At 52.5% G+C, this 109580-nt stretch overlaps 2 protein-coding genes across 3 annotated transcripts; both read left to right on the top strand.

The window, feature by feature from the left end:
• The first annotated feature begins 430 nt into the window (after positions 1-430).
• On the top strand, positions 431-14338 carry NCLN (nicalin). Of its 2 annotated transcripts, none has more exons than XM_052642704.1 (15): positions 431-715; positions 6010-6200; positions 6292-6436; positions 7260-7354; positions 8162-8242; positions 8535-8638; positions 9516-9604; positions 9689-9828; positions 10056-10234; positions 11153-11240; positions 11331-11369; positions 11459-11619; positions 12492-12545; positions 12637-12715; positions 12809-14338. In XM_052642704.1, exons 1-15 carry the CDS (start codon positions 532-534, stop codon positions 12863-12865), a joined length of 1686 nt encoding a protein of 561 aa, XP_052498664.1. In that variant the 5' UTR covers positions 431-531; the 3' UTR covers positions 12866-14338. The 2 variants fall into 2 exon arrangements, with proteins under 2 accessions (XP_052498664.1, XP_052498663.1); XM_052642703.1 differs by having other exon boundaries at positions 11456-11619.
• Positions 14339-24809: 10471 nt separating this feature from the next.
• CELF5 (CUGBP Elav-like family member 5) lies at positions 24810-72039 on the top strand. The gene is made up of 12 exons (XM_052643717.1): positions 24810-25068; positions 43345-43427; positions 53900-53951; positions 55761-55889; positions 57404-57483; positions 59150-59296; positions 60193-60334; positions 60438-60584; positions 62379-62441; positions 63246-63329; positions 65974-66117; positions 71912-72039. The coding sequence occupies exons 1-12, from the start codon at positions 24810-24812 to the stop codon at positions 72037-72039; spliced, it is 1458 nt and encodes a 485-aa protein (XP_052499677.1).
• Positions 72040-109580: the final 37541 nt, after the last annotated feature.

The raw sequence follows: 109580 nt of genomic DNA, 5'->3' as shown, positions 1-109580 counted from the left end.
CTTCAGCTCCCATGATCCCTTATGCTTGCTCGAGACCACAATTTCCAGGAGTCCTAGCGCAACAGGTCCGCCCCTCTCTTCCTTATTTCTAACTTTCTTCCGGGTCGCAAGGTCACCTCCTGTACAACCTCTCTTCCTCCCGTCCCTCGCCTTTCTCCCACAGCAAAGGCATGGTTTCAGTAAGTTACACTGCTAATAGTATGTTTTAAAGTCTCCGTATTTTCTGACTTGGAGTTTAAGCGAAACTTTAGCCAGACAGCCACCACAGCTTTCTCTATTAGGGGGAGTAACAGAATGGGCCCACAACTCCCATGTGGCTCCACGCGCCGGGAAGACTACAACTCCCAGTAGCCAGCGCGGCGGACAGGTGGCCCTCGGCGGTGCCGGCAGGACCCCGGGGCGGGCGCGGGCTGCCCCGCGCGTCGCCCGCAGGACCCCGGCGCCTACCCATGCCGAGGTGAGTCCGCGGGAGCCACCGCTACCGCCGTCCCGACCCCGCCGCCGCCCCGCGCGGCCCCGCTGCTGGCCAGGATGCTGGAGGAAGCGGGCGAGGTGCTGGAGAATATGCTGAAGGCGTCGTGTCTGCCTCTCGGTTTCATCGTCTTCCTGCCCGCGGTGCTGCTGCTCGTCGCACCGCCGCTGCCCGCCGCCGATGCGGCGCACGAGTTCACCGTGTACCGCATGCAGCAGTACGACCTACAGGGGCAACCCTACGGTGCGTGGACCCGGGCCCCTGGCCTCCCCCGTGGGCCCAGCTCTTCTCCTGGGCTCTTGGTCTCCCCCAGCACAGCCTCCCCGCTGGGGCCCTGACCTCCCGCCCAGCCTCCCGCCTCCCTAGGGCCCCGGCCTATGCCGGCCGGGGTGCACCTCCCGCGGTTCGGTCTCTGCTCCCTGGGCCTCAGGACCTGCCTCTCCCACACGTCCAGCACGAGTCCAGCTTGCAGACTTCACTTGGGCTGCCAGACCCTTTACCGGAGCTCCAGGCAAGTCCGAGCCTGGATACCTGGACCGCTGCTGGGCCCCTAGCTCTCTGTCCAGTGTCCCAGGGACCCACCGCACTGGCTCCCACAGCCCTTTGGCCCCGTCCCCAACAAGGGCTACCTGCTCCAGAACGCAGAACTCCCTCCCAGCCTCAGGCCACACTGTCGCTGCTCCTGACCTCCTGGGTCCCCTCTCTCTCCCCAGTCCCCAGCTGGAACAGAACGCCCACCTTGGGCCTCCTTGATTTGGAGTGGAGCCTCTCAGCGCCGTTCTTCCAGGCTAAGCTGGCCAACCCTACACAGCCCTTCAGCACCCGGGTGCGCTCTATCTAGTGCTCACGTTCTGCTCTGCTTTAGGGCTCAGAGCTCTGATCGCTCACCCCAGCCTATCTCTATGTCGAGGCCCTCCCTACTCCCTGGTCCCAGCTCATGGATTCGGTTCCTCAGAAATTCTCCTGCCTTTGGGCTCCTGAAATCCGTTGGACCCCATGTCCTGCTCCCTGCTTGGGAGCGCACCCACCCCTCAGCTTCCTGGAAGCCCCCTTGCTGCTCCTTCTCCCCAGGATTGCAGGCCTCCAGGCCTGGATCCTGCCTAGCTTCTGTTCCTCAGCCCTGCCCCCTCATCTGTTAAAGTCTTTCGAAAGTGTCCTCTCTTTTCCCGGCCTTGCTGTATCTGGTATTCCAGAACCTTCTGGCCTCTGGTTTCTCTCCCAACTTGGTGTCTTAGGCCCCCGGCAAGCAAGGCCTGTCCACGCCATAAGGGCTTCCCCTCCCCAGTGCCCCTGTCCCCTCATCTCTGAGTCCTGGTTCTCTTGGACTGGCCTCTCTCGTTGGAACATCAGGCCCAACCTGAGTCCCCTGGACCCCTCGCCACTGCCAGGTCCTTGGGGAGCCCTGGTGTCTGGAGGCATCCCCCTCAGACCCCTTCTCACCCCAGTTACATCGTTTCTGTTTAGTGCAGTGGTTGTCGCTCCACGGGTCCCTGAGTGATGACTTTGGGTCGTCATGATTGACAGGCTCCTGGCATTTAGTGGAGCCGGGCCAGGGGTGCTGCCCCACACCTCACCGTGCCCGGGACAACCTCACTTAGAAAATTATCTTGGCCAGATTGTCAGCAGTGCCAAGCGGGAGAACTCAGGGTTACGGTGTTGGCTGCAGACCCCAGGCTCCTCTCCAGTGGGGTGGTAGGCCAGGAGCCCCTAAGGAGTGGGCAGTTTATATGTGTTGTTGGCATCCCCCTGGGAAGAGGGTCTATGCCAATGGTGTCACAGGTGGCCCTTTGGGATGACTTTTGGCGTTTCATCATCATAATTTTGAATAGCCACGTGTGACTGGCGGCTCTGTCCCGGTCTGGAGGATTCCGCCATCCCATTGGCAGGATCCTAGCTCTCTCCAGATCAGCTCGCAGGTCCTTCCTCACCGTGTCACTCCCCTGTCCTGTCTCACAATGGGAGCCTTGCTGCGAGCTCTCCTAGCACACCCAGCTCTGCCCTGGCCCCTTGGGCAGCTGTAATCTGCCGCCTGGATGCCCCGTGTCTCCTGCTGCCTGCCCAGTGCTGGCCTGCTTGCTGATATGGCCCCCTGTCCTTGCCCAGACGAGCACTTCCTGACACTCCAACCCTGATCACAGCCATGTCTGCCTCGTCCTCCACGTGGGCCCTTGGAACCTTCAATACTCTCTCCCTTTCCTCCTCCCCTCCTCTCTCTGAGTCCTTTGCCCCCAGTCCTTGATTCCTTCCTATTCTTTTTTCTGACCCTGTGACTCCCTCACCCCACACGTCCTCCTTCCTGGCCCCCATCTTTGCCAGACACTGAGTGGGCTCAGGGATGAGCAGAGGGGCCTGGCAGGGCACCCACCCATCTTGGCTCAGACATCTATACCCCCACCCTGGTCCCACCCGGCAGTGTCCCCATTGGTAGGGATGTAGGGCGCCTGCCACTGCCTGGGGAGATGCTGTGGGATAGTCCGGTGGAGCAGGGAACCCCAGCTCCTTCCCAGTGGTGGAGCATTTGAGAGCTGCTCTGCTGGGTCATCGCTGATTGCAGTAACTCCAGCATCGCACATGCCCTTGCTCTGAGCCTCGTTTCCCAACTTCCTGTCCTCTCTCCACACCTCTTGAGAAACCGGCAGGAGAGGCTATGTGCTCTTTGAGCTGGGGTGTGAGCTGGGCCCTGGGTGTGGCCTGCCTCCCCACCCTCCCACAACGGACTACAGCCTCCCTGGTCTGGGCCGCTCATGCCCATCCCACTTGGCCCTTGGGGGCTCTGGTAGGCGGGGACATGGGCACTCACGCCGGGCACCAGGATGGGCTCTTCGCCCCTGTTTGTAAATAAAGTTTTATTGGCACTCCGCCATGCCTACAGTCAGTGGCTTTGCACTGCGTAAGACTAGTGCCACTGCAGGGAGAGAGGATTGGCCTTCGCTTGAAGTCTGTGACCTCCGTTCAGATCTGGTCCCTCCGTTCAGGTCTGGACCTGCAACTTCCCATCCAGGTGTCCAGAGCCCGTCGTGACGCAGGGGCAACAGGCCTCGCAGACTCCAGCCTCGCGCCAACCAAGGCGGTCTCTGCTGTTGGGGTGCTTGGCCTCTGAGGGGGCACTTGGGCATCTGGCGTCAGCCTGACTCTGCTCTCACCCCCTCCTTCCCCTCTCTGGCCGTCGTCCTCCTTCTGGAAAGCGGGTCACAGTAGGCTCCACAAGCGGCCCTGTGTGTCCCCACCTGAGGTGACATCTGAGCCACCCCCGGGAGGCTGCGGCTGGGACATGTGGGGCGAGTTTCAAGGGCTCCTGAAGGTCTCTACTGCCCTCCCCTACTAGGCCCTTGGGGGCTCCCCTGTCACCCTAAAGCAGAAGCGGGGCCCCGGAGGGGTGGGGAGAGGCATGGAGGCCCGTGGCTGGGGCGCACAGCCCGGTCCCCTTGGTCACTGGCCCCTGCCCAGAGACGGCCCTGCCCTTTCCCACCTGGGACACTGTCCCTTCTGTGTCCTGCTGGTCTCCTCCCCTGGATGGGCCCTTAGGATGGGCTGTAAGAAGCGACCCTTCTCCTGCTGGCCAGTGCATTCCTGCAGAGCAGTGGGCGAGGGGGGAGGGACTCTGAGCCTGAGGCTCCGTGGGGCTTGGTATGTCCCCAAGGACGCCAGTGTCCCGTCACCCGGCGCCTCGTCCTCCAGGCAGCGCGGTCCAGCTCCCGTGGGGAAACAGACCTGTTTGTCTGCATTGTTTTCTTGACACTTGCTGTGAGGGGCTCAGGGTGGAGGCCCTGGGGCCACACCTGCCCCCAGTGTAGGAGGATTAGCGTGCTTGCTTTGTGCATCCCAGCTCAGCTAGGGCCTGTGAGACATTTTGGGCACTGTGTGTCTTTGTCATCTGGGAGGTCTGACCTAAGAATCTGGAGTTTCAGCAGCATCCTGCTGAGTGCTAGTGGCCCCAGCAGTTGAGGGGGCTGCCTGAGCCCCCCCCCACCCCCACCCCCCATCCAGGGAGGACAGAGGGCCCCGAGGGCGGGCCGCCGGGGGCTGTGCACCAAGGCAGTGCAACCATGGGAGTCCATGTGCTGCATCAAACGTCTGCACTGCTTCTTGCCCCTTCAGCTTTCAGGGCAGCGGTGCTCTGTGTGGGAGTGGCCGCACCAGCCTTAGAACAGTGGGCTTCCCTGGTGGCTCAGACAGTAAAGAATCTGCCTGTGATGCAGGAGACCTGGGTTCCATCCCTGGTTTGGGAAGATCCCCTGGAAGAGAAAATGGCAACCCACTCCAGTATTCTTGCCTGGGAAATCCCATCAACAGAGGAGCCTGGTGGGCTACAGTCCATGGGGTCACAAAGAGTCAAATACAACTGAGCGACTTTCACTTTGGCTACACAATCCTGGTTACAACCTGCCCCTTCCACTCTGGTGGGAAGGAGTCAATTGCCTGGAATAAGCTTGTGAGCAAGGCAGGGTCCACTCCAGGAGGCAGCTTCTCACTTCCTACCTGATTCTCTGGATCTTTCTTGAGAAAAATCCGGGTGGCCCTGCTTCCAGGGGCCATGGGGCCATGTCTGGGGTCGTCTGTGGTTACCACATCTAAGGGGGTCCTGGCAACAAGGGTGTGGGGGCCAGGGAGGCTGCGCTGTACCCTACAGCATCCAGGATGGCCCACAGGCTACAGTGTGGCCCTGACTGTGGAAGAAGGTGGACAAACCCTGGCGCTTGCCTCCTGAGGGGCTTTGGGGAGACCAAGCATTTGTTCATTTATTCCGTGTCCTGAGGGCACTAGGCTGATGGTTGCTAGGTGATGCTAGGTTTGCACTGCAGTGAACAAGGTTCGTGCCCCTGGAACCCCAGGCTAGTTGCCTGGGGGCTGGGGGCGGGTTGGCCTGTAGAGGGCAGGGTTTGGGTTTTCCCTAGGATATTGGGAACCTGGGGGTGGGGAGGTGCAGCCTCTTAGCTTGGGGGCTCCCTCTGCTGGTGTCTGGACCCTGGAGTGGCGTGGGTGCTGGGAAAACTGCTGGGCATCTCAGGACAGTCTGGGCAGGGTAGGAGGCTGGGGGTTGGGTTTGCTCAGCAGGCACCTGTCAGCCCTGCGGGTTCTGGAACTGTGGGGAAGCCAGTGGTGAAGGGCTGGGGGAGCAAGACCAGCTGAGTTCCAGTCCGAGTGCTCTTGCTGAGGGGCTGGCCTGGGGGTGGGGGCGGGTGGCTGCCTCTGTTCAGTGGGTTGAGGCCACCAGCCCCCTGACCTGCTTCAGGGACATGGGGTGGAGACTCGTTGCCCGGCCCAGCGGGCAACCTGCACGTGGTTGCAGGGTGGCTGAGTGGACAGGGACATCATTTTCTGGGGGATGACTGGAGCAGGGGTGTAGTGCGGAGAAGCGAGTGCGAGAGCAGGGACCGGCGGTAGGGCCGTGGTCTAGGAATGTGGGTGTGGAGGGGAGGTTGGCCCAGGGAGAAGGTTCTCGGAAGGCCCCGCGAGTCCCCGGGGTTGGGGTGGGTGTGCGGAGGGCTGGCGGCCGGCGGGGGTCCAGCACCCCTCTCAGGGTCCCGTCCCCACAGGCACGCGGAACGCGGTGCTCAACACAGAGGCGCGCACCATCGACGCGGACGTGCTGAGCCGGCGCTGCGTGCTCGTGCGGCTGCTGGACTTCTCGTACGAGCGCTACCAGCGCGCCCTTCACCAGTCTGCCGGCGCTGTGGTCATCATCCTACCGCGGACCATGGCCGCTGTGCCGCAGGACGTCGTCCGGGTGAGCCCTGCCTCGCCCTGGGGTCCCCTCTCTCCCTCTGGGCCCCCTTCCCCCACACACACCGCAGAGCGAACACGTGCCTCTCTCGCAGCAATTCATGGAGATTGAGCCTGAGATGCTGGCCATGGAGACCATCGTCCCCGTGTACTTTGCCGTGGAGGACGATGCCTTGCTGTCCATCTATGAGCAGACGCAGGCTGCCTCCGCCTCCCAGGGCTCCGCCTCCGCCGCCGAAGGTGGGCTGGTGGGGGTTGCTGCAGGGCGGAGGGTGCGTGGATGGGCTGCGCTGTGCTGTTTCTGGGGCTCCCCTTTTCAAGCCAACACACGCTTAACCGTGGGGGCACCGGGCATCACAGATCGCATCTTGCAGCCGCCACCCGCAGGGAGGAATCTTCCCGGATCAGGGATTGAATCCTCGTCCTTTGCGCTGGCGGGTGTGATCATTACCAGTGAGCCACCAGGGAATCCCTACAGTTGTGTTTTTAAATGTTTAAATGTGTAAAGAACAGAAGGATTCGAGGCAGGGTGAGCTCCTGGGCTTTTTAAGGGAGCCCCTGCCCCCAGGTGAAGTGGACCATTAGCTCACACCGTGGAAGGTGGGCACACTCTCTCCCGATTCTGGAGAGAACAAAAGTATATGAATCTCTGGGTTCTCACACCATCTCCACTTTTGGGGCTGGGCTGGACGGTCATGAGCTGTCTGATGGGAAACTCATGTTTTGGCATCCCTGCTCAAGTGATCCTTAGAAAGCTGGGTCAGAGGCAGTGTGCACCCCTCTGTGATTTAGGAAGGGGCCCTGCAGAGCAGAGCAAGGGCACACATGGGCTCCCATGTGGGAAGCAGGAGATTGTTTCACCAGCCCTTGTCCTGGATGCCCAGATTCGCTCCCATGTCCAGTTATCACATTGTGTTCTGTCCATGTGATCAGTCCCGCTTTTGCTCAGACCAAATGCTTAGAGTCGGGTGACGAGGACCCAGATTCTGGTCTGGGACCTCCCCCCCAGCTGCTGCAGGGCAGTCACGGGGCTCAGGCTGACCCTCCCTGGCCCTGTATCCAGTGCTGCTCCACACCGCCACCGCCAACGGCTTCCAGATGGTCACCAGTGGGGTCCAGAGCAAGGCCGTGAGTGACTGGCTCATCACCAGCGTGGAGGTAAGTACCTGGCGCCTAACTTCCTGTCCCCACTGGAGGGGCTGCTTCTTGGGTGATGGGATCAAGTCACCGCCTCTGGGTAGGCGGGGCTCCTCCTGCTTCCCTGACCCCTGCCTCCTGGAGTGGCCACCCCCTTCCCTTCATGGAACATTCTCTAAGCTGGTAGGGAGGAGAGCTCAGGGCAGCAATTAAAGCAGAATGCAGAAAAATCCAGACACCCATCTCCCATCGGGAGGTGTCCAGGCCAGAGCAAGCTCCCAAGTCCTCCCCCACTTCCATTCTCTCCATGGGCAAATGTTTTATCACTGCTCCCCCAAGCAAAAAGCTCCGAGCAGTTTTGTTCCCACTCCCCGCACCAGGAGGCCTCTGCTGTCTCAATGCAGGGCAGCCCTCCATCCAGAGAGTAAAGGCCGCAGGGCCTTAGCACCTGATGCCCTTAGGCAGTGCTCTGGACAGGCTGTCTCCCCAGCTGCTCCTCGTTGTGTTTGACGGAGGGCCGGTTACACGAGAGGGCTCTTCCCGTGCTGTCCTTACGGCCAGGGTCTTGCGGACGGGCAGGGTCTCCATCAGTGGAGCTCAGCCTATGAAGGGTAGGCCTGGTTTCCAGGTGGAGAAACAGCTGGCACCTTGGCCCCCAGCAGAGCCTGGCCCACCTGTTTCTGTAAATAACGTTTTACTGGAAAGTGACCGTGCCCACTGGTTCACTGGTACCCACAGTGTAGTCGGCAGAGCCTAGAACCCTGCCCCCCAAGGTGAGGGTGGCTGTTGCTTCCTATGGGCAGGCCCTTCACACCCATGTCTCTACAGGGGCGGCTGACTGGGCTGGGTGGAGAGGACCTGCCCACCATCGTCATCGTGGCCCACTACGATGCTTTTGGGGTGGCCCCGGTATGTCCATGCCCTTCCTGCCCAGCTGGGGAGTCTAGCTTCAGGCTGCAGGGTAGCAGGGTTGGGGGAGTTTCCCACGTGTGCAGGGGTTGGGCCACACCAAGGGTGCATCAGTTAGGTTTGGGCAGAGCTGGGGGTTAATGGGGAGAGGAAGCAATCCCAGCTGGACTGGAAAAGAGGACTGAAGGTAAGATTGTGGGGGTGGGGTTCAGAGCGGGCCACAGGCCGGGGTGGAGGTGGGTGGTGGTGCACGTGGAGGTGGGGTGAGTGCGCCCTTTGTCCTTGCCTGCAGTGGCTGTCTCACGGCGCGGACTCCAACGGGAGTGGTATCTCGGTGCTGCTGGAGCTCGCCCGCCTCTTCTCCAGGCTGTACACCTACAAGCGCACCCACGCAGCGTAAGTGACAGGGCCCAGGGCTGGGGGCAGGCCCGACCTGGGATCTCAGAGTTGGTTCAGTCAGGCCCCGCCCCTCCAGGTCCATCCACCTACCCTCTTCCCAGGAATCCCACCAGGGGCTGGGCTGCTTCCAGATGCAAGAGTCAGAAACCCCTGCAAAATTGTCATCATCACTCAGACAAGCATCTCCCCGTCTTGGTGCTGGGCACTGTGGTCCTTCACAGGGGCACTTGTCCACACAGCACGGTGCCCTGGGAGAGCAGGGCCCTAGTAGCCAGCGGGTCTCCCCAAACTTCACACTCCAGGCCCCACGCCTGCTCTCAGGCAGCTGGCATGAGAAGCACTGTGCTCACAGTCCATTGGGGGGTGGAGGGGTGGGGTGGGTGTTGAGATCAAGGTGTTGGCAGGGTCACACTTGTGTGTTTCTTTTATAAGGACTGCCGTGGTTGTGGTGAGGTGGGTGCAGCTGGGGTGGGGGCCCGGTTATATGGTCCTTCACCACCCTACTGGCTTCACTTCTGCTCAGGGAGGTGGTGCTGAGTTCCCATCACTTCCTGTTTCCTGATTGGTCCGCCCAGTCTGAGTGGGTGGACCACTCTGATTGGTCCACTTCTCCACTCAGAGGTCTCTGGAGCCTCCTTTCTCACCCTGGAGACACTGGGTGAAGTTGGGATGTCTGTGGTTGTCTGGACTAGGGGGCTCCTGGCGCTCATTTGTGGGGGCCGGGGATGTGTCCAGCGCCCGCAGCGCTCAGGATGCCCTGATGTCAGCAGTGCCAGGACAGGGTGGGACTGGGTACTCAGCAGGGAGACCACCCCCTCCTTGTTGGGAGCCTGGGCTCCTACCTGTCAACTCTGGCCCCACTCCTCCCTGCCAGGTACAACCTCCTGTTCTTTGCTTCCGGAGGAGGAAAGTTTAACTACCAGGGCACCAAGCGCTGGCTGGAAGACAACCTGGACCACACAGGTGAGCAGCCCCCACTGCCAGGGTGGGCTCTGGGCCGCCGGTGCTCCCCCACGCCCCCAGTCCACCAGCCCTCACTGTCTGCAGATTCCAGCCTGCTCCAGGACAACGTGGCCTTTGTCCTCTGCCTGGACACCGTGGGCCGGGGGGACAGCCTCCACCTGCACGTGTCCAAGCCGCCCAGGGAGGGGACGCTGCAGCACGCCTTCCTGCGGGAACTCGAGACGGTGGGCGCCCCGTGGGGGCTGGGCGGGGACATGGGAGCTGCCCGTGTGAACCCTGGGGCCTCGGTTGGGTTTCCGGTGGGCAGGTGGGCTTCTCCTCAGGCTCCAGAAGCAGGAGGTTGGGGAGGGACTGGGGATCCATCGGGCGGCAGGGGCCACCTCTACAGAGGCTGGTGAAGCCAGGGCATGGTGCATGGGCACCGGGCAGAGGCTCATGGCTCTGCTCGCAGGTGGCCGCCCACCAGTTCCCCGAGGTGCGGTTCTCCATGGTGCACAAGAAGATCAACCTGGCCGAGGACATGCTGGCCTGGGAACACGAGCGCTTCGCCGTCCGCCGGCTGCCCGCCTTCACCCTGTCCCACCTGCAGAGCCACCGCGATGGCCAGCGCAGCAGCATCATGGACGTGAGGTGAGAGCCCCCCTGCCCCCATCAGACCGAGCCAGCGGGGCCCGTCAGGCTTCCTGGAGGAGGGGGCACCAGAACCGAGGGCATGAGCCAGGAGAAGAGAGGGAAGAATTGATTGGGCAGGGCGCCGGGAGAGCCAGCGGCCGCCACCTCACCCTGCCCCCGGGCCACCTGCACCCCACGCCCACTCGGGTCAGGATGTGTCTGTGGTCTCTGAAGCTCCCCGCTTCTGGTCCTGTGTGGCCTCAGCCCTCGCTGCCCTGGGCTCCCGGCTGTGCCGCTGCCCTCGGCTCCATTGTTATGGCTCCCCTCCTTATGAGGACAGAGCCATGGACTGCGGGACCCCCTGCTCCACTGTGACCGCATATTAACCAGTCACGTCTGCAGACACCCTGCTGCCAGCTTAGGTCCCATCCCAGGGTTTGGGCGGCCGTGGGTGTGGGGGACACTGTAGCCCCTCCACAGGGCGTTCCCTCAGCTCTGCCCTCAGCAGCCGGCGGAGGCAGGTGTCCTGACCTCCCCCCATACCCCCAGGTTCTGGAGGAGCACACGGGCCCAGAGCCATCTGGTCACTGAGGCCCACGGCATCCTCAGGGCTCAGCTGGGCACCCGGGCAGCCCTGTGGGGGGTGGGCCTGACCGAGGTGGGGGGTGGGGGACCATCCGCTGGGAAGGCTGTTGTTTTTCTTGTCTTTTCATCATCAGATACATATGTGATCATTCTTGGTTTTGGGTGATTGATGCCGCTTCCAAATAAGTATGTTTGTAAAATCTGCCCCCTAAGGCAGGTGGGAGGGGAGTTCAGGATGAGGTGGGGGACACATGTACAGCTGTGGCTGATTCATGTCATTGTATTGTAAAGTAATTAGCCTTGAATTAAATAAATAAAGTAAAAATAAATAAATAAAATCCATCCTCGAAGGTCCCGGGTCGACTCGAAAACCCTAACCCGAAACACGAGGCTCATTGCTGAGGCCCTGACCCGCGTCATCTACAACCTGACAGAGAAGGTGAGCCCCGGCCACCCGCGAGCCGCCCTCTCTGCCCCCCCAAGCCCTGAAGGGGGTCTCGACTCAGCCCCGCCCCGCCTCTTTCTGCAGGGAACGCCCCCGGACATGCCGGTCTTCACAGAGCAGATGGTAATGGCCTGGCTGGCGGGTGGGTGGGCTCGGGGGCGTGGTGGGAGTGTGTGGGGGGTCCTTTGACCACTGCCGCGTCCCCGCAGCAGATCCAGCAGGAGCAGCTGGACTCGGTGATGGACTGGCTGACCACCCAGCCACGGGCCGCCCAGCTAGTGGACAAGGACGGCACGTTTCTCAGCACACTGGAGCACTACCTCAGTCGCTACCTGAAGGAGGTCAAGCCGCACCACGTCAAGGCCGACAAGCGGTGAGACCAGGCGCAGCCCCTGCCCCCAGCTGGCAGAGGGCCCTTCCAGGGTCTCCCTGCCACACCCTGGAACCAGATGGAGCAAATGGAAACTCGGGGCGAAATGTCACAGGATGAGTGAGCAGTGTAGGCGCCCTATTAAATCTGAGCTCCAGGTGGACGAACTATCCCAGCATAAGTACCTCTCACGCGGTGTCTGGGACACACACTGAAAGCCTGTGTAGTCTTTATCTTCAGTCCTCCCAGAACTGAAGCCCCATGTTTTATCTGGCAGCTCTGTACCCCTGCCCACCCTCTGTGATCCTTCTGTGCCCTGGCCCCTTCATGCCCTCGGAATGCTCCTGCCCACTGCAGGCCTCCTGGGTTTTGTCTTCTTTCTGTTTGATGCTCCCACGTCCCCTGGTTGGGATGAATTAGGACTGAGGAAGGGTGTGGGTGACCCTCAGGCAGGAGACACCCCTCTTCCTCCACAGACAGCTCAGTGCCACTCACTGGCTCTCCATCTTCCCCCCAGTTTGTGGCACTCCAGGGAGACAGAGCTCTTGAACCGAAGAAGAAACTGAGGGTCACAGTGGACCCACAGCCGTGCAGCTGGGGCTTCAGAGTCCTCAGCTGTGATCATTCTCTCTCTATAGAAACGAGACCAGAGAATTTCCACAGTCACCACACTTTGTTCTTAGAGAGTTGTTGGCCCAGAAAGCCATAGAAAAGATGTTAGTTCAGAATAAAGGACGTCCTTCCCTAGGACAGACAGTGGCAACCCCCATAGACACATACCCAGCATCCTCCACCGTGCTGTGTTCCTGGGCTAGTGGGACTTCAGGTGGCTCCGATGTCAGGGTGAGCCTGCTGAGCAAGTGCTCTCTTGCCAGGGACCCCGAGTTTGTCTTCTACGACCAGCTGAAGCAGGTGATGAACGCCTACAGGTGAGCGCCCTGTCACCGTCCAGGGGCCTGGGTCCTCGGGACAGCTGGGAGCAGCTGGCTGACTGCCTCCACCGCCCCCTCCCATCCCCAGGGTCAAGCCAGCCATCTTCGACCTGCTCCTAGCCGTCTGCATTGGTGCCTACCTCGGGATGGCCTACACGGCAGTCCAGGTAAGCAGGGGGCGGCGGGAGGCGGGTCCTTGTGGGAGCCCAACAGGTGGCCCTTTTCCCCTGGTCTCACTGGAGTCCTCCCACTGCCCCCAGCACTTCGACCTCTTATACAAAACAGTTCAGAGACTGCTGAAGGCCAAGACGCAGTGACCAGGCTGCCATCCCCGCCTCACCTGGAGGGCAGGGCCTCCCCCTCGGTGGCCGAAACCCTTCATTACAGAGCTTTTCTGTGTTGCTCTTGAGGACTTGGGGGCTTCTTTCTCTTTTTTGTCCTTTGCGCTCCCCTGGAGGAGCATCGGTGGAGGTCTGGGGCCAGGCCATAGACTCGGGGACAAATGTGTGGATGAGCCCCCCACCCTGGAGTTGGCCCCATGGCCCTGGGGCATAAGCCATGGCCAGGAAAGAGGAAAGGCGCCCAGCGTGGCCTTGGGCATCACCCCCGCCTAAGACGCTGACCCTGGACCTGGCAGTCGCAGGCCAAGGAAGTCGGGCCAGGCCACCCCCCAAACCTCCAGCCCTCCACCACGTTGGCTCTGTTCTGACCTCGAAGCTGCCCTCCGCATTCCCCGACCACCCCCCCAACCCCCACCCCCGCGGGTTGTGCTCCAGTAACCCGGGCTCTCCCTTCTTTCCTGTCTGGAGAGTGCGCCACAGGGCCTCTGAGTCTCTGGGTTCCGGCCCCTCCCTCGTAGCCTTGTGCACCGCCTCCACACCCCCCAGCCCGGCTGAGGGGAGCCAGCTCAGGGGGTGGCCTCCAGACTCTCTGAAGCCCCTGGGCAGCTGGCGCCCTGGACACCCGGCACCCTCCCTGTCGGCCCTCTCACCCTGCCTCTGGGTTCCTCTGCCCCTCCCCCTGCCCGGGAGCCCCGCCCACCCGGCCCCGCCCACCTCTCCTAGTCCTTGGGGCTCCTGCTCAGTCTGTTCTCATGAGGAGCCCTGGGGGTGGAGGCAGCCCCTCTGCCCCTGTCCCAGGGCCTCGGTTTCCTCATCTGCAAGGAGGAGGTCGCCTTCAGGGGGAGCGTGTTCCCCAGAGGGGACGTGACCACAGGGGAGCTCATCCTGGGACCTGGAGGGGCAGGTCCAGGCCTGAGCCCCTGGGAAGGGGTGAGGTGGGGGAGGCAAGCAGGGCTGGGAGTGACCTCAGGGAGACCCAGGTGTACCCATTCATTAGCAATATAATCAGTGACTTGTTGAGTGCTGGGGACTCAGAGTCCAGGAGGAGGGACTCCAGGGGCCTACTGGCCACCAGGGAACGCTCGCCAGCCTTCCGATTCGGAGGGACTGGAGACTGGCTCCTTCCCGAAGCCACCTACCGCCCACTGGAGGGAACAGGTGACTATCTGGCAGGCCTGGGAGGGGCAGGCGTGGGGGCTGCAGGTTCCTTGCCCCTCCCTGTCCAGTGGCCCGTCTGCCCCAGACGTTTACCCAGTGCCCGGCCCCCTCTAGGGCGATGCGGTGCTGGTGGCCCGCCCTTCCCCGGGTGTGAATGTGTGAGCCAGGGGCCGGCTGGGGATGCCGAGTGAGTGTCCTTCCTCCCCGGGGGGCGTGGTCAGGGCCACTGACTGGGTGGACCTCAGGCTGCTTGTGGCATGCAGCCAGACGATGAGAAATAAAGCCATAACAAACCACAGCATCGTGTGTCCTGTTGGGGCTGGGGCCTCAGGGTCTGGACAGAACCCCTGAGGGTCATATGCATTTCTTGGGGGGTGTGGGGGGGGAGCCTCATGTCTGTATAAAGAGCAGAGTCGGTGTCCTTCCTGCCCCTGGCTGGGACCATCACTCGCCCCATGGCAACACGAAGGTGACAGCCAGCTCAGGGCTGGTAGATCATGGTGGGGGGTGGGGGTGGCGTACCACAATACAGCTGGGGTCCGTTACCCCCCAGCCCTGGAGGCAGTGTGTGTCCCGTGTGTCCCCCGGCTCCCGGCCTCAGGGTCGCGTGGCCATCTCTTCTGACGTCTCATAAGCACGCATCCGTCTTTGGGCTTAGGGCGCATCCTGCTTCAGCCAGCATGCCGTTTCCACATGAGGACACGTTCAGAAGTTCTGCATGGCTGTGAATTTGGAAGGACACCATTCAACCTGATATGGGGGGAAGGGTGATGGCTGTATGAAGGTCAAGACCACTGGCCAGCCCCAGCCCAGGCTTTGGGGAGGCCCTGGCCAGTCATTGGGGTGCCTGGTGCAGCTCCACACTGGGGTTCCAGCAGTGGGCTCCCTGCTCTGGGCCTGGGAGCTCCCGAGGGTTCCGCCTGCTTCCTGGGCTCCACTGGAGGAGACCCCTGATCCGGGGCCTGTCCCTGTTGGCTTCTGCCTGTCCACACTGTTCTCAGTGCCTTTGTGTCAGGGTCCCTGCATCGGGGGCTTTGGTTTTGGGGAGCAGAGAACAAAGTACAGAGACGTGTGCAGCTGGGAGAGGAAGCCTGGGGGAGGCAGGCAGTACAGGGGGTGTGGCTTGAACTCCACGGCTTCAGCCAAAAAAGAGGGCTGTGAGATCCTTGACCCCAGGGAGGTGGGAGCCTCTGGGGAGCTGTGGGCAGAGGAGGGGTTGGACTCAGGTGCTCACAGGCGCCCTCTGGTGGCAGCTTTGGGGAAGGCAGACTGGGAGTGGGTACACCCAGCAGGTCAGGGGGCTATGCTTGTCCAGGTGGGGGACACATGAGGGGAGAAGGAGGCTGGGTTCCCTGGACCCAGAGGAGAGGCTCAAAGGCTGTTTCTGGACCATGTGTGGGCCTGACCACAGAGCTGCTCAAGTCTCCATAGTGACTCCCATCTTCAAGGTCAATGTCACTGCCGCCTCTTCTCAGACCCTCATATCCCCCACACTACCCTGAGGCTGGAGGGTGGCTCTGGCCCCTGCTCAGACTCAGGTAAAACTCCCCACGTTTCAGGGGAAAAGCCAGCCCCTCCCCTTATTTCAACACAGGCTGTTAACTTCCTCTTCCTTTTCTACGAAACTGTGCCCATTATAACCAAAAACATGAAAACCACAACACCGGCAGGCAGACACAGCTGCCCTTATGTATGTGCCGGTGTCTCTCCGTCATGTCCACCCTGGGTATGTGGCGTGTGTACAGGGGTGTACACCAGGCCACATTCTGGAAATGAGATCCATGTGTGAAAAACAGTATTTCTGTCCATAGGCATGTTAGGTGGTGAGAGGTGCCATGTTCCACCCACGGAACCATTGCCACATGGAAGGCGTGGTGTATGCTTTGTCCTCAGAGCTCCTCCTGGCTTCCATCCGTGACCCCTCCCTGTGGCCTCCTTGTTCCCAGGTGCCCTCTGGTCCCGCCACTGCAGCTCAGTCTCATTCAACTGTGGAGTCAGCCAGTATTTTCCCACATGTGCCAGGTGCCCTGCTGGGCATACAGACGTGGCTGCCAAGCAGAGACCCTGGGCTCTGCGGTCCACTGGAGTAAAAATAAACCTCCCAGATGGACATGAGTGGGCTTTTGAGTGAAATCAGGATGACAGGAGGGACTAAGCCATATGGAAATCCAGGACAGTGGTCCAAGCAGCGTGCACAGCCTGTGCAAAGGCCCTGGGGCAGGACCAGGCCTGGTGAGTTGCAGGAGCAGTGAGAAGGGGGCCTGTGTGGGTGGGACAGTGATGGAGGGGGAGAGAGGAAGGAGGTGAGGCACAAGAGGCCCCTGGGGAATTGGTGGGTGTTAGCTTCCTGCTGTCAAGAGTGATGGGAAGCTGTGGGGAGGGAAGGGTAGAGGAGAGGAGGGCTGCAGCAAGGCCACTGACTCCCAGGGGACAGTTGTGCAGATGACCCTGTTCTGTGGGCTCCCTCAGCACCAGTGAGCATGATCCCAGGTCTCCATCAACCCTGGGCAGCAGCAAACGATTTGGGCAAAGGTGCAATCCCCTATTAGGACCCCAGTAGCATCGATCTCTTTCCAGGGTCTGTGTTTTAAGGCTATAAAACAGGAAGAGCATCTGATGAGACCACCTTGGTCTCTCCTCTTTCTGCACAGAGGCGTCTCCCGCTGTCTGTAACTCTCACTCTTAAAAACGTCTGTGTGTGTTTATGGTTATGTTGTTCAGTCGCTCAGTCACGTCCAAGTCTGCAACCCCATGGACTGCAGCACACCAGCCTCCTCTGTCTTCCACTGTCTCCCAGAGTTTCCTCAAATTCATGTCCATTGAATTGAATCAATGATGCTATCAAACCATCTCATCCTCTGTTGTCCCCTTCTCCTTCTGCCTTTAACCTTTCCCAGTATCAGAGGCTTTTCCAATGAGTTGGCCCTTCGTATCAGGTGGCTAAACTTTTGGAGCTTCAGCATCAATCCTTCCAATGAATATTCAGGGTTGATTTCCTTTTGGATTGGCTGGTTTGATCTCCTTGCAGTCCAAATAACTCTCAAAAGTCTTCTCCAGCACCACAGTTCGAAAGCATCAATTTTTCGGCATTCAGCCTTCTTTATGGTCCAGCTCTCACACCTGTACATGACTACTGGAAAAACCATAGCTTTGACTGGACAGACCTTTATTGGCAAAGTGATGCCTCTGCTTTTTAATACGCTGTCTAGGTTTGTCATAGCTTTCCTTACAAGGAGCAAGCGTCTTGTTTATGGATATATACACAATATTCAGCTTCGCTTGCGTGTGGCCTACACATCTGTGGGTCCCATTGTACTGTCCTCTTGCATTAACTCTTGCTTTGGTATCTCTCACACTCCACGCTCTTTTTCCCTGCTGTGTAGTATTCTGAACTCAGAAGGTACAACGGCTTATCTACTGGCGCCCTGCTGATGTTCATACCATCACAAGCCTTCATAGGTGCCTCTCAGGAGGGAGTGTATTTAACCAAATGCCAGAGAACTGTGGCCCTTGACTGTGTATGGCCCACTGCCTGTCTTTGTAAATAAAGCTTTGTTGGCACACGGCCACAACCAGACGCACCTGGCTGTGAATCACCCTCAGCTGTTTTCTCACCGCAGGGGCCACAAACCCTCAAGTGCTTACCGTTCCGGCTCTTTCTGGGAAAAGTCCACAGCCTCCCAAAGTCTGCCCTCTGGTTTCTCCCCTTTCTTACCATGGGACTCATTTGGCAGCTACCAGAGCAGGCTGGCGGTGCAGTCCTTTTGCAAGGGACACACATCATGGGCTTCTTTGGACATTTCAGCCTCAGTTCAGGAGCTTCCTGAGTGGCTCAGACGATAAAGAGTCTGACTGCAATATAGGAGACCTGGGTTCGATCCCTGGTTTGGGAAGATCCCCTGTAGAATGGAATGGCTACCCACTCCAGTAGTCTTGCTTGGAGAATTCCATGGATAGAGAAGCCTGGCGGGCTGCAGTCCATGGGGCTGCAAAGAGTTGGACACAACTGAGTGACTAACACACACACACCCTTGGCTTCTTCTGACATTTCAACCTCAGTTCTAAGAGTTATTGATAATTTTAATCAGTATTTGACCTATAGAAGGTCCAGGAAAAAATTAAGGGAGAGGAGGAGCGGGGGTGCAGGGGGCGCTGGTACAGGAACCAGGAATGAAGTGGGGGGTGTCATTGCCGAGCTCAGGGCGATGTGTCTGCTGGGTGTCTCACAAGAGAGCCGCTATTCCCCCTTTGTGATTGATTAATGAGCAAGTTGTGGGTTGATCCTTTAGTCCCATGGTCAGCGACCACTGACAGTTCCTGCTTGAAACCACTGGGACCTGGTGCCCAGCGGGGACCCTCCTGCCATTCCTCTCCTAAAGGCACGGGTCAGGATCACATACCTGCTTCTATGTCCAGTTTGCAGGGGACAAAAGGGTATCTGGGCAGGAGAAGTATCTTGCCTTAAGGTCCCTTGGCAACAGGACGCTGCTGGCAGTCTCTTTTAAATATATATATATTTTTATTATTTGGCCGCGTCCTGCAGCATGTGGGATCCTAGTTCCCCAGCTGGGAATTGAACCCATGCCCCCACAGTGGGAATGCAGAAACTTAACCCCTGGACCACCAGGGAAGTCTCCCACCTTTTTTATTTTTATTTTTTTAAGTCTTATTGATATACATTCACACACCATAACATTTGCCATTTCAATGTGTATAGTTCAGTGGGTTTTAGTCCATTCACAGAGCTGTGTATCTGTCAGCTCTATCTAATTCCAGAACGTCCTATCCCACTCCCGAAGGGAAACCCTGCTCTCGTGAGCAGTCACCCCCCCCAGCCTCTATCCCAGCCCCTGGCAACCACAAACCCACTGTATGTGTCTGTGGATTCTGCCTGTTCTGAACATTTCACAGAAATGGAATCCTGCAATATAGACTCTCATGCCGTTTTGATGGCGAGTTACAGAAACACAGTGAGTCTAGCTCAGTTCAGAAAAGAGCATTTATTCATCTCTTTCTCATTCTAACTTGGGGAGGGGGAAGATCCTCTGACAAACTCCCTAGTTCAACACCCAGGCCCTCTTGTTCCCAGGCTCAGACTCCCACAGGAAGAAGCCCTGAGGGGCAGGTGTCCACTCCTAGGGCCAAAGGGGCGGGGCCACAGCAGAGGAGGGATGGGGGATGGGACCGTGACCACTGAGGGGTGCATGGCTGGGTCCCCACTCCTATCTCCAGCCCCTCCTTTCCTTCCCCCACCTCCCCACGGGGGAGAGATTTGTTCAGGGGGTGACGGAGTTGTGTTTCAGATTCCCCTCCCCCTGGCTGTGTCCAGGGAGTGCGGTTTGCTGAGAGAGAGGGCAGCGAGGTGTTGGCTCAGTGAAAAACCTTTTCCCATCCCTGAAGCCAAATGGCGAGGGTCAGGGAGGATCCGGGGGTCCCTGCAGGAAGGCGGATGGGCAGTTCCCTCCCAGCAGAGGGAGGGCAGTGGGGCTGGGGGCTCTGAGTGCTGGACAGCCCCAGGTGCCTTGTGTCCTTAGGTGCATGAAGGCAGGAGGCATCTGGGGCAGGTGGGGACTGCGGTACAGAGGGACACATCCTGAGCCCCTAAGCCTGTCGGATGGGGACATTTCAATCTCTGGGGATGTGCCAGAGGAGGTGTACACATCCCTGAAGGGATGAGGCCGAAGGACACAGGGTCCAAGGGGATGGGGCACAGCTGACCTTCACCCAGGAGGACACTTGGGCTGGCAGTGCAGAGACCACCGGCACTGGTGCTCCAGGCTGGGCCCCCAGTCCCACTGGCTGACCCTCCCACCACCACCGGAGGAACCCCCAAACCAAGGACGGCAAGACCAGGCCCCAGAAGGGACGTTTCCTTTCATGGGCCCAGTCCTCGTCACATCCACGCCCTGCGAAATGAACCCACGCCCTATGAAATGAGAATCTTGCCTGTAGATGTCAAGATGGGGACACAGCAGATGTCTCCTCACACCTTTGCTGCCCCTCACTTGGAGACTGGTTTGAAATAGAGTCCCATGCCCCTTATCAGACCCAGGGGTTGGGGGTGGTTCTGGGGGTGGTTTTCAAGAGAATGCCCGCCCAGGTGGTCTGCACATCTGAGGGGCAGTGCAGCCTGGACATTGCCCCGCTGATCCCAGTCTGGCCCCTCTGCTGAGGTAAGCCAAGGTAAGCACCTTACCTGTTCACATCAGCAGTTCTCACCTTGGACCCTGGGCCACGTCTAGGGACAACTGTCACAACTGGGGGGTGCTCTTGGCACCAAGAGGGTGGGGCAGGGAAGCTGCTCAACACCCCGCCCCCGCCCCTACACAGAGAATGACCTGATCCCAATTGTAGGAAGGTTTCCTTTAAGATAAATTAAGTCTGTGTAATCATTTTGAGAAACTCTATTGTGGGAGACTGTGCAAAGGTCCTGGGGCAGATTTTTGACAGAAGATCCTGAGAGCCAGTCAACTGGCTGGGAAGTATCTCAGCCCCAGATTCCCCATCAGGCTCTGTTCCCACCCTCACTATCTTTTTAAGTCACAGCCCAGACCAAGGACCTCCTGCCACGAAGCCGATGTGACCAGCTTTCCTCTGCTGATGATAAAATCAAAGTCAGCCTCAAGTGTCCCAGGTGCCCTCAGGCACACAGTCTTGGTTTTCTCTGCCATGACCTGTTCCCTGATACGGCTGATGTGTGTCAGGGAATAAACGCCAGGGGTGAAGATTGCTTAGGAGGTGGGAGGCTAGTGGTAAAGAATTCTTCTGCCAGTGCGGGAGATGCAATAGATGAGGGTTTGATCCTTGGATCAGAAAGATTCCCCTGGAGAAGGAAATGGCAACCCACTCCACTAGTCTTGCCTGGAGAATTCCATGGACAGGGGAACCTGGTGGGCTACAGTCCATGGGGGTCACTAAGAGTTGGACACGACTGATCACACACACGGTTACTGAATTTTAGGTCGTGGAGGTCAGACTCAAGTTAGACTGGGCTCTTCCCCACTCTTTGTCCCCAGTGGGAGAAAGAGGCTGAGGAAAATGCCTCTTTGACTCGCAAGAGAGCTGGCGGGGTTTTATTTTTATTCTTTTAAATGACTCTCCCAGCACATCAGAGGGCCACAGGGCTTCAGCATCCTGTCTCCATGGAGACAGAGCCTGTCTCCAGCCCAGCTCCACCAGCTCAGCCTGGGGCTGAGCCGAGAACCAGGGGCTGTGCAGGGCCAAGGGGTGGGATGTTCTAGGAGGACACTGGATCCGTGACCCGGGTTCTGCTCCTCCTTCAATCCTATCTTGGGGTGGCTGCTGTTATCAGGCAGGGTTACAGCCATTTATTGAATGCTAAAGGTGCTCCCGGTTTTATGCTGAGCCTCACCTATTAGCATCACTGAATCCATGCCAGGGGCTTCCCCCCTCTTTAGTCCTAACTTGGCAAATAAGGAAACTGGAGCTTGGCCGTCTAAAGTGTGAGGAAGACGCTGTGGGATTGTGGGAAGCATGTGGGTTCATATCCCAGCAGTCTCAGTGTGTGACCTTGCCCAAGTGACTCGACCTCTCTGGGCCTCAGTTTCCCCCTCTGTAAAGTGGGTATAGTAACAGTACCCACCTCTAATGCTTGCTATGAGGGTGACCTCTCCTGAGGAGCAAACTTTAAGGATAGAGAAAAATAGAGAATATTTTAATACACTAGTTTTCAAAAACTAAAAATAATGCTGAAAAAAATCCATGATGAACAAAAAGGTCAACATTTTAAATACAATCAGAATTACTGATTTTTCCTTTGGCTCATCACAGCACTATGACTGATCCTTTTTGTTTCAAAATAAAGAAAAAGAAAAAGAAATAGGGACTTTGCTGGTGGTCCAGTGGTTAAGACTCTATGCTTCCACTGCAGGGGCATGAGTTTGATCCTGGATCAGGGGACTAAGATCCCACATGCTATGTGACCAAAAAATAAATTGTTTAAAAAAAAAAGAGAGAGAAAAGAAGGCTTCTGTATTAAGAAAAAACAAAACACACAAAACAAAGGAAATACATTTAAAATAAAGTCAGGGTCAGTAGACTGACCCCTAGTGGCTGTGTGGTGCTTTTTATCTTACAACCTCTGACCCCAGTTCCTCCAACCCTGCCTCAGGGCCTTTGCATCTGCCTTTTCTTTCTTAAAGGCCATCCTCTCTAAGCCTTCCGTGAATTTGCCTCCTAAAGCCATCTCTCCACTTCTGTTGCCTCCATTGCATTGAACACAGTCTAAAGTATCTGGTTTAGGGGGGTGGTCCAGTGGTTAAGACTCTGCAGAGGGCTATCCCTGGTTGGGAAACTAAGAGCCCACATGCCTTGTAGCATGGCTAATAATAATAAAGTATCTGGTTTATTTTCTGTACTCATCCCAGGCATTGTGCTGTGGATTGAGTCAAGCACTTAGCACAGAGCCTGGTGTTGGAGAGAGAGCAAAGTGATTTATCAATCAATAAATAAATATGTAATGATATGAAGAACTGACTCATTTGAAAAGACCCTGATGCTGGGAAAGATTGAAGGCAGGAGGAGAAGTGGATGACAGAGGATGAGATGGTTGGATGGCATCCCCAACTCAATGGACGTGAGTTTGAGCAAGCTCCAGGAGTTGGTGATGGACAGGGAAGCCTGGCGTGCTGCAGTCCGTGTTGTCACAAAGAGTCAGACAAGAGTGAGTGACTGAACTGAACCAAACATAACATATTAGAATTAATAAAATTATCATGATTATAAATGCTAGGGAAGAAAAAGGAAGCCTGAGAAACGAAGTAATGGTGGCTAAATGATCTTAGATCAGGTAGACACAGAAAGTGATGGGAGGTTGAAGGAGCGGACCATGTACCATTTGGGTGAAGGGCATTCCAGGCACAGCTGTGCAAAGGCCCTGAGGCAGCACCACACCTCATGTGTTGGCGGAACAGTGAAGTGGTACGTGTGTCTGGAGCAGACTGAGGAAGGGAGAGAGAAGGTGGAGGGGAGGGCAGGGAGGTGCTGCAGGAAAGACTCAGGCTTTAATTTGGAGACATCTTTGGATATTTAAAAAAATTGAATTGTAGTTGATTTACAATGCTGTGTTAGTTCCAGGTGTACAGCAAGGTGGCTGTGTACATATGTATATGTATATATTCTTTTTCACATTCTCTTCCATTATAAATTGTTACAAAGTATTGAATATATACAGTTCCCTGTACTATAGAGTAGGTTCTTGTTATCTATTTTATATATCTACTAATTATATATATAAATACAATATATATCTATATAGATATAATATAGATATATAGCTACTAATATCAATAATATAATACTAATATATCTACTAATGTAGATAATATAATTTATTGTATCTACTAATCCCAAACTCCTAACTTATACCCTCCTTCCCATTTGGTAACCATAAATTTGTTTCCTGTATCTGTGAGTCTATTTGTTTTGTAAATAAGTTTATTTGCCTCATTTTGTTTCGATTCCACATTTAAGTGATATCATATGATATTTATCTTCCTCTGCCTGACTTACTTCACTTAGTATGATAATCTCTACGTCCATCCGTGTTGCTGCAAATGACATTATTTCATTCTTTTTTTATGGCTGAGTAGTATTCTGGGGTGTGTGTGTGTGTGTGTACACACAGACATGCATACCACATCTTCTTTATCCATTCATCTGTTGATGGACATCTAGCTTGCTTCCATTTCTTGGCTATTGTAAATAGTGCTGCTATGTATCTTTGGAATGCGTGTATCTTTTCAAATTCAAGTTTTCTCCAAATATATGCCCAAGAATGGGATTGCTGGATCATATGATAGATCTATTTTCAGCTTCTTGAGGAACCTCCATACTGTTCTCCATAGTGACTGCTCCAATTTACATTCCCACCAACAGTGTAGGAGGGGTCCCTTCTTTCCACACCCTCTCTAGCATTTATTACTTGTAGGCTCTTTGATGATGGCCAGTGTGAGGTGACAACCTCCTTGTGGTTTTGATGGAGAGTTTTAGCAGGGGTGGCGTGATGCCCATAGAGAACTTGGCCCAAATACATCATTTCTTTCTAAATATTTTGAACAGTATGTGCCCGTGGCAAGTGTGACCAAAAGTGTTGCTGAGGATAGAACACAATGATCGCTGTTTCTATTCCGTAAGTTACAAGCTTAAAAGTGCTGAGCATAGTATTATAAAAATGCTCTTTCTTGTTGCTGTTATTTTTGTTATTATTAATGTCATTATTCTGTCTGCTTAAACATTCCATGGACAGTCCTGTAAAAGCCAAGTGAGCGCCCTATAGAACTGTGTGCTACTTTTTGTGTTTTTCCTGGTGTTATCAGTGGGAAGACTTCGAGCCACCTCGAAGCCCGGTCGGTCCTGCCTAAAGATTTGCCGTCACGCACCCAGAAGGCAAGGGTTACGAGCCCGCTGGTCTCAGTTTACCGGCCCGGACTGGGCGGCCAGGCGGGATGCGGGTTGTGTGGGATGCAGGATGTTCCAAGTGCGATTCGGGATAGACGATGCGCGCGGGGGCGCCTCCGCGGCGAGGCGCGCTCTGGCCGCCAGGGGCCGCTGCGGAGCCGCCCTTTTGTGGTCCTGATGCTGGCGCGAGCGGGCGCGCGGAGGAGGGAGGAGGGCGCGGGGACCGGGCGGGAGGGAGGCGGGAGGCGGTGTCCGTCGCTCCAGCTGCGAGTCCGCCCGCCGCCCGCCGCCGCCGCCGCCGCCGCCGGCTCGGTCCCGCGCCCGCCGCCCGCCTTCGCCCGCCATGGCCCGCCTGACGGAGAGCGAGGCGCGCCGGCAGCAGCAGCAGCTCCTGCAGCCGCGGCCCTCGCCCGTGGGCAGCAGCGGGCCCGAGCCCCCCGGGGGGCAGCCCGACGGCACGAAGGACCTGGACGCCATCAAGCTGTTCGTGGGCCAGATCCCGCGCAACCTGGACGAGAAGGATCTCAAGCCGCTCTTCGAGCAGTTCGGCCGCATCTATGAGCTCACGGTGCTCAAAGACCCCTACACGGGCATGCACAAAGGTGGGCGCCCGGCTCGCTCCCCTCCCCTCTCCTCTCCTCCCTCGGCCTCCCCACCCCACCTTCCGGCATCTTCTCCCCGCCACAACCTCTCCTCATCTCCTCCCTCCGCTTGCCACTGCCACGGCATCGTTTCTTACCCCCCCCAACCCCGTTCTACCCACCCCCTCCTCCCCCCTCTGGGGGTGCAGCTGACAGATCCGAGCTGGCCCCCTCCCCTCCTCCGCCTCCACTCCCTCCCTCCCCACCTTCCGGCATTCTCTCTCTCTGTCTCTCTCTCCCTCTCCCTCTCTCTCTCTTCTCTTCCCTTTTCTCTCCTCTCTCATCTCCCCCTACCTCCCATCCTCCCCCACCCCCAGCATCCTTCCCTCTCTCCCTCTCCCTCTTATTCCCTCTAGACCCCCACCCCTTCCTCCCTCCCTCACCCACTCTTTCTTGCCCCTTTGCTGGGAAGCTGCCTGAACACTGCCACCCCTCCCTGTGCCCCCCCCCCCCCCATTCATTCGGCCTCCCCAGGCCCCGTCGGGGAAGTTTGCACCACTGGATTTCATTGCTTTGGTCATTTTCACAAAGCCAGGCCGGCGGGGCAGGTCCAGCCGGCCGCGGGGGACACGGATGCTCAGGATCTCGGGCTAATCGGTAACTACAAAGAAAGCGGGTGGGGGGGTGGGGGTGCAGGCAGCTAAGCCAGTCAGGGGGAGCGCCGGCCTCTTGGGTGGTTCAAAGGCTACCGTGTGCCCTCCCCGCCATGCCCACCCTCTCTGTTTGGATCAGCATTCCCCCTCCATTTCTCTGTGCCCCCCACTGGCCCCCTCCGCACCCAGACTGCCGCCTCCACCTTTGGCTTGAGTTAAAACTGGCCAAGCCTGTTAGCAGTGTGTTGAGGGCTGAGGCCAAACACGATGAGCTTGGGCTGTCCATCTGGCAGAGCCCAGATCCTGGGGTGGATGGGGAGGTGTGGGCGACCTGTGAGCCCAATCGAGGAGGCAGGTCGGGTGGGAAGGCCTGCCTGCCTCCCTGCCACCTGATTCTCTGTTGGCATGCTGAGAGGGGGTGCTGGGGACTGTGGCCCCAGCCTTGGGCTCAGATCATGGCACAGTGTCTGAATTGGGGTGGCCCTGGCAGTTCTCCTGACAGGGGATGGGGACTGGGGGGTGGGGATGGTGAAGACTGTGCTGACACCCTCGGTGGGACCCTGGAGGGGCCTTGGGGTTGGATCAGGGCCCATGACCTATTTAAGACTGCATTCATCCCCGTCTTCCTCTCTGTGTGGCAAGCATGGTAAGCATGAATACGTGTTTGTTGAATGAATGAATGAATGAATAATGAACGAATGGATGAGTCAATGAATGATAGGCTGGGACAGGCCATTGGGAGGATCTGGTGGGTTGAAGTCCAGGCCTGCCACTTCAGCTAGCCCCTCCAGCTGGTACCCAAGGGGAGGAAAGCAGCTCCTCCCATCCCCCATCTCTTTCAAATCCAACCATCACCAAAAAAAAAAAAAACTGGGCCTGGAAAATCTAACCGCTCCCTGTGGCCTAGGAGGGCAAAGGGCTTGTGCTCACCCATGAGTCAGGCTGAGGGGTCCACGGCTGTGTGAGGGGTCTTTCCACAACCCGTACCCCCGGTATGTCCGAAGGGTTCATTTCTAGAAAGATTCTGATGGAGGTGGTGTCCATGTGCCCCCACAAACGTTGAATGAAAGGCTGCTGGCGAGCTCTGGGTCTCGGAGACAGATGGGGCATGGGGAGATGGAGCCACCCGGTGGTCCTCCCTTCTTTTCTCATTTTTAAATCTCTCCTGGAGAACCCTACCACCCCCACAGCATGGAAGGGCAAGGGAGAGATTGGCTGGATTTTCACTGACCTGAGAGACTTAGTTTACCTATTGTCGACAGAACAGGGTCTCATGAATGCGGGTTTTGTTTTTTTTTTTTTTTTCGTGGCTGGAGAATGTTGGGACTGGGGGTGCCTCAGTGTGTTTCCCATTTGCAGTCTTTCCTTGGATGGTGAAAATTAAGAAGCTGGGTGTCCATGACATCCACTTTGCAGGAGCCCTAGGCAGGTTGGAGCCCCAGATAGAGGGCCTGGGGGTAATGGGGTGGAGGGCCTTCTCCCCATATCCACCTGCCCATCCCAGTACCCTCAGGACACCAATAGAGGCTCCTCCTTGTCCCACCTGTGCTGGGCCTGGTAGGACCTTATCTGTGGGAAGGAGTTGAGGGGGTGTTGAAGGTGGGAGTTGTCTCAAGGGCCAGAAGCTGGGCTGGAGGCCTGTTGTGGGGGCGCTTAGCTGTGTGACTTCTGGTGAGTGGCTGTCCCTCTCTGGGCCTCAGCCAAAGGGAAGTGGAATGATGCGTGGGGAGTTGTGGTGTGGTGGGGAGGTCCAGGCACCTCCTGCTAACACTCATCTGGTTTTGTTTCTGGGGAACCTGCGGGGTGCAGGGTGCCTACTGAGGGTGCTGGCTGAGAGCCCAGGGGTGGGAGTGTGGACCTCAGGTTGCGGAGAGAAATCCCCAGAGAGCCTTGGGGGCCCCTGGAGGCTGGGCACCAGGGGAGCTGAGAACACCGACTGTGGCCCCGTGGCCCCTGCAGCCAGCAGGGGAATGGACATCCAGTATTCCCACGATCACTGTCTCACCCTTAATTTTCACACTGGGGGGCCTGGTTGATCACTGCTGATGGGATCGGAACTCCCACGGGCTTGTGAGCATCTGTGCATTTCATGTGGAAGGGAAACTTAGGCCGGAGGGGCAAATACTGGCTCCCAAGGACTGACCAGAGCTGCCCCTCACCCAGCTGTCACACACCTGTCTCCCACCCAGGCCAAAGAAGCAGAAATATATCTGTGGCATGGAGTGACAAGCCGAGGCAGGACCCCCACCTTCCCCAGGGGTGGTGTTGGGGAGGGCAAGGGAAGGGGGCGGGGCTATGACATCGTTGGCCACGGCCAGGGGTGAGGTGGGGCACCCCCATTCCTAAGGGTCTGTGCAGGGGACCTCCCTGCTGGGACCAAGAGAAAGGCAGGGAAGAAGTGGAGGTTTCTCTGGAAGAGGGCAGACCCATGAGTGCTGGCTGTTGTTGTTTTTCAGATAGATGGAGACAGAGTCAGAGGTGGAGAGGCTTGCAAGAGCAGAGGAGAGAGACACACAGAGACAGGGGAGGGGGGACTGAGAAGCCTCCCCCCACCCCCACCCGCAGGGGGAGGCAGAGAGAGGGCGGGAGTGGGGAGAGAGCTGGGGGGCAGGGAGGCCGCAAGACCGAGACCGCATCCCCCCTACTCAGATTTGCGCCTCATCTAGAGAAAGGCCTTGCTTGGTGCCCCCAGCCCAGCCAGGGGCTCAGGCCAGGAATTAGGGGGGCTCCCACTGCTCAGGGTCCCGTCATCGCCCCCTCCAGCCACCTGCTGGGGGGACGGCCCTCCTCTGGGACCCTCCCTCGGAGAGGGCTGGGTGCACGTGCCCTCCCTTCCTCCCAGGTGCCTGATGTGGCTCAGGCCCTCTGTCGCGCGATCGGCTTGAATATTAATACCCGCCCTGCCCGGGGCAGGCGCCCGCGATCGCTTCGTCCGCCGCCGCTGCGCGGCCTCCTTTATGGTAATCGTATATGCATTTGCATGTTAATGACAATATTTGTCTTAAAGCGGAGGTTGTGAAGGGGGCCGGTGCGGGTGGGGGGGGGGGCGCTGGTGGGGGCCTGCAGTTTCCATGGGAGCACCAGCTGCTCGGCTGGCGGTTGGGGGTGACAGAGGGTGGGGGGAGAGGCTGGAGCACGACGAGCTCCAGGCATGAAATTCCGTGTGTGACGTGCCAGCCCCAGGGAGCCAGCAGGCTGGGCGGCCGGCAGGCGCTGCCCGGTGGGGAGGGACGGAGGGAGGGGACAGCGGCGGGTGGGCAGGTAGGGGGTGGGGGGCAAGCCATCAGGGCTGGCTGTGTGGCTTCGAGCTGGGCACGCCTCCCTCCATGCCTCAGTTTCCCCAACCACTCCATCCTCAGGGGGTTAACAGGCTTTTATGAGGCGCTGGGGGCCTTATGGGTGACCATCACATCGTTTCTGCCTTCCGTTAAGCGGAGTGCATTGGTTGAGCGCCTATTGTGTGCGGGTCTGAGAGTCCAGGCAAACAGGAATTCCTGGGGGGCATGATGGAGTCGACAGGCTGTGAAGCCACCTGCTAATAGAACCACTATTTCTTCCAGACCCAGGATACTGTGTCGGGCAAAATAGAGAAAAATCCTCTCCCAGACTCCTCCCACCCCCAGATCCCATTTGGTGGTGATGTGTGTGTTTGGGGTGGGGGGAGGGCACACAATGAGGAACCAGAAGTTCCAAGGCATTGATGTCAGGGCTGAGATGGTCCACGCACATCCACAGGGACAATCCAGAGGAGGCCCCAGCTGCTGCAGGTGTGGGGACCAGGAGGGCTTCCTGGAGGAGGCAGTTGAAAAGGGAGAGCAGTTTGGATGTCTGATTTCTCTGCATCTTCTTGGCTATGGAAACTTGGGCAGCTGCTTCAACTTTTCAGGGCTCAGTGTTGTCATCTGTAAGAGTCATGAGACCAGTGGGGACTCCCAACTTGAGGAGAGTTAAGGGAGATGAGGGCAAGAATAGTGTTTTAGGCTCTTAACACAGGGCTGGGTGCAGAGCCTATGCTTGTTCTGCTACTAGGCTGAGGCCTGAAGGATCTGTTGATGGGGAAAAGTGATCCTGGCAGAGCATGTGCAAAGACCCTCCAGGTTAGGAGTGGATGGAGTTTTGCCTTGGTGGGGAAACAGCAGAGGGTCCCTGGAGCCCCATGGTTCCCTTTTGATGATATTTGGTCTCTCTTTAAACCCTGATATTGGCTGATGAGACCCTGACCATTAGGAGCACTCAGTAGGACCACACTCATTCATTTAGCCAACACTTCCTGAAAGCCGTCTGGGGCCTTGCACCAGGCAAGAGACATCTGAGACCCCCCTAATGAGCAGAGCTACACATTGGCACCTACAGCTGGAATGGTCAGGGTGTTTCAAAGGGAAGGGATGCAGTGTTGAGAGAACTGGATAGGGAGTTGAAGGCTCTGCCTGGGGAATCCAGCTGGGTGGAGGAAGGGGATTAGAACTGGGGCTTTGAAGGGTGAATAGGAACTTGCCAGGTGGAGAAAGCATTTCATATATTTATTCACAGAAGTGCTTTCTATGTTCTGAGCCCTATGGTGGATGTGAAACACAGCAGTGAGCCAGCCAGGTGAATGTCTCTGTCCTCGTGGATGAGGGCAGAGGGAACTGGGTTTGCAAAGGCCTGGAGGTGTGAAGGAGCCCAGCTGGAGTCAAGGAAGAATTAGGTGAGGCATGGTAGCTGAAGGGCTTCCCTGGTGGCTCAGAGGTTAAAGCATCTGCCTGCAATGCAGGAGACCTGAGTTCAATCCCTGGGTTCGATCCCTGGGTCAGGGAAGATCCCCTGGAGAAGGAAATGGCAACCTACTCCAGTATTCTTGCCTGGAGAATCCCATGGACGGAGGAGCCTGGTGGGCTACAGTCCACGGGGTCGCAAAGAGTCGGACATGACTGAGCAACTTCACTTTCACATGGTAGTTGAGGCCAGGGAGTCAGCCTTGAAGTCAGGGACTCAGCCCTGAAGGGCCTCTTATGCTGCACTGAGCTTGGATCTTTACTGAGGACACTGGGGAGCCGTGGAAGAATTTAGAGCAGAGGAAGATCTCAGACCTGTGTGGAAAGAAAGCTTCATGTCCTGTTAACTGTCATTGCTACCATCAGCCTCTTTCCAGCCTCCCAGCCTTATTTGTAATATACACATTTCTCACACACCTGGGCAGATACATCAGAAGCTTCCCCTTGGGGTGAGGCTCACAGTGTGGGATGAAAGGGACACAAATAAACAGACACATGCTTAGGTCACAGTGATTCTTAGAGAACCAGGTTCCCCGCCCCCCACATGGATAGACAAGGAATTGGGGCTCAGAGACAGGCGACACCCACACTCAAGTCACACAGCAATATAGTTAGGTGTCGCACCTCCCAGCCTGAGACTTGACCCACCTTGGAAGATAAATAAGGGAAGCAGGGAAGGAGATGTGATCGTGGAGATGTAGACTCAAGGTGAAAGCCATCCAGGGTTCCTTGTTCTCCTCGGAAGGTGACCAGGGCCAGAGGGAGGGGCTGCTAAGTTTGGAAGACATTGACCTGGCAATAGTCCTGTTGATCTGGGGTCATGGTGATCATCACTGACATGTAAGTTCTGTGAGGATAGGGACCATGTCCTGTTCACCATTTTGAAGTGGAGCATGTGGATGTACAAAGGCCTAGGGGAGGGAGAGGGTGAGGCGGTGCTTGGGTGTGGTGGGGGGTGGCCTGGCCAACAGATGACATGTAGATGGCTGCAGGCATGAAAGGATAGATGGTGATGACTTGACGGTGGATAAGTGAATTGCTGGATGCAAGAGTGGGTAGGTGGATGAAAGGCTGAATGGATTGACAGATATCTAGGTGGATGAATGGGTGGATGGATAGAGGGATGGATGGATGGAAGAATCAATGGATGGACAGATAGATGGAAAGATGGTTGGGCAGACAGATGATGGAGAATGGAGGAACAGAAGCATAGAGGAATGGACTAGGTGAGTGGATGGATGGATGGGAGGATGGAGAAATGGATGCATGGAAGATGGGTGAATGGATGGAGGAATGCAGGGTCGATGGGTGGATGGATGGGTGAGTGGATGGATTGGTGGATACCTCCTCAACATTTACCACCTTCCTCCCCACCAGGTGAATGGGAATGACCATCAGCTTTGCAGCCCAAGAGGCTTTGTTTCTATTCCTGACTCTACTTTTCATTTCTGTGTGATCTTGGACAAACTGCCTTATCTTTCCTGAGCCTTAGCACCCTCACTTGTAAAAGAGGAGTATTGAGAGTTCTTTTACAGAGTAGTTGTAAGAATTACCATTAATTTGTAGAATGCAAATAATGACAGGGTTAATGCAATCCCTGTCAATAGCATCTTGCACATCATCGGTGTTAATAAATGGTCAGGTAGCCAGACAGTTAACAACTGTCTGTCCAGTCTCTGGGGTGTGCCAGGCATTGTGCCTGGTTTGGGAGGACACAAATCACTCTGGGAGAGAAGAGGGATTGACACCAAATGAGCAAACAGGTAAGACTTAGATAGGAGCAAGTTGCTAAGGAGGAAGTAAAGAGGGATGTGTGTTGAAGGGTGACAACTGCCTGTTGGTGACCAAAGATGTCAGGAGGTGACATCTGGGATGAGCCCTGCATGGCAGATGAAAAAGCTGTTGTTCTAAAGCCAAGAGAAAGGCATTCCAGAAAGTGGACACAGCATGTGCAAAGGTCCTGAGGTCAGAATAAGTTTGCACCGTTGGGAGAATGGAGTTGGAGCAGAGTGAGCCAGGAGGAGAGAGGGAGGAGGGAAGGGCAGGGAGGGGACTTTGAGCTTTTACAGGTAGGTTGGTGGGAGCCCTGGAGGGCTGTGGGTAGGGGTAGGTCAGGGTCCCTTAGGGAGCTCTGAATCTGGGGAAAGTGAACTCTGGGTCCTCCGTTTTTGAGGTGGGGAAACTAAGGCACAAAGAGTCCCAGAATGTGGCTGGACATTTCTGCCGCCACAGTTGAGCTCAGCTCCTCTGAGGGGCTTCTGAAAGGTGGCAAGTTGCCTGAAGGTGCCATGAGGGTAGTTGTGTGAGCTCCCTCACCAGTCCTCTCGCTTCCCCCAGCAGCCTTGGGGGTGGAGTTCCCCACATCCAAGAGGTGAGAAGGGGGCGCTCATCACATCCTTGTCCCTGACCCTCTGATAGAAGGAGGGACCTGAGGTGGCATTCCCGCCCCAGCTAGGGGTCTCCAGAGCAACATGATATATGTGGAAAGTACAGGCTCAGAGAGGGGAGAGCACCTTCCCAAGGAAACACAAGTTCATCACAGCAGTGTCTGTGCTGGAAGGGGTTTGTCGTCATCTAGAGCTACCCCATGTGGTTAGGCAGGGCTGCAAGGTTGTTTACTCACCTACTTACCCACCCCTTCTCTCAACTGGTTTTGGTTTTTTGGGTTTGTTTTTTTTTTTTGAGTCCCTGCTATGTGCCGCCTTTGAGTGAACCAGACCTACTGTGTGACCAAGAGGAGCGCGATGCGCTGTGAGAAAGTGGACAGAACGCTGAGCAGTCCTAAGAGTGGTGATGTGTAGTGATTTAAAAAGTCAAATCATCTCCTGGTGGGATCCAATAGGGAGGGATCTGGTAAAGTGGGCCTCACCCAGGGCAATCCTTACCCAGGGAACACTGGGCAATGTCTGGGGATATCTGTGGTGGTCATGACTGAGGGGCTCCTGGCTTTGGGTGGGGCCAGGGGTGCGGCTCCATCCCCACAGTGCCCAGGACAGCAACTCCCCCCACACACGGAGGATGACCCAGCCTGGATGTCAGCAGTGCCGAGGGGGATCCTGACCTAGGATCACACTAACACTCTGGCCTGAGCAGTTGGTGGTCAGCATGGTGTCATGGAGACAAGCCCTCAGTGTGTCAGAACAGGACCGTAGAGTCACTCTGACTCTCCCTGTCTCACACCTCTGCTCCCCTATCCCTCCCTCCTGATGGCTCTGCCTTCTAAACCTCTCCAGCCCACTCATGTCTCCCCACTCCTCTGTCCACCCCATCATCACCCCCTGGACTAGCCTAGTCTCCTCTCCCCTGATCTCCTAGCTCCCACCCTCACCCACCACAGTCTGAACTTCTCCCAGCAAGCTGAAGGTCCCTGTGAGCACCTGAGTCAGGCCCCACCCCTCTTCTGCTTACAGTCCTCCAGGGCTCACACCTGCCTGAGGGTAAAACCCCAAGTCCTCCCCATAGCCCATAAGGCCCTTTATGACCTCTCCCCCCTTTATGACCTCTCCCCTCCTTCCTCTCTTTCCCTCTCTCACTCTGCTCAAGACACACAAGCTCCTTGCTGTTCCTTCAGTACACCAGGAGTGGTCCTGCCCCAGGGCCTTTGCACAGGCTGTGCCCACTGTCTGGACCATACTTCCTCCCTTATCCTCTGTAAACCACACCTTCTCAGTGAAGTCACCCTGCGGACCTGATTTACAATCTCAGCCACTCTCCAACACTCCACATCCCTTTTTTCTGCTTCCTTTTTTTTTCCCTCTGTGAAAATGAAAACTTCTGATGTACTGTAAAGCTTATTTATCTTATTTGTGTTTCTCTCCTCCCAGTAGACTAGAAGCCCTATTAAGATGAGGTATTTTTGCCTTTTGTGTTCACTGCTATGTCTCCAGTGCCCAGAACAGTGAGTGCCTGAAACTTAGCAGGTGGATGGGTGGATGCATGGACGTATGGGTGGATGGAGAGATAGCTTGACATGTGGGTGGATGGATGAATGGGTAAATGAGTGAATGATGGACAGATACATGAATGGATGATGAATGAATGGATAGAAGGATGGTTGAATGTATGGAGAGATATAAGGATGGACAGATGGATGGATGGATGGGCGGGTGAATGGGTGGATGGATGGGCGGGTGAGTGGGTGGATGGATGGGCGGGTGAATGGGTGGATGGATGGACAGGCGAATGGGTGGATGGATGGGCGGGCGCCCTGATGGAGTGACCACTGGTGCAGCGGTGATGACTAAACCAGATCCATGGAGGAGTCGACATGGGTGCAGGCAGAAAGTCACAGGTCCAGATGAATCCTGAGAAGCCCTGTTTGTAACATGGAGACAGAGGAGGAGGCAGCAACAGAGGCTAAGGAGCAGCAGCCAGGGAGATAGGAGGTCAGGCTAGAACAGTGTGCCTGATGAGGCATGAGCCCAGGGTCCTAGGTCTTGCCCTCCTGGACAGGAACCAATGAGTTCATAAGTGGAGGGAGGGACAGTGAGTAGGGGGGTGGGGTCCATCAGCCCTTCTGTTCCCAGTTAAGTGGGGGACAGCTTCAGGATGAGAGGATGGAGGAGGAGGTGGAGAGGGTGGCCAGGGGCAGGGGTGGTGGAGAGGTGGCCCCACGGCGGACGGGAGTGTCCCCTATAGTGCTGAATGGATGATGTTGTGATTTTATGGATGAGAAAGTGGAGGCTCAGAGAGGTTAAGTGGCTGGCCCTAGAGCACACAGAAGGAAGGCATTGGGCAGGGTTAGATCCCATCTTTAGTCACCAGTTTTGAGCTGAATTTAAAGAATTAGAATTAGGGGTGTCAGTGTGTGGTGAGGGGGTGGGCTCAAAAGGGTTTGAGATGAGGGGTTCACACAGTTGGTTATAGCTGGGGAGGGGATGTTGGTGATCAGAGAGAAATGAAACAGGTTGTCTTTCCTGCCTCTGTTTTCCCAGCACACCTGGCGCATGATCGGTACTTGGGAAATACTGACTGACCCCATGCTGGGCATGGTGAGGGAGGGGAGGCAGGAAAACAAACGGAGTCATTGCCCACAAGGTGGTCTTGATATTAGCAGGTCATCTTGGAAGCAAAATCATTCATTTTGCAGTCAGTATTTACTGAGCACCTACTGTGTGCCTGACACTATTTAGGTACTAGGGACCCAAAACTAAACAACCTCCCCCTCCGCCCCCATCCTCTTGGAGTGACATTTCAGTAGGGGAGAAACAAGAAAAAAAAAAAGTGACATTTGAGATGGTTCTAAGGGCACTGGAAAATATAGAATGGGGAGGGGAGCATGTTTGAGGACTGTCATTTGAAACGGAGTGCTCCAAGGAGGTTTCACTGGGGAAGGTGACATTTGAGCCAAGACCTTAAGTAAGTAAGCGAGTAAACTGTGCAGAGATCAGAGGGAGAATACATCCCAGAACAGCTCATGCAAAGACCCTGGGGCAGGACCATTCCTGGTGTGTGGAGGAACAGTCAAGAGGCCTGTGTGTCTGGAGCAGAGCGAGCGAGGGGGAGAGAGGAAGGAGGGGAGGGCAGGGAGAGGAAGGAGTTAGTTGTGCAGGGCCTTGTGGAAGGACCTGGGCTTTTCCCCCAGGGAGGTGGGAACCCTGGAGGGCTGTGGGCAGAGGAGGGGCGAGGCCTGACTCAGGAGCTCACAGGCGCCGTCTCATGGCTTCTCTGGGGAGGACAGAATGTGGGGACTAGGGCGGAGCCAGGGACCAGTGGGGAGGAGAAATGAGCAGTCCAGGTGGGGCTGGACAAGGATGGAGACCATGTACAGTGGCCAAATTCTTCCTGGGCACGGACTGTGTATTGGGCCCAACGCTGAGCACTGGGGACACGTCAGTGACATGGACGCTACCTGTCGCCAATCCTCCTGCCCCAGCATCAGTCGGGGATGGGGAGATTTCCTGGAGGAAGAGTGACTCAGCTGGGACCTGCAGGTTGAGGAGAAATGAGCCAGGTAAAGATGAGGGTGAGGATGTGTGGACCAAGGAAATGGCAAATTCAAAGGCAGGTCAGCGAGAGGCCAGGTGTATCTGGGACCAGGGTGCAGACAGGGACACCACCAGTGTCCATCGGGATCAGTTCCTAGACCTGTCAAGCTCCCTGGGAAGTGACCAAAATCCCAGACTTATGCCTGAACGTGAGAGCTATGAATAGTAAAAAGGAAAATAATTGTTTTTCCTTTTATTTATTTTTTGAGTTTAGTTTGTGTTTTCTTGGTGGGGTTTTGTTTGTTTTGTGTGTTTCTTGGTCACACTGCATTGCTTGTGGAATCTTAGTCCCCTGACTAGGGATCAAACCCAGGCCCTCCACAGTGAGAGCACAGAGTCTTAACCACTGGACTTCCAGGGAATTCCCTGTTTTCATCTTTAAAACATTTTTTTTTTTAGTTCATTAGATCAGTATATTAAGCTCCCAAGACCTAAGTCATCCCCAGTGCTGTGGAATTTTCTGGGACTCAGAAGCCCTTTAGCCACCCCCAGTTTGCCTTTAGTAGCAGGGGTTGTTTCCGACTTGCTGTGTGACACCAAGAAAGCAGCTCAGCATCTCTGGACAGGGGTTTGCTCACCTGTAACATGAAGATAAAAGTAGTGTGACGCTCCAGGGATGATGGTGGAGGGGCTTCAGCAGAGCTTGGCTCCATGTACACAGCTGGTACATCTTCCTGGGCCTCTTGGGGGGTTTTTTAGTCAGTCCTGGAGGGTCCTTTCCATAAAGACCTGCAAACCCTCAGATTCAGCAGGGCCCAAATTGGGTTCCACATCTTCCTTCCAAACTGCTTCTCCTGGGTTCCCATCTGTACTGGTTTGTTGGGGTGGCCGTTACAAATGACCACAGATTCTCAGCCCTGAAGGGCAGAAGTCTGAGATCAAAGCTCTGCTCTCTCTGGAGGCTCAGGGAGGGTCCCTCTGGCCTCTTCCAGCTTCTGGAGGCTCCACGCATCCCCTGGCTTGTGTCTGCATCCGTCCAGTCTCTGCTTTCATCTTCCCCTGTTCTTCCATCTGTCTCTCCTCTTTTGTCTCAAATAAGAATGCTTGGCATTGGATTGGGGTCCACCTGGTTGTCCAAAATGACCTCATGTCATGATCCTTGATTACATCTGCAAAGACCCTTTTTCCAGATCAGGTCCCATTCACAGATTCCTGGAGTGGATGTATCTTTTCTAGGGGGATCACTATTGAGTGCCTGAAGATGCTCCTCATCTTCTGGGCTTCCCCCAGCCCTGTATCCCTCACTGTGTCTTCCAGGCTGATGACACACAGGGAGGTGTGTCCATCTCTGTCTCTACCCAGCCTGGGAGCCTTAGCATCACCCATCAGTCAAAGTGTTGTCCCCAGAGCCCCAGCTGAACAGAGACCTGTTGCTGTGGAGGGACCATGGCCACTTCTGCTCCCTTTCTCAGAGAGGAGCATCTCTAGGGCTGGAGAGAGGAGCATCCTTGTGGGCTGGGGAGAGCCCTTTGTCATGGGTCATGCAGATATGGGCTTAAGTCCCAGCCCTGTCATTTCTGTGGATGACCTGGGCCACTGGGAACCTCAGCCTCCTTGTCTATAAGGTGGACACTCTTCTCCCCACCCCCACCCCCGCCATTGAAAGCTCTGTGGGGTCACCCTGGGGCTCCACTTTTGGGAAGCCTGTATCATTAATGATTCAGTTTATTCATGCGTCAAACAATTGGTGTCTAGATTGTCCATGGCCCACAAGGGTCCTTTCATGGAAACACTTAAGGCCACCTTTGTTTTGGAGTATGAAAGGTTTGAAGTGAGTTTTATGGAAGATGGTAGAACTGGGTGCCTCTGCCACTCTGTACTCCAGGGACCAAAACCCTAGAGGTGCAGTGGATGGGAGGGAAGCCCACGGCATCAGATATTCCTGGCTTCAAATTCCATCCCCACCCCTTACCTGCTGTGCAGTTATAGGCAAGTCACTTCACCTCTCTGAACCTCAATTCTTCCATGCTGTGCATCACATCCACCCCCAACAGGATTCCTGCCCAGAAAAGAGGGATGTGAAGTAAAGTACCCAGGACAGTGACTGGCCTAAAGGCTCAGTGAATTGGCTGTTTACTGGTACTATTATCATTATCTTATAATAATGGGGGATATTGTGGTGCAGAAGGGTTAGGACTGGGATTAAATTTCAAGGGTTCAAATCCTACTTCTGTGTGACTTTGGGCAGACAACTCAATGTCTGTCTGGTGTCTCAGTTTCCTCATCTTAAAATGGGGAGAAAGATAGATACAATGGTATCAATTCTTTCTTTTGGGCTAGGCTGAGGGTTCAAAGGGTTCATATGAGTGATATCCCTGTAAGATGCTTGGCACTCACTGGACTTCAATTATTACTATCATTGTTACAACTTTGATTCGTGAAATCCAAAAGCTCTGATCTTGGAGCAGAGAACAGAGGATCTTGGTGAGAGGAGGGATCCTCAGGATTTCCCAGCAAAGAAATTTCCTCTCTAGGGGATCTGCTGCTTGCTTAAGCAGCAGTGACAGGGGGCTCCCTCCCTACAAAGAGCACCATGATGAGATAGATCAATTGGTAGACCGCTTTCATACATTGAGGAAATCTCTTGTTTCCCAAAGACTGCCCCCCTCATTAGTCCCTGCTCCACCTTGGGTGTCAAGAGGTCAACCTTTGACCAGAGTTTGAAGATAAGGGTGGGTGTGAAGGAAATCATAAGGTTGAGCCTTTTGGGCAATTGGTTCTTGGAGGTAGGGCTGCCTTCTTGACTCACCCCACCTCTACAGAACCCCAGGGCTTGGCCAGCATGGGGCTTGGGGTGTGTTTTGCTGAATACCTGGCCCTACTCTTGTCACGGGGCTTCCCTAGTGGTTCAGATGGTAAAGAATCTGTCTACAATGCAGGAGACCCCGGTTCTATCCCTGGGTGAGGAAGATCCCCTGGAAAAGGAAATGGCAACCCACTCCAGTATTCTTGTCTGGGAAATCTCATAGACAGGGGAGCCTGGTGGGCTACAGTCCACGGGGTCACAAAAGAGTCGGACACGGCTGAGAGACTAACATACACATTCTTATTGTGGACAAGTCTGGTGTGTGGGGTGAGGGTAACCAGGGTTAGAATCTCTGAGAAGAGGCTCACTCAGTGTGGGCATTGGCTGGGCTGAGAGTTTCCTGGGAGGATCACTGTAGGACTAGGACACAGCAAACCAGACCCCCAATCCCCAACTGAAATGTGCTCCACGGCCTTTTCACCCTGGATCCAGTCCCAGATTATCTCAGAAAGGTGAGACTATTTTAAGGTTCCTTTCAGGGCAAGGTAAGGCAAGGGCCTGTGGTCCTCCCCATAGGCCCTAGGAGAAATTTTTAGACAAGATACAAATTCCAGGTAGTTGTATCCAAGTGATTAGCACACATTTCACAGTGCCTCTGATGTTCCACTGTGTGACCCTGGGCAAGTCACTTTGCCTCTTGGTACCACAACCCCTCATCTGCAGAACGAGGACGATGCTAACAGCTCCTTTGTGGGGTTGTTGTGAGGATTAAATGAATCAATATTGAGTATAAACTTATTAGCATTAAAAACTAGGGAGCTTTAGGAACTTTCCTGGTGGTCCAGTGGTTAAGACCCCACGCTTCCAATTCAAGGGGCCTGAGTTTGATCTCTGGTCAGGGAACTAAGATCCCACATGCTGTGCAGTGTAGCAAATAATAACAATAAAGAAAAAATCTAGGGAGCTTTATTAACATCATTAGATGTCTGTATTCATTGGGAACTGTATTTGTTTGTTAGGGCTGCTGAAATAATGTGCTTAAAAAACAGAAATGTATTTTCTCACAGTCCTAGAGGCCAGAAGTCTGAGATCAAGGTGTTGTTGGCAGGGCTGGCTCCTTCTGAGGCTGTGACTGGGAATCTGATCCAAATCTCCCAGCTTCCGGTGGTGCTGGAAATCCTTGCTGTTCTTTGGCTTGTCAATATATCATCCAGATTTCTGCCTTCATTCTCACATGCCATTCTCCCTGTGTGCCTGTCTCTGGATCAAAGTTTCCCTCCTTTATAAGGGTACCAGTCCTATTGGATTAGGGTCCACCCTAAGTGTGATTAGGGTCACACTTCCAGTATGACCTCACCTTAACTGTTATATCTGCAACGATGTAAGATCATGTTCTGAGGTCCTGGAGATTAGGAGAATGAGTTGAGTTGATGGAGAAGGGAAACAATTCAGCCCTAATAGAAACTGAAATTCAAGGCTCTGTTTATCAAGAAATGGGTAAATATGACACATTTTCACCAGTTAGAAAAAGAAGCTAAGAGGCTGGGAAGATAGGGCCAAGAAAACAAGGACACATTTCAGTACCAGGGACAGCAGCTCGCGTGGGTTTTTTTTTTTTTTTTTTTTGGTGGTTGTTTTTTTCCGTCTATCTGGCTGCAAGCCTTCCCGACAGACCCACAGGCTGACAGAAGGTTGTTCAGTGGTTATACCTACCCTCCTAGAGACGACACACTCTGTCTTCTGCATAAAGGGCTCCACGGGAAAGAAAAGACTCAAGCAGAAAGGGCTTTGCCCCTCTTTTATACCTCCCAATTTCTTTCCAGCCATGCCTAATGTCTCTCAGGCCTTATGGCTATTTTCTTAGTACCTCCTGCATTCCTTGAAAACCCTGGAGATTCAACTCAGAAAATAGAAACTCAGAAAAAAAAAAAAAAGGCAGGAAGACGTGTATTGGGAGAAGATATGGGCATTAAATATAACCAAAAAAGGATAAGCACACACAATATATAAAGAGGGTGTGTTTGTAGTATCTCCCATTACAAATTTTTATTCTGGTAAAATATGCATAGCAAAATCTGCCATCTTGACCATTTCTAAGTCCACAGCTCAGTGGCACTGAGCACATTCATATTGTTGTGCAACCATCCCCACCATCCAGAACTTTCTCATCTCCCCAAACTGAAACTCTGTCCCCATGAAACACTGACTCCCCATCCCCTCCCCCAGCCCCTGGGCCCACCATCTACTTCCTTCTCTCTGTGGATCTGACTCCTCTAGGACCACCTTTGAGTGGAATCATACTGTAAACGTCCCTCTGTGTCTGGCTTATTTCACTGAGCATCATGTCTGCAGGGTTCATTCATGTTGTAGCAGGTGTCAGAATCTCCTTTCTTTGTGGTCCTTGTATAGATGGACAGCGTTTTGTTGTCCATTCATCTGTTGATGGGTGTTTGGGTTGTTTCCACCTTCTTGCTGTCCCGAATAACGCTGCTATGAGCACCAGTGTGCAAATATCTTTTTGAGTCCCTGCTTTCAATTCTTTGGGGATATATACCCAGAAGTGGAATTGCTGGATCATATGGTAATTCTATGTTTAACTTTTTTGAGGGACTGCCAAACTGTTCTCTACAGCCGCCACACCATTTTACATTCCCAACACAATTTTTAAAAAAGTGAATGTTAGAAGCTGTCCTCAGCTCTGCCTGGTGCCCCTTCCCCAGGGCCCCAAGGCACCTCTCAGGCCTGGGTCAGAGACTCCTCCCCACCACCAGGCCCAGCTGGTGGGAGCAGCCGGCGAAGTGAGTGCAGCCCAGCAGGACGCAGCTTTAATTAACTCCAGCCTGGGGCGAAAGTGGTGCCCCCAGAGCTGTTCCCAGGGGCTCTGCACAGGGGGTCCCCGTCGGGGGAAGCTGAGAGACCATGGAAAGGGAGCTGGGGGTGGAGGACCCAGGACTTGACAGCATCAGAGCAGCCGACGATGGTCTCATTTCAGTCAGTGAAACTGAGGTCCCCTGGGGTTAGAGAGGCAAACCCAGCTCTGAGGCCCGGATCCCTGTGTCCATCCCAAAGAACTTGCCTGCATCTCCCACCCCACAGAATCTTTTAAAATATCTTTAATCTCATTGGCCTTTCTCTGGGCGCCTCCCTCTGCTCGGTTCTCTTCGGTCTCTGTCTTTCAACCTTTCTTGTCTCTATGGCTCTCTTGCCTCGCACCCCCTGCCCCCACTCAGGACGTCTTCCAATCATACCCCGGCTCTGGACCACGTTAGAGCCGGCCCCGCCCCTTGCCTCTCCGGATTGGTCCTTCCGTTTGACGCCACGCCCCACCTCTCTAGCTCCGTCCCTGCATCTAGGTTGGTCCATTCCACTGCACCCTCCGAGCATCTGTTCTGATGGGGAAAACTGAGGCGCTCTCACAGGTGCAGCGGGCCATCTGAGGCCACAGAGTTGGTTAGTGGCAGAGTCACTGTGCTCCTCACTCCAGTGCTGAGGCCTCTTCTGGTTCCTTGGGGCTGCTGGTGCCCCTTACTATCCTGCTCCCTGGGGCGGCAGCTCTGCCATTTCCCCCTTCCCCCACCCCCCATCTCACCCCGCTTTTTAGCATCAGCCACAGATTTGATTAACAGCTGATTCGTCTCTCTGCCTCTCCCGTCTCACCCTTTGGGAAGTATGAGTATGGGAGGGGAAAGCTGAGCTACTCCTAACTGCCCCACCCCAAAGGGGGCTCCAGCCTCCTTTTTTCTATTTTTAAAATTATAGTGAAATACACATAATTTAAATTTACCACCTTAATCACTTTTCCTTCTTTAATTTCCTAAGTTTTTAAAATTGTGGTTAGATACACATAACAGAAAGTTTGCCATTTTAACCATTTTTAAGTGCAGAAATTAGTGGCTTTAAGTACACTCCCATTGTTGTGCAACCATCTCCACCATCCATCTGCAGAACTTTCTCATCTTCCCAAACTGAAGCTCTGTCCCCATTAAACACTGACTCCCCATCCCCTTCCCCAGCCCCTGGCCCCCACCATCAACTTTCTGTCTCTGTGGATCTGACTCCTCTATGGATCTCCCATGAGTGGTTCACAGTGGAACTTCCTGTGAACGTGGGTGCACGGCCTCCTTTTCTCCTAACACCTCTATTTCTCTCCCCTCCAGGCTGTGCCTTTCTCACCTACTGTGCCAGGGACTCCGCCATCAAAGCTCAGACTGCCCTGCACGAACAGAAGACCTTGCCCGGGGTGAGTGCTGGATGCTGCTGGGAAGTGAAGGGGCAGATGGAGGGGATGCTGTCAGTTTGGGGAAGGCTAAGGTCCTTCCTGGGATCAGCTGTGAAGCTCATCTGCCTCTGAACTCAGAGAGAGACGAATGGAGCAGAGATACAGACATCATCACCCGGATGGGCATGTCTTGTGTGTTAACTGCATCCCAGGCTGTGCACTTCATGTCAGGGTGGTTGTGTGTGGTTGTGGAGGCTGCACACTGCCCGAGGGCACCTGACTTCACATGAGAGTGTCATTGGAGGATCAGGAAGCATTAGCAGGCAGAGGGTCAGCAGGGCCAAAGGTCCAGGGGCAGGATGGTGCCTGGTGTGTTGGAAGAACAGCCAGGAGGGCCGTGTTCCTGGAGTAGAGAGAGTGAGGAGGAGAGGGCAAGGAGAGAATGGAGGCAGATGTTCAGGGCCTTGTGGGCCTCAGGGAGGAGACTGGACCCTACCTACCTCTCACCATAAGAAGGGAGGGGATTTTCTTTCCTCTTGTCCTTATGGAGCAAGTAAAGCTGTGGCTCTTTATGAGATATTTCCTCCCTAGTGGAGGCTGGCCCAGGCTCTGGGCTTACTGGTTCTCTCCTGTCATCCCTGTCCTCTTTGGGTGGGCAGGAGGTCCCTGCCCCCAGGAAAGGATGGAAGGTCCACCTCAGCCTGCCAAGCCAGGTCTTCAGTGAGATCTGTAGCACCCACCCCATGAGTTTGGGGGCAGGGGGTGCCGCCCTTCCCTCTAGAAATCTCAGGGACCCTTCAGGATCAAGGGGCTTCAGAGGATGCTAGGGTGGCATCTTGCCATTCCTGCTGGGAGCATGGGTGCTACATAGCTGACAGTGGACAATCTGGGGTTCACCTGCCAGGAACAAGAAGCTGTGGCAGGAGTTTGACTCAACTCTGAGCAAGCATCCAAAGTTTTGGGGGAGGGGGTGGCCTCAACCTTCCCTTGCAGAGCAAAGAGCCCCTCTTTGAAAGATGAAGCGGCAGAAGCGAGAGCATATGCTGTGGTGGCCGCATCAGCGGGCTCCTTGCTTAGTTTCCACCTGGTGTTGCCATGTGGCCATGAACCAGTAACTCAACCTCGCTGATCTTCAGCAGCAGAAGAGTATAATGCGGTGGGGCAGAGGGAAGTAACTGTTGAGGAGGCCATTGAGGGCTTCACTGAGGAGGTGGCATTTGAGAAGAGACTTGAAAGATGAGGAGGAAGGACATGCTAGGAGAGGGGACAGGATATGCAAAGGTGAGCAAACACCATCTGGAATTCACTCTTCTCCCTCACTTGGACCTTCTGCCAACACCTCCCCCAACCAACAGGAAACTGGAGGGCAGGTCCATCATAGAGCCCAGGGGCACAGTGGAGTTCTGTGGATTCTATTAGTTATCTCCCGATGTGTCACAAATTACTCTTCACTCCCCTGGCGGTGCAGTGGTTAAGACTCCACACTTCCACTTCAGAGGGCACAGGTTCGGTCCCTGGTTGGGGGAGCTAGGATCCTGCATGCCTCACTGTGTGGCCAAGATTTTTATTTATAAAAATAAATAACAAATTACTCCTTAACTTAGTGGCTTCAAACAATCAGCATGCATTGTGTTACAGCTGCCAAGGGTCAGGAACTGGGACATGAGTTGGCTGCATGGTTCTGGCTTCTGGTTTCTCCTGAGGTTGCAGTGGAGTCATCAGCCAGAGCTTACTGTGGCCGGCAAATCTGGCCCAGTGCATGGCTATTGGCTGGAGGCCTCTGCTCCTCTCCATGGGCATCTCCCCAGTGCTTGCTACTTGAGGGACCTCACAGCATGGCGACTGGCTTCCCCCAGGGCATGTGATCTAAGAGTGAGCCAGGAGCAAGCCACAGCATCTTTTTTTAAAAAAAAAATATGTATTTATCTATTTATTTGACTGCACTGGGTCTTAGTTGCAACATGCAGGATCTTTAGTTGCAGCATGTGGGATCTAGTTCTCTGACCAGGGATAGAACCTAGACCCCTGCATTGGAAGCATGGAGTCTTAGTAACTGGACCATCAGGGAAGTCCCAGTCTCAGGGCTCTTTGTCCTCCTCTCTCTGCTCACTCTCCTAGCACAATCCAATTCCTTCATCCACATCCATCCTGCCAGCCAGCCAGCAACCTTTTATTAAGCACCTACTTAATAGGCCTGATGCTGCACTTCTCTCACCAGTTCTGTGTACAGAAGACGCCCCTTGGTGACTCCTTCAGGCACCCCATACCCAGCAGAGCTCAAACTGCCCACAGCATCCCCTTTGAACCAGTTTTTCCTCCCTTCCCCTTGCCCCGCCCCAGCTTCTTGTGGTCGCTGGCAATCCTTGGCCTGTAATCCTTCCAATTCCTGCCTCTGTTGTCAGGTGGCCTTCTCCTCCATGTCTACATCTCTGCCATCTCCACCGCCTTTCTCTTATGAGGACACCAGTGCAGTCCTGGACACCTAAATCCAGGATGACCTTGTGCACAGATCTGTCACTAATTACATATATAAAGATACCATTTCCAAATAAGGTCTCACTCATAGATTGCAGGGGTTAGGTATCAGACACGTTTTTGGGGAGGACAGCCATTCACTTCACTGCAGGGGGTGACCACAAAATGAACAGCTGGATGGAAGGGTGACTGGGGAACTGCAACTCAAGGGAGAACCAGGTGACCTGTGATGATGACCTCATGGAGGGCAAACAGGGCAGCTTTCTGGAGGGGGAAGCATTGGAGCCTAGTCTTGAGTGATGGGGAGGGTGGTGGCAGATGGGGGTGGTGTGAGCACGGAGCGTGCTGAGACGTGGAGGCAGGAGTGCATGTGGCAAGCTGAGTGTGGGAACGCACGAGAACCTAATGGAAGTTTACTGCCCCCAGAGACACTGGGCAGTGTCTGAGGACATTTGTGATCATCTTGACCATGGCATCTCACGGGCAGAGGCCAGGGCTGCTGTTCCACACCCTATGGTGCACAAGACAGCCCCCACAACAGAAAATGATCCAGGCCAAAATCAGCAGTGCTGAGGTTGAGGAACCCTGTTTAGGAGAATAAGGAGCTGGTGAATGTTCTAGAACACTGCTAAGATAAATATATAGAATGCATACCACACACAGCATTTAGATTTTTCTAGGAGCAGCATTTAAAGAGTAGAAAGAAACAGGTGAAATGAATTTTAATGCTTTCTTTTATTCTAACCCACTGTCTCCAAAATCCTATCAAGAGGCTGTCAGTAGGGCCCATGTAAAACTTACTAATGAGATAGTTCACATTCTTTTTATTTCATCCTAAGTGTTTGAAAATCTGGTGTGTGCCTTGCACACCCTCAATCCCTTTCAACCAGAACACTTAGTGGTTATCAGAGATGCTCAATGTGGAGTTGCATTTTATAAAATTGACAATTGAAAAAGTAGATTCCTTTGCTCAAGTTGTTGTGAACCTACTCAGAGCTTTTCCAAGAATGGAGTCAGTTTTTAGACTTTTCTATAAAGGATCAGAGAACAAATGTTTTCAGCTTTGCCAGCCATATAGCCTTTGTTGCATCTGTTGAAAGCACGAAACAATCACAGTGAGTGTGGCTAAGTGCCAATAAAACTTTATTGACAAAAACTGTCTGGGGCGGGGTGCAGAAAAGGGCTGTAGTTTGCCCATCCCCATATTGGGCTATCACTGTCCAATAGAATTTACTGGATGTTCCATCTCTGCTGTCCAGTAAGGTGGACACTTGCTCCGTTTGGCTATGGAGCCTTTGAAAAGGGGTGACTGTGCTCAGGGACTGAATTTTTAATGTTATTTAATTTTAACAGATGTAAATTTAAACCTCCACTGGCTACATGTGGCTAGAGGCTACCGTCCTGAACACTGCAAAGTCTAGAATGTTCTAGCTCAGGGATCAGCCACCACATTAGACAGTGCAGATCTAGAATGTTCTAGACTGTTCGACAGTGTAGACCTAGAATGTTCTAGACCCAGGAGCATGGTGCAGCGTCATTATACATCCAGGTTAGGGAGTTGTCTGTCTCTCTTTGACACCAGATCACAGCGGAGGAGGGGTCAGGGGCCTCAAGCCACCTCTTTTCCTCTCAGGGCTCAGTTTCCCCAGTATTATCATTGTCCCCCAGCACTTTGGGGGCACTTCCTCCAGCTGCCATATCAGCAGGGCCCTGAGTCTGCTCTGGCCCCATGTGACAGGCAAGGGGACTGTGGTGAGCGAGGAGGGGCTTGTCCCAGGTCACCCAGGAGGGTGAGCACTATGGCTCCACCTACCCTGCTTCACAGACCTTGAACCTGTGGCTTCTCTGGTTGAGTTTCCTGTAAGCTTCCCCCTGCGCCTTGGAGGTGAGGGCAGATGTTTGATAAATAAAGAGGAGGCTCAGAGCTAGATCCTGGGGACAGAGGGGCTTGGCTTACATTTTTTTCTTAAAATTTGAAAAATACTGCACATTTAGTGAAAAGTACATGCAACCCAACTGACTATAAAGCAAGCACCCCATTACCACTGTGCACCCGGAAACCACCCTGACCCACGTCCCCAAGCCCAAGCCCTTCTCTTCTCTTCACATTGGAGGAACCACTGTTCTGACTTGTATGGCAATCAGCCGTTCCTTTTCTTCTGTTACCATGAGGGTGAGATTCAATATGATGCCTTGTAGCTTTGTGCTTTGTCATTGCTGTGTGGTATTCCACAGCCTGGATGCACCATTTATTCATCCATCCTCCTGCTGGTGGTCATATGAGTTGTCTCTAGTTTTGCTGTTAAGGCACAGAGATCCTTGCCAGTGTTTTGCTCTGGGTGGACACATGCCACGTTTGGGTCAGTCTCATACACAGGAGTTCAGGATCCCTGAATATGTGTGTCTTCCAATTCTGATGAGAGAAGGGGTTGACTTTGGGGGTGAGCCTCCCTTCACAAGAACACCCACAGAAATGGAACCATTCTTACAGTAGGAGAGCTGGAGGCTTGCTCACTAATCGCACACAGAGACGTGGGGTCTATTGGACAGGAGGACCCTTTGCCTGTCAGCATGTCTGAGCACAGGAGTCTAAGCCTCCTCCCAGGTGTCAGTGGCAGAGGATGGAGTCTTGGCTGCAGGAGAAAGCCTGCCCTGCAGGGTCACATGCTGCACGTGCCTGCGCACTGCCCGGGAGACAGGGGCCCTGGGCTGGGCCATGTTAGAGACAAAGACAGCCAGCACCTTTCCTATCCCTGTGTGTGTGTGTGTGTGTGTGTGTGTGTGTGGGTGCGCGTGCGCGCACCTTGGGGGACACAGTACAGATCGACACCTCTGTCTCTTCATCTTTCGATGAATGAGGGAGTGGGCCCAGTGGTTTGCCAGCTCAGTGCATCTTCCCCCACCTTGGCACAGCCGACGGCCCCTCCCCCGCCAGTGCTGTTTTCTGCAGCAAGTGACACACACCCCTTCCAATTCCCACTTCGAATGTGACAGCAGAGTCCATGGGGGATGCAGTTTAATCAGATCTCAGCATTCTGGAATAAGATCCTACAATGAATAACAGAATCCCAGAATAAAACCCAGAATGGACCACAGGACCCTGGAATCCTCATGGGGCCGATGCCTCCAATTGTCACAGGGATTCTCTGCTGGCCTGTCAAACCCAGGGTGGGGATCCTGGGGATGGAAGAAAGTCCCACTCCGGCGACAAAAGGCAACAGGTCCAGTTCCCACCTCGAGGATAGCAAGGGGCTGGCTGGCCATTTGAGGCAACACTATCTCTTTCTTTGTGAAGCTCTTGAGAGTGAGGGATGAGCCAGATCGAGGAGCAGCCATGCAGCTCATCTGAGCACTCTGGAAAGGGATGAGTTTGAGTTTGTCAGACTGTGAGCCCCCCACCACAGGCCCCTCCCTGAACCCCTGAACCCCCTTCTGTGTACACAGGGGTATCTGAGGTAGTCCCTGTGCAGAGCCCTCCCCTATATCTCATGACTTGGCTCAGAGTCAAGCCAGTCCTAGGAGACAGCAGGAGGCCCCTTAGGTGCCAAGTGTCTCAGGATATGGTTTTCGAGGCCTCAGTGTCCTCATCTGTAAAATGGGTTTGTGGTGTGTTTTGAGGGTCCTGTGAGCTGGGACTCACCAGAGGCTGAGCATACACTTGGCAAATACACAGCCGAATGAATGAACTCATGGTCCCAGGAGTCGAGCTGTGGGACTCTGGCCAGTCACGTCTCTTCCTGAGCTTGTGTTCTCCCGTGAAACGGGGACAGCTCAGACACGCCTGGCACAAGCTCTTGGGTTACTTCCCGTGCCGGGCACTCTGCCCAGCACGCCTGCCCCACTCTTGCCTGTGGGACAGGAGTCTGGAAACCATAGGTCTTGTCTTGTCTCATCTCGTTTGCCACTTGTGGACCCTATGCTGGGTCTTTCTCGGGAGGAGGTCTTAGAGCCCCTCACCCCAGCCCTGACCCTGGGAACCCCTCCAAAAGAGGAACAGAATGTGTACTAAGGTGGGGGGAGATGCTATCATCAAGGCAACGACTGGGCAAAGCAACCGAAGCAGGGAGGATGGAGGGGAAGGCTTTGGGGGCAGGTCACATTCCAAGGGGCTTGTTGGGCAAGGGTGGGGTGCACATGGGTGTGTTCCAGTGCACTGTCCTCAGGGCTGGGGAGGAGAAAGGGGCAGGAATGCTTGGGACAGAGCAACAAAGTTGCCTCGGATGTCAGGGTGAGGAGTTGGCACTCCACCCCAAAGGCAATAGGGACCCATGGCAGAATCTAGAACAGGAGAGGGGCTTGCATGGGAGAGGAAGAGCATGGAATGCTACCCCCGACAGCCCAGATAGGGGTCCACCTGCTTCATCCTCCTCCACACCATCTGGAAACAACCCAGTCAGGGCTTTCTCTGAGCCCCCACACCTTCAAAAGGCACAGCTTTGCAAACCCAGGAGAATATTTGGGGCCCCAGCCTGTCTACTAAAGGGTCTTCCTGCAGTCCTTCCCCCAAGTGGCATCAGTTTCCCCATCTCTCATATACATAAGTCAGACATAAAGGACCCTATTTTCCCAACGGTGTATGGCTTGGTTGTAGTCATTTAGCAAGAGCTGGGTGGCAGAGCAAGGACTGGATTCCAGTCACTTAACGTATGCCTGCCCAGAGCCCTAGTCCACCTGATCCTTGGCTGGAGGGATGGCTGGGTTCTCAGAGACCCCCACTCACCCTGAGAAAACTGGCAGGAGATCTGGTCTCTGCTTCTGATTTTCTCCTCTCCCTTTTTGATTTGCCTATCTGTAAAAGGGTCATGTTTCCATTTCATAAAGTTGTTTGGAGATTAAATAAATCAATGGACATAGGTGTTGCTCCAATTTGTTCCTCACTCCCCCTCCCCCACCATGAACTCCTATTCATACTTTAAAACCCACTGCAAATTTTCCATCTTCAGTGCATCTCCAGGAAAGTCTTTGGGTCTTCACTGTTCTCTGCTCTAGGCTCTCCCAGCACTTGACCCCGTGAGTCTGGAAGTGTCTGTATATCCTTCTGTTTCCCCCCCTGCCTGACTAGTGGAATGCTCCCTGAGGTTGCAGAATTACTCAGCTTGAAGTACATGAGAATGTTGTTGAATAAGTGCAAAGAGGGAGGGAAAGGGCAGGGAAAGGATACAACAATGGGGAGCCAGGGAAGGTAGAGAAGCGAGGAAGGGCATTCGGCAGAGACCTTGGTGGGACAGATGGAGAGAGGGAGCCGGAAGGAGGTGGGCAGAGCCAGATGGGTGGGCAGGGGTGACAGGAGGGGTGGGGTGAGGGGAAACCCAGCTCTCCTCGGCACGCCTCCTCCCGGCTTGGGCGGGCAGCGCGGGCAGGGCCCGGCCTCTGGCGTGCGGATTGCCTGGGCGTTGGGCGCGGAGAGCGAGGCGCGGAGCCCGAGCGTGCGCGCCTGTGCGCGCCTGTGCTCTCAGGGCCAGCCGGGCGGGCGGCGGCACATGGATGCCAGCCTGGCGCGCATCTCTAGGCCGGTGGGTAAGGCGAGGCGCGGGTCTGCGGGATGTGGATGGCCGGGCCTCAGAACCTCGACTTTCGAGTGGGGGACTGGAGAGGAAGGGGATGCCCACCAGGCTTCTTAGAGCCAGGCCAGGACCCCTTCCCTCCCGCTGAGCTGACCCAGGAGGGGGAAGGGGCCTCCTAGAAGGAGGCAGAAGGTCCCAGGCTCTGCAGCAGGTGGGGGAGATGGGAAGCAGGTATCCAGGCCGAGAGAAGGGTAAGGGTGGAGGGTGCCCTGATGGGGGCAGATTCCCTCCCTGTGGTCCTCCTCCCTCGCTCCCTCCCTCGGCTCATCCATCTCCAGAAGATTATATTTAAATATCTCTTTTGTGCAAGGCAGGAGCTGGGCTCGCCCCTAAGAGGCGGTTTCCATGGCAACAACAATTGCCAGCTTCCGTGTGGTGAATCAGCGTTGCCATGGCAACTCCATCCTCATCTGCCCAAGGTGCTGGGAGGGGGGGAGGAGGTGAGGGCCAGCGGAGGCCGGTGGGAGAGGTAGGGGAGAGGGAAAGTGGAGCCCAGGTGCCCCCTCCCTCCCATCTCCCTTCACTACTTCAGTCTGCCCTCAGCCCAGAAACTGGTCCCATCTGGTTGAAATAATCTCTCCTCAGGCCTCCAGCTAGTGGGGTGTGGTACCCAGGTGAAGAGGGTCTAAGATGTGTGTGCGCGCACGCACGCGTGCGTATGTGCGTTTGTGTGTATGTGTGTGTGGTGGGGGAAGGGAGATGTGGTTGGGCCTTTCCCAGGTGGTCAGGGTCCCTCTGAGGGTGTGGTTGGGTGGCAGGAGGATTGCTCTGGGGGAAATGGGGGCCAAGATGGGGGAAATAGAAACCCCTTGAGTTCTGGGGCTCCCAAGGCTGAGTTCACATTGAGGAGGCCCATATATGCTTCAGACACACACTTGAAATGGGGGAGCATATCAGATGAGGGGGCCCACCAGGGGAGGGGGAGCAGAAAAATACCTCTCCAGGCCTTGATTTTGACATCCGTAAAAAATGGTAAAAATTATGCCTCTCTCTCTGAAAACTTGCTGGGCAGCTGTGTTGTGATTAGAAAACACTTATCAAGTATCATCAAGTACCTCCGAATGGCTGTGGGGATCTACTCCAAGACTGACTTGGGAGGGGGCTGGGTCCAGCACTCGTTCCGACCCCAGGCCTGGTGGAGAGGGACCAGGCGCCTTTCTGTGATGGCAGGTGTTGACCACTTCTTTCTGGTCACTTCAGTTCAGCAAACTCCTTTGATTCTCTCCTGTACCCTGCCCTGAAGGGTGGGGAGTAACATGATGGTCTCAGTCTGGAGTGAAACAGAAACATGGAGACACCTCCCGCCCTGAGGCAGAGAGAGGAAGGGCCCCAAAAGGTGGAAGGATTGCCTGCATGGGGGCTTTTGAACTGGGATGAACAGCTTACCAGAGACACCGGGTTGGGAAGAAGATTCTGTCCTAGAGCCAAGAGAGAAGTAAATGCCACCCAACCCCACATCCCTCAAGTCTGTTCTGAAATACTTGCGTTAGCTCATACCCAGGGCTGGGTAAGTTGCAGGAGCGGGAATTAGGGAAGAATTTCTTCCGCTGAATAGTTCATTGGTTTCTTCCAGTTTCAGTGCTGGAGGGTGGTGGACAGACATGTCCAGAACAATGAGGCCAGATTGAAGGCTGGTCCATTCAAGTAGGACAGTTCTCCTGACTTGTGGCTCGGGGAGCTGGCTAAAACTAGCTGCCTTGGTGTACCAGTCAGCTGGTGCTGAGTAATAAGCTGCCTCAATCATTTTATTTATTCATGATTCCATGGGTTGGCAAGCCCAGGATGGGGTTAACTAGACAATTTGGCTGATTCATTCCGAGTCATTCATGCAGCTGTAGTCAATTGGGGCTTGACTGGGGTTAGCTGCCTGGCACCCCCATGAGTTGTCAGCAGGGCATCTCTGTGCATGAGATATCATATCCTCCAGTGAGTCACCTGGAATTGTCCACCCTGAAATCTCCAGGGTTCCAAGATGGCCAAGTCTCTTGAGGCCAAGGCTTGGAACTCCCACTACTTCACTTCCACTATATTCTATTGGTCAAAACAAGTTGCATGGCCAAGTCCAGATAGAAGAGGTAAAGAAACAGACTCTGGTTCTCAATGAGAGGAGCCACAATGTCCCATTACATACAGGGACCACAGGAGTTGTGCCATCTTGGCAAGGAATCTATCATACTTCGAGGAGGGGGGGTGGGTGCAGCAGGGAGACTTCCTGGATGAAGGGGTATTGTTCCTGGGTTTTGAAGGCAAAGTAGGAGTTTTTCAGGTAGCAAGAGTAAAGCCCTGGAGGTAGGACCGTGTGTCATTGGGTGTGACTGAGGTGCTGGTTGCTGCCAGAAGCTGGTGGGATGCTGAGGCTGGGGAAGTGGGCAGGAGTGCCTGGCAGGGCTCAGATGAAGCTCCCACCACACTACCCCCACTGTCCACCTTGACCTCCTCCCCTTCTCTTCACAGATGGCGCGGCCAATCCAGGTGAAGCCTGCGGACAGCGAAAGCCGTGGAGGTAGTTGTCATCTCTCCACGGCTGCCAGGCTGTGGGTTGATGGAGGAATGGGAGGAGGGAAATCCTTGCACAAAAGGTGATGGGAAAGGCAGAGGCCCCCACGAGGGTGGGGCAAGTTGGTAGAAAAGGAAGGCATGGGTCCCTCCTCCTAACCGTAGGGACACAGGCCCAGTTGTGGATGGTATGGCCAGGCCCTGCTGCTTTCCCCTAGAACTTGAAATACCTGATTCATTTCAGGTTGCAATGATAGATATCTTCAGATGCAGAGGCACTGGGGGACCCCAAAGGACTATGGATGGCTTTCTGGGTTGTGTGTGTGCACAACTGGACATATGAGCCAGTGCATATGTGTGTATGTGAGCATGCATTCCTGGGTATCCCTGTGTGCAGATGTGTATGGGTGTGTGCACATGGGCATGTGTTTTCTGGCTGGTTCAGTGCCTGTCTGTGTGCACATCTGTGTGCCTGGGCTGTGCATAGGTGCGTAGGTGTATATGTGCAAGCATGTGTGCTTGACTATTCTAGGCTGGGAGTGTGGGTGTGGGTGTGCAGGCTCGGTCTTGTGTCTACATGAGGTTGGACCTCAGGATGGGTGTGTGCCATCAGGAGATGCTTGACTGTCCCTCATGGGATCCAAGACTAGCCATTCTTAGATCCTTTGACCACTCCTCCCTATCTCAGATGGATTGCGGGCCTGAAGGAGAGCACTCAGCCTTGGAGATGGTGTGGGGGGCAGGGCTGTTAGGACCTCTGTGTATGCATAGGAGCGTGGTAAAGCCCATCTGGGCTGGGAGCCCGTTTTCACACTCTCAACCTGGCTTCCAGTGGGGGTCAGGGATTGGAGAAGGGGCTCTGCATGTTTTCATCTCTGTCTGTCTCTCTTTGTCTTTCTCATTCTCTCTCTTCCTCTCCCTCCATCTGTTTCTCTCTCATCTTTTTCTCTCCTCCTATCTCTCTGGTTCTCTCAGAGCCTCTGTGTGTCTCTCTTTGTCTCTTCCTGTTCCTCTCTTTGCCTATCTCTGTCTCTTGGTCTCTCCCTGTCCCTCTCTCTCCCTCCCACCCCCATGAATGACAACTGCCAGAGAACGGGTTTCCATAGCAACCCAACTCACCATTCCTCTCAGAGGAAGCTGCCTGGTCCCTGATTACAGGGGAGCAGTGCAACTCCCCCGGGAGGCGGGAGAGGGCTCTACTCCCTCACATGGGAGAGGCTGGGCCAGACTGGCCCTTGGCCTTAGGCTTGGGCAGGTCCCAGCCAAGCTTCCAGCCAATCCCAGGATCCCCAGACACCTGGTCTCTTGCACACGCATGCTTTTATTCATTCATCAGACATTGATTTTTTGGCTTCTCCGGAGCCCTGGGAAAGTCCGATGGGGAGCTCTGCTGGGTACTGTGAGAATGCAGGCGCCCTCAGTGATCATCGCTGCCTAGAAAATTTAGATGGCAGACAGACATAGACCCAGGCCAGGCAAGGCTTAGACCCTAGTACTGTGTGTGGGCTTTCTGAAGAACTCAGAGAGGGGGAGGAGCCCAGAGGCGGGAGTAGCCGTTTTGCCCAGAATGGGGAGCAGTTGGGCAGAGAGAGCATTCTAGGCAGAGGGCACTGAATGAGGTGGGAGGCCTCAGGCACGTGGGCAGGTGAGAAACACAGGCAGGGAAAGCGCGAGGCTGCGTCCTCCTTCACACGCGCAGAAGAGGGCCCGGGGAGGCCCAGGGGCGCCGCTCCACGCCCGGGTGCCTCTGCTTTCTGCTGGAGGGGTGCGGAAGTTCCCGGAGGCTAGGACTTGGCTGAGGTGGTGTCTCCGCCCACAGGGGACCGGAAGCTGTTTGTGGGGATGCTGAACAAGCAGCAGTCAGAGGAGGACGTGCTGCGGCTGTTCCAGCCCTTCGGGGTCATCGACGAGTGCACCGTGCTCCGGGGACCTGACGGCAGCAGCAAAGGTGACCGGCTGGGGGCGGGGCTAGCTCCGAGGGCGGGACTATAGGAGGGCGCGGCTGGTGGGATGGGGCGGTGCGGGCCCAGGAGAGGGAGGCTGGATCCGGGGGGCGGGGCCGGGCTTGTGGGGAGGGACTGGCCCACAGTGGGCGTGGCCTGGTACGTGGTTAGCAGGCCGGCCGGATGGGGTTCCTCTAGGCACACAAAAGGGCGGGGCTGGCCCAGGGGGCGGGGCGAGCAGAGGCTGTCTAGTCTTACCTGGTCCCACCTGGCGGCCCAGGACGTCTGGGCCTGCCTCCTGTGTCTGTATCCATCAGACTGTTTCTGTCTGGATTTGCCTGTGTCTTCTGGACTATCGGTCTACCTGATCCTACTTACTCCACCGTTCCTATAAGGTTGTACCGTCCAGGAATGATTGTTTTATGATCTCCAGCAACTTGTTTTCTGGTTTGCTCTGTTTGGGTCTTCAGGTGTCTGGTGATCTCTGTCTACCCGATTCTATTTGTTCAGGTTTATCTGTCCAGAACTGGCCTGTCTCTGCCCTTGTGACTTTGTCTTACTAGGACTGAATATATTTGACGGTCCTTGTCTATTTATTTGCCTGGCTCTTTTCTAAAAATTGAGATATGATCACACACTGTAATCACATACTGCCAAGGCAGGAGGCGCAAGAGACGTGGGTTTGATCCATGAGTCAGGAAGATCCCCTGGCGGGGGAAATGACAACCCACTCCAGTATTCTTGCCTGGGAAATCCCATGGACAGAGGAGCCTGGCAGGCTACAGTACAAGGAGTCACAAAGAGTTGGACAAGACTGAGCACACACACACATACTGTAAAATTCACCTTTTAAAAGTGGACAGTGGGAAAAAAAGTGGACAGTGAAATGCTTCACAAAATTCACAGAACTGTGCACCTGTCATCATTATCGAATTCCAGAACATCTTTACTCCTCTCCCTCAAATTCGTGTGACCCTTCCATAGCCCTCTGTCTGGAACTGTATCCTATGACCATCTGTCTGGATCTGCCTGTGTCTAGTAGTCTCTGGTTGTTTGTCTGCCTGATTCTGCCCTTGCCCGATGACTCTTCACCCCCATCTATCCAACTCTGGTCACATGGGTGTATCCATCTGGCTCTGAGTGTACCTCTGCCCGAGTGTGTCCACGTCTCTCTCTGTGTCTGATGGTTTGTCACTTTAATTCTGCCTATCTGATTACAACTCTGGATCTTGTGGTATTGGTGGCTGGTGGGTGTTCTCTAATTGTGTCCCCTTCACTTGTTCTAATGGGCAGCTCCTGCCTCCCTACCCTGGGCACCGCCTCACACCCTCTGATGATGTGTTGGACAAACAGTTGTCTTACTGTCTGATTCTTTGTTGTCCCACTGTCTGTCTGAACATGTGGCTGCCTGTCTCTCTGTTGTCCGACCTGTGGGCTGCCCATGTCCATCCTGACCTGCTGTGCAGGGCTGCCAGCCCCTCTCCTGTGCCCCCTCACCCCTCCCCTTCTCTCGGAGCAGGCTGTGCCTTCGTGAAGTTCTCCTCCCACACCGAGGCTCAGGCGGCCATACACGCCCTGCACGGCAGCCAGACCATGCCGGTGAGTCAGAGCTGCCCTGGGCGATTTGGGTCAGGGTAGGCAAGGGGGAGGGCCTGGCCTGACCATCCCAGCCATCTGGTAACCCCTGGCCCTTCTTCAGAGAGGGGACAGGGTGGGGAGAAAGAAGTGCATCTCTGCTGGTGATATGACTGGGTATATGTATGTACTTGTGTGTGTGTGTGTGAGCGTGCAAGTGTAGACTATGCAGAATGTTCTGCCAGTGTTTGGCAGCCCATGTGTGAGTATGTGTGGGCCAGTGTGTGTGTTGGTGTGCACACGTGTGCATGTGCGTGAAAGTGTGCTTCCATGTCTGTATGTGAGTGTGTTGTGAGTAGATGGGTGTCAGTGTGCACATGAAGTGTGTGGAAATGGATATATGTTCACATGTATGCTGATGCATATGCACGTGTATACACTGTGACTGCATGCATGTAAGTGTGTTGAGAGGGTGTGCTCATGTGAGTGCACATATGTAAGTTATATAGGTAAGTGCACATATGTGTTTGTGTGTGAGTGTGCCCCAGTGATATGGGGGGAATGAATGCATGTGTGTGCATCTGTAAGAGTATGTGAGTGTGTGTGGAGGGGTGAGCACATGTGTGTGAATGTAGACAAATATGTGTGTACATGTGTGTATGAGTATATGTGCATGTATTGTTGAGTGTATGCATGTGAGTGTGGATGGTGAGTGTGAGTCACTGTGGGTGGAATGCATGTGTGTGTGCAGATATGTGTGAGCCCCAGAGGAACAGGAAGGAATGGGGCTGGAGGGGCTTGCAGTTCAAGGCCAAGAAGCTTAGGATTCCTCCCAGGGCAATGGGGAGCCCCCCAGGGTTTCCTCAGGAGAAGAAAGGGGCAGGCCATTTGGAAATGTCTCCGTGGGGCCAGTGTGGGAGATAGGCAGCTGGCAAGTGTAGAACTGGGAGCTGGTGGGCCTGCAGCCGTGAGAGGCTGGAGGAGACCACTCGGGTCTTGGAGGTGGCCCTGCCACCCAGAAAAGTGGCCCTGGGAGCCTCCATCACTGTACAAAAATGTCCTAATCTGCCACAAGGAAGACAGGCCTCGGGGAACCCACTCTCCTTTCTCTTGTTCTGCAACATGGAATGAAGAGCAGGGAAGTCTCAGATCCTCCCTTCTCTTGCTCTCTGGGTCACTGGGCATCAGTTCTAGTCCTTGGATAGGGAGGAATCAACTCAATCCAAGGTCAAGCTTTCTCCTGTTCAGAGCCATCCACTGATGGAGCTAGTGAGTGGAGAGGTAGTGAGCTCCCCATCAAAGGAGGTATTCAATTTCTCAAATGATTGGAACCTCACCTGTTCTCAGGTGTGGGCAGGTATAGAATCCTCTGTATGGGCCTTCATTGTTCCTCTCCAGCACTTGGGTTCTCCACCTTTTTTGAAATAATGGCTGACAGTCAGGTCCTCCTCTGCTTCCCAGAGGCAGCCCCCACTGGGCCTAGGTGCCCCACTTGTGTGCATGGCAGCCTACAAGGTCAAGTGCGAGACCCAGGATGCTGGTCTCCAGACTAGCCTCACTGTGGCCCCTGGGACCTTGAGGGAGGGGCTGATAGTTGCTGCCACCCACACCCCTACACTCCCCCCAAGGTACCTCAGAGTCCTGGCAATGTCCCGCTTCTTTCCCTCTCTGCTTGTGGCCGCCCTTGCAGGGTGCCTCCTCCAGCCTGGTGGTCAAGTTTGCCGACACAGACAAGGAGCGGACGCTGAGGCGCATGCAGCAGATGGTGGGCCAGCTGGGCATCCTGACTCCGTCCCTCACCCTGCCCTTCAGCCCCTACAGTGCCTACGCCCAGGCTGTGAGTGACCAGCGGACACACTCCTGTCTCCAGTGGGGCTCCTGACACCGCTGTTTTGAGGGCCCAGCTCAGTGTCTCTCTCTTTCTTTCTCCATCTAGTCTCTGTCAAGTGCCTCTGCCTCTCTGTCTATCTTTCTGTTTCTCTTACCCAGTCTCTGACTCATGGCCTTATTCTGGCGATGGCTAAGTCCCCAGATCCAGTCCACCTCCTGATCTTAACCCCAGCTTAGCCCCCCACCATGAACTATGCTCTGAGCCCAAGCTGAACCCCAACTGACAGGACCCCAGGCTCAGCCACCAAATCCAGCCTGAGCCACAACCCTGGGCGAATGTCAAATCAAGACCCAGTCTTGGGTTGACCCCCAGATCTGGCTGTTCCCCAAATCTAGATAATCCCCAATTCTAGCTAAACCTCCAGGCTGACTCCAAACAGACCCAGCCCTGAGTAAGTTCAACATTGGCTGAGCTTGGGACTTCCCTGGCAGTTGCCATGCCTCCATGCCTCCAATGCACGGTGCGCCGGTTCAATCCCTGGCTGGGGAAATAAGATCCTACATGCCGTATGCATGGCACAACCAAAACAAACAGAACACATAAAAAAACATTGGCTGAGCCCTAGTCCCAGACTAAGTTCTGATCATAGACTGAGCTCCAGTCCCTGGCTGAGCTCTGATTCCTAAATGATCCTTGAACAGAGTCTGAGCCCTGATCCTATGCTGAGCCTTGATCCTGGGCTGAGCCCCAATTCCTAACTGAGCCCTAACCTGACCTGAGCCAAGATACCTGGCCTGACCTCCTGCCCCTGTTTCTGGAGGACTGGCCCCTCAACCCCATGAGCCATGCTCTAAGGCCAGGTGCCACTTGGCCTGTGTACCTGACTCCCTCTCCACCCCCAGCTCATGCAACAGCAGACGACGGTCCTGTCCACATCAGGCAGCTACCTGAGCCCCGGCGTGACCTTCTCACCCTGCCACATCCAGCAGATTGGCGCTGTCAGCCTTAACGGGCTGCCTGCCACACCCATCGCCCCTGCCTCTGGTGAGAGTCTGCCAGGGGCCCACAGATGGGGGGCAGAGCCGGGGCTATGACTCTTAGCCTTAGCTGGGGCTAAGGCTCCCCATGATGCTCTTCCGCTCCCCAGGACTGCATTCGCCCCCGCTGCTCGGCACCGCCACCGTGCCCGGCCTCGTGGCCCCCATCACCAACGGCTTTGCAGGTGTCGTGCCCTTCCCTGGCGGGCACCCTGCCCTAGAAACCGTATATGCCAATGGCCTTGTGCCCTACCCAGGTAACGTGGGTGGTCCCCTGGGGCTGAGGAGAGTGGCAGGGTGCAGGGAGGGTGTCCCTGGGACAAGCATGAATCCCTTTGCCTTGGTGTCTAGGGAACAAAAGTACAGGAAGCAGGGACTCTTAGGTTAATAGATACTAGCTATGGGTGCAGAGGGGCTTCCCTGGTAGTTCAGCTGGTAAAGAATCCACCTGCAATGCAGGAGACCCTGGTTTGATTCCTGGGTCAGGAAGATCCCCTGGAGAAGGGATAGGCTACTCACTCCAGTATTCATGGGTTTCCCTGTGGCTTAGACAGTAAACAATCTGCCTGCAATGCAGGAGACCTGGGTTCAATCCCTGGGTTGGGAAGATCCCCTGGAGGAGGGCATGGCAACCCACTCCAGTATTCTTGCCTGGAGAATCCCCATGGACCAAGGAGCCTAAAGGGCTACAGTCCATGGGGTCACAAAGAGTCAGACACGACTGAGCAACTAAGCACACACACACACATGGGCACAGAGAAGGGGGTTAAACATAGGAAGTTTGCAGTCAGAACTTCCTGGCTTCAAATTCCAATTCAGTGCCCCTTGTGGGGAGCTTCTTTACATCTCTGAGCCTCAGTTTGCTCATCTGGAAAATGGGACAGATAGTATCATTCATCTCATGATGTTGCTCTGATGAGGCAATCAGTCTGTAAGATGCTAACCCATCTCCTGGTACCAAGAAGGGTACCATCAATCTTTACTATTAATCATTACCATTTGGGATCAGTGCCCATATTCATTCATTCATTCATTCATTCATTCATCCAGGATTGACCATGCACTGATTTGTTGCACTGGACTCTGCCCTACTGAAGCAGAGGTCTCACCTTTCTCTACCCTATATCCTGATTTCAAGGCAAATGTCTTCCCACACCTTGCTTAGGTGAAGTTTGTCATCTGGGTTTCCACCACTGAGAATCTGTTTATTTTTATTTTGTAATAATTGGCGCTCACAGGGAGTTTCAAACATAGTATAGAGAGGTCCTGGTTACCCCTCTCCCAGTGTCTCCGGATGCTAACATCTTACATAACAACAGTATGTTGTCAAAACTAGGAAACTGGCATCAGTACAGTACAATGAACAGACCCTGTTCAGACTTCACTATTTACAGGCACTTGTGTGTGTGTGTGGTTCGTTAATTTAAGTCATTTCATCACAGGTATAGTTTTGTGTAATCACCACCACATTCAACATACAGCACTGTTCCATTACTATGAAGTAATTCATTCATGTGACCCCTTTACTGGCTTATCTCTCTGCCCTCACTACCCTATCTTCTAACAACCTCTCTCCATTCAAGGAGATTTTTAGTTGCCTCGACAAGCCCTCTCCTCCCCCTGTGTCCTCCACTAGGGACTGTTGGAAGGTCACAGTCACATAGGGGATCCAGAGGCTGTCTGATGATCAAGGTGTGGGGAGGGAAAAGAGGGAAGAGATGTGAATGGGTGGTGATAAGGAGCAGAGACCTGGAGCCCTAGAATATCCAGAGAAAAAAGAGGGAGGAGCAAGGGGTTCTGGATGGGGACAAAGAGTTGGGAGTTAAACCTCTCTGGAGTCAGAGAAAACTGGATTCGAGTTGACTGGCCCTGTGCCAGCTGCTGTTTTCCCACCTGTAAGAGGTTCCCTGAGCTTCAGTTTTCCTCACCTGTGGAATGAGGGTCATACCTCTAAAGTGTTTATGCAGAAATGAAGCCAGGGTGGATGCTGTGGGGTGGATGGAAGACTTCTGCTGCCCCCACCCCACTGAGCCCCTCCGTCTGCCCCGCAGCTCAGAGTCCGACGGTAGCCGAGACCCTCCATCCTGCCTTCTCTGGAGTCCAGCAGTACACAGGTAGGGAGGCAGTGCGGTGCCCCAACGCGGGCACCCCCCTACCCCTGCCCTCAGTTTCCTCCCTGGGCTAGCCACTCCACGCCCCTAGCTGCACTTAGATCTGGTTCCACCCCTCAGGGCCGCCCTCTCATTCTACCTTCCCTCTTCTGTCTAGCCATACCTCCTACTTTGTGGCTTGGCCCCCGCCTCACCCTCCTTCGACATTTGGCCCCGCCCCTCATAACCTGCGTTTGGTCCCTCTTGTCGAGTCCTGCTCGGACCCGCTCTCCAATGTGACCACGCCCCTTCATTCTTCCCAGGACCCGGCATTGGCTCCGCCCTCAGCCATGGTACCCGACCCCTCAAATATGGCCCCGCCCATTAAACGCTTCCCTGCCCCATCCGTCTCTCCCATGTGACCACGCCCACTCTGCCTTCCCGAGACCTGTCGTGGCCCCACCCTCAGCCACAACCACGCCCACTCGGCTCTTTCCTGTGGCCTTGGCCCCTCCCTCAGACGGCCCCTCCCTCAGACTGCCTCTCCCATGTGACCACGCCCCCTCCTTCTTCCTAAAATCTGGCCTTTGCTCTGCCCTCAGTCATGGCCCCACCATTCGATTATGACCCCTTTCCCTTCTACTCTTCCCTGGTGTCTTAGTACTTCTCTCAGACCAAGTCTCCCCTGTGACCACGCCCATCCACCGTCCCCAGACCCATCTTGGCCCCACCCTAGGCTGTGACCTCGCCCCTCAGTCTTAGCCCCGCCCCACGCGCCCCTCGGCCTCACCCCAGTTCCGCCCTGTGTCTCGCTCCCGGTCTCTGCAGCCATGTACCCTACCGCGGCCATCACGCCCATCGCGCACAGCGTCCCCCAGCCGCCGCCCCTCCTGCAGCAGCAGCAGCGAGAAGGTGAGGGGGCCGCGACCTCCCCTGGGCGCCAGCCCCGCCCTTTGACCGCCCCCCTCCACCTCCAGGACCGCCTGGCCTCGGGGAACTGCTTGGCCTCAGGTCCGGAGAGACGTGCGTTCAGTTCCCGGCATCACCTGGGTGTTTGGGAGGCAATTGACTCTCGGTCTCTGAGCCTCCGTCTTCTCCTTCGGAAAGTGGGAACCGGGCTAGTCCCGACCCCATAGGGATAGCAGTGACCCTGTCCCCACCAGGAGCTCTCTCCAAGTGGAATGACTTTTTTTGAGTTTGAGGTCAGGGGGTGGGGTGATGAGGTTCCCTGGTGAGATGAGGATTCCTCAGTAAAGTCAAGTGGGAGAGGAGTTAGATTCTGGGTCGGACCGCGGGGATTCAAATCCACCCTGTGCTGACTTGAGGCATCGTCGGGAAGGCACCTCCCTGCTCCGTGCCTATTGCCTCATCGCCACACAGCGACCACCCTACCACGAGGCCTTGCTGGGGAGTGAGCAGCACGGTTCCTGACACATAGTAGGCACTCAGGCTGGGAGGCATTTCCTCGCCTTAATCCATCTAGTGGGGGTGGTGGTGGGGGAGTTGGGGCCAGGCGACCAGCCAGAAAAGTCCCCCAACCGCCCCAGGACATGGGAAGTTTATGGATGGCCTGGCCTGTGGACTGAGTTCTGTGAGGTTCTGTTCAATTCCTTGCCCAGCAGGGTGCTGTGGGTAAAAGCTGGTTCCAATGCCGTCGGTGCTGCTGTAACAGGACAGGATATCTGCTTTCTGGAAAGCCACCCGAGTTCCAGAGCCTCACAATACCAACTGCAAGGCTCGTGGGGGAAGTTAGGTCAGGGTACACCACTCAAAATGTTGCCTGTGGGAGTTCTCTGGTGACCCAGTGGTTAAGACTCTGTGCTTCCACTACAGGGGGCACAACTTCAATCCCTGGTTGAGAAACTAAGATACCTCATGCAGCCCTGGTGTGGCCAAAAATTTTTTTTACAAGTTGGCTGTTACATGGCATAAAAAAAAAAAGATAAGACCCTAATAAAAATGGTAGCACAGTTTTATGCATGTTAGATGATTAAGAAATCCATGAATAGTACAATAAATTGGGCATTCGAAGTTTGCACAGGAAATTGTTGTCAGATGGGTTGTAGCACGTGAGTTACCGTGAAGTGATGGAAAGCTTCGTCGGAAATCAGACGGGAACAGGTCTTCCTCCTGATACACTTGGAGAACTGAGAAAGGTGGTGGATGTTGCAGCTGCGTTTGCATATGTGTGTGCCTTTTGCTTTCTTATGAGGCTCAGTTCAGCTAGGTGTGGTTTTCTGCCTTCACCTAGTGTTTCTTGGAGTTGAGCTAGCACACAAGCAAATACAAAATTCATGTTTGCTCACAATTGTTCTGTAACTTATCAGTTGTGTGGAAACACACCTGTATTTTAAAAACAAGCACATTAGGGAATTCCCTAGCGGTCCACTGATTAGGACTCAACGCTTTCACTGCCGTGATCCCGAGTTCAATCCCTGGGTGGGTAACTAAATGCAGGCAGACCGTGTGACACGGCCAGACAAACAAATAACCAAACAACAACAGCAAACAAGCACATTAGCAGAACTGTGGTCCCCATCAGGAAGGTAAGGGTGGATGTGAATGTGTAATCTTGAATTTTGTTTTTTCTGGGGTGGGGAATGTTCATCATGAGTGTTGGGATTTCTTGGTGGTTTGAGGGTTACCTTTGTTTGGGGAGACCTAGGAGAAGGTCGTCTGTACGTTTAGGATTAGCAGCAGGTTTGAGGACTAAACTGGGTAATCAAGGTTTTAAAATGCTCTTATTTATAATTCTTATATGAGCTGTGCACTGGGTATTCTTCAGGAAGGAATGATTCTGGTGGTTAGCTGTGCTTTAAAAAATTACTTCTGGTTGGTATAGCATATCATTTAAACATGACCAGTGGTTTCAGGATATCTGAGATTCGGGACTGGAAAATGATGTTTTTATTTCCCTACATTTTATTTTTGCATCAGTTTTGAAATTATCCAAGCTTTTAAAAATTGGCCAAGGTTTGGAGGGTTATCCAAGGTTTTGAAAATTATCTGGATGTTTGGGGTTTGGGACCAAGGTGTTACTTGTCTTATTCTAATCTGTGATCATTAGACTTTCAAAAATGAACCTTGCCATTTAAACCAGTTTTAGAGATATGGCGTGATGGCCAAGACAGTATAGAGTTTCTGTTATACCCTACAACCGGTTCATCTAATTTCTGCCAATGACCAGGAGTTTGAGGTTTAGGGATTTTCTGGTGGGTGTTGAGGTTGTCTGGGAGTTTTGGATTATCTGCAGCCTAGGATGAAAGGCTTTATTTCCGTTTGGGGGGCGAGGGATCATCTAAAGTTTGTCAGTTCTCTGGAGCCTGAGGATCAGTAGAGGTGTGGAGCGTCTGAATGTGGGATTTTATAGACAAGGGCTCAGGGCACCTTGCCTCCCCTCCCCGCTGTTTCCACGCCCCTTCTTTCTGGGTGTCAGGGTGCACCCCTCCCCCAGTCGCTGGAGACACCAGCTGTGGGCTCCGGACCCATGCCCCTTCCCCGGGGGTCGGCCTCCTCTCCTTGGGGGCTTTATGTCTTTCTCTCCCCCCACCTGCAGGTCCCGAAGGCTGTAACCTGTTTATCTACCACCTCCCCCAGGAGTTTGGAGACACGGAGCTGACGCAGATGTTCCTGCCTTTCGGCAATATCATCTCCTCCAAGGTGTTTATGGATCGGGCCACCAACCAGAGCAAATGTTTTGGTGAGTCCTTGCTGTGGGCGCCCCTTCCTTCTTGCCGCACCCTGAACCGCAGGCCCCTTGCCCTGGGGGGGCGGGTGTGGTCAGCCATGAGACAGGTCTGGTCTGAGAGAACCACATTCGTGGGCTTCCCTGAAGGTCCAGTGGTTAGGACTCTGCGCTTTCACTGCTCAGGGCCCGGGTTTATCCCTGGTTGGGGAAGTAAGATCCCACAAGCTGTGCAGCAGGGTCAAGGGAAAAAAAGAAAGAATCACATTTATGACCAGAACAAGCACTTATTAAGCACCTACTGTGTACCCAGCACTTAGCATGAGTCATTTCTAAGATTCCCTTGTTCATTCATTCATTCATTCAACAAATAGACACATAGGGGCTTCCCTGATGGTCCAGTGGTTAAGACTTCAAGCTTTCACTGTGTGTGTGGGGGGAGCACAGGTTTGATCCTTGGTGGGGAACTAGGATTCCGTATGCCACAGAGTGCAGCCAACAAATAAATCAATAACACAAGCCCTATATAGGATTAAACAAAAAAACCCAAGTAGACACACAGTGCACCTACTGTGTGCCAGTGCCCAGCACAGTGCCTGGCACAGATCAGTGAAGGAAGCCAACAAAAATCACAGTCCTGCCACCCTGCTTGTAGGACTTTCTCTGAGGATAGAAATAGTCTATATCGCCACTGTCTGAGCCGTCCACCCCATGTAACTGCTGAGCATTTGAAGTGTAGCTAGTGTGGCCAAAGCACTGAATTTTATTTTACTTAACTTTAATGAATTTCAATTTCAATAACAACTCATGGCCAGTGGCTGCCAACTGAATTGGAAAGCACCGGTTCAGGGGGAGGAGGTGGAAATAAATAGGCAAGAATACTGGAGTGGGGTGCCATTCTCTCCTCCAGGAGATCTTCTCGACCCAGGGATGGAACCCGAGTCTTCTGCATTGCAGGCAGATTGTTTACTGTCTGAGCCACCAGGAAAGCCCAGGATATAGGCCAGGGTGTTATAAATGGTATAGAGAAAAATAAAACTGGTAAGAAAATACAGACTGATAGGAGGAGGCAGTGCTTCAACTGAGGCCTGAATGATGAGGAGCCAATCATAGCAGTGTCTAGGGGAAGAGTGTTCTAGGCAGAGAGAACCACATGTGCAAAGGCCCTGGGGCAGGACAGGGCCTGGTGCATCGAAGGAACAGTGAGGAGGCCCAAGTGTCTGAAGCAAAGTGAGCCAGGAGGAGAGAGGGAAGAGAGGAAGGCAGGGAGGGGAAGGGCAGGTCATGAAGGGCCTTGTGGGCTACGCGGAGGACTTCTTTGACCCCAGACACAGAGGATGTTAAGGCTCAGAGATGTGTAACTTGCCCAAAGTCACAGGCAAGAACAACAATCTGACTCCAAAATCTGGACTCTGAACCTCACCCTGTCCTCTGGGAAGGGCTGATTCTTGACTGTTTATTAACCTCCTGCTGTTTAGTCACTAAGTTGTGTCCAATTTTTTGCAGCCCTATGGGCTGTATACCACTAGGCTCCTCTGTCCATGGGTTTTCCAGGCAAGAATACTGAAGTGGGTTACCATTCCCTTTTCCAGGGGATCTTCCAGACCCAGGGATCGAACCCAGGTTTCCTGCATTCGCAGGCAGATTCTTTACCACTGAGCCACCTGGGAAGCCCTGCTATATATATATACTCATTATCCAACCATAAAAGGGAAGAATTGTCCCCATTTACATGGGGAGGAAGGAGAGGTACAGAATGGTCAAACAACATGCTTGAGGTCACACAGAAAGTTAGGAACAACACCCCGCCCCCGACCCAGTACCCAGCCCCCCTGCTCCCACATCCTGCTTCTCAGTTCAGTTCAGTAGCTCAGTCGTGTCCGACTCTTTGCGACCCCATGGACTGCAGCATACCAGGCTTCCCTGTCCATCACCAGCTCCCAGAGCTTGCTTAAACTCATGTCCATGAAGTCGGTGATGCCATCCAACCATCTCATCCTCTGTTGTCCCCTTCTCCTCCTGCCTTCAATCTTTCCCAACATCAGGGTTTTTCCAATGAGTCATTTCACATCAGGTGGCCAAAGTATTGGAGTTTCAGCATCAGTCCTTCCAATGAATATTCAGGACTGATTTCCTTTAGGATTGACTGGTTTGATCTTCTTACAGTCCAAGGGACTCTCAAGAGTCTTCTCCAACACCACAGTTCAAAAGCATCAATTCTTCAGCATTCAGTTTTCTTTATAGTCCAACTCTCACATCCATATATGACATATGGATATTTCCATATATTGGAAAAACCATAGCTTTTGACTAGACAGACCTTTGATGGCAAAGTAATGTCTCTGCTTTTTAATATGCTGTCTGTGCTGGTCATAACTTTTCTTCCAAGGAGCAAATGCCTTTTAATTTCATGGCTGCAGTCACCATCTGCAGTGATTTTGGAGCCCCCCAAAAGAAAGTCTCTCGTGGTTTCCATTGTTTCCCCATCTATTTGCCATGAAGTGATGGGACCAGATGCCATGATCTTAGTTTTCTGAATGTTGAGTTTTAAGCCAGCTTTTTCACTCTCCTCTTTCACTTTCATCAAGAGACTCTTTAGTTCTTCTTCGCTTTCTGCCATAAGGGTGGTGTCATCTGCATATCTGAAGTTATTGATATTTCTCCCGGCAATCTTGATTCCAGTTTGTGCTTTACCCAGCCCGGCATTTCGCATGATGTACTCTGCATATAAGTTAAATAAACACAGTGACAATATACAGCCTTGATGTACTCTTTTCCCAATTTGGAACCAGTATGTTGTTTCATGTCCAGTTCTAACTGTTGCTTCCTGACCTGCATACAGATTTCTCAGAAGGCAGGTAAGGTAGTCTGGTATTCCCATTTCTTTAAGAATTTTCCAGTTTGTTGTGATCTACACAGTCAGAGGCTTTGGCATAGTCAATAAAGCAGAAGTAGGTGTTTTTCTGGAATTTTCTTGCTTTTTCTATGATCCAACAGATGCTGGCAATTTGATTTCTGGTTCCTCTGCCTTTTCTAAATCCAGCTTGAAGATCTGGAAGTTCACGGTTCATGTATTATTGAAGCCTGGCTTGGAGAATTTTGAGCATTACTTTGCCAGCGTGTGAGATGAGTGCAATTGTGTGGTAGTTTGAACATCCTTTGGCATTGCCTTTCTTTGGGATTGGAATGAAAACTGACTTTTCCAGTCCTGTGGCCACTGCTGAGTTTTCCAAATTTACTGGCATATTGAGTGCAGCACTTTCACAGCATCATCATTTAGGATTTGAAAGCTCAACTGGAATTCCATTACCTCCACTAGCTTTGTTCGTAGTGATGCTTCCTGAGGCCCACCTGACTTTGCATTCCTAGATGGCTGGCTCTAGGTGGGTGATCACACCATCGTGGTTATCTGGGTCATGAAGATCTTTTTTGTACAGTTCTTCTGTGTATTCTTGCCACCTCTTCTTAATATCTTCTGCTGCTATTAGGTCCATACCATGTCTGTCCTTTATTGTCCCCATCTTTGCATGAAATGTTCCCTTGCTATCTCTGATTTTCTTGAAGAAATCTCTAGTCTTTCCCATTCTGTTGTTTTCCTCTATTTCTTTGCATTAACTAAGGAAGGCTTTCTTATCTCTCCTTGCTATTCTTTGGAACTCTGCATTCAAATGGGTATATCTTTCCTTTTCTCCTTTGCCTTTAGTTTCTCTTCTTTTCTCAGCTATTTGTAAGGCCTCCTCAGACAACCATTTTGCCTTTTTGCATTTCTTTTCCATGGGGATGGTCTTGATCACTGCCTCCTGTACCAGTGTCATGAACCTCCGTCCATAGCTCTTCAGGCACTCTGTCTATCAGATCTAGTCCCTTGAATCTATTTGTCACTTCCACTATATAATCATAAGAGATTTGATTTAGGTAATAACTGAATGGTCTAGTGGTTTTCCCTACTTTCTTCAATTTAAGTCTGAATTTGGCAATAAGGAGTTCATGATCTGAGCCATAGTCAGCTCCCGGTCTTGTTTGTGCTGACTTTATAGAGCTTCTCCATCTTTGGCTGCAGAGAATGTAATCAGTCTGATTTTGGTTTTGATCATCTGGTGATGTCCATGTGTAGGGTCTTCTCTTGTGTTGTTGGAAGAGGGTGTTTGCTATGACCAGTACGTTCTCTTGGCAAAACTCTTAGCCTTTGCCCTGCTTCATTTTGTACTCCAAGGCCAAATTTACCTTGCCACATATCTCTTGCCTTCTTACTTTTGCATTCCAGTCCCCTGTGATGAAAAGGACATCTTCTTTGGGTGTTAGTTCTAGAAGGTCTTATAGGTCTTCATAGAACAATTCAACTTCAGCTTCTTCAGCTCTACTGGTTGGTGTATAGACTTGGATTACTGTGATATTGAATGGTTTATCTTGGAAATGAACAGAGATCATTCTATCGTTTTTGAGATTTGCATCCAAGTACTGCATTTCAGACACTTTTGTTGACTGTAAGGCTACCCCATTTCTTCTAAGGGATTCTTGCCTACAGTAGTAGATATAATGATCATCTGAGTTAAATTCACCCATTCCCGTTCATTTTAGTTCACTGATTCCTAAAATGCCAGTGTTCACTCTTGCCATCTCCTGTTTGACCACTTCCAGTTTACCTTGATTCATGGACCTAACATTCCAGGTTCCTATGCAGTATTGTTATTTACAGCATCAAACTTTACTTCCATCACCAGTCACATCCACAACTGGGTGTTGTTTTTGCTTCTGGAAGCATCCTGCTTCTAGGAAGAAGAAAAAAATTTCTGGAAGAAAACCTCCATAACATTCAGCAGTCAGGGGGTCACATGCCTTCTCTGAGCCTCAGTTTCCTTGTCTGTATAATGGGAGGTGTGTGTGATATAAAGACACCCCCCTACCTCGTTTCCAGATTCCCCTATGGCCCCCTGTGGGCCTCAGCCAGACCCCTCAGCCCTGATCCCACCATCTCTCTGCCTGACCTGTCTGCCTCTCCCACAGATCTCAGGTACCCTGCCCTCAAATGCTCACACGTGTGGTTCCCCTCCCCCTGGGGTGGCCCCCAGCCCCTGTAGCCTCTGCAGAGCCCCCCAGGAAGTCTATGAGAATGAACAGGTAAGGGGTAAGAGTAGGGCTGGGTGGAGGGAATTATGTGGTGGAAGCTTAAGGTGTGTGTGTCAGGAGGTGGTGCTCTGGAGTGTTTCTGATGGTCCAGGTTGGGGGATATCTGGGGCTGGAATGACTGATGGTGGCAAAGAGAGAGACAGACACGAAAAGAGAAAAGAGATGGAGGGAGAGACATAGAGAAGAAACACGAAGACACACACACAAGGAGAGAAGAAAGGAGACAAGGACAGATAGACATAGAGACAGACAGGAAGAGTCAGATGGACAGACAGACCCCAGATGGATGGAGGGCTTAGAGGAGGCAAAAGGTAGGGATCCAGAGCCTAGAAGAAGGTGGGCCTGGGGTGGAGGAGGGAGACCGTGGCGTTCCCTGGACCCCCAGAAGCCCCACCTGTCCCCTTCTCCCCTCATCAGTTGGGAAGCCTCATCAGAGCAGAGCCCAGGTAAGGAGTGAGTGCCCTATCCCCAGAGGCATGCAAGTCCCCAGAGTGTCAGAACCAGATCAGGACTGCTGTGCGTGTTCTGGGAAGCCCCCCTACCTCCCCTGGGTCGTCTGCTCCTGCGAGCGCACACCCCCGCCCCCAGGACCCCACAAGCCGGGCAGCCAGGGCTGCAGCACTGGAGCGAGCCGAGGACGCCCGCATTGCCCACCATCGTGGGTCCACCCCGGTCTCCGCAGGCTTCGTGAGCTTTGACAACCCGGCCAGCGCGCAGACTGCCATCCAGGCCATGAATGGCTTTCAGATCGGCATGAAGAGGCTCAAAGTGCAGCTGAAGCGGCCCAAAGACCCGGGACACCCCTACTGACCGGGCCCACAGCCACTCAGAGGCTGCGGGCTTGGCCCAGGTGAGCCGCTAGGCGGCCCTGCCCCTACCCCACCCCCACCCCATCTTGTCCGCACACTTTCCTCATTCTCCAAACCCTCTCCAGGCTGGGGGGATGCTGCAAGAGGCTTCAAGGAGCCCCCAGGTTTGGTTGACGGGGACAGAGCTGGACAAAGACACCTCCCCCAGTCCCCTCAACCCCCTACCCCCACCTCATGGTCAGGGCTGGAACCGGAGCAGTAAGATGGGGGTGGGAAGGGCAGTTAGGGAATCTTTCCTGGAGAAGGCTTTGAAGGATGAATAGAAGTTCACCTGAGAGGCGGGCATGGTCTGGGGTGAGGCGGGCCATGGGGAGGGGCTTTTGTCCTGTCCTAAGAATCAGTTCTCCCGGCTAGGCCCCTTTGGGAGCCCTTCCTTTGGCACAATTCACACCCAGTGGGTTGATGAAAGAGTGGAATGTTTGTCCCACCCAAGGGCATGCCAGGGATGAGGGTGGGGGTGGAAATCCCCTGAACAAACGAACAAATCCCCTAATGTCTGCACCATCAGAGTAAACGACCCTGTCAACTCATCACTTCTTTGGAGGCATGAACCGTGAGCCTCCAGGGCCAGTGGGGACACTTATAACTGTGCTCCAGCCTCGACAAGCCTCATGTGTGAAATGGGCTCATGCACGTCGCCTCCCCCAGGGGCTGCGGGGTGGATTCACATGGGGCACTCGGTGTTTTTCCAGCTGAGCCCAGGACCTGCCACCTGGAAAGCTCTTGATAACTTATTTCGATTTTTCTCCACTAAACCCTCCATTGCCGCGGTCATCACAGAGGCTCCCCACCTTGGGGTCTGGTGTGAAGTAGGTGTTCAGTGAGGGTCTGCTTCCAGACCCTCTGCCAGGGCAGCACCCACAGATTCGAGGGTGTTCAGCACCCACAGATTCGAGGGTTGTGGGTCTTTGAGGGCATGCTCGGAGACTCGCCACCCGAAGCCAACATCTGTGATCCGCGCGCTTTGAACACTCTGACAGCAAGTCTTTACTAAGCACCAATTGTGCACCAGGCGAAATGGGGGCGGGGCGCTGCTTCGTGGAGCCACAGGGAGCAGGGGAGAGGAGACGGAAAGAAACAACTATTTGTGCCCGGTGGCCAGACGAGGACATGGGGCTAAGCGACCCCTCCAAGCCGTGTGTGTCAACCTCCAAACCCCAAAATGGACTCTTTCTGCAAAGATAGCGGTCCTTGGGGATCCCAGATCCCAGTCTGGCCAGGGCAGGGGAGCGGGTGGGAGGTGATTTGTTGGCCTACGTGCCCACCCTCCCCCTCTCTTCACGCGGCGCCCTAACGCCCCTCCCTTCTCCGCCAGGTGAGGGGCCTTCCCACCCCAGGAGGGTTTCCCGCTTCCAACTGATCCAGGACTTTTCCGTAAATTACAACAGAGTTTGGACACCAGCCCCCTCCCCTCCTCTCCCTACTCCCCTGCTCCCTTCCCCAAAATGTGAAACGCTGCCCAAGGCCCCATGGAGTGGGGAAGGGGCTTCGTGGTCTTCGGGGGACTCCTGAGGTGGGGGCCAAGGATTCACTACCCCCTCCACGGAGATTTCCTCGCTTCCACCCCTTTCCCACACACACAACCTTCATGGCTTCCCCGAACGAAATTGCAACTTTTCCTATATATATATATGCGTATATATAGAGAGCTATAGACAGTATATATATTTTTTGAGTATAGATCATGGGACCAAACTTTTCCGACTTCTTTCCATCCAAGAGAAGGTGACCCTGGGCCAGTCACCCAGCAGGGACGCTCAGAAGGGCTGAGGCTGGCGGGGCAGCCCAGTGTCCCCCCGCCTCCCACTGTCACGTCAGACCAGGGCGCCGGTCAAGCACTGGGAATCAGCCAACGAACGCGATATACCTCCGGGACTTTTGACCCCCCCCCCCGCCACCGATAATTCTCATGGGCCTGAGGGCTCAGCCGGCTTCAGTGTCCCTGGTCCTAGCTGCAGCTTCCTGAGCCCCTGCCCCCGTGTCCCAGGGCCTTGCCTTCTCCGGATGCAGGCACAAAAGAGACCCCTTGGCCTCCCCCGACCCTTCCCCCCACCCCCAGTCATAGCCTTACTCATGTGGCCAATAGCCCTTAGCTTTCCGTCGGGGGGCAGACAGGGCCGGGGGAAGCCCCCCAACCCCTCGAGCCCCCTCCCAAGGGCAGGCAGCCACCCTCCCTGCCTTTGGATCACCAGCCTGGAATTCACTATGTCATGACCAAGATCGCCACGTGCACCGGAGGAGCCCAGTGTGCGCTGGCCCAGCACCCCTTCACCGGAGATACCTCTACAAAGAATTTTCTTTTTTTTGGTCTTTCTGAGCAGGTACAAAGAAGAAAAGAAATGGGGGGGGAATCAAACAACAATGGATTTTTGTGTTTCCTAGTTGGGGCGGGGAGGGATATCCCGTGGGGCGCCTCTGTATAGCTACTCAAACCGTGAAAACCCCCCTTGAAGCACAGAGTCAAGTTCTTTTTTTTTTTTTTTTAATCGGACGTCCGGTGGGGCCTCATGCCAGACGAGGCACCAGAGAACTTCATAAGCTCAAGAGAAAAAAATTTTTTGAAAAGGAAAAAAAAAAAAACACGCATTCCCTTTTGTTTCTACCAAATGTGTTGACGGACCCAGAAAAAAAAAAAGCAAAAAAAAAAAAAAAAAGGAAGAAAAAAAAAAAAGCAAAAAAAAAAGAAGAAAAAATCTTCTGACAAACCTGTTTCGATATTCCAGAGTTTGATAATTGTTCCAAGACCCTCTCTAGTGTGCCTGTGTTTTGTGAGTCTGCGTGTGTGTGTGCTCAGGGGTCGCGGGGCTTCGGCTATGTCCTGCCCCACCTGGCCCCCGCCAGGCCTGCTTGGGACTGCGTGCCGGCGTGCAGTGGTGTGTGTCCTTTGGTCCATGTTTACTGGCTGTAAATACCATTTTTATACTCCACATCAAAGACCGACGTGATTTGTACGATGTACTTTATTTCTGCTACGAGTAATTTCATGAAGTTTCAACTTGCAAAACTGACTTTTGGAGACAAACCGCCACACACACACACACACACACACACACACGGAGGAGAAAAAGACTTGGAGGGAACTTTGAGTTGACTTGCTTTGAATCTCGAGGTCCTTGTCACTGTGGCGTGTTTCAGGTGAGAAGCTGCAGTCATCACCTTCATGTCCAAAACACCTCTCTTTGGTCTGGAGAAACTGAAAGTTTATTTAATAAAAGTTTTACTTGCTAAAGGACTGGGCCCTCCCTCATTTGCCCTCCTCTCCTGGATAAAGACCATGTGCTTCCGGTCAAGTCGGGTGCCTGGGCTAGAGATGAATCTGGATTTAGAGTGAGGGGTGTGTGAGGAGAAGGGTTTGATGTCCCCGCAGCTGAATTCTGAGAGAATCATCCAGACGCTGAAGAAATGGAGCGTTCTTTCTCATGAAGAGCAGGTGCCTAAGTGTGTTGAGTCACACGTTCATTCATTCATTCAACAAATGTCTACTGTTTATTGAATGCCAGCTGAGTGACTGTGGCTTCCCTGGTGGCTTAGTGGTAAAGAATCCACCTGTGAATACAGGGGATGAAGGTTCAGTCCCTGGATAGGGAAGACCCCCCTGTAGAAGGGAGTGGCAACCCACTCCAGTTTTCTTGCCTGGGAAATGCCATGGTCCGAGGAGCCTGGTGAGCAACAGTCCATGGGGTTGCAAAGGAGTCGACACCACTCGGCAACTAAAACAGCAACAACTGAGTGACTGACCCCATGCTGGCCATCAGGGACGTAGCAGTGACCAGATGGTTCTGGGCTCTGGCTTAAAGGAGGCAGCCAGGGGAGGGGGCAGGGGAGACACTGTACAGTACATATTTTTGTAATTGGGGTAAAATTCACCATTTTCAAGTGTACAATTCAGTGTCATTAAGTACATTCACAATGTTGTGCAACCATCACATCTATCTAGTCCCAGACGATAGAGTTCATCACCCCAAAAAGAAGCCCTGTCCCCATGAACACTCACTCCCCAGCCCCTGACAACCAGGAACCCACTCTCTGTGGATTTTCCTGTTCTGGACGTTTCCTATCAAGGGAATCACACACTGTGTATCCTCTTTTTCTTTAAAAAGTTTTTTTATTGTGGGCATAGCTGATTTACAGTGTTGTTTTAGTTTCAGGTGTATAGCAAAATGACCTGTGTCCTTTTTAAAAAATATATTTACTTGGCTGTGCTGGGTCTTAGTTGCAGCACATGGGATCTTTAGTTGCACCATTTGAACTCTTAATTTCGGCATATGGGATCTAGTTCCCTAACCAAGCGTAGAACCCAGGTCCCCTGCATTGAAAGCACGGAGCCTGAGCCACTGCACCACCAGATAAATCCCATGGCTTTGTGTCCTTCTGTGTCTGGCTTCTCTCACTGAGCATTGTCATCGTGTTCTCAAGGTCTAGCCACATTGTAACGAGTGCCAGTGCTCCTCTTCTTTTTAAATCGGAATCATATTCCAGTCTGGATGGCCCATTCATCCATTGATGGGCATTTGGGTCTGCTTTTTGGTCACTATGAATTACACTACTATAATTATTCATGTGTGAGTTTCTGTCTGAACACTCAGCTCAGTTCTCTAAGGTACATACCTAGGGGCAGAATTGCTGGGTCCTGGTCACTCTGTGTTCCCACCAGCAGCTCATGAGAGTTCCCATGTCTTCACAGCCTCACCAATACTTGTTACACAACAGATTCAAATTGGAATGTGGAGGGAGAAATCCCCCCATTGGAGCTGAGGTAGTCAAGGACCCAGAAGTGTCCTGAAGAGGTGAGACCTGAAGGAGGTAAGATCCAAGAGAGGAATTGACTTTGGCTGAAAAAGCACATATAAGACAGCCTGCAGACCCTGCCCTACTCCAGTGAAGTCCTCAAAGGTCCCCCCCCCCCCAAAAATAAATCCTGAGACCTGGGATACAGAAGAGTGGGCTCCAGGGTAAGAGCCTGTAGTGGGGATGTGAGTAGAGGGGGGTGGCCACACCCAAGCTGGGCCTTTCCAAATTCATGGGAGGGATACTAAGCACTTGATTCAATGAGCCACTCGTCCTGCCTGCGGCTTTGCAGAAACTGTCTTTTAATCTTATCAATGACTCCATTTTACAGTTGAGGAAACTGAGGCTCAGAGACAGGAAATGCTTGATCCAGCTCCAGCAGAGAGGCCCAGCTCGGGTGGGAGTTGGAAAGGTGAGTCCGAGTCCACCTGGAAGGCTTTTCTGGGTGGAAGGAACAGCCTGGGCAAAGGCTCAAAGGCTTGGGATGTGGTTTTTAGTTGGGCCACTGGCTAAGACCTCAGCACTGGATGAAGAGATGGATGCAGAGGTGATAGGTTACAGAGGTTCTTTGGTGACAGCACTACCATTTGCTGGACCTTGTCTCTGCCCTCCAAAGTTGCAGTTGAGGAGAAAGTACTTATAGGACCCCCCCCCCCAAAAGAAAAACCAAAAGTACTCCATCCCCACAAGAAAAAGTAATTTGCAATGTACTAAAAGTTGTAATCACAATGAAACCAACAAATCTGGGACATTACCTTTTTTTCTCCTTTTGGCAATGGCACATGGCCTGTTCGATCTTAGTTCTCCAACCAGAGATCGAGCACATGCCTCCTGCAGTGGAGATGGGGAATCCTAACTATTGGACCACCAGGGAATTCCCTGGGACGTTATCTTGATGTCAATAGGGAGTCACAGAGGATTTTGAGCAGGGGAGGGGCATGATAGGACACCTCAGGTGACTTTTGTGCTGCTGTTGAGGTGTAAATTGGCATTCTGGAGAACAACTGGGCAGGGTAATATTTCTATCAAGCATTTATTAAGCACTTACTGTTTGCCAACTGTTGTTTCAAGCCTGTGTCATCCACTACAGTAGCCACTGGCCACCTGTGGCTCTTTACATTTCGATCAGTTTATCAATCTACAATTTCCTCAGTCATACTAAGCCACATTTCAAGGGCTTAAGAGCCACGTGTTCATCACTTGTGGAGTTTTCTCGGACGACACCAGTCTAAACATTGTACATGACATAACCTGCCACAACCTTGTGAGGTGTGTCCTATCAATAGCTTCACTTTGTGAGTCAGTAATCTGAAGCTCAGAGAGGTTAACTAACCTGCCTGAGGCTGCACAGCTGGAGGTGAACCCAGGATCTCAGGTTGGTCTCAACCACTGTGCTATCCCATTTCCCTGTACTGTGTAGTGCCTGAAATGAGATGTATTAGATCTTAGTTCAAGTTGTTATTTGAGATAGTCCAATTTAAGCTTTTAAATTTAACTCAAAGTCATCAAACAATTAAAATGTGCACCTGTACAATACAGCAGTTGTACCTGAGTATCTCCATAGAGTGACTTAGGGGTGTGCTTGGGATGGCTGAGTCCTGGTTGTGAGGTAGGGTGTTCATCCTGGGAAAGTAGGCACCCAGGGTGTATCAGTTAGCTGTTGCTGCATAACAAATATTCTATCTTCAAATTAGCTGCTTAAAACATCCCACACATTTATTATCTCACCCAGTTTCTATGGATCAGAAATCCAGGAGTAACTTAACTGAGCTGTGGTTCAGGGTCTCTCACAAAGTCAAAGTTAAGTCATTATCTGAGGCTCGACTAAGGCTGGAGGAGCTGCATCCAAGCTGGCACCCTAGCATGGTTGTTGGCTGGAGGCCTCAGTGCGTTACTGCATGGACCTGCCCACACGGTTTCTCATGCCATAGCAGCTGGCTTCTCCCAGAGAGTGCATTATCCAACATGGGGGAGAGAGAGAGTTAGAGAGAGAAATAATATATATATTTAAAACTTTCTCTCTGGGGACACGTATATGGTTGTAAGAATGAGAAGAAAAGACTAGTGATGGGGGTGGTTTTGGGGAAGTGAAGAATTGGAGGCCAAGATTAAGCAGAGTTGAAGCTCAGCTGAAATCTTTACAAGGTGAATATATTATTATTTAGGAATTTAAGAGTTAGTTTTAAATATTCTTCTTTAAAAGATTTTTTGATGTGGACCATCTTTAAAGTCTTTTATTGAATTTGTTACAACATTGCTTCTGTTTTATGTTTTGGTTCTTTGGCCACAAGGTATGGGGGATCCTAGCTCTCTGACCAGGGATTGAACCCACAACCCTTGCTTTAGAAGGTGAAGTCTTAACCACTGGACTACCAGGGAAGTCCCCAAATATTCTTTTTTTTTTTTTTTTTGAAGATGAAAGAATGGAAATGACAGGTATGAGAATTATTTGGGGGGAAATACCTACATTTAACTCAAGTGCTCCACTGTCCTTCAGAGAGGCCCTCAGGGCAAGGAATGGGGTGGGGAATGGGGGCCACCTCCAGCCAACAGCCTGCAAGGAACTGAAGCCTACCAGCAACCACCTGGGCTTGGAAGTGGATCTTGACCCAGTCAAGCTTTCAGATGAGACACCACCCCAGCACAACACCTTGATTGCAGCCTGTGGGAGACCCTAAAGCAGAGAACCCAGCTAAGCACCCCTAGATTTCTGAAACTAGGAAGTGGTTTAAGCCATGAAGTCTTAAGGTAATTCATCGCGCAGCAGTGGTAAATAACACATCAGCAAAAGCTCATCAGCTATGACAGAGACTGCTAAGTACCTGGAAGAAACCTCAGAAAAACCCGAGAGAGAAAACGGTAAGATCTTACGGAAAGACATAAATGGAAAAGCAGACAGGTGGTGAACTGGGTGACAGAGGTACCTGGGGCAACTCACGATCTTAAGGGATCAGTTCTCTCCCAGATGAACCTTGAACTTCATCACAATTCAGATCCCTACAAAGTTTGCTTGGAACTGGATAGGCCAATTCTCAAATTCATCTGGATCTTTGAATTGTAAGGGAAGCAAGGCTGGAATGTCCTGAGATGAATGGCTGTTTATTGAGCATATACTATGTGTCAGGCACAGTTCCTTATGCACTATTAGGTTTAACTCATCTATCACCCCAGGAGGTGGGATCTCGTTCACAGATGGGGAATACAGAGAGATTAGGTGACTGGCCACAGTCTGCCCACTGAACTGTGATAAAGAATCCACAAGGCCCTGCAGAACAGAAAGACATCTTATAAAACTATAGTAACTAAAATTATACATCATCAGTGCCTGCCCTGTTTTATTTGCTCTTCTGTTCCCTAGATCCCAGTACATAGTATCTGCTCGCTGACTGTCCTAAAATTATAGTGTTTAAATTTGGAGGCTAAAGCTTAAATCTAGAGACTGCCCAGGGTTTGACTCTCAATTATGACGTGTTTCAGCCCAGTGGCTCATCTCTCTCAGGCTCAGTCGCCCCCACGGCTGGAATATGAGGTTTAATGGGCACACACTCCTGAGCGTTGTTGTGTGAATGAGTAAGTTAATATCTATAAAGCCCAGAGTAAGTGCTGCTGCTGCAGCTGCCAAGTCGCTTCAGTCGTGTCTGACTCTGTGCGACGCCATAGACGGCAGCCCACCAGGCTCCCCCGTCCCTGGGATTCTCCAGGCAAGAACACTGGAGTGTGGAAAAGAAATCAATCCCATAGAAAATTCACTTTCCAGAGGCTTGGCTCCTGGCCACCGGCAGGGGGCAACAGAGACTCACGCCTTCGTTCAGTAGTATTGGCGCCTTCACTTGAAATGGGACAAGCGTTTACTGAACACCCAACGAGGCTTCCCAGGTTGCTCAGTGGTAAAGAATCCGCCTGCCAAACAGGAGAAACGGGTCAATTCTTGGGTCGGGAAGATCTCCTGGAGAAGGAAATGGCAACCCATTTCAGTATTCTTGCCTGAGAAATCCCATGGACGGAGAAGCCTGGCAGGCTACAGTCCATGGGATCACAAAAGAGTCAGACACGACTTAGCGACTAAACAACAAATGTGTGTTGCAGGCGTGCTGGGGGCTGGATGAGGTGGTGAAGGAGACCCCTGGGCTCTCTCCTGGGACATGAAAGCTACCTTGCCCAAATTTCTTAGCCTGTCCCTTAAAGCCTGTGGGATCAGCCCCACCTCCCTTCTGCCCCCTCATCTCTCCAGCTGCCAGGCCTCTCCATCTGTGATTTCCTCCACCGGGAAACCCTCCCACTCTGGAGTTCTGAGATGCTGGCTTGGGGTGAGGGCACAGGAAATCTTCCGAGTACAGGGAACAGAACTGGCGTGGAGAGAGTACAGGTGGAGAGGTGGCGATGGTCTAGATCCTAGTGACAGAACAGGGAGCCTTTCACCCTGGTTGGCCTTAAAGCTACACGGAGGATGCAAGCAGGGCATGTGGCGGTTAAACTTGGTGACACAGGATGTGAAGCCCACGAGGACAGAGACCAGTATGCTTACGTCTGGGTCCTCAACATTTGTCACTCTCTCTCTAAGCCTCAGTTTCTTCATCTGTAAAATACTGTGCATCATCCAGGACTGTTGAGACAATCAAGATTAGTGCATACGAATAACAGCCGTTATCATTATAATACAACACTTACAGACAAGACAAGATCTCCTGAATCAGAAAAGTGAACACTGTGGATTCGAATGTCAACAGGCATTTATTGAGCTCCAGCCGTGTGCCAGGCGCTGCTGTAGGTAGGTCCTGGAGACACAGCCGGGAACAAAATGCACACACACACACACACACACACACACACACACACACACACACACACACACACACACACACACACACACACACGGCCCTGACCACGCCCCCAGCCCCTTACCACGATCCCGCCTCATCTCCGCCCCTTTCTTTCCTGAGCCTACCAGAACGAGGTGGAGGTGGGGATTATCTACATATTCATGAGCCCATCAGCCAATCCACAGCCTAAACTTAGGCCTGTCTTTAGAGCCTCGGTGGTTGTGACCTCAGAAGTGACGCAGTCAGCGATACTTAAAGGCGCAGTAACCTCCTGAAGAGCAGGGAGTCTGGAACTGACTTAGAGCAACACATACCTGCCTCTTTTTAGGAGTCTGTACAATACAGGTTGGGAAACCAGCGCATACTAATAGCAAAGAAAGAGCGTTGCCGTTGTACTTGAAGTCAGGGATACGTTTGGAGCGCACACCCCCTGCCAGGCACTGGAACTGGAGTTTCAGCACCTGGGGTCGCGGACAGCTCCAGAGCTCAGATGGAGGGCCCTGAGTGGGTGGGTGTACCCGTTTGTAGAGGGTTCTGGGAACAAGGTCCAGAAAAAGCGTCCCAGACCCTCAGCCAACTCACAGGAACCCTTGTTCCTACTCCTTGAACCTACTCTCTTTCTGCCTGTCTACTCCACCCCCATGCTATGCTATGCTATGCTGCAACTTCAATCGTGTCCGACTCTGTGCGACCCCATAGACGGCAGCCCACCAGGCTCCCCCGTCCCTGGGATTCTCCAGGCAAGAACATAAGAATGGGTTGCCATTTCCTTTTCCAGTGCATGAAAGTGAAAAGTCAAAGTGAGGTCGCTCAGTCGTGTCCAACTCCCACAAAAAGCCTCAAAGGAGCCCAGATGCATGAGTCCACTTGACACCTTCAAGCGGAAGTTCCTCAGGTCAAAACTATTCCTGGTCCTTAGTCCTGCTACTCCCACGTCGGCTCCATGCCAATAGATGGCAGTTCCATTCTTCCACGTGCTGGGCCCATGTATGTCAATGTTATCCTTGACCTTTTGCTTGCTCTTTCCATAACCAATCTATTAGCAAGTCTGTCGCCTCTGCCTTCAAATATCCTAACTCTCCCACCTGGACCAGTGCAGTCCCTTCCATCCAGGTCCTTGGCTCATCTTCACTGCCCCCCTCCCCCAACCCATCTGTCCTACCTGAAGCACACTCCTCAGAGGGTGCTCATGAGCACCTGAGTCAGGCCCCAACCCTCCTCTGCCTACAGACCTCCTGGGGGTAAAAATCCAAGTCCTACCCCCGGCCCTGCATGACCTACCTTGTCCCCTCCCTGCCTTCTCCTCCTCCCTCTCTCCCCCTCGCTCACTCTGCTCCAGTCACACAGGCCTCCTCACTGCTTCTCCATCATGCCAGCCATGGCTCACAGTCTCTGCACTGGCTGACCCTTTGCCTGGAACCCTCTTTCCCTAGATAATCACCTCCTTTCCACTCACAGGAACTAGCCTGGAAGGAGTGGGGGTGGGATAAGTTAGCAGGGGGTTAACTGTCAGGCATCAAAGGCCCTGGAGACCTGGTGGGGATGTCAGTCTCTGTCCCAAAGGCAATAGGGAGCCATGAAGGGTTTTTAGGAGGGAGGGGTGAGGTGTGTGGTCACATCTGCATTGTTTAGTCGCCCTCTGGCTGCTGTGTGGAGAACATAGTGCAGGGGAAACTATGTAAAGAGAAGAGGCTTGTTCCAGCTCCCAGGTGGGCAGTGCTGTGGCTTAGATGAGGTCAGGGCCCCCCCCAAATTCCCCTCAGCAGAATCTGGGGTCTGCCTTGGTTGTGCTATGCTCATTACAGGGCCTGGCATACAGCAGGCGCTCAACAAAGGTCTGATAAAGGAAAGAAGGAAGGAATGTCCCATGCTCAGAACCCCGGCTTGGAAACGTTTGACACTGGATTGACTCTCACACCAAAGCTGCAAAGAAGACATTGTTGGACCCATTATACAGATGAGGAAATTGAGTTTCAAACAAAAGAAGGGATTTGCCTGAGCAAACCCAGGCTGATTCAAGACTCAAGTCCTCTGGAGGTCATGGAAGGTTTCCAGGGGCCAGGTGGCATTTGGGTGGAGCCTAGAGGATGAGGATGAAGGTCAAGGGCCAGAGGTGGGCACTCTTGGCTATAGAAAAGGCATGAGCCAGTGTTAAGTGGTGCGATGGAAGGAGAATGAAAGCCAGTTGGAAACCTGATGGACAAGGCTGGATGGTCAGGGAGAAGGTCCCGAGCTGGGAAGGTCTCTGTAGAGATGAGCTTCTGTGTCAGTCCCGCCCACAGCCCTGGCATCACCCCTCCCCTTGAGTGTGGACAAAACTTGTGACCTGTTCTAACCAATGGAATATACAAAGTGATATATCAAGGTGATGGCCTCATTCCCATGGTTAGGTTACTTTTTCTTCTGTTGTGTTTTTTTCCGATTGTAGATAAATATATGTAACATAAAATTTACCATTTTAACCATTTTCAGAGTGCAGCTCCAATGACATTAAGTACATTCACCTGATTTATAATATAAGCATTTAATGCTATCATTTTTCTCCTAAACGCTGTTTTAGCTGCATCTCACAAACCTTAATTTTCATTTTCATTGAATTAAGAGTTTTCTCATGGCACTTCCATCTAGGTTATTAAGAAGTTTATGGTTTAATCTCAAAGTTGTTGGAGATTTTTTTCCACATAGCTATTACTGATATCTAGTTTAATTTTGTTACATATTTTGGTTGGTTTGACTTCTCTTAAATGTAGGGTTTGTTTTATGACCCACCTTGATGAATATGATTAAAGAATATGGCCTGTCTTGGTGTATGTTCCATGTTCACTTGAAAAGAATGTGTATTCTGCTGTTGTTGGGTGGCATGTTCTAGAAATGCCATTTCAAGTTGGTTGATAGTATTGTTCAGGTTTTCTAGATATTTGCAGATTTTCTGTCTACTTTTTCTATCCATGGGGCTTCCCAGGTGGCACTAGTGGTAAAGAACCTGCCTGCCAGTGCAGGAGATGCAAGAGACACAGGCTTGAACCCTGGGTTGGGACGATCCCCTGGAGTAGGAAATAGCACCTTACTTCAGGATTCTTGCCTAGAGAATCCCATGGACAGGGGAGCCTGGTGGGCTACAGTCCCTGGGGCTGCAAAGAGCTGGACAATGTCATTGCTGTTTTCCATCAACTGCTGGGAGCATAGTTTGAAGTCTCCAAGTATACACGTGGATATGTCCGTTTTCCTTTCAGAATCATCAGCTTTTTTTCTCGTCTTGACTGTGTATTGTCAGATTGTTTGCTAGTTGTATGTGGCAAGAAGCATACCCATTTGCGATCAGCGAGTTGGCCCCCTTTTCTCATATATGTCCCTTGTTAAGATGTCTGCTTTGTCTGATTTTAATGTAGCCACTCCAGCATTTTTTTAAGTTTAAAAAGTGTTATAATGGTTGATTTACAATATCATTCAGTTTCAGGTGTACAACAAAGTGATTTAGTTATATATATTCCTTTTCAGATTCTATTTATTACATGATATTGAATATAGTTCCTTATGCTCTGCAGCAAATCCTTGTTGTTAGTCAACTTTTTTAAACAACAACAACAAAAAAAACCTTGGTATTTTATTCATCATGGATTTTTGTATTATATTTTCTTTTTAAAAAAAATAGTGTAGGAAATATTGTTTACTTACTGAGTTGTCTTTTGCGGGCTTCTTTTTTTTTCTTTTGGCAGCTCCTGGTGTATGTGGGATCTTAGTTCCCCAACCAGGGATCAAACCTGAGTACAGTGGGAACTCAGAGTCTTAACCACTGGACCCCCAGGGAAGTCCCCTGTTAATCTCTGTTATGTAGAGTGGTATTCTGGTGCCTTTTGCTTTATTTGTTTTGGCGGCACCACATCTTCCTTGCCATGTGTGGGCTTTTCTCTAGTTGCAGGCAGTGGGGGCCACTCTCTAGCTGCAGTGTGCAGGCTTCTCATTTTGGTGGCTTCTCTTGTTGCAGGGCATGGGCTCTGGAACTCGGGCTCAATAGTTGCGGCACCCAGGCTTAGCTGCCCCAAAGCACGTGGAACCTTCCCAAAGCAGGGACTGAACCCATGTCCCCGGCATTGGCAGGCAGATTCTTAACCACTGGACCACCAGGCAAGTCCCTCTAGTACTTTTAAAATGCTTATTTTCTTGGTATGTTTCCCACATACTTTTAATTTTATCTACGTTTTATATTTAAAGTGGGTATCTTGCTAATCATGAATTTCCTCTGTTTTTGTTTGCTGGAAAAGCCTTTATTTCTCCTTCATTTTCAAATGGTATTTTCACTGGGCATAAACCTCTGGCTGGCCAGTATTTTCCTATCAGCACTTTAAAGATATCTTTTTTTTTTTTTTTTTTTTTTGCTTACATAGTTGAGTCTGATCATTCTTGTCTTTGGCCCTCTGTATGTGTGTGTCTTCTCATCTGCCTTCGAGAATTTTCTCTTTGTTTTTAAATTTCTGCATTTTGAGTGTGACATGTATGGGTCTGTTTTAGGGGGAACATTTGTCCCGTTTGGTATCTTCTGAGCTTCTTGGAACTGTGACTCCATATGTTTAACTTTGGGAAATTATTGGCCATTCTCTGCTAAGATAGTCTTCTGCTTGCTTTTCCTCATCCTTCTGGGATTCCAATGACACATCTGTTAGATCGTTTGATCTTGTCCTATGGCCTTCAGGGGCCCTGAAACTGACATCAAGAGCAAGCTTCAGGCTTGTTCTCTGGTTAGGAGTTGGATAGGGTTGAGGAGGGTTTTTTTTAATATTTATCTTTTCAGCTGACCTTGACTGGTGGCAGCCTGTAGTGGTGAGCTGTAATTTTTAAATACCTCCAAGTCTTTTGGTAGACGTGGTTGGATTGCAAGAAAACTGTTCAGTCATACTTGGATACAGACAAAAGATGGAGGGTGGTCTGAGTGGCAGGAGGCTGAAGGGGGCTTCCCTACTTAACCTCCTCCTTTAAAACTTTTAAAATTTATTAATTGTCATGGTCTGGGCTTGGGCTGGAAAAGAATTTCCAGACATGAGACAGAATGAGAGGGAAATAAAGCTTATTAGAGTGGGAGACGCTGTTAGAACAGCAGGCCAACTCGAGAGAGAACCGACATTGAACAGGGGTCCTTACTCCACTTCTTTTTTTTTTAACTCCACTTTTACAGCCAGCATACAAGGAGTGGGATAGGGGCCTTGCGGGCCATTTGCTGATTGCGTGAGGCACGTATACTGGCTCTGGGGAAGAGTAAGCCAAATACCTTCTCCCTATGGGGTAGGAGGGGAGAGGGGTTATACTGCTCAGGAGGACCTGAAATCCATTAATAGTTTCAGCATGGGGGAGGGAAGGATGATAAGGGTCTGGTTTTTCTGTTCCTGCATTCCAAGACCCTCCTTGGTTTTCTCTTTTGTTCTTGGGTCAGCACATTCCTCCCTCTCTTTATTTTTAGGGCCAATTCTTTGGCCCCTTTTGATGCCCTACTCATGTCTATGTCTACCTCTTTCCCTTCCCAGGCATTTGGGAACCCAGTCTCAACGAAAAAGGGGCGATGACCGCTCTGATTTCTTCAGGCTGTACAGGGCGTCGTGGGGCTCTGGGTTCCCTCTGCCTGCTCTCTGTCAGGGTGCATTTACAGGGGGAGATGAGAGGCCACGGAATGATAAGGTTACTTGTTTCAGCATCGTCTGGCTGTTGGTCAGGGAATATTCTTGTCGTACTACCACTTGAGATTTGGTGTATTCTAGAAGAAACAAACTTAACAAGAAAGTTAAAGGTACGTGGCCCAAAGATTAATAGAAGTAGAAAAGCTGCTCAGGGGCTATCAGGAGAGCCAGGCCCAGACACTGGTCATGACATTAGTGTTTCACTAGGTACAAAAAGATGCAAGAATTTGAGCTCATAAAATCTTTACCTGAAAACAACTGACTGTCTGAAGGCCAGTTCTTCTGGGCACAGAGTGCCTTATTTCTAATCTCCACCCTGAACTCCTTTCAGGGGGTATTGAAGTTCATCAGCTTGCAGTGGTCATGACGTAATCTTTGTAGAGGCAGCTGGCAAATGCCAACTTCCAGTCAGCTGGGTCGCTTCATAGCCACATATTTGACCATGCTTTGTGGGCATTTCATGCCCATTGTGCCCCGCAGTGCTGGGAAGGCTCATTCCCAGGTCTAGGGAAGATTCCACTGATAAGCCACTTAGTTTGCTGTTATTGGACCAGGCCTTGCAAGTAGCAGAAGTCTCTGGACCATACCTGTCTTACTAGCCTCTTGGTCCAGGAAAATATTCCCTCTTGTTGCTTCTTCCAATATCTAGAGTTACATTATTACTATCATTGCTCTCATATGGAGTAAGGTAAGAAACAATCTTCTGAAACAAGCAACATAGAAAATAATATAGCTCGCAGTTACTAGTAAGATCACAAGCAAGAATTTAAGTCAAGAACTTTCATTAGATATACCCTAGTATTCCTCAGGTCATCTGACTTAGCAAGGTGTGAATCTCCTGGTTGTACTTCATGGAGCATCTGACCTTTATCCAAAGATTGGTTATTGAGATTTGCTTTAGAAACAAACTTAGAGTGGCCTTTTTAATAACTTAGTTATTTAAACCTTTCAGCAATATAACATAGCAACAAGGAACTATCTCAAGAGGGAGGTGTAGTAAACACAGAGCTTAGCTAACAAAACTAGAGCTTAACATTAAGTGAAATATAATTTTTTTGTCATTGTGAGGGCATTAACCCTGTAGCCAGGGAAGGTTTTAACCTATCAAATAAAAATGAGGTTTGTCAGGGAGCCAGGAAAATCCAAGGAGCCGTCTTGGATTTCCCATAGCCCTGACTCTTTGATTTACATTATTGTCCACCCATTTTCCCTGATTTAGGGAATCAGGGACTACAGTAGACTGTAGCCATGTTTTAAGGATATCAGGATAGAAAAAGTCTAACTGCGAGGGCTTATTTTTTCGTAGAAGCAGAATGAGCTTTGTCTACATGTACCATAATCTTAAATAATGTTTATTTACTTTACCAAAGTAACAAAAGATTTTAAAAACAAATATAAATCACTTAAAGGCAAAGAAATTCATAATCTGTTATCGAAAGCTTCATTCTCAGAAAACTTTGTTCTCTTAACATAGACAGTAAGTTTACCAGATAACAAACAAACAAAATTTGTTTATTGCTTAACCTTAGAAGTCTTTTCCATAAACCTTGAAGTGGCAGTATTCTTGCAAAGGCATCAGAGTGGAACCATAGAAGGCATATTTAAAACCTGACGAAATTGCAATTGACAAAGTAGCCTGGTCATTGCTGTGAAATATAACACCTTAATATGATAACTAGAATTATAACTGACAACACTTTACCAGGGCATATCAGATTTTCATGAATTTCACATAATTTCTAGGATATCTATGTTAGTAACATCAACCATACAATATAACCTGAGAAGATTCATCACTCCTCCAACGATACTTCCCATGTAATTTAACATGTACGTGTCAAATGAACTCAGGTAGTTTAATATCTCTCTTTGGGATGTTTCAGGAGCTCTCTGAAGCATCCCAAAGTTAGCTAGAAGTCAAATGATTTAGGAAGTGTTTTCAATAAACATCAAAAGGGTTTATAACACTCAGTCAGATAGGATCATATAGGTCACTGTGAAAGAATATATTCATTTAGCCAAAGTAACAAAGATTTCAAAGGTAAACACAGAACAGATCACTTCAGAGGTAAAGAAACTTAAAATCCATTATCAAAGACAGTTCAACGTCTCAAGAAAATTTGCATTTATGCACAAAACTCTTCCCTTGGGGTCCACTTTCCAGAAAACTTCTTAACACTTTCTGTACCCATTACTTTGTTCTCCCATCCTGAAACAGCCACCTGTAAGTCAGACCTACTTCTTTTTCCCTTCATAAAATGTAATTTCATTCCTCATACCTTCTTTACTGAAAACACACATCCTACTTTCCTTAAGCAACCAAGAACTGACTTTTATATTAGCATTCTATAGATTGGTGAACACAAATACCAGTGATAATTCCTGAAATTTTTTTTTTCTTTTTGCTTTCTGATAGAGAACATCTCAGGATGCCATCAAACATTATTCATTAATAGCCCAAAATCTTTAGTTTCTCTGTAAGAGGAAGTTAGTGTTTAGTTATGAATGTTTCAGAATCTTACTTTATTTGGAAATGACCTAGCTATTCAATAAACTTCTGTCACTTAGTTTAGCACAACCCTAGAAATTCAGGTTACCAAAATCTAGAGAGACCGTTTTAGACAGACATTTTTAATCTTAATAGAGTTTATCTAAAAGCTCATATCTCATTTCCATTTTTTTTGAAGTTTCTTCACTGGAGGTACCTTCTTGGCTGAGAAACTTGTAACAGATATAATAATATTTAACAATATAACAGTATTTAACTTATAATAAACCTAGGCACGATGAAAATATTATACTTAAGATTAATGACTCTTGGACATGTCTATATTAGATTTGCAAACAAACATTTATACTAGATATTTAGTATTGTATTTCCAAGTTCATTCATGTGAATCTGAATTCATTTAGGTTAATTTCTCTTGTATTTAGAATTGTCTGATTTGTAAGTGCTTACTTTTCTTTCAGTTCAGTTCAGTTCAGTCGCTCAGTCGTATCTGACTCTGCAACCCCATGAATTGCAGCATGTTAGGCCAATTAAATTAGAACTCATTTACAGCTTCAGCAATATTATTACAAAAAAAAAAAAAACAACCCAAAAGACACACACTGAGACATACATAAATCCAGATAGGCAGACAGAGATCTCATAGTTTTCCGCTTGAGATTTAAAATGTCTCTTTAACAGCACCCCGCCTCTTTTTTTTGGCTTGAAGTTCTAATTTGCTCAAGGTTGAGGTCTCAGTCAAAGTTGGCTGCGTACTTCAAGGACATGGAAGGGGTTAACTTCAAGTTTTTCTCTAGGCAGGCCTTTTAACAAGCTAGTTGTTTTTAATTTCATATGCAAAACGAACCAGTTTTGCAGTTTCCAAGAAAAAAAAATTCATGTTAGTTTTATAGCTAAAATATAGACCAAATAGTATTGAAATTGACTCTGATATTGGGGCAGATCAGCTGATAAAATCTTGGATTGTCTCTCTGGTGGGAAGTGAGGTCTTTGTCCCATCAGAAGAATCTAAAGGGCTAAGGAAATCTGCAAGAGTGGGGGAAGCCTGGTCCTTCTCCACCCTGAGAAACAGGAGTAGTTAGAAGGGAATTTTTTAGGATGTTCAGGAATGGGGGAAGCTTGATTCCCTCCCCACCTGAGAGATAAGCTAGTTAGAAGGGGATTCTTTAGAATGTTAGGAGAGTTTTTGATCCTTCAGGCTTTTGAATATAGGAGAAAGACCTGGACCAAAGGGAACCTCAGAATCCTTTCCTAGAGGTCATGTGGCTATGAAAGGTCGAGTAGGGGTTGTCTAGGAAATCTGATGGAGACAGACGAAGGGGAACAGGAGATAAGGAGGCAACAGAAACACATGAACCGTTGAGTCCCTCAGATCTGGATTCTGACTGAGGGCCACGAAGGACTGGATGAAAGGAAATTCTGAGTCCTTTCCCTGCTTTTGACAAAAGCTAGCGTGCCTTTCCAGAGAAGGCAATGGCACCCCACTCCAGTACTCTTGCTTGGAAAATCCAATGGGTAGAGGAGCCTGGTCCATGGGGTCGCGAAGAGTTGGACACAACTGAGCGACTTGCCTATCACTTTTCACTTTCCTGCATTGGAGAAGGAAATGGCAACCCACTCCAGTGTTCTTGCCTGGAGAATCCCAGGGACGGGGAAGTCTGGTAGGCTGCTGTCTATGGGGTCGCACAGAGTCGGACACGACTGAAGCGACTTAGCAGCAGCAGCAGTAGCAGTGTGCCTTTCAGAGGCCATTTTTTGGGTCCCCCAGTTTGTTTTGGGGCCAGGTCTTTCGCAGGGTCAAAATTTTCCAGTTTCTGATAATGTAGTTGAAGGGTGAGTCTGAGAGAGGCTCCCGAGACGTACTCGCACCATGTGACCCAGGCAGAGAAAGACAGAGCTCCCTGGGAGCAGCCAGGTGACTCACTGTTTGGCGATTCCCTGAAACGTGGAAGGCACTCTTGGGATGGCTCAGAGGCAACACCTCGGCTCCTGTAAATCAATCCGGACCAAAAAGGAAAGAAACGAAGGTGACAGGGATGAAGGCTGAGGAATCCGCCTTACAATCCTATCGGGGAGGCAGTGGTCAGGAGACAATTGTCTCTGTTTTGCTTCAACCACTGTGTGCCCGACCCGGTGCACGGAAGTTGTCTTGCTGGGGGCGGATGCCCTTGTGGCCTGATCCATTCTGTGTCCCTGTTATCTTCACATGGGAGTCTTCATATGGCAGGCGCCCTAATGGCTTTTAAGTACCTGACCTGTGCCCACACAATATTGGTTGGCCTAGTCCTCAGTTGGAGAGAAGAAAAAGGAGAGACCCTCTCCCATTCGGGCAGCAGCTACTGGGGCGCTTTGAGCAGTGGGGCATTTGGAAAACACCAGAGGGTAACCCTGGCCAGAGTTCCTCAGTTGCTTCCACAGCACTTGCCTGTTCGCAGAGGGTCCCTATGAAAAAGGAGAAGTGAGGAGGTGGGGAAAGAGACCCCAGGTCTCTTTTGGGCCACCAAAAATGTCGTGGTCCAGGAACGGGGTTGGAAAAGAATTTCCAGACATGAGACAGAATGAGAGGGAAATAAAGTTTATTAGAGTGGAAGACGCTGTTAGAACAGTGGGCCAGCTCAGTGGGCCCCGACATTGAACAGGGGTCCTTACTCCACTTTTTTTTTCTTAGTCCATAGCCAGGGTACAAGGAGTGAGATAGGGGTCTTGTTGGTCATTTACTGATTGGGTGAGGCTCGTATACTGGCTGTGGGGAAGAGTAAGCCAAATACCTTCCCTCTATGGGGTAGGAGGGGAGACAGGTTGTACTACTCAGGAGGATCTGAAATCCATTAATAGTTAAATGATATGTGGGAGGGAAGGATGATAAGGGTCTGGTTTTTCCGTTCCTGCATTCCAAGACCCTCCTTGGCTTTATCTGCTCTTTCATCCTTGGGTCACCACATTTACTTATTTATTTATTTGTCTATGCCAGGGTCTTAGTTTTGGCTTGTGGGATCTTTCGTTGCAGCACGTGAATTCTTAGTTGCGGCATGTGGGACCTAGTTCCCTAACCAGGGATAGAACCTGGGCCCCCTGCACTGGGAGCTTAGAGTCTTAGCCACTAGACCACCAGGGAAGCCCCCTAAGCTCCTTCTTTTGCAACTAGGGAAGCAGGCTCAGAGCGACTCTAGCCCTGTGCCCTCGGGATCAGGGGATGGGAAGTCAGGGGAGGTGCTGGGAGGCCCTCACTGGGCTCTAGCCCAGCTAGCTGCTGCTGAAGGCTTGGGCATCCCCTGACCCTCAGGGGTCTCAGTTTCCCTGGGCGGAAGCGCAGCTGATAAACCAGACCCCTCGATTGGTGTGTAGGTGACCCAGCAGCCCAACCACCTACCCTGATGAACAGGGAGTGGATGAGTCTCTGAAAAGTGAAGCGAAGGAGTTAGTCACTCAGTCCTGGTGACTCTTTGTGACCCCATGGACTGCAGCCCACCAGGCTCCTCTGTCCACGGGATTCTCCAGGCACGAATACTAGAGTGGGCTGCCATTCCCTCCTCCAGGGAATCTTCCTGACCCAGGGATAAAACTGGGGCCTCTTGCATTGCCGGGGGTTTCTTTGCCATCTGAACTACCAGGGAAGCCTGGCTGGGTCTCTAGGTCTTCCTTGTTCTGTTTGTGTGTGTGTGTCTTTTTCTCAGTTTGTCTTTCTTTGTCTCACTCTCCCTGTCTCTCTCTCTCTCTGTGAAGTCGCCCTCTCTCCCTTCCCATTTGAAAGCCGCCTCCCACATCTGTCTTCCCCGCCAAGGCCCGGGCTCTGACCCGCCGTCTGAATGCCTCACTCCAACCACACATCTGTGGGGTAATTGTCTCCTACGACCACAAGGTACTGAGGCAAATTATAGTTACGGGGCGGGGGCCTCCATGTGGGCGAACCCGCGTCCGCTGGGCTGGGCCCTGCTGGCCTCAGCTGGGCAAGCTGGCCAAGGCGTGGCCCCGTTTGTTCCTTTGGTTTGTTCGGGCCCTGGCAGCAGCCAGGCCCAGCCCCTCGTCCCTCCCCACCCCCACCCCCTTGCCAGACCTGCAGCTTTTGCGCCAAGAGGAAAATGCCTTTGGGGAGAGTCAGCAGGAAATGCCAGTGTTTGCAAAACCCTGACCCGCGGTTCATTCATTCATTCATTCAACAAATAGATTACTGGGCGCCTACTCGGTGCCAGGCGATGTTCCAGGCACTGAGGCCAAAGCCGTGAAGAAGACAGACAAAAGCTGACTTCCCCACCTCCCCCCATGCCTAGGGGATGGCCACAGATGAGCAATAAGTAAAATGATGAAGGAAAACTAAAATTGGAAGAGGGGATGCTCATGAAGGGTAGGGGCACTTTTTAAATAATTTTTTAAAATATTTGTTTTATTATTTATTTATTTTGGCTACTCTGGGTTTTAGTGGTGTCATGCAAACTCTTAGTTGTGGCATGTGGTATATAGTTCCCTGGCTGGGGATTGAACCCAGGTTCTCTGCATTGGGACCTCAGAGTCTTAGCCTCTGGACCACCAGGGATGTCCTGTGGGGAGCACTTTTAAATGGCGGGTGGGGGGTGCTGGGCGGGCTCCTCAGAGGTGTCATCTAAGCTGAGACTTGACGAGGTGAAGGTGGGAGCTAGGTAGGTGACCAGCATCCCCTTGAAATCGCAGAAGTGAGCCCTCCTTGCTGTGTGTCCCTAGGCTCCTGACTTAACTTTTCTGAGCCTCCATTTTCCTGTCGGTACTGACTTGCATGGCTCCTGGCATGCAGTTGGTGTCAATAGTGGTGATTGGAATCGTCAGGTCTAATCTGCACCCTTGCACTTGGTCTGTGATCTTTGGATCCTGTTGCGTGCCTCACTGGAGTCCCAGTGAGGGCTTGGACCCAGGTGCTGTCTTCTGGGAGCCCCCAAGCCAGACCCAGAAACTCTCAGTCCTGTGTGCTTGGGTGTTGGAACCTGGGTCCAGCAGGTATGTGTCATACAGTGTCTTTCCATCAAGAAAAAAGTGGCTGATAATCCAAGCCTCTTAGGGTGGGTGGTGAGAGTGTGTAGTCCAGACAGTGTACTGGGCATGGCTGGGTCTCTCTGTCTCTCTCACTCACTCTGTCTCTCTCTGAGTATCTCCGTTTCTTTTTGTCTCTGTATAACTTTCACCCTCAGGGGAAGGTGGGAAATACTGAGCTGGGTTTTGAAGGATGCATAGGAGTCCACAGGTAATGCAAAGAGGAAGAATGTGTCAGGCAGAGAGGCCAGGGGGAAGTCAGTCCCATTCCCGGCGGGGGAGGCTTAACCTGGGGACACTGGGGAGCATGGAGGGCGGCAGGCAGGAAAGAAAACCCATGAGAGCCATGTTTTAGTCAGAATCCTCCAGGTTGGTGGGAGACAGGGCAGAAGAGGTGGGCCTGGGGCAGCCACACTCCCAGTGTGCCCCTCTGCTTGCTCCCAACGTCACGGGGCCAGCTCCAGTCCTGGCTGCACCCAGTCTCACTGCCACCGTCCCCCCTTCCCTCATCCACTCCTAACTGAAAGCCTTAAGGGCCAGTAGGAACCTAGGGGCCACATGCTTTCTGGCCAGACCTCACCTCTGCCACTTCAGAGCTCCTGGAAGCCCCTAGCCAGGTTGGGAAGTCTTGCCAATCTCTCCTGCTGCCAGTGTGAGGCTAGGACATCGACTCACACAGAGAATCGACCAGCCACTTCTCATGGAGTTTAGGCACACACTTGGTGCTCCATAAATGCACAGCGATGATTAGATGCTGAGATCAAAGGGATCCCCCTTGCTCACTTCTGCTCAGAAGTTGGGAGAAGAAAGGGAAGAAGTCAACCAGTGATGATCGCATCCCCTTCTAAGGGCTTCTGTGTTTTGTCCCATCACCCCCTCCCACCCCACCACTGTCCTCAGTGATGTCATCTGACATCTTGAAGACAAGGAGAGTGAAGCCCAGAGAGGCCCAGGAACTGGTCTGGGATCACACAGCCAGCCTTGGATGCCACCTTGTTTGTGCACCAGGAGTGCCTCTCTCTCCCCAGCTCTCTAAAGGTACCATCTGCTGTCCCTGGCCCCACCTGGACTTAATGAGGCCTGGGGCCCCAGCACCACCCCAGCCAGCATCCAGCACAGGGTGGTGGGTGTGTGGGAGGGCAGGGGGGTTGACGCCCCCCACTGCACATACACCAACTCTCTCCCAGCCCAGCCTTTCTTCCCTGATAGAGCTGATGGGTGGCTGGTAGGCAGGGGAGGGGGGAAGACAAGCCACGCTCCTTCCGGGGGTGGGAGGGGGGATTCCCAATCAGAGGCTCATTCACAAATCCTTGGTTGGTATGACAGTGCTGACTGCTCACACACACACATGAACACACACACACACACTCACATACACACAGGGCCTGTGACGGCCTCCTCGGGGTGTGGGTGGCCACTTGCAAGAGCCCGGCCTGGTGTGTTTCAGACCAGTGCATCCGCGCCCCTCCCTCTCCCCCTCAAGCCTGTGATCTCCAGCTTTGAGTGTCCCTCAGAGAAAGCCCCTCACCCCGGGGGCTATGGAAGCCCGGACCCCGGACCTGCACCCCTGGCGGCCGGCCCAGCCTGTGCTTCTGACCGAGTGAGGCGGCTCGGGCCGCCCTGCCCTCCGTCCGAGCATGGAGGTGCCCGGGCCCCTCGTGTCCAGCAAGCCGGGCGAGACCTCGGTCAAATGGCAGCTCTGCTACGACATGACGGCCAAGATGTGGTGGATGGTGAGTGAGGAGGTGCCCGCTGTTGCTGGGCAGGGGCTCGGGCAGGGACTCAGACCGCCATCTCGGGGGGCAGGAGGGGACGGCGGGCAGACGGGGGCTTCTCGCCCCATTTTCCAGCCTCTTGGATCTGGGGACACTTGGACGTTGGTGAAGGGGAGTCAGGCATGGTTAGCGGTTGGCGGTGACCCGTCCCTGAGTTTTTAGAAAATGGGGAAAGGTGATTGGAAGTGGGGAAACCAAGGCCAGGCGATGGAGAAAAAGTTATTCCACTTGGAAGCATGGCCGGGTTGCCCAGAGGCAGCTGAGAGTCCAGATTTGACTGTGTCCAGAGCAGCCAAGGGCGCCGAGAGAGGCCATCCTCTGAGAAGGTTTTCAGCGAGTTGACTGGACCTGAAACCTGGCAGTGGCCGAAACTCAGTTGCCCTCAGGGCCTACGATAGGAAGTTCTGAGCGCAGGAAGGCATGGGGCCTGGGGGCTCTGGGGGCCAGATTAACAGACAGAAGGCGGCAGGCTTATGATCTGAGCCACTGTAGGACCCTGGCTGCACCTCTACCCGTTTCTGGGCTCCCAGACCTCAGAAAGGGTATGGGCACCCCATAGTATCTGCTCCTAGGACTGGGCACCCTTCTGGAAGCTTCGAGGTAGATGGCCACGTTCAGGTTCCAGCCGATGGGAGAGGAGACATTCTAGAGTAGGCTGTGGCTCCTGGGGGCTGGGGGCTGGACATTTGCTGCGGCTCTCTGACCAGCATGAAGCCGTAAGCCAGTGTACCGTTGTCTGCCCCACTGCCCATCTATCCATCTGTCCCTCCAGCAGCTGGCCCACCACCCAAAATGGAATTGTGAAACCCTCTGCCTACCTGTACGGTTCTAGGTCTGAACCTGGGCGTGCTGTGTGACCTCAGGCCAGTGACTTGTCCTCTCTGGTCCTCAGGTTTCCCCATCAGGGAAACGGTTTGGGGTCTGGACATCTCAGGCTTGGCAGCCAGTGTTCTCCAAGGAGAACTGAGCCTTAGATGGGAGATCTCCTTTGATCCCTCATTACAACCCCCCTGGAGTTGAGGTGACTCAAGTTGGTTGGGGGCAGGAGGAGCTGATTGCTCTTGGAGTATGAAGGTTTTGGGGTCCACCAGTTCAGAGGTGTTCCCACATTCCTGAGAAGTGTTGTGCATTGCTTTCATTTTCATTCCTCATTTAGCCAATACTGATTAAACACGTACTGTGCCTCTAGCCCTGTTCTGCTGCTGAGGACACACCAGTGACCCAGACAAAGACCCCTTTCCTCTTGGGGCTGATGTTGCAATACGGGAAAAAAGCAAAATCAGTGCACAAAATCAGACTTAGTTATGATTGTGGAAGGGGTTCTAAGAAGCTGGAGGCTTTGAGCTAGGCTGGGCAATCTAGGAGGGCTTCACTGAGGAGGTGACATATCACCTGAGACCAGGCAGATGACAAAATTCATTAGAAGCGAAAAGGGCCCATGCAAAGGCCCTGGGGCAGGACTGTGCCTGGTGTACTGGAGGAACAGTAAGGAGGCCGTGTGGAGCAGACTGAGCGAGGAGTAGAGAGGGAGGAAGGGAGGGCATGGAGGGGATGGGGCCGGTCGTGCAGGGTCTTGTGGGCCATGGGGAGGACTCAGGCTTTTACCCCGAGGGAGGTTGGAGCCCTGAAGGGCTGTGGGCTGAGGAGGGATGGGGCCTGTTTTACATTCTTTAAAGTTCCCTTGGACTTCTGTGGGGAGAAGGGATTGTCTGAGACTGACGTGGCAGCTGGTACCAAGGGGAGGCCGGGAAGCATCCACGCCAGCTATGATGGGCGCCTGGGGGGTGGAGGGAAGTGGATGGATTGCAGATGAAGAAAAGCGAGAACCTGACGATTAGATTGGAAACTCAGATAACGGCATAATTTGCTTAAAGTCACTCAGGAAGTGGCAGGCAGAGCTGGAAACTGGAGGAGAGAGCTGGGGCTGAAGGTCAGAAGTGAGCGGGCAATTCCCTATCACCTACCACCAGGGTCTTGGGAAAGTCGAGCAGAACTGGCACCTTGTGACAAGGAAAATAGTTCTGTGCAAACTTGAGGTCTTATCAATAGAGGTAGAAGCCCCAGTACAAGGGAGGTTATGGATCAGCTATTGGGCTTCCCTTGTGGCTCAGCTTGTAGAGACTCTGCCTGCAATGTGGGAGACCTGGATTCGATCCCTGGATTGGGAAGATCCCCTGGAAAAGGGAAAGGCTATCCACTCATTCTGGCCTTGAGAATTCCATGGACTGTATAGTCTATGGGGTTGCAAAGAGTGGGACACAACTGAACAACTTTCACTTCCATGGATCAGCTAAGGACAGATATCAAACCGGGATATATCCGGAAGAGCAAAGAGAATGGGGTTCAACAGCCTGCAGGTAAAGACTGAGACTTGGGGCCTCAGCCCTAAAAAGCCTGGGCAAATTTAGTCAAATTCACCATCTTGTTCTGGACTCAAGTCTCAAACTTGGTTACCTGGGCCCCACACAGAAGATCTGCCCCAGCCCCACCCACATGGAGCTCCCAACACAAGAGCTGAAACAGCCAGACCCAAGATAGGTCTTAAATCTCCCCAGGTGAGGCTGTCCTTGGGCACAGGAAGCCGAGGAGGTTGTAGGGGAGGGCGTTGAGGTCTGTGTAACGCCAGAAGGCAGGGTTCAGCCTCTGCAAGGAGGGTTCAGCCTCAGCTCATCCTTAGGAAGAAGGCTGAAAGGTAATAAGGCATCCATCACAGGAGGCATCCAAGCCCCACCTGGTGGGAACTGCATCCTCTTAAGTGGAGAGGATCAAGCGAGTCTAAAAAGGTCCCTTTACGCTCAGAGCTTCAACGATCGCAAGGTGGGTGAAGGGACCAGGCAGCATTCAAAATGTGGGTCTGGACAGGGGAGTGTGGGGAAGTGTCCAAGATTTCAGTCTCAGTCCCCAGTACCCCAGGCAGACTCAACATCTACAGTGACCGGGGTCCGTGGGACTGTCAGTGTCCTCAGAAACATTTTAAGTTTTTAAAAAAAATAATCAGAAGAACACTGAATATGATAATAATGAACACACAGCAGTGAGTCTAGCCCGGATTATGTTTATGTGTTTACCAACGCAGCCAGAAAGCATAATTGTTAATAATTTTATTTTTAGGGAGGAAGGCAAAATTCACTGGGCCCTCCAAAGTCATAATGCAGCTCTGTTTGTTCACTCTCTGTTCATTCATTCAAAGAGCAAATTAGCTCACATTTCTGAACCTCAATTTCCTCACCTGTAAAATGGGGGCGGGGAGCATGAATGATAAGGCCTCTGTCCTACAGGGTCTTTGTGGGAAATCCAATGAGCTTATGACGGTGGAGGTGTCTGGCAAGCTGTTAAGGGCTGTGCCCAGGTCAGGAACTGTGTGATACTCACACAGCTAAAGCAGGAGAGATTGTGGTTAGATTCTAGGAGGACTTCATGGCTGCTCGCTCCATCTATTCAGCGGGTGCCTACTACGTGTCAGCAGTGAACCAGGCTGACTCAGCCCTGCCCTTTCTAGGCTCATGGTCCAGCTTGGGGTGGGGGTAGGGAGTAAGAGAGAAAATGAATAAACACAGGAGACAATTTCAAATTGATAGGGAAGCTGTAAAGACATAAGCAGAGAGAGCGATGGACCTGACCAGGGAGCCGGGTGTGCAAGGAAGGTCTCTTTGAGTTGCAACCTGAGTGATCGCAGGGACTAAAGATCTGGAGGTCGTGAGCACAATGCATGCAAAGGCCCTGGGGCACGACTGTGCCTGGTGTGTTGGAGGGACAGCGAGGAGGCCCGTTTGGCTGGAGCAGAGCGAGCAAGGGGGAGAGAGGGAGGAGGGGATGGGGCAGGTCGTGCCGAGCCTTGTGGGCTTGTGGGGAGGACTTGGGGTTTTATGCAAGGGGCACTAGCAAGCCCTGGGAGGGCTGTGAGTAGCGGAGGGCCTCCCCATCTGCCAAGGAGGTCTCTCTGCCCGTCTGCGAGTACCGCCCGCTGCCTCCCCCGCCGTGTGCCCGGCGCTGGGGTGGGATTCGGGGGGCACGCAGTCTCCCCAGCCCCCGGCCCGCGCCCGCCCGGCCGCCGCCCACTCTGCCCACATCTGAGGGACTGAGGAGCCGGACAGTCTGCTGCAAACCACGGAATGTTTCCCGGAGCGCCCGGGCCGGGAATGTCGGCGGTGAGGAGGGGAAGGGCGGGGAGCCCCGGAGAAGAGAGTTGGGGAGACACAGAGAGCAGGGCCGGGGCGGGGGGGATGGGCAGTGCAGACCCGGACAGCAGAGGGCAGAAGGGGTCACAGTGTGCCACCCTCCACTTTACAGAGGGGGAAACTGAGGCACGGGATGGTAAATGGATTTGTCCACAGAGCTAGGGTTGAAGCAGCATAAGGATTCGAACCCAGGCCACTCGGCTGCAGAGCCTGGGGGCTTAACCGCTAAAGAAGTCAGTGCGATATTTTGTGAATGAATGAAAGAAAGAATGAATGAATGGTCTCCGTAAGTGAGTGAATGAAGGCAGCCAACACTGCCAGCCCCGCCTCTCACTTCAGCCCGAGACAACTTTTCCCTGACCACATGCACGAACCCCCCCACCTCCACCCTGGCTCCAAGTCCCAGCACTTTCCTACCTTCTAAAAGCCCTTCCTCTCTTCCATCCTTTCTTCTCCTGGGCTGGCAAATGTGGGGTGTGAAGACCCTCCCCTGGGGGCTCCTGAGGCTGCCCCTCCAGGAGCAGGGTAGAGCTGGCTGCTGCTCATTCTAGAAGTCAAGAGAAGGGACAGAGTGGCTCAGAGAGGGACAGCACTTTTCCCAAGATCACACAGCAAATCGCCATAACTTCACCGTGCTGAGCAGACAGCTCAAGACAATAACCAACTGGAGTCTTCCCAACAAGCCCACAAAGAAGGCTTGTTCCCCACATTCCAGATGAGGATACAGACTCAGAGAGGGGCGGTAGCTGTGTGAGGATGCAGAGATGTGCCAGAGTAACAGTGGCGCAGGGCTTGCCTTCTGAAGCAGCCTCCATCTCTGTCATCCGTGAGTGGCTGCTATTACTGGAGGTCAGGTCACCCGGGTGGTGAGTGTCACACCCTGGCCCCACACCAGCTGCTGACACGGTGCTCTGGTCCACCTCTACACCTGGTGGCCTTGCGAGGCTCCGAGAACCTGAGGGGCAGAGCCGAAGGCAGGGTGGAAGAGGCTGGTCCTTAGATGGAAACCCAGGGAACAGGCTCTGTTCGGGAGGGCTCCCTGGAGGAAATGGCATGTGAGCCAAGCCGGGGCGGGGGGGATGCCAAGGCTTTCAGCTCAGAGAAATGGCAAGGAGGGCATTCCTGGCAGAAGGAGCCACACAGAGGCAGGTGTGGTGGTGGGGATGTGCTGGGCGTGACCGAGCTAAGGTGGGGAGGAAATGAGGAGGCAGAGTGGGGCGAGAGGGAAGTGTGAAGCCAGACCCTGGTGGGCCTAGCCTGGCGGGATGCAGAGCAAGGCCTTCCTTCTGGGGTAGCAGGGAGCCATAGAGGGTGTTTGAGCATGGAGGGGTGTGACCAGATTTCAGGCAGCTGTGACATTTGGAATGGAGGCCAGGAGGAAATGGAGGTGGTGATACACATGGCAGAAAGTGAGACCTGGGCATGGGTGGGAGAGTCCCACGGGGGTGAATGGGAAGAATGTGGGGGGCCACAAGCTGTGGAGTGGGAGATGGGGGAGGATGTGAGGCTAATGCTGGGATCCCAGCTTCAGGGACGGAAAGCAAGGGTGGAACTGTTCCTGAGATGGGAGCATAGGGGGCAGGCAGGACTGTGCAGGAAGATGCTGAGTCTAGCGACCCTAAGGGGATGGTCTGGAAGGGATACTAGGTAAGGTGTGGAGAAAACCACTGGGGCCCAAAGTAGTGCCTGGTTCATATTAGGTGATCAGTAACTGCCTGTCCGTGGCAGGGAGGGAGCGATAGAGGGATAGAGGGATGGATGAGTGGGTGGATGGATGGATGAGTGGAGGGATGGATAGACTGTGGGTGGATGGATGGATGATGGATGGAAATAAGTTGATGGATAGATTGTGGATGAGGGGTGGATGGATGGATGAACATATGGACAACTGGATGGCTGAATGGACAGATGGGTGGGTGGAGGTTGAAGACAGAAGTGGTTGTCAGAGTGTGAAGGACAAAGGACCCAGTACAACCCGGGAAATCCCCACTGTAGGGCCAGGCTGGTGAGATTTGGGGCAGGCAGAAATCATGTTAGTTGCCCTCTAACTGTCTCTCAGTGAGGCCCCCCAAGCCCTCTCCTCTGCCCTCACTCCCTGTAGATGGCTATGGGGCTGGATGCTCCTCTCCACACACACACATGGCTCAGCTCTGGGGGGGCCCACCGCACACAAATCAGTGGAAAATTAAACTAGTGCCTGTGCGCTGGTTATCGGTGGCCTCAGCTGGGCCACTTAATGACCCCTTTCTGGGGATTGTTACCAGCTGGAGGTGGCTGGGGGAGGGCGTCAGCACCAAGCCACCCAATCTGAAAGGGAGAGGGAGGGGGTGGTCCCTGGAAGCAGTGCTGCTGGGGAGAGGGGAAGGGCCATATCTTGGAAAGATGGCGCTGGTTGCTAGGTATGGGCCCACCTGGGCTGCACTTCCTGGTGGGTCTTCCCTCGGGGCCTCTGCCCTGCAAGGCCTCCTGCAAAGGTGCCTCGTAGTTTCAGCTCATCTTTTAAGTCTCGGGTCCACCACCTCCAGACAGTCCTCCCAGACCAGATTAACTACTCCCGTCATTCATGCTCAGAAACATCTGCCCTGCGCACCCGTGTGTATAATCTTAGCTCCCTGGTGTCATGCAAGGGAGTTAAGAGCAAGAACTTCACTTTGCCACTCGCCAGCTGTGTGTCCTTGAGTAAGTCGCCTTCCCTCTCGGCGCCTCCTTTTCCTCATCCGTAAAACAGGGATGATAATAACTCCTTCCTCATAGAGCTGTTGGGAGGATTCAGTGAGCTATTCAGGGCAAACTGGTAATTACTGAACATGTACTAAATGCTGGGCAGTGCCATTTACGGAGGGGGTCCCTGAGGCCCACAGTTGGATAAACCGACCTGATACCATCATTGTGTCCTTCAGTCCTGATTCCCCAGCTCCCATCCTGGTCTCCACAGTCTGTTATCCCCATAGTGGCCACCAGAAGGAGGCAGTGAGCACCCGGGTCAAGTTACACTTCCACCACAGCCCCTCCCTGTTCCAGACAGACTTCCAGGGCCTGTAACTCCCTGGGGGGAAGTTACAGTTCCCTCCCAGGGTGGGGGGAACCCAAGTCCTCCCTGTGGACCACAAGGTCCTGCATAACCTGCCCCACCGCCTACCTGCCCGCCTTTCCTCCCTCTCCCCCTCGCTCACTCTGCTCCAGCCACACAGGCCTCCTCCCCCTTCCACAATGAACCTGTCACAGCCCTGCCCCAGGGCCTTTGCACGGACCGTACCCTCTGCCTTAGATGCTGTTTCATATCCCCTTTGCCAAGCTGGCTTTGTTTCATTCCTCCGTCTTCAGCTCAAATGGCCCTCAGACAGCCTCACTTCCCAACTGAAGCAGGTCTTTCTTTTGTCCTGTCCTTACTCCTCCCCCATTCTCCTGAAAGCAGCAAGCACAGGTTGCAATTATATTCTGTAATTCCGTATCCCCTACTGTGCCACAAGTGGGAGCGGGGATTTCTGCCCTGGCCTTCTCTGGGTTCCCAGTGTCCTGTATAAGGCATGACACACAGGAGGCGCTGAAATTATGTATTGAAAAATGAATAAAGGAATATTAATAAATATCACGTAAATAATGTGGCTGACAAAGTGGTCACAAGCTCCCATCTCTCCAAGCTCAAGCATCTTTATTTCCCCTCCGCTGGCTGACATCACTTTGCTGATAAAGGACCATATAGTCAAAGCTGTGGTTTTTCCAGTAGTCATGTACAGATGTGAGATTTGGACCATAAGGAACGCTGAGCGCCGAAGAATTGAAGCTTTCAAGCTGTGGTGCTGGAGAAGACACTTGAGAATCCCTTGGACTGCAAAGAAATCAAACCAGTCAATCCTAAAGGAAATCAACCCTGAATATTCATTGGAAGGACCGATGCTGCAGCAGAAGCTCCGATCCTTTGGCCACCTGACGCAAAGAGCTGACTCTTTGGAAAAGACCCCAATGCTGGGAAAGATCGAAGGCAGGAGGAGAAGGGGACGACAGAGGATGAGATGGTCGGATGACATCACTGACTCAATGGGCATGAGTTTGAGCAAACTATGGGAAATAACAAAGGACAGGGGAGCCTGGCGTGCAGCAGTCCATGGGGTTGCAAAGAGTCGGACGCAACTGAGCGACTGAACAACAGCAAAGGTCTTAATCGTGGCACGCAAGATCTTCCTTGTGTCATGGGGGATCTTTCACTGTGGCACACAGAGTCTTTAGTTGTTGTGTACAGACTCCAGAGCACATGGGCTTCAGTAGTTACAGTAGGTACATGTACAGTAGGTACATGGGCTTAGTTGCTCTGCAACACATGGGAGCTTAGTTCCCCGACCAGGAATCAAATGCTCATACCCTGCATTGCAAGGTGGATTCTTAACCACTGGACCCCCAGAGAAGTTTGTCATGTGTCTTTTGAATTAGGGTTTTCTCTGGATATATACCCAGGAGTGGGATTGCTGGAGCATAGGGTAACTCTTATGTAGTTTTTTAAGGAACCTACATGCTCCTCTTCATAGTGGTTGTATGAATTTACATTCCCACCGACAGTGTAGGACAGTTCCCTTTTCTTCACACCCTCCCCAGGTGTGAGAGTAGGCAGTGGGGCCAGAGGGTGGTGGAGGGGACAGGCCGTCAGTGTTTAAGGAGGACAGAGTTTCAGTCTGGGAAGATGAGAAAGTTCTGGAGATGATGGCGGAGATGGTTTGCATGACAATATGAATGTGCGTAATGCCGCTGAGCTGTGCGCTTAAAAATGATTAATACAGTAAATTTTATGTTCTATGTATTTTACCACAATTTTTTAAGGTGCATCCATGCAGTGGACTTCAGCCCTTAACAAGGTGCTTTGGTTATTGATCCGTAACCATCTCTTGCTAGCGTGTCAGGTGTATCCAACTGTTTGCGACCCTGTGGACTGTAACCCACCAGGCTCTTCTGCCCATGGGATTTTCCAGGCAAGAGTACTGGAGTGGGTTGCCATTTCCCCCTCCAAGGCATCTTCCCTACCCAGAGATCGAACCTGCATTTCTTGCATCTCCTGCGTTGCAGACAGATTTTTACTGCTTGAGCCCTGATAGAATCCCTCTGGTAGGACAAACCAAGTGATAGAGGTCGCAATGCTTATGGATCCCACGAGAGGGCAGCATGTGACCAGGAGACCTGCCCTAACCCTTTGATACATATTCCCACGTTATTGAAGGTTTCCTTTCTGTTTCCTATCTTTGTTTTATTTACCTCCGTATTTCTGTCCTTTTTTCCTAATCCTGTCCTTCCATAGGCAAATGTCTTCAGTGTCAGTGTGTATCTTCTTTACATCTTTGTGTCCTTGAAAATGTATTTTGTTAGGCTGCACATATAGATAATAGGCCTGGAAGTGAAAGTGAATAGTGAAAGTGTTAGTGGCTCACTCATGTCTGACTCTTTGCAACCCCGTGGACTGTAACCCCCCAGGCTCCTAGGTCGATGGGATTTTCCAGGAAAGAATAATGGAATTTTTACAGGAAAGAATAGAGGATTCCCTTCAGGGAAACTTCCTGACCCAGGGATCGAACCTGGGTTTCCTGCATTACAGATGGATCCTTTTCTGTCTGAGCCACCAGGGGAGCTAACAGGCCTGCGAAAATGATGCAAAAGTGAATGGTGTGTCTGTGTGCCAATAAAACTTTATTTCTAAAAGACAGGGATGGGCTACATATTCGTCAAGGTTCTCCAAAGAAGCAGAACCAACAGGGTGTGTTTGTGTGTGTGTGTGTGTGTGTGTGTGTGTGTGTGTGTGTGTGTGTGTGTGTGTGTGTGTGTGTCGACGTAAACAGACATAGGTATAAGTAGATAAATACATTTATTTTAAGAAGTTGCCTCATGTACTGTGGGAACTGGCCAGCCTGGAATCTGCAGGGCAGGCCAGCATGCTGGAAATTCAGTTAAGAAGTGATGTTGCACCTTTGAGTCTGAAATCTGCAAGCTGGGCAGGCTGAAGACAGGCAGGACTTCTGTGTGACAGTTTTGTGGCAGAATTCCTCCCTTCACCAGGAAACCTCAGCATTTGCAGTTGGATCCTTCAGCTGACTGGACGTTTGGTTGTTTCCAGTTTGGGGCTTTTATGAGCGAAGCTGCTGTGGCCGTTCCTAAGCATGTCTTCTTGTGGGATGCTGCATTGCTGTTCGGAGAAGGCAATGGCAACCCACTCCAGTGCTCTTGCCTGGAGGATCCCATGGATGGAGGAGCCTGGTAGGCTGCAGTCCATGGGGTCGCGCAGAGTCGGACACCACTGAAGCGTGGCAGCAGGCTGCATTGCTGTTGGGTGTATATATCTACCTCTGGCAACTGCTAGTGAGTGGCTGCTTCCCAGAGGGGCTGCTGTAGTCTCACACACACACACCCTCACACACACACGGGCTCTCAGCAACCCTCAGCACCCCCTGTCTTTCCCTGACAGGTGTAAAGTGATACCAACTGCACTGCTTATGGTGGACCATTTCTCCTCTCCTCTGAAAGCTGCTGGTTCATATACATTGTCCAGTCTGCTCTAGGGATACCACCTTTTTGAAATGGTTTTGAGGAGCAGAGCCACCATATTGTATACCTCCAGGGTAAACATTCCCACTGGGATGTCTTGGAACTCAATTAGACTAGAGTGAGAATGACTCCACCTGCCATATGCAATACAGCAGCCCTGACTAGGAGTTCCTGTACACTCCAGCTGTTGGTCCTGCCATTTCTCCTCCTGTCCCTTCATCTCTCTATTCGCTCTGTTCCTAGTGTCCCATTTCATTTTAATGTCCTAGAATTTACACATCCTTTGGTGTCTCATGTAGCTCAGTTGTTAAAGCATATGCCTGCAATGTGGGAGACCAGGGTTCAGTTCCTGAGTCGGGAAGATCCCCTGGAGAAGGAAATGGCAACCCACTCCAATATTCTCGCCTGGAGAAAACCATGGACAGAGGAGCCTGGCAGGCTACAGTTCACGGGATCACAAGAGTTGTACACAACTTAGCACTGTCTTTCTTTCTTTGTCTTCTAGCTTGTGCTTCAGAGGTTTTGTTTACAAAGTAGTTTCCCACCCCCAGGTCCTAAAGTTCTTCTCCAATGGTCTTCTTCTGCCAATGGTCCCATTATTTTTTTCACATTTAGGTCTTTAATCTAGGGAGGCATACATCTGTAGGTGACATCAGCCAGGGAGACAGTTTGAGTTTTCTCAAGGAGCAAGTCAGTTTTCCCCAAGACCGTTTGTCCAGCTGCCCTAGTCTTTCCCTTGTTGGCTTGTGATGTCACGTCTGCAGATATCCGAGGACACACCTCTAGGCTCTCGAATGTCTCTGATGAGTCTGTTTGATGATTTTATTATAATTACTGTAGTGTTTTGGCTGTCCTGGGTTTTCGTGGCTGTGGGCGGGCTTTCTCTAGTCGTGGTGAGTGGGGGCTACTCTCTAGTTGTGGGGCACAGGCCTCTCATTGCGATGGCCTTTCTCTTGTTGCAGAGCATGAGCTCCAGGGCACATGGGCTTCAGTAGTTGTGGCACATAGGCTTAGTTTCCCTGCAGGGCAGTGGAATCTTCTCAGAACAGGGATAGATCCCACATTCCCTGCATTGGAAGGCAGATTCTGACGCCCTGGACCACCAGGGAAGTCCCATCATTTGATTATTTTAAACATCTTGACCCACTGGCTGCAATTGGTGAGATGTGGAAGCTTACTCTATTTGACAGTGGGGGAAACTGAGACTCAGGGGAAGGCAAGACAGTTCCTAAAGTCATACTGTCCGAGGCTGAGGGGACAGTCAGGACCGGAAGCTGGGGCAAGTTGAGTGTTTTCTTTGGTTCTGTTACATCTGTTAGTTGTAAAGCAGGGGGAGGGGGACGGGGTCACAAGTTTTTTCTATTAAAAGGTAGATGGTCAATATATTTAGCTGCGTGGGCCATTCAGCCTCTGTCGCAGTTACTCAATCCTGCAGTTGTACCATAAAAGCAGCATATATGACATGTACCTAAATGGGATGGCTCTGTGCCAATAAAACTTTATTTATAAAAACAAGCAGTGGGCTGGACATGGTCAGAGTCTGCTGACCACTGGCCTAAATGTTTATCAGACTCCTACTGGGTGTCGAGCCCTGTTCCAGGCACTGGAGATACAGCAGTGACCAAGACAGGTGCACGCAGACACAGTATCTAATCAATGCTGAGACTATGAAACAAACAAACAAAACTAGGATGATAGGTGGGTGGCAAGTGGAAGGGATGAAGCGAGAGAAGGCCTTATGGAGAAAGTGTCCTGAAAGATGAGAAGCCAGCCTTAAGACATTGGGGGAATATATCCCTGGCAGAAAGTGTAGTCTGTGCAAAGGTCTGGGCACAGGACCGGTCCTGGTGTATTGGAGGAACAAGAAGGAGGCCCATGAGGCACGAGCAGAGTGAGTGAAGGGGAGAGAAGGAGGAGGGGAGGGGAGGGAGGGGATGGGGCAGGTCATGCAGGGCCTTGTGGGCCATGAAGACGACAGTGGATTTTACTCTTAGGGCGATGAAGAGCCATGGAGAAATTGGAAGACATTTTTCAGATGGGATTGGGTGGAGGCAGGAGTGAAGTCCAGGAAACCAGAGAGGATCTGAATCAGCCCCCACTGGGCAAATTTCTTCACCTCTCAGATTCTCAGTTTTCCCATCTATAAAATGGGACCCATGAAATCCACTTAACCCCACAGCAAAGCAAGAGTGCATGGAATGTTCATACCCGCAGGTTGTTAAGTCA

Source organism: Budorcas taxicolor, chromosome 7 (assembly GCF_023091745.1).
Source record: "Budorcas taxicolor isolate Tak-1 chromosome 7, Takin1.1, whole genome shotgun sequence".
NCBI lineage: Eukaryota > Metazoa > Chordata > Mammalia > Artiodactyla > Bovidae > Budorcas > Budorcas taxicolor.
Note: the sequence above shows the minus strand (reverse complement) of the source record. Positions and strands in the feature narration are given on the sequence as shown.

Bases quoted from the DNA above. Each gene is read 5' to 3' on its own strand.
- NCLN (XM_052642703.1), top strand. From the start codon at position 532: ATGCTGGAGGAAGCGGGCGAGGTGCTGGAGAATATGCTGAAGGCGTCG. The intron at 8,243-8,534 runs GTATGTCCATGC...CCTTGCCTGCAG, and splicing joins ATGCTTTTGGGGTGGCCCCG to TGGCTGTCTCACGGCGCGGA. The intron at 9,829-10,055 runs GTGGGCGCCCCG...CTCTGCTCGCAG, and splicing joins TCCTGCGGGAACTCGAGACG to GTGGCCGCCCACCAGTTCCC.
- CELF5 (XM_052643717.1), top strand. From the start codon at position 24,810: ATGGCCCGCCTGACGGAGAGCGAGGCGCGCCGGCAGCAGCAGCAGCTC. The intron at 59,297-60,192 runs GTGAGTGACCAG...CTCCACCCCCAG, and splicing joins ACAGTGCCTACGCCCAGGCT to CTCATGCAACAGCAGACGAC. The intron at 60,585-62,378 runs GTAACGTGGGTG...TCTGCCCCGCAG, and splicing joins TGGCCTTGTGCCCTACCCAG to CTCAGAGTCCGACGGTAGCC.